This window comes from Dermochelys coriacea, chromosome 5 (genome assembly GCF_009764565.3).
Source record: "Dermochelys coriacea isolate rDerCor1 chromosome 5, rDerCor1.pri.v4, whole genome shotgun sequence".
Taxonomy (NCBI): Eukaryota; Metazoa; Chordata; order Testudines; family Dermochelyidae; genus Dermochelys; species Dermochelys coriacea.
Window position 1 is genome coordinate 17,028,113 of NC_050072.1, and position 117,878 is coordinate 17,145,990.

The 117,878-nt window shown below is 44.4% G+C and overlaps 2 protein-coding genes across 9 annotated transcripts; both read left to right on the forward strand.

The window, feature by feature from the left end:
• The first annotated feature begins 2,914 nt into the window (after positions 1–2,914).
• Positions 2,915–24,371, forward strand: ELAC1 (elaC ribonuclease Z 1). 3 transcript variants are annotated; one of them, XM_038402789.2, is made up of 4 exons: positions 2,915–2,936; positions 17,795–18,018; positions 20,856–21,323; positions 23,051–24,371. In XM_038402789.2, exons 2-4 carry the CDS (start codon positions 17,862–17,864, stop codon positions 23,518–23,520), a joined length of 1,095 nt encoding a protein of 364 aa, XP_038258717.1. In that variant the 5' UTR covers positions 2,915–2,936; positions 17,795–17,861; the 3' UTR covers positions 23,521–24,371. The 3 variants fall into 3 exon arrangements, with proteins under 3 accessions (XP_038258717.1, XP_043370919.1, XP_043370920.1); XM_043514984.1 differs by lacking the exon at positions 2,915–2,936 and adding an exon at positions 3,272–3,339 and having other exon boundaries at positions 17,797–18,018; XM_043514985.1 differs by lacking the exon at positions 2,915–2,936 and adding an exon at positions 3,302–3,319 and having other exon boundaries at positions 17,797–18,018.
• Positions 24,372–46,557: 22,186 nt separating this feature from the next.
• On the forward strand, positions 46,558–77,644 carry SMAD4 (SMAD family member 4). 6 transcript variants are annotated; one of them, XM_038402149.2, is made up of 13 exons: positions 46,558–46,705; positions 60,398–60,456; positions 63,317–63,682; positions 64,364–64,538; positions 65,000–65,029; positions 66,969–67,181; positions 68,477–68,596; positions 68,734–68,847; positions 70,437–70,487; positions 71,507–71,690; positions 72,949–73,117; positions 74,527–74,665; positions 76,278–77,644. In XM_038402149.2, exons 3-13 carry the CDS (start codon positions 63,434–63,436, stop codon positions 76,487–76,489), a joined length of 1,656 nt encoding a protein of 551 aa, XP_038258077.1. In that variant the 5' UTR covers positions 46,558–46,705; positions 60,398–60,456; positions 63,317–63,433; the 3' UTR covers positions 76,490–77,644. The 6 variants fall into 6 exon arrangements, with proteins under 6 accessions (XP_038258077.1, XP_038258080.1, XP_038258079.1 ...); XM_038402153.2 differs by lacking the exons at positions 46,558–46,705; positions 60,398–60,456 and adding exons at positions 51,200–51,331; positions 51,791–52,074; XM_038402152.2 differs by lacking the exon at positions 60,398–60,456 and having other exon boundaries at positions 46,571–46,705.
• The last annotated feature ends 40,234 nt before the right edge of the window (positions 77,645–117,878 follow it).

Below are 117,878 nucleotides of genomic sequence, written 5' to 3' on the forward strand. Positions count from 1 at the left end.
TAATGATATGGAAGTCAGTAGCTGTGAGAAGTCTCATTCAAAAACTTTCCATTGAACAGTTTATATATAAAGCAAGAAAGGTACTTGGGAAATGTTAAAGCAGACACTTGCGGCATGCTGTTATAATCTGTGAGCTTAGTGCATAGCATAAGTAGCATTCTTAGTTTTACTTTTGACTGGAGTCATCTCGGTTAAAATTGAACAAAACAGAAATGATATATAGAAATTACCATCACCAATGCAGAACGTATACACAGCCAAAGTTCCCAGAACTATGCAATGAACTGACTAGTATGTATGTATGTATGTATGTTTATCACTGCCCAATAGTGTGGATGAAATCAGAATGGCTTGCTAACATAAATAGCTGTAGCAAGGTCCTGCATTTTTGGAGCGACAAGCATTTTAGCAATGTCGCCATGAAGTTCTGGTACATAGCATAACAGGCATTTTCATCTTTGCTAAAATAAAACAAAAGAAGTGTTTTTTATCATGGGCTGTTAATCAACTGTGGTTGCATGAATTCTTGGAGGTTTCATAATATGACATTGTCTTTAATTAAAAATTAATCTTTAATTCCTGGAGATTCCATGACAATTCTGGAGGGTTGGCAACCCTATGGGCTATCCTGCTGTAAAATCCTAGTAGAGACAATGCATCTGTAGATTTACCCTAAAGTAAACCACAATAAGTAGATTGTAAGCTATTTGAGGGCAGGGACTTTCTTTTTCTTCTGTGTTTATCCTGAGCCTTGCACAACCATGTCCTGGTCCATGACTGGGGCTCCTACGTGCTATAATATAAATAATGATAATTAATAAACTAGTGAGGTTAACCAAACGTGGGGGAAGACAGCATTGAATTCACCTAGCTACCTGGCGGTAAAACCTACAGGTGTCTTGTTTCTCCTACAATTTTACAGCAAAATAACTAACTGGTTAATTATATGATGGTAAACTCCACCTTTTTGGCAATAAAGACAAAGCCTGAAAGTGGCTGACAGTCTGGCTGTCACAGCAGTTCTATGGTACTCAGCTATTCCTGCAGCTCTCAGGATGCTCTCCACACAGCACTAAGGGGGCACTGCTGTTCCTATTAGGGCTGTCTGAATGCTCCCAGCCTTCCCATGGGTCATTACAAATCCCCACGGATTTCACAGGGGGCATTATGAGGCCTGGTGTTCACAGCCAACACTGGGGGCTGTAGCTCAGCCCTCGGGTTTTTGAAAATGATGAAGGTGCAAAAAGGATCAAATCCTACAGTGGGGAAGTTTATTTCAGTGTCAGAACCCACCCTTGCCCCAGCCATTCACCCACCTACCTCAGTCACTGACCCTCTGTACCACTGCCCACCACTGTGCCCCATCACCCCATCCCAGTCGCTTAGCCCCTCCGCCACCCCACTCGCTGACCATCGCCGTCACGCGCCATGCCAACCCAGTCAGTGACCCCCACCACCACCCCCGCTCCTCTCCACCATCACACCCCACTCCCTGACCTTCCCCATCACCTCACCCCACCCGCTGACCCTCCCCAACCCCCACCCCATCGCTGAGCCCCTCCGCCACCCCACTCACTGACCCTAACACATCCCTGACCCTCTCCATCACTGTAACCCAGTCAGTGACCCCCACCGCCACCCTACCCCCGTCGCTGAGCCCTTCGGCCACCCCACTCGCTGACCCTTGCCGTCACACACCACGCCAACCCAGTCAGTGACCCCCACCGCCACCTCTGCCCCTCTCCATCACCCCATCCCACCCGCTGACCCTCCCCATCACCCCAACCCAGTCACTGACCCCCACGGCCACCCCATCCCCATCGCTGAGCCCCTCCGCCACCTCACCCGCTGACCCTCCCCATCACCCCAACCCAGTCACTGACCCCCTCCGCCACCCCACCCGCTGACCCTCCCCATCACCCCAACCCAGTCACTGACCCCCACCACCACCCCACCCCCGTCGCTGAGCCCCTCCGCCACCCCACTCGCTGACCCTCGCCGTCACACACCACGCCAACCCAGTCAGTGCCCCCCACCGCCACCTCTGCCCCTCTCCATCACCCCATCCCACCCGCTGACCCTCCCCATCACCCCAACCCAGTCACTGACCCCCACGGCCACCCCATCGCTGAGCCCCTCCGCCACCTCACCCGCTGACCCTCCCCATCACCCCAACCCAGTCACTGACCCCCTCCGCCACCCCAGTCAGACCCCCACCACCACCCCACCCCCGTCGCTGAGCCCCTCCGCCACCCCACTCGCTGACCCTCGCCGTCACACACCACGCCAACCCAGTCAGTGACCCCCTACCGCCACCTCTGCCCCTCTCCATCACCCCACCCCACCCACTGACCCTCCCCATCACCGCAACCCAGTCACTGACCCTCACCGCCACCCCCCCATCGCTGAGCCCCTCCGCCACCTCACCCGCTGACCCTCCCCTCACCTCACCCGCTGACCCTCCCCATCACCCCAACCCAGTCACTGACCCCCACCGCCATCACTGAGCCCCTCCGCCACCCCACCCGCTGCCCCTCCCCATCACCCCAACCCAGTCACTGACCCCCACCGCCACCCCATCCCCATCGCTGAGCCCCTCCGCCACCCCGCCCCCTGACCCTCCCCGCCCCTCTCCATCACCCCACCCCACCCGCTGACCTTCCCCATCACCCCACCCCCGTCGCCGACCCCCACCGTCCCTCCGACTCCAGTGGCTGACGCCCGCTGCCACCCCCCACGACCCTCTCCGTCACCGCTTCCCCAGCCCCACTCGCTGGGGCCCCTTTCACCTCCCCGCTCCTCGCCCCACTGGCTGACTGGGCCGCGGCGGCACCAGCCAGCGCGCCCCCCCCCCGCCCCGCCCCGCCCGAGGGCACCGCCCCCAGCCCCGCCTCCTCCTCCTCCTCCTCGGCGGCGGCGGCGGCGGCGGGGCGGGAGGTAGGAGGCGCGGCGCGTGGCGGCGCGTGGCGGGCGCGGGCTCCGCCTGCCCCCCCCCTGCGGCCCCCTCGCGTGAGGAGGCGGGGAGCCGCGGGGTCCCTGCGGCCCGCGGAGACGGGCCTGGGCTGCTGGGGAGAGCAGGCCCCCTCCGGCGCGGGCCGGGAACCCCTGCCGCGGCCGGGCGCGGGGAAGGCCGGGCCCGCCCGCGGCCCGCTCCTGGCGGGGTGCGAAGGGGGCTGGGCCCGCCGGGGCTCCCTTTGGGGCTGGCGCCTCCTCGCGGCCTGCGAAGGGGGCTGGCGCTGGTAGGGCTGATCCCAGCTTAGCGTCCTCATTACAAGGCCCAAGAAAACCTGGGCCCGCCTGCATTAAAGGCTGCCACGAAGTCATCTCTCTCTTCCCCCGGCTCGGTGTCCGTGAGGGGCTTTGGAGAAACCGGTGCACGCTCCACTACCTCCCCCTTCCCCTTGTCAGTTGGTCCGGTATATTTTTAGTGACCGTCCCTGTGTATTTTAGAAAGGGACTGAAATTAGGGAAGGTCTCAGAGTAGCAGCCGTGTTAGTCTGTATTCGCCAAAAGACAAGGAGGACTCGTGGCACCGTAGAGACGAACACATTTATTAGAGCATAAGCTTTCGTGAGCGACAGCTCACTGCATCGGATGCATTTGAAATCATGGAAGGAGTGTCGCGACTTGCATGCGGGCAGAACGAAGTGATCGGTGCAGTCGCGTTGGCCAGCTGGTATTGTGAAACATGTATGACGCTTTCCCTATGGATGGATTGGCTGTTGCGATAGGACTCTTCCTACCCGCACAGTGGTGCAGGTAGAGGTACGGCGAAGAGCCATGGGCTCCCCTTAAAGCATTTAAACCCCCATGGGATGAGCAGGTTGGTCCCTATAATTGCATGACTTCGAAGGATACTATTGCAATCTTGACAGGTTTCAGAGCAGCAGCCGTGTTAGTCAGTATTCGCAAAAAGAAAAGGAGTACTTGTGGCACCTTAGAGACTACCAAATTTATTTGAGCATAAGCTTTCATGAGCTACAGCTCACTTCATCGGATGCATTTGGTGGAGAAAACAAAGGAGAGATTTATATACACACACAGAGAACATGAAACAATGGGTTTATCATACACACTGTAAGGAGAGTGATCACTTAAGATAAAAAGAAAAGGAGTACCGGTGGCACCTTAGAGACTAACAAATTTATTAGAGCATAAGCTTTCGTGAGCTACAGCTCACTTCATCCGATGAAGTGAGCTGTAGCTCACGAAAGCTTATGCTCTAATAAATTTGTTAGTCTCTAAGGTGCCACCGGTACTCCTTTTCTTTTTGCGAATACAGACTAACACGGCTGCTACTCTGAAACACTTAAGATAAGCCATCACCAGCAGCAGGGGGGGAAAGGAGGAAAACCGCATCCGATGAAGTGAGCTGTAGCTCAAGAAAGCTTATGCTCTAATAAATTTGTTAGTCTCTAAGGTGCCACAAGTACTCCTTTTCTTATTGCAATCTTCTCACACCTGTGTAGATCGGAAGAGGAGTAGGTTGGAGATGCATATACGCTGCAGCTCTTAGGTTTGTACTAACCCTGAGAAAACCCTTGCCTCGGGCAGCTTGGTTATCACCAGTGGAATGCTGCCATTAGCTGGTATGGGGCATAGTCAAACTTGCTCCATTTTCAGAAAGACTCAGCATTGTGCCTGTAAAGATGTGAGGGAGAAAGTCTTGTACTTGTATCATAATAGCATGGGGGTTTCGTCTTTTTTGGTTTTCCAACTAAATTATATAAGCTTCTATATTGTTTCATCCTGAAGGATCTGAAAGCCGTTTTATAAAGGAAGTACACAGTATAAGAAGGTTTCAGAGTAGCAGCTGTGTTACTCTGTATTCACAAAAAGAAAAGGAGGACTTGTGGCACCTTAGAGACTAACAAATTTATTAGAGCATAAGCTTTCGTGAGCTACAGCTCACTTCATCGGATGCATTTCCCCATCACTGAGATACGGCCTCTTCTGAAAAAGGTTCTGTGATCCGCAGAACCTGCTTAATGTAGAAAGTGAAGAATTGAAACTGCAGGGAGAATTTAAGGCATCACAGTTTGTATAGCAACGACACACACACACACACACCCTTTATACATTCCGTTCTATGCATCCGATGAAGTGGGCAGTAGCCCACAAAAGCTTATGCTCTAATAATAAGCGATGGCCACATAAACACCACCCTATACCGGAAACCTATTGACCGCTATACTTACCTCCATGCCTCCAGCTTCCATCCAGGACACATCACACGATCCATTGTCTACAGCCAAGCTCTAAGATACAACCACATTTGCTCCAATCCGTCAGACAGAGATAAACACCTACAAGATCTCTATCAAGCATTCTTAAAACTACAATACCCACCTGCTGAAGTGAAAAAACAGATTGACAGACCCAGAAGAGTACCCAGAAGTCACCTACTATAAGACAGCCCCAACAAAAAAAAAACGCCACTAGCTGTTACCTTCAGCCCCCAACTAAAACCTCTCCAGCGCATCATCAACCTATCCTGAAAAATGATCCCTCGCTCTCACAGATCTTGGGAGGCAGACCAGTCCTCGCTTACAAACAGCCCCCCCAACCTGAAGCAAATACTCGCCAGCAACCACACAACAAAAACACTAACCCGGGAACCTGTCCTTACAACAGAGCCTGGTGCCAACTCTGTCCACATATTTATTCAAGTGACACCATCATAGGACCTAATCACATTAGCCACGCCATCAAGGGCTTGTTCACCTGCACATCTACCAGTGTGATATACGCCATCATGTGCCAGCAATGCCCCTCTGCCATGTACATTGGCCAAACCGGATAGTCTCTACACAAAAGAATAAATGGACACAAATCTGACATCAGGAATCATAACATTCAAAAACTGGTAGGAGAACACTTCAACATCTCTGGCCACTCAGTAAAAGATTTAAGGGAGGCAATTTTGCAACAGAAAAGCTTCAAAACCAGACTCCAATGCAAAACTTCTGAGCTTGAATTAATATGCAAACTAGATACCATTAACTTGGGTTTGAATAATCACAGGTTTCAGAGTAGCAGCCGTGTTAGTCTGTATTCGCAAAAAGAAAAGGAGTACCGGTGGCACCTTAGAGACTAACAAATTTATTAGAGCATAAGCTTTCATGAGCTACAGCTCACTTCATCGGATGCATTTGGTGGAAAAAAAGCTTATGCTCTAATAAATTTGTTAGTCTCTAAGGTGCCACCGGTACTCCTTTTCTTTTTGGGTTTGAATAGAGACTGGGAGTGGTTGGGTCATTACACATATTGAATGATTTCCTTAACTTAAGTATCCTCACACCTTCTTGTCAACTGTCTAAATGGGCCATCTTGATTATCTCTACAAAAGTTTTTTCTCCTGCTGATAATAGCTCTTCTTAACTAATTAGCCTCTCACAGTTTGTATGGTAACTTCCAATTTATCTGTGTGTGTGTATGTTGCGACAAAGCTCTGTCCTTGCTTCCATGGGTCCCGCATTTCCTGGCAGATTTCACTAGGCTCAGAGGCTCACTGTGACCCTCCACATAACCCTTCTTTCTCTAGGGACAAGGGTCACAGTCTACTGAGCCATTTTCATCATAAGCCAGTGAGGGAGGTGAGAAGAAGTTATCCTTCCTTGCACAGTCTCTGTTGTCTCCCAGCCTCAGTGATTAAACAGGGGGCAAAGGTGTGTGGGGGGGGAACCCTCTGCTCCAGGCTCCAGCCCAGGCACCCTAATAGTATCAGCTATGGTAGCTGACCTTTTAGAAACATGACATGCTAGCCCACTCCCCAAAGAGGAGGAGTGAGGGACCCCAGCCACTGCTGTTGTGGACACCACCACCATCACCACCACCTGAGAGGGGTCTTTTCTGCCTCTCTGGACCGCCACCTGGAGTTCCTGGAGCAGCTGCTGCTGCTGCTGTGGAGTCTGCTGGCTGGAGCTGCTGAAGCCCCGAGGAGGAGGAGAAGAGGACCATCTACCAGTGGGGGGGCACCTAGAGACTTTGCAGACCACCGTGGAGGGGGCCCTAAGACTGAGTAACTTTCAAACTGTGCTCTTGTGGGGGTCTTGACTGTGTTTCCAGGGACATGGGGTGTGGCGTGGAGCTGCCCCCCGATCCATCTGTGTGTCCCCCCCAACCCCCACCACTACTACCACCACCGCTGCCCCCTCCACCACCCCCACTGGCTGTATACCATCTGCCTCAGCTCCTGCCTCTGGACTCAGCTGCTTGCTGGGCTTGCCATGCCCTATTTTCACCCTTTGGGCCAGAAGCAGCAGCCAGCCTAAAAAGACTTGGGCAAGCGCACGTGGGTGCACATGCCCCCCCCCGGACTGCCTACCCCCCAGCTTTGCCCTTTACTACCTGCCCCATTTGCCATTTGTAGCTTTGCCCCCCCCTTTTGCCCCAGACCCCCCCCTTACTAGCTTCAGTTTGTTTGCCTGCCCCACACATTTCCTTCTGCAGCCTTTGTTTGTTTGCCCCACCCCAGCCTCTGAAGCTAGCCCCTTGGTTTCCCTCTTCTACCTCCAGACCGCTTAGCCCCTCGCTCCGTGTGCCCATGCCCCCTCCCATGTGCTTGTGCAACTCCCCATTTTAGTTTCAACCCTTTTCACTGCACCCCGAATGTTGTTGTATCCCCCCTTCCCTAGTGCACCAAGAGGAGCCAGAATTCCACCTTGTGTCGGTGACTGACCCCTAACCACTGATTGCCCCCCATCCAGCCCACCCCTTTTGGCGCCCTCCTCCCCTGCCTGCAGCCTAGCGGGGAGGAGTGGTCGACCTGCTTCCCCTTTCCCCTCCTCCTTCTGGTGTCTCCCCTTCCCTCCCTGCTCATGATGGCGGGGGATGAGATGGGTGGGACCCCTCCAGCAGCCCGAGCTCCCCCTCCCCCGCCTACCCCTCCGTCACCCCCCCAAGCTTCTACCTCCGTTGCTGAACCACGTGCCACTGCCCCCACTGGGGCACCAGCAGCGACGGGCACCGGGGTGACCTCCACTGCTGCCACATCTCTCACCTGCTCAGATTCGGGGGAGCCCCCCCAGCCAGCGCGAAGGGCCAGGGGAAGAAGAAGGGCCCTGCTAAAAAGACCAGGCCCTCCATGGCAGGGACTGCCCCCAATGCCCCAGCCCCATTGCCGGCTGGGGCGTCCCTCCCTGCTGTTCCCTCCACCAGTTCTGCAGGTGTCCCTCCCCCGGCTCCCAGGCCGTACGCCCAGGTGGCAGCAGCCCCCCCGCCTGCCGCTACGTCATCTCTCCTGCCCAGCACCTCCATTACTGTCTATAGCGGCCGGGGCCCCTTTCCCACCATGACCAGGAAGCACGGCGTCTGTTGCCTCCTGGTGCCTGCCTCGCCCCACGTGGAGACCTATGTGCGGGCATTGGCGAGGGTGGTGGGGCCCACGGCCATTGTGGCGGCCTCCAAAATGTATGGCAAGGTTGTCTTCTTCTTAACAGCGGAGGCCGCCGCCCAGGAGGCGGTGGAGAAGGGCCTGGCAGTAGGGGGCGTGTTTGTCCCTTGGAGCCGCTAGAGGACCTGGGCATCCCCCTAGTCCTGACCTCCGTCCCTCCCTTTCTCCCCAATGGCGCCCTGTTACCCGCCCTCTCTACCTTGGGGAAGCCCATCTCTGTCATCAGCCCTCTCCCATTGGGCTGCAAAGACCCCGCCCTCCGTCACGTCCTCTCCTTCCGCCGGCAAGTGCAGCTTCAACTGCCGCCGGCGGCGCGTGACGGAGAGGCACTGGAGGGGTCCTTCCTAGTCCCCTACCAGGGGGCCCATTACCGGGTGCATTACTCCATGGGGGAGGCCCAGTGCTACCTCTGCCGGGCGATGGGGCACGTCAGGAGGGACTGCCCCCTGGCCCGGGAAGAAGGGGCATCCGGGACCCCCGAGCCCCGGCAGGGCACCGGCCCCAATGTCGCCGGCACCCCTGGCTGCCCGGCGCCCGAAACCACCCTTCCTCCTTCCCAGTCCACCATTGCTCCCGCTCAGGCTCAAGGGGCACCTCCCCAACTATGCCCAGACGAGCGGGAGAGCCCCGCCCCCGCTGCTTGCAATCTGGCGGGGCCTGTGGAGGAGGGTGCGGCAGGGACACTGCCGGGCATGGGAGAGGGCCCGCCCCAAGGGGAATCTTCCCTCCCTTGTGCTGCCCCACCGTTACCCCCTCGAGTCCCTGAGCCATTGCCTCTGCCCCCTGACACAACCCCTGCTAGCCAACCCCCGGATGATACCATGGAGGGCTGGGCCCTAGTCCAGGGGAAGTGGGGCAAGCAGAAGGCTCGAGCTCCGCTCCTTCCATCTGACGCGGAGGCCCCCCAGAAGACCAGGAAGGGGGGCACCGATGCCGAGCCTTCCGCTCTACCCACGGGTGTGCTCCATCCACCAGAGCCGGCTGGGGATGACGTGGCAGCACTGGAAAGCAGTATCTCCCCTCCACGGGAGCCCTTCCCCTCTGAGGCCCCTGAGGCGCCATCTGAAACCTCAGTGTGCCCCGAGGCAACCGTCGCATCAGGTGCCAGTGGGGAGCATCCCGGGGTGGTGGAAACGTATTTCCCGTCCATATATGAGGAGATTGAGGCCCTGGGTCTGACCCTGGTTACCCGGGGGAGGATGACCCTATGCCAGCAGGCCTCGATCTGGGCAATTTCATTACAGCCCCCCTTTCCCCATGTTCCCTCCCCCTAACCGTTGCTTCCGCTCCCACCTTCGAGGAGCCCCTGGACTCCTCCATCAATCCGGCTGCAGATGGCACCCCGCTGAGAGCCGCTGAGCCTGTTGAGGCGACGGCCAGTGCCACGCAGCTGGGACCTGAGTCACCAGGGGCACCGCTCGTTGGTGAGGAGCATTCGACCTCGTTCCCGGGAGAGGGCCCTACAGAATAGAGTCCACCTCCTGATGCCGTGGCTGCCAAATCCACCATAGAGTTTGCACCCGGCATCACTGAGAGCCCTCTCCCAGCCCAGAATATCGCATCTAACCTTGCCTCTGCCCCTATCCCGTCCACCTCCCGAGATGTTATTGCCGCCCCTCGGGCTGTCTCCTTCCCTTTTCCAACAGATGACTCCCAGGGAGCGGCCTTTGAGTTTACCCGTCCCGACCCACCAGGGGCTGCTATCCTCCCTCCGCCGCCCCCTATCACCCCAGCATTCAGGCCAACCCATCAGGAGCCCCGTCGGGGGTCCGCACCCTGTCTGCCCGTCTCGGTGGGCCACGGGCCATGGGGCTGTACCAAGGGCCCCGTCGGGGAGTAACCAGGAGACCGTAACCCCAGCCCCCCATGCGCTGCGCGAGGAGTTGCGGGAGTTTCTAGAAGACGTCCGTGGTTCCTGCAACAAAGTACAGCTTGCTCTCCAGCGATGGGGGGACTTTAATCAAATCCTCCGGGCAGCAAGGACCCTCATGCGGGAGGGTAAAAGGACCGGGAGGCAGGGCGCCACAGCCTACCAGCGGGTCCGCCTCTTCCGTGACTCCTTACTCACCTACGGGGTAGGTCACGGACTGCTGCGTGGCCTGTCGGGAGCTGCGAGCGTCCCTGCCGGCGAGGATCCCCCCCCCAGCCCTCCTCATGGCACCTCTTACCATCGCAACATTGAACACCCGCGGCTGTAGGATGGGTCTCTGCAGGTCCCAGGTGCTCTCCTTCCTTCGGGAGGGGGGGTACTCTGTGGTTTTTCTGCAGGAGACCCATACGGATCCAACTGCCGAAGACAGCTGGCAGCTGGATTGGGGGGACAGGGTCTACTTTAGCCATCTCACAGTTCGTACGGCTGGAGTGGCGACCCTGTTCTCCCCCGACCTACGGCCCGAGGTGCTGGGGGTCACCGAGGCTGTGCAGGGCCGCCTGCTGCACCTCTGGATCCGCATGGAGGGGCTCGTAGTCAACCTCATCAACATCTATGCCCCGGCAGCGAGCCCGGAGCAGCTGTAATTCTCTCAGCAGGCGTCCGCCTTCCTCGGCACCTTGGATCCTCATGAGTGCCTGGTCCTGGGATGGGACTTTAACATCACCCTCGAGGAGTGGGACCGCTCGGGGACCGAGCAGAGCCCGGCTGCCGCCGCCGTCCTCCAGGAGATAGTCGAACACCACTCCCTGGTGGACCTCTGGCACGACCACCACCCGGATGACACTTCCACGTTCACCTTTGTCTGGGTGGAGGCCCATCGGTCGCGCCACTCCTGGTTGGACCGCATTTATTTATCACGCTTTCATCTTTCACGAGCCCACTCCTCCAGCATCCGGCCGGCCCCATTTTCTGACCATCATTTAGCCACCGTGACAGCCTCCCTCTGCGTGGAGAGGCCGGGGCCGGCCTATTGGCATTTTAACAACAGCTTGCTGGAGGATGCGTGCTTCGTGGCGTCCTTCCGGGAGTTCTGGCTGGCCTGGTGAGGGCAGCAGCGTGGCAGTGGTGGGACCTAGCAAAGGTGCGCACCCGGCTCTTCTGCCGTGACTACACCCGGGGCGCCAGCTGATGGAGGGATGCGGCAATAGGGCAGTTGGAACAGGAGTCTTGGAGCTGGAGAGGCGTTTGGCCACCAGCCCCGAGGATCCACCCCTCTGCGGAGCGTGCCGGGAGAAGCAGGAGGAGCTCTGGACCCTCGAGGACCATCGGGCCCAGGGTGCCTTTGTTCGATCCCGCATCCGTCTCCTTCGGGAGATGGATCGCGGCTCCCGCTTCTTCTATGCCCTGGAGAAAAAGAGGGGGGCTAACAAGCATGTCATCTGCCTACTGGCAGAAGATGGCACCCCCCTCACGGATCCGGTGGAGATGTGCGGGAGGGCGAGAGCCTTCTACGCAAGCCTTTTCTCCCCAGATCCGACAGATCCTAACGCTTGCAGAGTGCTCTGGGAGGAGCTCCCGACCGTCAGCACGGTCGACCGAGACCAGCTAGAGCTGCCTCTCACTCTGGCCAAGTTCTCGGAAGCCCTCCGTCGCATGCCAACCAATAAATCTCCGGGCATGGACGGGCTGACCGCGAGTTCTACCGAGTGTTCTGGGACATCCTGGGCCCAGACCCAGTCACCGTCTGGGCCGAGACTTTGCAGAGCGGGGTCCTCCCTCTTTCGTGCAGGCGAGCCGTGCTCGCCTTATTGCCAAAGAAGGGGGACCTCCGCGATTTATGAAATTGGCGTCCCATCTTGCTCCTCAGCACAGACTACAAAGTCGTGGCAAAAGCCATCTCACTGCGGCTAGGGTCCGTGCTGGTGGACGTGGTCCACCCAGACAGACCTACACCATCCCGGGCCGCAGCATCTTCGACAACCTATATCTGGTCCGGGACCTTTTGGAACTTGGGTGTAGGGATGGTGTGTCGTTCGCCCTCCTGTCCTTAGATCAGGAGAAGGCGTTTGACTGGGTGGATCACGGGTATCTCCTGAGCACTCTGCAAGCGTTTGGCTTCGGACCCCAGTTTGTGGGTTTTCTCCGGGCGCTGTATGCCTCTGCAGAGTGTTTGGTCAGGCTCAACTGGACCTTGACCGAACCGGTCAGCTTCGGGCGAGGAGTATGGCAGAGGTGCCCCCTCTTGGGCCAGCTGTACGCCCTGGCGATCGAGCCCTTTCTCTGTCTCCTCCGAAGGAGGTTGACAGGGTTGGTGCTGCGGGAGCCAGAGCTGCGGCTGGTCCTGTCGGCATACGCTGATGACGTGCTCCTCGTGGTCCAGGACCCGGGCGACTTGGCGCAGATGGAGGCTTGCCAAGCCATCTATTCAGCAGCCTCCTCCACGTGGGTCAACTGGGTCAAGAGCTCTGGCTTGGTGTTAGGGGACTGGTGGCAGGCGAGCTCCCTCCCACCCGCGCTTCAGGCCATCCGGTGCTCTATCTCAGCGTTTACCTTTCTGCCACGCATCCCTCTTCGCCGGAGAACTGGCAGAATTTAGAGGGCGGGGTGATAGAGCGGCTCCGGAAATGGACATGACTACTCCGGTGCCTCTCCCTTCGAGGGAGAGCGTTGGTGCTGAATCAACTAGTCCTGTCCATGCTCTGGTACCGGCTCAACACCCTGGTCCTGGCCCCGGGTTTCCTGGCCAACCTCCGGACATGAATTCTGGAGTTCTTTTGGTCAGGACTGCACTGGGTCCCTGCAGGGGTTCTCCATCTACCTCTGGAGGAGGGAGGGCAGGGCCTGAAATGTCCACTTACTCAGTCCATGTCTTCCGCCTCCAGGCCCTGCAGAGGCTCCTTTATGGTGCAGGTAGTCCGGCGTGGAGCATACTGGCACACACCTTCCTGTGCCGCTTCCAAGGGCTCCGATACGACCGGCAGCTCCTTTATCTCCATTCGAGAGGTCTTCCGCGAGACCTCTCCGGGCTGCCGGTCTTCTACCAGGACCTCCTCTGGACCTGGAAACTCTTTACAATGACCAGGTCCGTGGCGGCTACCGAGGGGACAGATCTCCTCGCGGAGCCCCTGGTACACAACCCCCAGCTTCGTGTGCAGGTGGCAGAGTCCCGCGCAGTGCGCCAGAGGTTGGTCCTGGCAGAGGTCACAAGAGTCAGAGACCTCCTGAACTATGACCAGGGAGACTGGCTGGATTCCCTGATGCTCTCTCAGCGCATGGTGATTTCCAGACTTTGTACTCCCCAGCGCATACTTCAGGAGGTGAAGGCCGCTTTATCTCGACCAGGTCCTGCACGAGGGCATGCCCCGCCCACCCGCTACCCCAGGCCCGCCAGACCTTTTAATTGGACCCCTGCCCCGTGGACCCAACCGACCCCTTCAATGGAAGCCGGCTGCACTAGTTGCAGCCGGTCTGCTTTCAAACCGCGCCAAGAAAACATCTATACACGCTCGTGCTCCACACCCTTCATGCCCTCACCATCGTGTCCTGCCCCGATACAAAATAGCGGGACCTCCTGCCATCTTTGGAGGGTGAGGAGCCCTGGTGGGCCAGCCTATATTCCACCTTAGTTCCATGGCCCGCCGGGGATGTCAGTTAGCGGCTCCTTCACGGAGCCAAGAGCACGGGCGTGTACTTGGCGCGGTTCACCTCAATCCCAGACATATGCCCCTTTTGCGGCGTGAGGGATACCCTGGCACATATATACTTGGAGTGTGCCAGGCTGCAGCCCCTATTCCGGCTCCTCACCAATATTTTATTACGTTTTTGGTTGCACTTCTCTCACCTTCTTATTTATGCACTCCCTATCCATGGCCCCACAAAGTCACGGGATCTCCTGGTCAGCCTCCTCCTGACCCTATCTAAAATGGCCATCTATAAAACCAGAGTGAGGAGTTTGGCTGATGGAGTCTCCTGTGAGTGTGGGGCCTATTTCCGATCCTCGGTCCGTTCATGTATCCGGGCAGAGTTCCTCTGGGCGGCGTCCTCTGATTCCCTTGATGCCTTTTAGGAGCAGTGGGTGCTGTCCGGGGTTCTCTGCTTGGTTTCCCCGTCCGGTTCCCTTCGTTTGACCCGTTGACCACATTCCTGTCCCTGTTATTTCATTAGCTGTCTCCCGGAATTTTTTGGGTATCTAGGTCCTGTGAATCCCCCTTTTAGGCTGGGGTGGATCCTTTAGCAGTGGACGGGCTTCGCCCGCCCACTTCCCGGATCCCAGTAAAACTACTTTTCTATAGCCATCTGGCCTTGCCCCGTCACAGTATATATATCTGTATCTTACTATATTTTCCATTCTGTGCATCCGATGAAGTGGGCTGTAGCCCACGAAAGCTTATGCTCTAATAAATTTGTTAGTCTCTAACGTGCCACACATCCTCCTCGTTTTTTTGCAGATACAGACTAACACAGCTGCTACTCTGAAAGGTTCCTGTAAGTCAGTGGTTTAATGCAATATGTTCCAATTTAACCCTCTTTACGTAACTAATACTAGACACTAGCCTTAATAAGCCTATGGTAAGGAGTGTGGGAGGTGGCCCAGAGTAGGGAAGAGGGTGAGGTATGGAGGTGAGGGCTCTAGGGTGGAGCTGAGGATGAGGGATTCAGGGTACAGGAAGTGGCTTATGGCTGGGCCAGAGGGTTGGGATGCAGGGGTGAGGGCTCTGGTTGGGGGTGTGGACTCTGGAGTGGGGCCAGGGATGAGGAGTTTGGGGTGCAGGCAGGCTCCCCCCAGGCTGGGCCAGACGATTCCCCCCAGCCCTCTCCCTGCTGGCAGTAGCTAGTTCTGGGGAAAGAGCCTCTCTCTTCCTCAGCATGGAGCCCTGAGGGCAAAGGTCCCTCTCTCCCTGTCAGCAGCAGCGAGCTCCTCCGGGGCCAGGGGAGAGGCCTGCAGCAGCCCTGCTAGCCACAACTTGCTTCCCTCCCCAATTCCCACCCACCTGCTACCTCTCTCTTCTCCAGGTCCTTGCTGCGTAGGCCTTTAGAGCTGCTGTGCAGCAACAATCATTATCATTTGAATCAGCAAGACGACCTAGTGCCTGACATTCCACCATCCAATACCGGGTCGTGACGCGTACTTTGAAAAACGCTGCTATAAGTCATAGGAGCATAAGACTGGAAGGGACCTCCTGGGTCATCGAGTCCAATCACCTGCTATCACAAGTTACCCATTGTGTATTCCCATTCATAAACTTATCAAGCTTCATCTTAAAACTAGTTAGGGTATTTGCCTCTCTATGCCTATTGGAAGGTTGTTCCAGAACCTCAGTCCTCTGATGGCTAAAAACCTTCTCATTTCCAGCCTAAACTTATCCATGGTCATTTTATGGTTCATGTAGTGAATTTAACATTCTCTTTCCCAAAAGTGACTTGAGATCTCTAATGAATACTGGTTGCTAGAACTCTGATTCTATATCTTATCTGAAAATATGTTCTGTACAATATTGGACTGATTTAAACACCTAAGCACATAATTACTGAACATGTTACTGGGGTAGTACCTTGAAGAGGGGTGGGGGAGTGCAATTTGTTCCCATTGAAGTCAATGGCAAAAACCCATTTGAATTTTAACAACTGTATTGGTTTCAGAGTAGCAGCCGTGTTAGTCTGTATTCGCAAAAAGAAAAGGAGTACTTGTGGCACCTTAGAGACTAACAAATTTATTAGAGCATAAGCTTTCGTGAGCTACAGCTCACTTCATCGGATGTAATGCATCCAATGAAGTGAGCTGTAGCTCACGAAAGCTTATGCTCTAATAAATTTGTTAGTCTCTAAGGTACCACAAGTACTCCTTTTCTTTTTGCGAACAACTGTATTGGACTCTTACCTCAACATAGAAGTTATTGATCAATTGGACATGCCTACATTGTTATAAAAGAATGTAGCCCTTTGTGTATTTATAGTTGCTATTATATACAAAGCAATTCTTTTATTTCTGACTTCTCTGGAGCTATAGTACTTTTATTTCAACAAGGTAACTGATAGTGTAATCAGGTTCAGATTAATAACATGCTATCTTCTACCATCCTGCAGGGAATCCTGTTAATATGGTGAGGTAATGGACTATTGAACTGAAATGGAGAGAATCGTTATAGCTTGTTAGGAAATAATGGTTCATTTCTTTTGATACAACTAAATGTGGTTGGCTGTGTGGGGTATTTTCATTTTAATACCTTTTGAAGTAGCTTTAATGGTAGGCAGATTAGATTTCCTTTCCCCCCTCATCCCTCCCTAGGGCAAAGACTTAATTATTGAAATACTCAAAATTTGTATTGTTTACAAGGCTGTGGAAATGTCTGAAAATAAATTTTGAAAATTAAGTTTTTAAATTATTAACTTAAGAGAATGCAAATATGCAACATAAAGCATGAATACAATTTACAATATTCTGCTAACAGTCTCTGGACTGCTTTTAATGGAACATGCAAATGGCACATACACTCAGATCACATCTATAAACATAAGACAACTTCCTTCTGACAGTGTAAAGGAGAAACAAACAAAACCAACTTATGACAACTATTTGTACAAAATACTGCCACTAAAACAGCTGTGTCAAACAGCTCACCCACTCAACATTGTCATATGGCTTGCATACCATATAAAGATTTTGTAGAATCTCTGCTTTCATTTTAAAACCAACATCTACACTAGAAATGCTTCAGCAGCACAGCTATATCTGTAGCACTTCAATGTAGACATTACCTGCACTGACAGGAGGGATTCTCCCGCTGGCATAGGTAATCCACCTCCCGGCGAGTTGATAGCTAGGGCCTGGTTTACATTAGAAAATAGGTCGGTTTAACTGTGTCAGTCAGGGGTGTGAAAAATCCACACCCCTGAGGGGCAGTGTTAGGCTGACCTAAAATCCCCGTTGACCATAGCTACTGCTTCTCAAGGAGGTGTATTGCCTACGCCAAAGGGAGAATCCCCTCCATCAGCATTGGTAGTGTCTATACTGAAGCACTACAGTGGCTCGGCTGTGCTGCTGTCACGCTTTAAGTGTAAACAAGCCTGTTGACCTAACGGTAGGGGTTAGGTGGGCTTAACTACACTACGCAGAGGTATGGATTTTTCACACCCTAACTGACACCAACTTAACTTTCTAACGTAGACCAGGCCCACATAGATTTCTAGCCATCATTGTTGCTAAGAGATTCTTCTCTTCCAAATGCAAAGTGAGCATAAACCAATGTAGTGTTGTCTTTCTGACAATGAGACTATCCTTCCAATTGATATTGAAGAGGACAATAAGGTTTGCTACAAAATAAAAGCCATATTCTACCCTTCACCTTTGTGCAGACCTCATTAACATCACTGGGAGATATGTTGTGAATTGGAAAGGGTAGTCCTAAATTTATACGCCCATCCATGCACTACATTAAAAAAATGTAATTTGACCCAGGCAGTAGAATGAGTTTGACATCCCTTATTTAAAGCAAAGCCACAACTAGTTGTTTTTTTTTCCCCTCTGCAGAATAAGCACGTGCAATAGACTTACAGTGATGTATTTGTTTTGGGTGGTACGCTGACTTGGGCATAATGTCCATGGATATAACTTTTCTGGGAACAGGCTCAGCATATCCATCTCCAACAAGAGGAGCTTCAGCTTTAGTCGTTCGTAGTGAAGGAGAATGCTGGCTATTTGATTGTGGAGAGGGAACTCAAACACAATTTATGAAAAGCCATCTTAAAGCAGGTCAGTGCAATTGAAAGTTATCTTGAGAGAGAAAAATCTTCATACAGTCCAAATGAAATACCTTTTCTATTCAGGCTCACATTGTCTGAAGACCTCTGTAAATATGAGTGAACCTCTCTAATTACTGTATTTTAGGTGGGACCATTTGAACTTGCTATGAAATTCTCCTTTATCACCCTTTGTTGCAGAATTGTTCTCCAGAACATAAGCTTTAATCTAATACAAGCTTCTAGCCTTCATGATTATAATTTCCAAAAATGAACTAAATTTAAACCTATTCACTGCCATATTCTGAGTCTGCAGGCAGATTGAAACAATAGCTTGACGTATGAATGGTCCTGTTCACTTTAATGGGGTATTCAGAAAGCTACAGATATTGATGGACATGTCAACATTAACATTAATTATTTCATGACCACTTAAAATTATTTGCTGTTATATCTGCTTATCCCAAAACACTCCCAGTACCTGTGCAAGTTTCAAAAACCCTAACTTCTTTCTACCTAGTGGCCAAAATATTCACCTTTCCCTTGTGACTTTTACAGTGCATTTGTGTTGTCCATACCAAAAACTATGGCATCTCAAAAACTGCATAAGGGATTAGCATGGAACTTAATTTAATATCAAAACAAATAAACACTGAGTGTGCTGCTGATTGTACATTATTTGTTTTCATGTTTGTTTAAGTAAAAACAAAAGAAATCTTGGCAGTTGCATAGGCTCATCACTAGATGGGGATGGTAAAATTATTGATATTGCAGAAAAGGGTTCAATAGATATTTCTGTTCTATATTTGGAAAGAAGCAGGATGAGGTATTCCTATCACATAAAAATGAAGTTCTTTCCAGTCTATTAGTAGCTAATGAGGATGATAGACATTATCTATTAGTGATAAACATTTTTAAATTAGCAGGCCTGGATAACTTGCACCTAAGAGTCCTAAAAGAGTTGGCTGAGGGTCTATGTACTGCTAACATTATTTTTTAATAAATCTTAGAATACTGGGAAAATTACAGAAGACTTGAAAAGTGCTCATGTTGTGCCAGTATTCAAAAAGGAGAAGTGGGATGACATTAATATAACTATAGGCTGATTAGCCCACTATCAATGTCAGGCAAAATAATCAAAAAGTTGATGGGATTCAATTAATAAAGAGTTTAAGGATGGGAATATAATTAATGCCATTCAGGATAGTTTTATGGAAGTTAGGTCTTTTCAAATAATCTTAGTTATTCTTTGAAATTACAAATTTGGTTGACAAATGTGAATTCATATATGTAATATACTTTGGTATTTGACTTAATACCATGGTACTTTCTGATTAAAAGTAACTAGTAATATACAATATCAAGAGAGCACAAGTTAAGTGGATTAAGAACTGCCTGACACATCTCAAAAAGCAGCTGTCAATGGGTGATCATCATCGAATGGGGGTATTTTAGTGGGGTCCCACAGGGATCAATGCTAGGTCCAATGCTATTCAAGGCTTTCATCAGTGAAGTGAAAGTTATATATAAAATCACTGCTGAGAATCTGCACATTATAACAAAGTGGTCAATGATGAGGACAGGGTAGTCAGAGAGTGCAGTCTGGATTGCTTGGTAAGCTGGGTTCATTCAGACAAAATGCATTTTACAGCCAAATGCGAAGTTATACATCTAGGAATGCAGAATGGGGGACTGTATCCTGGAAAGCCAGTTACTCTGAAAATTAGTTATTCATCATAGTAGACAAGCAATGCAACATAAGCTCCCAGTTCAATTCTGTGGAAAAAGGGCTAATGCAATCCTTTCATGTATAAATGGGAGTAATGAGTGGGAGTAGGGATGCAATTTTTTTTAAAACCTCTGTATTTGATATTGGTGAGAGCAATGCTGGAATATTGTGTCCAGGTTTGATACTGACACTTTAAATAAAATGTTGAAAAATTGCTGAGGGTACAGAAAAAGCCACAAAAAATTACTTGAGGGCTGGAGAAAATTCCTTACAGTGAGATCTAAAGAGCTGTGTAGTTTATCTACAAGAAGATTAATCTATAGGTACCTTCACAACAGGAAGAAAATACTGGGTAGTAAAGGGCCCTTTAATCTAGCAAAGAAAGGTATATAACGAGAACCAGTGGCTGGAAACTGAAGCCAAATTAGAAAGAAGGCACAAATTAACAGGGAGGGTGATTAACCATTTGAACAAACCACCAAGGGAATTGATGAATTACTCATTTCCTGAAGTTTTCAGATCAAGACTGTAACCTTTTCTGGAACATATGCATTAGACAAACACAAGTTATTGGGCTCAATTCATGGGTGATTGGGAGTGGCCTGTGATAAAACAGAAGGTCAGAGTAGATGAATGTTTGGAATGAACTAGAAACTAGAACAAAGGCAGAAGTTCACCCAGTGGTTCTCACTGGCCCACAGTCTTCATATGGTATGACAAACTGCAGCCCCCATCCAAAACTTGTTTGCATTTTAATGCAGCAAAGATCACCATATTAGTCAATTTTTCTTAGTTTCTTTGCTCTTAAAATATATTTTGATCTAAACTTTAAATCACACAAACCTTTGGGAAAAAATGGCTTGTCAACCAAAACAAAAACAGTGACAAATGTAATTTTAGTTCACATTTTTCAAATTTTCATAGAAAAAATAAAAAGTGAAAAAAAATTCAATTAAAAAGTCACTTCTTCGTTTGTTTTGGTTTTAAAAAAATTGGGAACTAAGTTTTTTGTAAATTTCCCACAATATAATTGGCATTTTTCAACCAGTTCTAATTTTGCTGCTGTGAGTGTAATTGTCATTCAGCACACTTACTATGGTGTCTTTTTGTTTTAATCATAGGTAGAATTACTAAGATATTCATAACTCATCTTCATGGGGACCATTTTTTTGGTCTTCCTGGTCTCCTGTGCACAATTAGTCTTCAGAGTAGTTCTTCTACAAGCAAGCAACCTGTTCATATCTATGGACCATTAGGACTACGAAACTTCATTTGCAGAACTCTGGAACTGTCCCACTCGCAACTTGTTTTTCCATATGTGGTTCATGAACTGGTACCTACACCAGATCAGTGCCCTGCAGAAGAATTTAAAGAACTATCTTACGTTGACAGAGATGAAGTCTCTTCCAAAGAAGTGCAAGGGAGAACGCTCCATCTGGATCCTGTAGAAAACTCCTACACATTGGTCAACAATCAGCAATTCATTATGAAAGCATTTCGATTATTTCACCGTATTCCTTCCTTTGGATTTTTAGTGGAGGAGAAGCAGCGGACTGGTAAACTCAATGCACAGAAGCTAAAAGACCTTGGTAACTAGCTTCATTTATTTTTTCCTTTAATTCTTATGACTTGTGGATATTACTTTGTTTCTTAAAATCTATTCATGAATGTCCTTATGATGTAATTGATGTACATTTAAAGTCATAATAGAACTATATGATTAACTACATTTCTTATATGCTTACATTAACTGCCAAATGCCTTATTAGAATTTCTAAGGCACCTATTCTGATAGTGTGTAAGCAAGAGTGTTACAATATAACTGTTGAAAATGGATCCATCAATAAGGTGATTGATATTCAAGATACACAGTGTTCAGGCTGACAGCTGATTCACATTGCCAGGAATTGTAACAAAATTATATTCTTCACTAATAGCCAGAGTGTCTTCTGAAAACTTTTGCAAAGAACCTTACTGAATCAGAACAGTGCGCATCTGTCTGTAATACATTCTGAAATGGGACACTTTATTCTTCACAAAAGGAAAGTTTGATATTCTAGAACTTATTTTTTTCCCTACAAATGTATACTAGTTTGATCATTAGAGGGGTAAAAACCAAGCTTCCCTTTCTAGAACCTTTATTAAGGGCTTACATGAGGAAGAGATCATAAAAGTGGCAATAGAGTGTATTTGGGGGATGTATCAGCTTCAGAATACACAACTTAAAATCTGTTAGTAGAGCGTCTTACTAAAATTAAAAGATTTTGTTCTCTTGATGAAATAAGTGAAACATTAGTTTTTGTAAGTCATGGATCTACAATATTGTTGCTAAACCACCGGCTTCTGAACAGACTCTTTGAGATACCCTTTAGTGTGCCAGACCTCAAGAGATCTCTCTCTTCCTTCAGCATACGCCATGCAGCCTTACTGATGCACTTCTGGGGCTTCGCACTCTTGCTTCACACCATTGAGTTCTAATCAGTGAGTCCAACTGAGATAGACTCCTGATTAGAGACTTGTACGCTTTTCAGGGACTAATGCACTTGAGCTGGTATTTGCAGTGACACCCGAACTGTGTTTTCAAAAGCAAAGTAGGATTTATTAGTCAGCTGAACACAGCATTGGAAGTCCTTAGGTTAGCATAGAGAAATAAATGTTAAAGAATAGTCCATTATGGTGAAGCCATAGTTCACCAGCCATGCTGTAGTGAACTCCATTTTCAGGCACTATCTCTCTCTGATTTACTTAATAAGTTCCCCAGTAGTGAGCTAGCTTCTTCCAAACCCAGAAGACCACATTTTATTCCCTGAAGGACCACATTTATTCCCGTCCTTTTTTATTCTCCAGGCAGGGCCATGCTGAGTTCAGAGCCCTACTGCCAGAGCTTGGGTTATTCTTCAGCTTCCCTGCTGAGAGGAAGTGATTGTTCAATCTTTGGTACTACCTGTTGTCTCTCTGGGCTCTCTCTCTGTTGATCTGGATCAGTTTCAACCAGTTCCTTAATGACTATTCATTCCACCCAGACAGCGAGGTGATACATGCTTATGTCTCCTGTGTTGGTGCAAGAGCAACGTTTAATCCTTTTGCTCCCACTGGGTAGCAATGCAATGATAGAGAGAAAGTGAGGCGCACATAGGATTCATAAAAATATTAAAGAAAATTCCCATTTTACCACACCCTAATACTTAATTTGCAAGAAAACCATGCCTTAAGAATAGGTTAAATGTAAAATTTGTCAGATACTGCATTGAAATATGAGCAGTGTTTATTTTCAAAACACTAAAACTAACTAGACACTTTTGGCTTAACTTTCTAGGAGTTCAGCCAGGTCCTATATATGGGAAACTGAAGAATGGTGTTACGGTTGTCTTAGAAAATGGAGTAACCATTTCTCCTTCAGATGTCTTGGATGAGCCTATTCCTGGAAGAAAAATTTGTATTTTAGGTGACTGTTCGGGTGTGGTTGGAGATGGAGCAATGAAACTCTGTTACGAAGCAGATCTGTTAGTTCATGAAGCCACATTGGATGACACCCAAATGGACAAAGCCAAAGAGCATGGTCATAGCACTCCAAAAATGGCAGCTGAATTTGCAAAGTTGTGTAAGGTTAAGAAACTGGTTCTGACTCACTTCAGTCAGAGGTATAAACCAGCTGGTCAGATTGGAGAAGGAGAGATTGATGTCACGGAACTGAAGAGACAAGCTGAATCAGCGTTAAATGGTCAAGAAGTAACTTTAGCTGAGGATTTTATGACAATAGAAATTCCAGGGAAAAAGCAGAAGTAGCATCTAGCTTGATAATACCACACAAATTAGCTTGCTGTGGGACTGTGAGTTTACAGCTAGGGCTTCAGGTATCCAAATTGGTTCCTCAGTTTCCAGATGAATAAAGAAGTTGAATTGCTAAGGTGACATGCTCAGTTGCTAGAGAATGACTAAGTGCTGGATTTACTTGCTATAGAGTTTTAAGGCTTAACTCTGTAAGATGCTGAGTGCCTCAACAACTTTAATGGCAGTTGAAGGTGTTCTGCACCTATGAGAAATGGGCCCTTATAGAATGGTATTGCTGTTAACTTGCCTAGGAAGAAGGGAGATGGAAAAGCAGATAGGTAGTCAAACTCACTGCCTTAAGTGAAATAGGTGTGCAGCTATCTAAGCAAGGAGGGGAAATAAACTCATTCTTAGGTTTATATAAATGCAAGTATTCAAACATATGGAGACAAAGCAAAATATTTATTGATCATTTAAACCTGTAGCTGCAAATCTAAATAACTTTATTTTAAAAGTATATGGAATGCCTTTAACTTATCTTTTTGGAATTAAGTGTTTTGGTGATTGATACAGGTATTTAGCCAAACAGTCTGGAAAACTTAACTGTATAGGCAGAAATCTTCCAAACACTAGACACTTTTATTAGAACTTCAGATTCTCTCGTCTTAAGTCTTAAAATAGAACTTTGCATTTTTTGCCTCTTATTTACAATCCTTTGTAAATCTTAGTGGCATAGCAAAGTAGATATTTTTTAACTTCTCAACCTCTCGTGAGCTTTTGTATAAAATATTGTCAATAATTATTTACATGATTTTATGTAAAAGGAATATTGCATAAACTAATAAAGTATTGATAACTATGCCACATGTTTTGTAAATTACTCTTATCACTAATGTTCAGAAATACTACAAATTAATATGCTTACTGTATTTCATAGAACCATAAGATTAGAAGAGACTGCAAGGGTCTGGTCTAACTTCCTGCAGGATTTATTGTGTCTATTTGACTATACCTGACATCTATTTGCTTGAAGAGATCACTCATGTCAATGAAACTTCACCACACAGATAAATGGTTGACTGTACTCCCTAGCTTTTAAAAGGACACTGTAGATTTAAATTTGGCTCAGAATTAAAATTATGGGTTTTGTAGACAAACAAACAAAATATGCTGTCTAAGGCCATGCAAAGCGTTTTTTCCCTGGGGTTGTTTTTTGTGTTCAGCATTTTGAAACATTCTCATGTAGTGTCTGAAACACAAGCATGGGTACACCAAGAACCTGCAAGAGAAACTGACTTTCATTGTACAAGATGAACAGTACAGTAACTGAAGTGCATAGTAACAAACTGAACTAAAATTTTCATTAAGATGTTAATAACATAGGTAAAGAAATTAAAAAATCATGTCATTTTAACTACACTATATGCAAACTTTTATAAGCCTATTGATATCAGTACAAGGTCTAATTTAACAAACCACATCTGTGAAAGATTTGGAACAAAATAATTTGTTCTAAGCTATGATTTTGAAACCTTCTTATGTATACTTGAGAAAGTAACTGCAGAGAAGAGAGAAAACAAATTCTAGTTACGGGCCTGTTCCTTCTCCTACTTAGTCAGTCCTCTAGAGTCAGGCTTGGCTTGACAGTTCTTTTTCAGATGTTCTGTGACAAAACTGAGAATTCCAGGTTTCCCTACCTGTGTAAAAAATCTTCATTCCAGTAGTGAGCTTTGTGCTGTAAACCTAGTGAAAAGTGACATGTTTTTGAATGGTCCCAGAAAGTATCTTATGCAAAATAAGCATTACTTTATAAGTATAACTGCATCTACACAAGAGGAATTACAGTGATTAACTGTATCTTTTTCTAAACCGGAATGATTAAATCAAAATAAAAACTAAGTCCCATTTTCAAACGTGTCTGGGCTCAGAAGTATCGATGAAAATTTAGGAGCTTACACACCAAGTCACTTTTGAAAATGGGATGTAGGCTCCTAAGTCACTTAAGAACTCTTGAAAATTTTACCCTAAATACCCTTTCTTACCATGGATTATTAAAGGCTAACAATATTGAATGGTTTCTACGGTGCCTAACTTTTTATAGGATTTATTAAAATACAACTGATACTTACGATACTGTCCACTTCCTATTACACTGATGCTAATACGAACAAGAAAAATTCTCATCAAAACTTGTTTTAAATTTAACAGGACTTAAAAACTAAGTATGATATAATCACATTTACAGAAATACTCACATTACCACATCTCTCGAAAAAATGGGTCAAATTCCGCCCAGTTCTAAGCAGGTCTACCTCTCTTCAGGAGAGGGCCGCCTGTTTATACTAGCTCACTACCCAACAAGTGTCCTTCAAATATCTTACAGGATGCAGTGATCTGCACACAGTAGTGATAGTCAATTCTCAGCCATCAGTGGGGTTTGTCTTGAAACAGAGCTGTATCCTGCAAATACTCTCATGGTGCTCCTCCACACTGGCTGCCTCATTAAAAAGCATGCGATTTTAGTTAAAGCGCACACCCCTGCTGCCAAAACAAATCTGTAGTACCATGGTATGCATTATGTAACTATAGTGGTGTGTGTGAAATACTTGTGCAAATTTTGTGCTGAATTTCTCTTAGCAACTGTTATGGGGCCAAAGCCTATTCTCTTTACAAACACATTTCCTACCCTCCAGTCTCTTCCTTTCTTGATTGAAAAAAGCTGGATTCTGAGCTCTTTTGAAAATCTACCCACTAGTGTCATTAGAATGAAGTTAATGGGACTATGTGTGCCAGTAAGAAAAGCAGGATTTGGGCCATAGATTGTTCTTTATCCTCACTATTAATGGATGTATCCTTTTTTCATTGATCCATTAATCATTAAATTAGGAGAGGGAGAAATTTCTTAGGATTCAAGTATATCTGCCTGATAATGTTTAACTTGAGAGCTGCTAAATAATGTGGTAACATACTAAAATCTCTGAGTAGATTTGTGAAGTGTGCTTTAGCAACTTCTTTATTTGCAAAGTTTCTACGCTGGAGAGAAACTTGAGATCCTTGACTTCCCTTTTTATTTTTATCTCCAAGTGCATCCAAAGTTAAAAATACTTCTCCCTGAAAAAAAACTGAGACCCAATACAGCTGAAATGTCAACATTCTAATTTTAAACTTAGCTGGTATGGCAGGTACAAAGGCTGAGTTCTCCCATATGCAAGTGAGCAGGATATAGCATGGATTAAAATTTCCAGCTGTACAAATTCCCCTTTGAATGCCAAAAGTTTCCCTCAGACTCAGATAACATTTCCTCTCCTTTAAGAATTTTGAGCCAAGTAAAATTTCCTCTAGCATTAATGTCTGAATTTATGCAACTAGTTGGCTGCTGTTCTAGTGCTATGTAATGAGCACAAACGGATGTGCTCTCTCAATAAATTATACCTACTTAGGCCTAATCCTGCAAAATGCTGAATGCCCTCAATTGCAATATAGCTCGATGGGAAATGGAAAAGTTCCTGTCAAGTGCTGAATGTTTAGCACCTTACAGGATTGGGCACAATCTATGTGAAGTTGGTTTGGATTGTACCACATGGAAACGTGGACCCCCAGAGGAACTGAGGTATTTCAAGGGAGAGCAGGGAGAAAACTGCTACTCTGGCTATTTTTTCTCCCCAACTTCTAGGATTTGAAGATGCGATGGTAAAAATAATAGTGAGGATAACTGAATCCAGAACTTTTCTCAGCTATTCAAATTCTAGTACAATGGGGGCACTTTTGATGATGAGTAAAAGCAACATAACCTCAATGTTTTAAAGTGAAATACCACTCAGGCTATAAATTCCAAAGAAATTGCCCACCAAGCAGTTTTAGATAGGTTTGATGTGGCACAAAAAGAGATCTGCTGCTAAATTTAAAGATTAACATAAACCAACAATTTTATCTCAAGGACACTCACTCACCATTACTGGAAACAATTTGCTCGTACATTGGTGAGTTGTAGACCCCACCTTCATCTTTTCATTATTGCATCTGCTACTTGTGTAGATTGTAAAATGTCTTTGGGTGCCTTACTGGAAATATCCTTGCATTTATGTGCTTCATGTTGGCAAAATCCATGTTGTTTGGTTCTTCCAGTGTCTCCCCATATTAGGTTATTTTTATAAGGTTTATTTATTCCAGTTCATCAAGTACCTATGCAAAGTTCTCAGAGCTTTCTTACTCTGTACATGCTGTATTCATTATATCTTAGACTCTCAAAGACTCTCCACCATCAAAAAAACCTTGCATACTCAGACCATTCAACAGCCCCATTGAGCTTTCCATGCACCATAAATAACATCCACTTTTCATCTTCAAGTACACAAAAAATGGGGATTGGTCCTGCTTTGAGCAGGGGGTTGGACTAGATGATCTCCTGAGGTCCCTTCCAACCCTGATGTTCTGTGATTCTGTGATTCTGTGATTGAAACAGGTGAGGATTGCTATCACCTGAAGATGACACTATGGATTTGCAGACTAACCCACATGATCAGGACAGTGTTGGGGCAATAGAGGTTTTGCAGAGGTACTGATTACCAGTATGTAAGCCAAAGACTTCTAGAATTTTAAACTGTTTCTTTACTTGAAGATTTTTTTTCTTTTGGGAGGACTCACATTAGGCTGAAATCGACGGAAGAGCATCAGAAATTTAGTAAAGTGCTATGGGAATGGCAAGGGAAAATTAATTTTAAAGGGTTGTAACATTGCAGTTTTTGTACATATAGTTGGTAATTAATGTTACCTTTTATCCCAGTTCTCTTTTTGATCTCTTTTTCCTTTTTGGGCTTTATGTCAACTTTGTAAAAGGGTCACAGACAGAAACCCTAACCTAAAGTACAGAAATGTTTAGCTATTTAATGTCTGGTACAAGCTATCTAGACGATTAATCTGGCCCTCAGCAAATCTCCATTTACTTCAATGTGTTTGGTTCTAGGTCTTGTGGCTCCAGCCTCCAGAGAATTGTATCTCCAGGAAACAAACTTCTGGACAGTAACCATTACAGTTGCCTGGCATCTGAACTGCCTATTTGTATCTGTTTAGGAGTGACTGTAAGTTCTAATACCTCAAGAACCAGCAGAGGTAGCAATGAAAGCTTTTAGTCCTGGTAATCACAAAATGGGAACTTAAATATGAAACATTGCTTTGTGTAAAAAAACCTATTTTAGGAACGCTTTAGTGAGTTCTAAAATGTATTTGTTATGGCTTTTTTTTTCCCCTATGTGGCCCTTATGGGGTTCCAAGTTAGCCTAGCTTTACAGCAAGAGAGAGAGATGTAAAATAGTACCGATAACCTTTTTAAATCCTATCAAACATATCTTGAGAATTTTTTTCTGTACAATATGTGGCATAAACAAAATACATGATAGTGCAGTGTGGTAAAAGGTTTCTGTAGCCATTTTTTTGTGATCATTACTCATGAAATCACCATTTGTGAATAATGCAGCCATCTGATAAAAACCTTTATATCTCACTATCATGTATGCTTTCTCTGTGTTTGTGTGTGCGCCATCGAACATGAATTACTAGCTTAGCTCTTAACCCATTTTCCCCCCAGAACAAAGTTCCCCAGCTACAGCAAGGAGATAGTTAATAGATCAATTTCTGCTAAAGGTTCATAAGTAGTAAATTATCCTTTTGTGCTGCTGGAACTTGGCATCTGATCTTAGTTTGGGACTGATTATTTTTCTGCCAGATTTGAAAAGGAAATGGTCTTGCCCATTATTGAATTATATGGCTGTTTATAAAGAAAAATATGTTGATTGTTTCATACATTTTTTGTGACTATATAACTCATACAGGTTAATTTTACTAATTCATTTTGGCAAGCTTATAGAGCCTGATCCATCTCTCGCTGAAAAGAGTAAAAGTTGGATTGGGCCCATAGTCACTAATGCAGACTAAGAGCTTTGAGTGTTTTAAAAAATATATTAATAAAAATACATACTTTTGGATCCTGAAATGGAAAAAACTAGAGAAATCCAATCAAAGTAATTTTATTATTTCAAATTTATTTTTTCATATAAAGTGTGAAATTTCTGTCACTAATACTTGAAATTTCAAAATACAGATGAAATGTGTAACCTAAAAGGAACTTCTAGGTGGCTTCAGAAAAACCATATTGCACTCTCCTCTCCAAGTCAGGCCCCTCTTTGTGCAGGCTGATAAGGAAATATTGTACTGCTGGAGATGCAGCCTTTCAGATGAGCCTTAAATACTAAGGTTCTGACGGCTTGTGGTCATTAAAGATGCCACAAAATCTTCCCCAAAAGGGGTGTGAACTCAGTTTCTTTCTCATTGAAATTTCAATTTAGGTAGTTACATTCAGCTTACCCTACTGTTTTCCTTGAAGTTTCAGCTGGATACAATATTCATATGTTGGCCTAAACTGGTGTGTAGTTTGGCTGTACACTGTTCAACAACTGCTGTGCAAAATACTTCCTATGCTTTATATAATTACTCTGTCATTTTAAGGCCCTGAAAACAGTCACAATAGAGCAGACTTGTCTGTCTGTGTAGAGTCCCATTGACTTCAGTGGGACTTTACATTAGCATGTCTGTTTTTGCAGGATCGGGGCTTAAGTTTGTAAAGTACTTGGGGATTCCAATAGAGAGTAGGTGCTACATAAGTTTGTTATTCATATTACAGTTAACATTTTTGTTATGGTTAATACTTAAAACGACTGGAATATAATTGTTTACAAAGGAGCAGGCTGGGAAATAAACATGATGATTGAAACTAAAAGCAGCAAATTTCAGGGCATATCAGAGGAATAAAGTTCAATTGGGAAACTGAACTAAAGTTATATGGGATATAAAAATGTATAATATGCTCCCAGGTAACCAAATTAGGATGGTGACAAATAAGTCTCCTGAACACTGCATCTACCAATGAATTTGCAGTCTTTAAGCCTCAGACCCCTATGCTGTCCCTGACTATAAGAAAACTGATTGACTTTTCTTGTTGAGTTTATAGACCATCCCTTGCAGCTTGCCTGATAAAATGTAGACTGCAGGGAACAGTGTGATGTTAGTTATTCTATAATTTATTATTAAAAACCACGATTTACATTTAAAATGACTGTATATTAAAAGCATAATTAAAACACAATTTAGCAGCAGCAATTTGGTGCACAGCCTCCTCATTACTCCAGATGGGGCTTGTTGGCCAGAGAGCCAAGAAAACAAACAAATTGTATTGAAGATATTTAGAGAATTATATTTAAGTTTGTTACTTGCCATTGTACAATCATCTTGAATTTTCAAATTATAATGCATAGTAACCAAGGCTGCTGGAAGCCAGAGTGTGGCTGGTGTGTTGCTGGCAGGCTGCTGGGGTCAGAGCTGCTGGACCAGGGACAGACACTCAGGGTGTGACCTGCATGCTTTTGGGTGTTTGTGAGCAGCCCAAGTTGGAAGCGAAGCAGCAAAGCATTGTGAGGCACCCAAGGTGGCAGGGCAGGTGGTGACACAGACCCTCACTGGCCTGGATTGTATCCAGGAAAGGGACCACCACCTTCCTATCTTGCAGGATTAATTCATTCATGTTTTTGACTTTCTCAGATACAATGACAATAGAGGCCATACATGGTGAGGGGACATTGCTCTCTGCTTGACATTTAGGTCTGGTATAGACAAGGTGTTTTTCCCCCATCAGTTTAACATGAATGAAAACTCCACTTAACACCAAAGCAGACATAGTTCAGCACTTTAGCTTGATAACCCTGTTCGGCTACCTCAACTGAACTAGCTGTTGAAAAACAGCACCTTTTCCCCCAGTCTAGACAAGGCCTACATGGCACAAATACATTGGTGTGTGTTAGGACTGTCTTTTTGTTCTGCATTTGAATAGCACAATGGGGTCCTGATCCACAAGTGAGGCTCTGATGTGATCTGATAAGATCAATAATATAAATTAAGTATTTGCAAACAGTTCTTAGGACCCAGTCTGGCAACCCATATGCACATGAGTTGTCTGATTGACTTCAGTGGAATGATTTTTGTTACCAGATGTGCCCATTACTTTGGGGTATGCTCATTTATTAGGGTTACTCTTCTGGGGGGAGGGGTTTCTGTAATTCTATTAATGTACTGCTTATGTCACTTGTGTGTTCATATGGAGCTCTACTCCTTCCTTCTGCAAGTCCCTTCCCAATGGAGCTATCCTGTAGGACCTAGGTTCCCCAGGACTGGGTTCTTCCAGCCCTAGAACCAGAAGAACATGCGCGCGCACGTGCGCGCACACACACACACAACAGAGCAAGTCTGAGCGGACCGGGTCAATCAGCCCTTCCTCATCCCCCGGCCCGCTGGCTTGCTGTGTCCCTCCTCAGTCCCCCACCCACTGCTTGCCTCTTCCCCCGCCACTCGCTTGTCACTAGCCTTTTCACGCCCCTGCCTGCCCCTCACCCCTAGGGCGCCAACTTCCCCTCTACCCAGTGGGTGCTCACCCCCCCGCCTCTTCCCGCCCCTGCACCGCCCTTGCCCCACCTCCATTCCACCCCCTTCCCCAAATCCCCGCCCCTGCCCTGCCTTGCCTCTTCTCCCTTCCTCCCCTGAACACACTGCCTCCCCACTCCTCCCGCTCCCTCCAGGAAAAGTCCTAAGCACCGCCAAACAGCTGTTAGGTGGCAGGAAGTTCTGCGAGGGTGGGGGAGGAGGGGGGACGTGGTGTGCTGGAGCGGGGAGGAGGAAGTGAGGAGAGGAGAGCTTGCCTGTCAGTGGATGCAGAGCACCCACTAATTTTTCCCCTAGTGAAAAGGCTAGTGGCGAGCGTGGGCGCTCCAGCCCCAGCGCATGCACAGAGTCAGTGCCTCCCTCCCGCTCGCCTCCTTACCTGAATATCGGGACAAATGGCATCCTGATCATACATTGACTGGGACGCAGGACAAAGGGTTAAATATTGTGACAGTCCCGATTTTATAGGGACATCTGGTCACCCTAGTTAGGGAATAAATTCTAAAAAGGATTGTATGACAGTCTGGTTACATAATCCACATCAGATCAGTGTCCGGTGCTTACATAGAGGTAGACCAAACAAAGGTAGAGTCAGCATCTGCAAAATGCTTTTCATTCCTTTGGCTTGTTGGGCTAGGCATGGGAGCTATGCAGAGTATTCTGTTTATCAGAATAAAGATGACTTCTTTATCCTCTTGAGAGTTCTGGATGAAACGTACATGGAGATACTCTGCAATCCTCTCCTGAAAGTTTTGAGGGATGGCAACCTTTTTTTTTCGACCGCAACAGGATACTTTCTCATACCACTCTGAAGTGATTTTGGCTGGCCCCATTGCAGTAAACAGGATATAAACATACAGATCCAGGCAACTTCGGTCTCTGTGCCTTTATCACCCTCAGAAGTGAGGTATCAGCCAAAATCAGCACTGCCTATGAAAATAGGGCCAATATATTTACAGCCAATTCCCTATACCCATGCCCAGGGAGGGAGGGTCTAAAATTTTCATAGATTCCAAGGCGAGAAGGGACCATTATGATTATCTAATCAGACCTCCTGAATAACATAGGCCATAGATCTTCCCCAAAATAATTGCTAGAGCAGATCTTTTAGAAAAAAATCCAGTTTTGATTTAAAAATTGTCAGTGATGGAGAATCAACCAAAACCCTTGGTAAATTGTTCCAATGGTTAATTACTCTCACTGTGAAAAATGTATGTCTTATTTGTGATCTGAATTGTCTAGCTTCAACTTCCAGCTATTGGATCATGGTATACCTTTCTCTGCTAGATTGAAGAGCCCATTATGAAATACTTGTTCCCCATGCAGGTACTTACAGACTGTAATCAAGTCACCTCTTAAGCTTCTCTTTGTTAAGCTAAGTAGATTGAGCTCTTGGAGTCTGTCACTATAAGGCATGTTTTCTAATCCTTAATCATTCTTGTGGCTCTTCTCTGAACCCTCTCCAATTTAACATCCTTCTTGAATTGTGAACATCAAAACTGGACACAGTATTCCAGCAGCATCTTCATCAGTGCCAAATATAAAGGTAAAATAATCTCTCTACTCCTATTTGAAATTCCTCAGTTTATGCATCCAAGGATTGCAATTAGGCCTTTTGGTCACAGTGTCAGCCTCGAAGCTCATGTTCAGCTGATTATCTACCATGAACCCCAAATCCTTTTCAGAGTCACTGATTCCAAGAATAGATTTTCCCCCATGTACATATGGCCTACATTCTGTGTTCTTAAATTTATACATTTACATTTAACCATATTTGCTTGCGTCCAGTTTACCAGGCAATCCAGGTCACTCTTTATCAGTTACCTTTTTCCATTATTTACCACTTCCCCAATCTTTGTGTCATCTGCAAACTTTATCAATGAGGATTTTATGTTTTCTTCCAGGTCATTAATAAAAATGTTAACTAGTGCAGACCCAAGAACCAATCCCTGCAGGACCCCACTCGAATCATACTCATTCAGTGATGGTTCCCCATTTACAATGACATTTTGTGAAAAGTTAGCCATCTTTTAATCCATTTAATATGTGTCATGTTGATTTTATATTGTTCCCATTTTTAATCAAAATGTGATGTGGTAGCGAGTTTAATGCCTTACAGAAGTCTAAGTACATTACATCGATACTGTTACCTTTAGCAACCAAACTTGTAATCTCTTAAAATAGAAATCAAGTTAGTTTGACAGGGTCTATTTTTTGTAAACCCATGTTGCTTGGCATTAACTATATTACCTTGCTTTAATTCTTTATTAATTGAGTCCAGTATAGCTGCTCCATTATCTTGCCAGGGATCAATATCAGACTGACAGGCCTATAATTATCTGCAGGTTTAAATTCTCATAAAGTATTTCCTGGAACTCCCCCCGGTCCTTGTGCTATTCAGGGCTCCAGGTTTCATTTATGAGTTAGGGGACTCGGGGATTTAGCCCTGTGGGACAAGTCAGGGCCCAGGGCTTCTGCCATGTGGATTTCAAAATATTTACTGGAGCTTCACTGTAGACAGCTCCAGCTGAATTTAAGCCCTGATTACCTGTTTATCTTTTTTTAAAATATTGGCACAACATTAGCTTTCTTCCAGTCTTCTGGAACTTCTCTACTGCTCCAATACTTACTGAAAATCAACATTAATGGTCCAGCAAGTGCCTCAGCCAGCTCTTTCAAAACTCTTGGATGCAAGTTACCTGTTGCTTTACTAGCTGCTGTTTTACATCCTCCTGAGATACTAAAGGAGTAGAAACAGTATTATATGATATGCCTACATCATCTTTATAGCAATATGCAACAGAACACATCCTTGCTAGGAGATACTCACCATTGTTTGAGCTGGGGAGCAGTGCTGTAGCAAGGTGCTCCATAACTAAGTGTCAATAAGCATTTCTTATTAAGGGTGTTTATTTGAATAATATAAGGCAGTTTTGAGACATCTTTCCTTTTCCACTGTGACCATTAATCTAATGGTGTACCAGCAACTTCTGTTATGGTGGCTGTAGGAGTGCCTCCTCCATGCCCACTGAACATCTGACCCTGCTCGGGAGGAGGTGAAAGAGGGCTGGGGTGGATATGTTCTGTGAGATTCTCCAGGCCACTATTGCCTCAGATTGTGATCAAAGGGCTTGGGGGTCCATCAGAACCCAACCATGGAGAAAGACCAAGAATAGAGATACTGATTGCTGCAGGAGAGGCAAAGGGATTGAGAGGTGCATTGGAAAACATATTAGGACATAACAGGGTTGCTCAGGCAACAAACTTAAATGTTGCAGAATGTGGCTGACTGACAAGCCCATAGATCCCAGATTCAACAGTCTTTCCAATCCTTGGAGAACTCCATGGTCACTGCTCCCCATAAACCATGTGGCACCTTCCTTAACCCTACTGGTCCAATCTGGGAGCATTCACAGCCTGTCCCTGCTTAGGGTGACCAGATCGCAAGAATGAAATATCAGGACACATTGGGCGAGCGGGGGCGAGGGGGAGAACCACAGGTGCACAGCCCCGACCAGAGCCATGAGAGGGGGCGCACAGCCCTAGGAAGCTGCAAGAGGGGTGTATGGCCCCTGCTGCAGCCCGCACCACAAGCCACAGGGCAAGGACTCAAGGACTCATGGCCCCAGCTCCAGCCCCAGCAGAAGCCACGGGGACAGGGGCACAGATTTCTCCTCCCTCCCAGTGCCCTTCCCCACAGCCCCACCACCACAGCTAAACAGTGCCTCACACAGACCCCCACTGCCCAGTGCCCTGACACACAAAGATCTCTCCCACTTCCCAGCACCCCCCAACAGGCCCCCACTGCCTAGCACCCCAAAACACACAAACCTCCCCCACTGCCCAGCGCCCTCCACACCCTCACAGCCTATCACCCCACACAGACCTCCCAGACACTCACTCCGTCAGACTTTGCCCCCTTCCCTGGCTGCACTCATCAGCCCTGCTGGGAGGTTTCTGGCTCCTAGGGTCAGAGCAGCGAGGGGGGGTCTCCAGACTCTCCACGTGCTGTGCCCACCACAAGCACGAGCTCCGTGGCTCCCATTGGCTGGGAAAAGCACCAATGGGAGCTGCCGGAGGCGTGGAACGGGGCTTGCAGGCGCCAGCAGCATGCAGAGAGCCCCTTGCTCCCCCGCCCCGACCCTAAGAACCAGAGGGACCTGCTGGGGGGGGTGAGGTGGGGAGTCCCGGCGGTGCTTATCTGGGGCAGCACCCAGGAAGCATCTGGCAGGTCCTTCTGGCTCCTAGCGATGGGTTGGGTCGGGTGGGTGGGAAGGTGGGTTGGGTGGGAGAGCGGAGGGCTCTCTGCCTGCTGCCGGCGCCTGCAAGCCCCGCCTCCACAGCTCTGATTGGGCAGGAGGGAGCCGGTGTAGCATGCAGAGACCACCTCCGCCTCTGTGCCCACAGGCTGGCTGCACTGCTGGCTCCTGCCGGCAGGCGTGCGCGTGCGCCACTGGGGGCTGCCCCAATGTTCTGGGCCAAGGTGCTCGAAGCACCACAGGCCTGGCAGGAGGACTCTGAGAAAAACGAGGCTTACACACAGCTGCGAGTTACTGGCTTTACTGAAGGTTAGTGACCCACCCGCAACGGGGACTCCAAGTGTTGCAGTCACGGTGGCGGGGAACCCAGCACACCGGAGCTTTGCCTGGGACGGAGTCCGACGGAGGGGCAGACGATCAGCTTTAATAAGCATTACACAAAAACAGCTCATGAATATAAAGTTATGGTGCTTCTTAAAAGGGGGCTTTCTACTACCTGGCGAAGGGCCAGGCAAAGCAGCTGTGTCCTTCAAGAACTAACTTTATCCCAAAATAACGAAGCAGCTATCTATGTCCCACAGTAACCTCTCGGCTCGAGAAAGTGGAAGTTCCCTGGCTAGGCTGTAACAAAGTCTTCCGCAGTCCCTTACACTCCTCCCCTTGCTTTCTCGAGCGACGTTAAGGACCATGAGGATGCAGTGCGGAGGAAAAACCGCACACAGCACTGGGAGACTAGGCCACAACCGCAAAGGCAGCAAAAAATACAAGCCAAGAAGACGGAACAAATACATAGACGCGTCTACATTGTATTGGGCGGGACCCAAAGTATACAAATCTGTATATGTAATAGTCTTATCAATTGTCTTCAGTAAGGAATAGTGCTGGACAAGGGTCAGGTCTGTGCAGACGCCGATGAAACAGGTCTTCATCACGGCACCCACGGCATATGTATGCGGTAAGCAAAATGACGTTGCATTAACAGCACTTTGGGCTAACACCAACCAGGTATTTACGGAGGCGGTGGTAGCTCCTGCAGCGGTGATTTTCATAAGGAGCGCTGCGACAAACAGGAGAGCGAGACCATGCGAGGATAGTCTTCCTCTCTGGGAGTATGTATGCCCATCCTTCCCTGGTGGTAAGGACTATGGCGGCTTGCGATTCCTGCGATTCCCTACTTTCCACCACACGTTAGCCAATACTTGCCACTCGGTCTCGCTCGGGGCGCTGGTTTCTAGGCCTGCGGGAGGTAAAGGAAACAGGTTACACAGGGCCTCCCCTCACTCCCATTGCAGTGGCTCTGTTGCAGCGCTGGTGCAAGAGAGGGCACCCAACGAGTGGTCTGAACTAAACCAATACAGGGGATAAAATCGTAAGCCTGAAATCAATGGTATGATGAAAAATAAGCATGGTGGCTCACATTGGAGCTGCGACTGGGCAGACCAGGGGTTCACCTTCTGTCCGGGCTGCAGGGCATAAGGGTGTGGTGCGTAAAAGGTAATTACGCCTTGCGCGGGGTCGATCACACCCGGCGCCTGTATAAGACTCACCCGTAGGTGCGCATGTACGGCAGGGGGAAAGACCAGACGATGGAAGGGCGTCTGGCCACCCAACAAACGATTGTTGAGTAGCCAGACAGCCTGCTCCAGCACCCCAGACCACCCGCGGAGCGTATGGGTGGGGGTGAGGCGACGGATCTGATCCTTCAAGAGCCCGTTCAGGAGCTCAATAAGGCCTCTCGCTGTAGGCGTATACGGAAGATGGTAGTGCCAGTCCACTGCCACATCTGCGGCCCAGGTCCGTACGGCCTGGGCCGTAAAGTGGGTTCCCTGGTTACTCTGTAGAGTGCATGGAGTTCCATAGCGGGAGCACAGTTGCTGTAGCGCAGCCAACGTAGTAGCTGCGGCCACGGTGGCGCTGGGATATACAAACAGCAGGCCAGTATATGTATCCACAGCCGTAAAGGCATACTGCCAGCGCCGCTCTTGAGGCAAGGGGCCAATATAGTCCACTTGCCAATCCTGACAGGGACCTGCAGCCCGAGCAATTCTGCCGGTTGGTCCCGGGAGGGCAATGGGCGCCAAGCGGGAGCAAACTGGACAACTGGCACGAACTGTCTGACAGGCCGCCAAGGGCCGGGAGGCGCCTTGGCGGAGGGCCGTGATTTGCGTTGCTCGGGGTCCTCGGTGGCCTCCTTCCATATGGTACCGTTCTGCCAGCTGCAGAACCTCCCCCCGCACCATGGCATTGGCTGCTGCATTCCAGTGGGCCTCCGAGATTTTAGCCTTTGTGTGGGTGTCTACATGTCACACGGCCAGAGGGGCCCATCGGGCATAGTGCAGGAGCTGCTGCCAGAGCGCCACTCCCCACAGGGGTCGGCCTGCAAGTTCCGAACCCTTCACCTCCCACGTAGTTATCCAGGTCCGGAGGCCCTTGTATAATACCCGGCTGTCCGTATAAAGGTAAACCTGTGGTGGGACACCCTCAATCGCTAGGGTGGCGGCCCGCAATTCAGCCCACTGGCTTGTGCCGGCCGTCCCCCAAGCCATTGCCATGACATCTGCATAGGGGGCATAGGCTATGGCCCGCCATTGCCTGGCTCCCTGCGCTGTATAGGAGGCTGACCCGTCTGTGAACCATGCATGTTCCTGTTCCTCGGTGGACAGTTGGTCCACCGAGGGGGCCTCCTCTATTGGAGAGGCGGGCACGGGGTCTTCCATTGGGGGCAGCTCCTCCGTGAGGGAGGGCACATGCTCGAACATGACGGCCCCCACTAACAGGGCATGTGGGGTAGAAAGGGAAGGCCGGCCCAGCAGCATGCGCTGTTGCAGGTAATGCTTCCATTTAAAGTGGGTTGCGCTCTGTGCAACCCCTGTCTGCGTTTGGGCCAATTCTGCCCGTACCCAGTGCCCCAGGGGAACGGGCATGCGCACGATGACCGGGGTGGGGCCAGTTACGTGCTCAGTATCCTACAACGCCCAGACCACTGCCAAGATCTGCTTTTCCAGGGGGGTGTATCCGGGTTCAGCCCCCTTCAACGTACGGGACCAGAACCCGATCGGTTCCTTTTGCTGGGCCCCTATCTGCTGCCATAGCCCCCAAGAGGCTATGTCCGCCACCGTGATGATCTCGAGCTTGAAGGGAACCCCAGGCTGTGGAGCGTGGAGCCAAGCATGAGTGAGCAGGGCCTCTTTACACCGGTCAAAGGCAGTTTGATGGCTCCGCTGCCATTGCCAGGGTGCCGCCTTTCATACTAAGGTCTGCAAAGGCGGCATAAGGAAGGCTAGATGAGGAATGAAGGCATGCCAGAACCCAAGTAGACCGAGGAAAGCATGCAACTCTTTCTTTGTCTGGGGTGGGGGATAACCCTGCACCATTTGTTGCACCTTCCGAGGAATTTGCCGATCTGGTCCCACCCACATAATACCTAGATAGACTACCATCTGAGCGGGGCCCTGTATTTTCTGCGGGTTCAGAGTCCATCTGCGCGCCTTGAAGCCAGTAATGACTGCGTGTAACGCATCCGCCACCAGTTCATGGGAGGGGCCGGATACCATCACGTCGGCAATGTAATGGTAACAATGGGTCATGTCCGCCAGCCGTATTTGGGCAAGGTCAGCACTCACCAATTGGTGGTAAATAGTTGGGGAGTGCTTCCAGCCCTGTGGCAGAACACAGAAAGTATATTGGTGGGCCTGCCACGAAAAGGCAAACTGCTCCTGACTCTCAGGGGCGATGGTGATAGAAAAGAAGGCATTCGCGAGGTCAATTACGGCGTGCCAGGGCAAGGCAGCTGCCGCGATGTGCTCGATCAGGTCACCATATCCGGCACAACCGCTGTCAGTGGAGGGGTGACCCTGTTCAACTCGCGATAGTCTACCATCATACGCCAAGTCCCATCCGGTTTCCGCACTGGCCAAAGGGGGCTATTATGGTGGGCCAAATAATCTTGGCCTCTAACAGCACACTGATTGTCTGGGTGATCTCCTCCTCCCCTCCAGGGAGGCGATACTGTCGTTTAGATACTACAGCAGTTGGGAAAGGCAGCACCATGGGCTCCCAACGAGGGGAGCTCCGTAGGATTGTCAATGCCCGTACCTCCCGTACCCGAGGTGCACTTACATACCGGGGATGTCCGAACACAAAGAGGCCGTACTGGGTATCCACAGAGTGACCCCGCAGGACGTTGATGCCCAGTATATATTCTCCAATAGCGGCCACCAAACAGTGGCCCGGAACAGGGGAGCCTTCCCCAGGGTCAGAGTGACAGTAACCTCATACACCGGGATCTCCGCTCCTCCGAGGCCTTTAACGACAGTGGCTCAGCTCTGGGTCTGCGCAGAGTGCAAGATGGTGACCTCAGCGTCCTTATCTATTAAGGCCAACACGTGTTGGACTCCTCCCCTCTGCCAGCGAATTGCTAGGGGTACATGGGGTGTCGGTCCCCCGCCTCCCTCCCGTGTGTGGCTGCCGCGACACACAGAACGGAGGACCTGCCATGCCCTCAATATGGGCGTGGCAGTTTCCATTCGGCTGGCGGAGCTGAGGGCTCCGTGGGCTTGGTTCGCTCCACACTCTTCTCCCCTTTTCCTCCAGCACTAAGTTTGGTAGGGGGCAGCTGCATCCACCGCTTGTATAAGTCCGCCGTCGGCTTTCCATTGATTTCCTCGCGAGGGACACCAGCCTGCAAGAGATCTAGCCACAAAGTCCTCCGGGGCACCCGCAACTCCTCTTTCTCCTCTCCCCCACCTTGCTGTCCCTTTGCAGACCGTATGGCTCTTGGCCTAGCACCTTCCAAGGCGGCTTCCAATTGCATAAGGGTGGCTGCCAAGTCTCCCACGCACCCATTCTCTGCCATGATGATGGCGAGGAGGGAAGGTTTTAACTCATCAGGGGCCAGGCGTAACACTGTGGCTTTAATCTATTTTGTCACCGGTACATTGTCCGGCCTCATCTCCCCTCCCGTGGAGGCAACCCAGGCCATTCCCAATTGGCGGAGGATTTGCACCCTTCCAGAATGGTCTTCCAGAGGCGCACCTGTGCCTCCAACTCCCCCACCAAGGGGTAGGCCGCCTCCACTGCAACCGCCAGCCAGCGGTACAAAGAGGGGCTTTCGATGTCTTGCCCCCCGGCCTGCGGCCACGGTGGCTTTGCCAATTGTGCACGCACCTGAGAGTCTTGCGATAGGACCCCCGACTGTTGAAATTCATAAGAAAGCAACAAAACCGTGTTACCTGCATTGTCCCAGACCCTCACGAGCCACTGCAGGACGCTCTCCCCGGGCTCCTGTCAGAACGTCTTCACAATTTCCTGCAACTCACTCGTTTTAAACGTGCGGACAACTTCTGGTTGTAGGGCGCCTCCTTGCACCCGCAACTCCCGGACCGGGCGCGCCAGAGCCACTGCAGGGGACTCCTCCCCCCCCTCGTCCGAGGATGAGGAGTCCCAAATTTTCCCATCCCAAGTCTCGGGGTCCCAGGAGGGGGCAGCGGTCACCGCACACATCTGGGCGGTGGTGACCGGCTGCTGCCCGTGCCTGTGGCGCCTTTTATTCGCTACCCGGGCAACCAACACTTCGCAGCGTCGTGTGAGCTCCTGGGCGCACTCCACCTGAGAGGTGACAACTTCTTGAACCATGGCCCGGGCCTTTGCCTGCACCGTGCATTTCTGACTCTTCCCTTCCAGTGCCCGCTGTAAGCAGAGCACCTCCTCATCCTGGGCCCGTCCTGACGGTGGTCAGCAGGAGCCACCCTAGCTCCCCCATCACCCGCCACTCCGTCCCAGAGCACCGGTTCGCTCGCAACCGTGTAACTCCTCTACCAGCTGCAGGGGCGTGACCCCCGCAGCCTGTTGGAATTCTGGCCAGTCCGCCGGGGCAGCCCACCCGGCCATAACCCGCGCTACCGGCCCCCAGCGCTCCGTTGGGGGCCATCCTGGTATGCGCTGTAGGGACAGTGATGGCTTCCCCACTTCCCCTACCTTCGGCCAAAGCGGCATCGCTTCTCAGAGTGCCCTGCTCGCTGGGCCATATGTTCTGGGCCAAGATGCTCGAAGCACCACAGGCTGGCAGGAGTACTCTGAGAAAAACGAGGCTTACACACAGCTGTGACTTTATTGAAGGTTACAAAGTAGCAGCCGTGTTAGTCTGTATTCGCAAAAAGAAAAGGAGTACTTGTGGCACCTTAGAGACTAACAAATTTATTAGAGCATAAGGTGAAGTGAGCTGTAGCTCACGAAAGCTTATGCTCTAATAAATTTGTTAGTCTCTAAGGTGCCACAAGTACTCCTTTTCTTTTTATTGAAGGTTAGTGACCCACATGCAACGGGGACTCCACGCGTTGCAGTCACAGAGGCAGGGAACCCAGCACACCGGAGCTTTGCCTGGGACGGAGTCTGACGGAGGGGCAGACAGTCAGCATTAATAAGCATTACACAAAAACAGCTCATGAATATAAAGTTAGGTGCTTCTTAAAGGGGAGCTTTCTACTACATGGTGAAGGGCCATGCAAAGCAGCTGTGTCCTTCAAGAACTATCTCCTACAATAACAAAGCAGCTGTGTCCTTCAAAAACTAACTTTATCCCAAAATAACGAAGCAGCTATCTATGTCCCACAGTAACCTCTCGGCTCAAGAAAGCGGAAGTTCCCTGGCTAGGCCGAAACAAAGTCTTCCGCAGTCCCTTACACCCAGGAAGCGCCGCCACACCAGCCCTGGGACTTTGGCGGTGATGATGAGAGGTCCATCCCCGATATTGGGACAAAGGGCACCCCAACCGAACTGGACAAATGGGTTAAAATCGGGACTGTCCCAACCGGGACGTCTGGTCACCCTATCCCTGCTCCAGAGGGTTGGGGTGAGTTTGGCACACAGAGCAGGACTGTGCCCGATTGCATATGAAAGTTCTGAAGCCGCTGCCCATCACCCCAAACCTGCATTATGATGCAATCCCGGCAATTAGTGCTTGTTTCTCAGGCTCAGAAGCAGCACCACCAGATGTGGAGCTGCTCTGTGAATGCCAACACCAACATGGCTTTTTTTCCCCCACTACATCAGGATCCAGTTATGGTATTCAAATATCTCCACATCTTCCTTATCACAGCTCCGCTTGTAGCAATACTCCCTCAAGCTCTGTGAATTTATGTCCTGTATCAGCAACATGCATGAGCATTGGGCTGAACTTTGCAGGGTCCATGCTTCTGGCAGAGACCGAAAAGTGCCCTGTGGGCGTTTTAAAAATTATGGGATGTGGAAAGTATTATGGGCTGGATGAAGTGGCATGCTGGTAACTTGACCCCTAATACCCAGAAATCCCTGGACAAATCACTACTATCCCAAAGTAGTGAGGCAGAGTGGCCTCCTGACAAGCCTGAGGGGGTGGGGCTGCTCTCTGCAGCCAGGTGGAGCCCAGCGTTGGAAGTTAAGAGGTGGGACAAGAAGTATAAGAGGTGGGGCCTCCAGCTCAGTTGGAGAGGAGCCCAGGAAGGAGACAGACGCCTCTTGCTTGCTGCAGGCCTACAGCCGAAGCAGGCCGTGGCTTACCCCTAGAGGAGATTGAGTCTGGAGTGGAGCGTCTGCGATGGCTGAATAGCCTAAGGAGATGGAGGACCCCTGGATGCTGAAGCCCCTCCCTAGATTATGGTAGGAAGCAGCCCAGGGAAATCAGACTTTAATCTGGTTTTGCTGTCGTTGCTTGAGTTGGCGTGTTTCACTGGGATCCCTGCTAACCCATTGGTGAAGCCCTCTGCCACTGTCAAGACCCTGGTCTGGGACCTGGTGGAGTAGGGTGGGCCTGGGTCCCCCTACACCCTGCTGCCAACCCCACCCCTGGGCTGGCAGCCTCCCCATTTTAGGCTGCTGCCCCATCTGTTTGTGGCTCTGCCCTGCCTGAGGGCCAGGGCCCCAAACATTGTAGTCCTTGATTTCCTAATTCGTCCTGCAACTGGGCTGACCTCCCAGTGAGGCAGAGTGACCTCCCTCCAAGCCAAAGTGGGAGGGAGGACTGCTAACCCACAAAGCACTGTGAAATGTCCCAAAAGGCACTGTGCTGGAGAATGGCAAGGAGCACACTGATACCTATCTATCTCTGGTGCATCACACTGTATATTGAGGCAAGCACTCTAGTAAGTATGGGCAGCGCCAATGCAACCAGCCAAGTGTGCGTGCACTCAAGTAATATAAAAACTTTGGTGGTGGTACACTAACATAACTTGTGTCAACCCAACTTTATAGTGTGGATATGGCCTAAGTGTTGCAGGATCAAGCACTCAGAAAGTGAGAATGTCTTTTGTTAAAAGAAATAAAAGCTTCTAGTTTAAGAAGCTTTGTGTGGGAGGGAAGGAAGTTTGCTTCATTTAATAGTGGTTAACACTATTGTCTGCAAACCTTAGCATAATTTTTTTTTAAAATTATCTGTATAGAAACTGAGTTCTGGATGTTATTCCTTGCATTATGCATTTTTATGTTCTTTATTATGCTCATCACCATAGCAACTGGGCACCTTGCATTTTAAAATCTACTTATAAAGTAAGGATTAAACCCGGCCTTAGTTAGCACAGAGAGGTGATAGGGAAGTGCTGTTCTGTGTTCTCTGCCAAAAGATTCCTCTTGTCCAACACAGGAGTCCATGCAACAGAGAGGGCTGAGGATGTGCTCTCTAAAGCTCACTTTGCTGCTTCTCTGAACTGAGGTAGTGTACGGCAAACAAATTAATAACTGATACTCACTTTCAGCATGTCTCTGTCTCCCACAGAAATTGTAGAGGCACAACAGGGTGACAGACTAAAATCCAGAACATTCCTGGGGAAAAGATCTGAGAGAAGAAGAAACAATCACTGTCAGGACCCTCATTCACCCCTTCACTGTAAGGACCCTCATTCACCCCTCCACTGTCCAGAGAAAAATAAACAGCTCCTTATGGGTTTCAGACTGTGGCTGTTGACAGATCTAATAAAATCAATATGATCACCTTCCCATTGTCCATTATCTCCTTTGAGCAATCAATTGCAGGTATTTCTGTGCCTGAAACCTAAGTGGCATGGTGTTGGCAAGTGTGCAAACTCACCAGCCATGGGTAGAATTATCAAGTCTAAACTACAGAAGTCTTCAAAACCCTTTCTTCAGGGCTTGCTTTGTTTCCAAAACACAAACTGGATTACAACCACACAGGACTTTCCAGCTAGGAAGGAAAGGAATACACACCCTTTCCGAAGGGCAGTCCCAGCATCCACCAGCTGTGAGGGGAGAGAATACACATATACATCCTTCCTCGAGAGGAGTCCTTCCAAACTATTATGGTAAGACCTACTTTAGGGTTTCCCTAAATGTGTGTCTCTGGTGGGCTGTCCCCTCTAAATAGCAGGAGGCCTTAAGAAATCCCATGGGCCACATGCTTGCTTCTAGTCATGTAAGTTGCAACTATAGCTCCTGAGTATAAAGGTCCCAACAAGGTCTGTAATAGGCATACTGGGACATGTGTATGTGCTGTAAGGCCCTGGCCCTTATACACAGGGACTGCAGAAATATAGATGATGCGGGCATTGCTCTATTACATATATTATAGCCCTGCCCCAGAAAATGAGAGGTTCAAACAGGGATAACTGGAGGGACTGTCAATAGGAAATGATGGCTCTTTGCACAAGGGTCTCACCCATATCTTCCCGAGCCTCAGGCTTTCGACAGAGTGTCAGGCTTTTGAGAGGCTCTTCAGATACAGGTTTCAGAGTAGCAGCCATGTTAGTCTGTTTTCGCAAAAAGAAAAGGAGTACTTGTGGCACCTTAGAGACTAACAAATTTATTTGAGCATAAGCTTTCGTGAGCTACAGCTCACTTCATCGGATGCATTTGGTGTGCTTCCAGAATCTCAGGGCTTTTGACTGTGCAAGTGCAAAAAGACAGGGAAAAGAGACAAAACCATAAAAGAAAAGGAGGACTCGTGGCACCTTAGAGACTAACAGATTTATTTGAGCATAAGCTTTCGTGAGCTACGGCTCACTTCATCGGATGAGCAGTAGCTGCCGCACAGACATGATGCCCCCCTACAGCAGCTAACAATCCCCACCAGCAACAGGAGTCAGACAGGTGCGCCTATAACTGCTCAGAGTTCTGGGCCCCTGAGAACGGGAAAAGCCAAAGGAGACTGGAAAGAAAATTCACTTTTTCCCCTTCCGGCGGGGACAGAAACCACAACATTAAAATTTCACCCATACAAAAAAACCACCCGCCCGCCTGCATGGAAACGTTATCCGCCGCTTTGCGACCTTAGAGACGGTGGTGGCCTCTACGCGCATGCGCAAAAAAAAACCCCCCCCATACACGTTCTCCGTAGTGATGGTGGAAGCAGGAGGGGGACTCCCTGCTGTGGCGGGGTTGCCCGGATGTTGCGCATGCGCGGAGGCAGCTGGACGTGTCGGCGGCGGCGGGGGAGCGGCGGCAGCTGTAACAACAACACGGCGGAGGCGGCGGTAACCGGGCGGCTGGATCCTTCCCTTCCCCGCTCCGGAGGCCCGTGAGCGCCTCCTCCCCCACCCAGCCGGGGCCGCCCTGAGGAGACAGGCCGCGCCGCCCGAGGGCCTGGCTCCCGGCTAAGGAGGAGGCGCACCAGGGGCCGCCGCACCGGGGCGGGGGGAACGGGGGGGGGGGCTCGGGCCCGCCGCGGCCCAGCCGAGGCTGGAGAGCCCAGGTAACGCCCGCCCCGGGTTGTGTCCAATCAGACACCGCCTCCCCCTTGAAAGTGCGCCCCGCCCCCACTCCGAGATAGCGCGGGTCCCCCTCGGGTTCCCCCCTCCCCCCTCGCTCGGAGGCTTTCTGCGCCCTGTGGCTGCTTGTCCTGGGGTGGGTGCGCGCCCCCGAGGGGGGGAGGGGCGCTCTTCAGCCCCCCCGAGGTCTCTTCTGCCTGCTGCGGCGTGTCCCTCCCCAGGTTTCCCCCTTTGGCGGGAGGGGAGAGCCCCTGGGGCGCCACCCAGCAGTAACGGGCCACCCCAATTGTACGAAGTTCCCAGGACTGCGGCCAGGGGACCCTTGCACCCACATGGAGGTCCCGGTGCTGATCCCACTGCAGGATTGGGGCGTTAGGAGAGCATCTTTCCTCCCTCCTTGCTCCCTTTTCCCTCCTCCAGTTTACAAGTTCCCCCCATTTTCTTGACCCGCTTATTTGGCTCCTCTCTCTGAGCTCCCCCTCTTGTAGGAGGGTGCCCAGTTTGTGCTGCACTCTGCTCCATTCCTCAGCTCCCTTATTCTCTCTCCCCCCCCGCCCACCGTGGTATAGAAGGTTTCTCTTTTTGAGTCTCCTGTTGATCAGTCTATCCCCAATTAAACTCTTTCACCAGCCTCATTATTGAAGTGTCTTTCCTGCCACGCTATTCTTTGATACAGCGGTCCACAGCTCTAGTTACACTTCTAAAACTAAAACGTGGTGTTTGTTTGTTTGTTTGGGGTTTTATCATATTTGGTTTCTGCTCTGAGATTGAACACATCTTGTTTTCTTTTATTGTAAATCATATTTGTAGTTTATTTTAAGATGCCCAGAGGCCTTTTATGCTTTGAAGATATTAAGCATACTAGGATTCTTGTGTGTGTTTTAACATCAAATCCTAATCCCAAATCAATTCTTTTTGTGTGTATGGCTCCCTGTAAACTAGGTAAAAGTTGTTTTCAAACTCTGTGACTATTCTATTTATAAATAGTTATACTAAACTACAAAATTAATGTAATGAAAAGGGAGGCATCTTATCCTTCTTATCCTCCTTCTGGCCATCATCTTGTTTTGGCTAGATGATTGTTGGAACAAGGCTTTCTTCCACTTTACAGTCATGAACCTATTTTGATTTTTGATTTCTTTGTCTTACAGGCATGTATATGTATTTATTAAAAACAGTATTCATGCACAGAGCAAAGCTCTAAAGAAATCAGTACAAATGTCCCTGAAACTGATCAACATCTAGAATTAGTTTTATAAGTAGATAGGTTTAATTCAACTTACTTTATACAAGAAATAACACAACAGATGTGCAGATGTTGAGAAATATCTGCATACTGTGGAGCAGAGCAACGGACCTGACTGCAAAGAATTTCAAAAGTACTGCACATATTTTGAAAAAATTCTTCTGGGACTGGAATTTTCCATGCTTAGTCTCACCACAGAGGTGAAGATTTATTTAAAAAAAAAAAAAAAAGGGCTTGAGCTAACACAAAATACTATCCCTGTGCACTTTTCAGTACAGAACACACATTAGCCAAGTACCCATTGCTATGGTATCAAGGCATTAAATAAAAATATAAAATTACACTAAATTTATCTGTAAGAGTCTACTCTTCCTTCTGTTGTTTAGTTCAGTCAGCATTATTTCTTCTATTTATGAGATTTTTGCCAGGTTATTGTTCAATCCTTATTGAAGGAAGGCTTTGCAAAAAGGTGGGTTTGTATTCTGCTCTGGGCTTTGGGCTTCCTTTGTTCTGTGTTAAGGAGTTCTACATCTTAAGGCCCTCTGCTGAGAATGTCCTTTCCTCAGCTCCTGAAATTTTCACTCTGGCCTCCCTCAGTCAGAGAGAGAGAGAGAGAGAGAGGTGTAATGGTGGAGCAGTAACCTGCTCAGCTACAATCCTGAAGGTCATGGGTTCAAGTCTTGATTGATTTCACAGTGAAAGGTCATGGGTTCAAGTCTTGATTGATTTCACACCCAGTTGCAACATAGGTACCTGAGCCTTTGTGTTAGGGCCTATCAAAGGCAGTTGGATGCGATGCTGGCCCCATCACTCCCTTGTATGCAGTTGGCTATGAAACTGACAAGCCTTAACCAGTCACCCCAATGAGCTATAGGCTTGGGGAAACTTTTATTTGACTCTGTCAGTGGTAGCATTCCTTGTGAACGCAGATGTCTGAGTGTCAGCGTCTCCATCTGTGTTTCTAAGCGCTTGTCTACACTTGTAGTGTAGCTGTGCCACTATAGCTCTTAGTGAAGATGCTATTCACACCAACAGGAGGCTTCTGCTGTCAGTGTAGGTACTCCACCTCCCCAAGAGGTGATAGCTATGTCAGTGGGCAAAGCCCTCCCATTGACATAGCGCTGTCTAAACGGTGGGGTTAGGTTCATATAACTACATTGCTCACGGGTGTGGAACGTCTATGCCCCGGAGCAAGGTAGTTATACTGACATAGGCTTTGTCTACACTTGGAACTTAATGAGCTGGGACCAGGCTGTCTTGAGGGTCTCAAAGATTAGGTGTAGGTCTTTGAAACGAATCCAATTTGAATGGCGGCCCAGGGGAATATGCAGTGCATCAGCATTATGTGTGATCATTAGGGCCCTACCAAATTTCTGGTCCATTTTGGTCAATTTTATGGTCATAGGAATTTAAAAATAATTAAATTTAACGATTTAAGGTATTTTAGATCTGAAATTTGACACTGTTGGAACTGTGGGGGTCTTGACCCAACTCTGAAGGCAGCAGCACAGAAGGATGGCATGGTATGGTATTGTCACTCTTACTTGCATGCTGCTGCTGGCGGAGCACTGCCTTCAGAGCTGGGCACCTGGCCCGCAGCCACCACTCTCCGGCCACCCAGCTCTGAAGGCTGCGCAGAAGGTGATCCCCCTACAATAAGCTTGTTACTCCCACCCCCCAACAACCCTCTTTTGGGTAGGGAGCCACATTTTGAGAAATGCTGGTCTTCCCATGAAATCTGAATAATACAGGGTAAAAGTACACAAAAGACCAGATTTTATGGGTTGGAGACACCAGATTTCACGGCCCATGACACCTTTTCCATGGCTGTGAATTGATAGGACTCTAGTGATCATCTTCCTTCCCTGACAAAGTCAGGCTGTTGTATGTAGTACAAATTGGAGTTTATTTGGCCTTTACAAGTCGTTAAGAATAATGGCTGGCTGGAGGGGAGGGGAAGGGAAATTGAAACACAAAAATTTAGATTAATATAACTTTAAAATGTGATTCTATTCTGAAAAGACTATATAAACATGGTACCTATTCATTAAATCTTTTTCATATATGTATTTGATTCATAGCTGTTATCTTAGGTGACAGAGTGAGGGTTGGTGGTTTTTTGTCTACTATGTCTGCTAACCCTGCAGAAGTAGCACAGCTAAGCTAGATCCTTGTGTATCATCAATAGAAAGGTTTACTGTGTTCCAGTTACAGGGCCAATCTGTTACACTTGTAAAATGTTATTAAAAGTAATGGGTGAGCACAGGTGGAGACTGAGAAAAACAAAGATAAATTATCTAAAGGCAGTTAAGACTTCAGATTTGGTTGTTCCACAAGAAAAAGAGGTGCTCTGAATTTTTGAACTGTTGTCTTCTCTTAATTAAATTAAGATGAAATATTATTGCTGCTGGAATTTGTCTCAAACCATTACTCTGAATTCCTCTTATTCTGTTTTGTACAATAGTGCAAAAGTTTGTTTTTCTTTTTTGTGTTGTCCTTGCTTTAGTGTAAGTGAATATGCCATTTCCGCCACCACCATCAGTGAGACAGTCATAATTGTTTAACTTAATTCAAATTGAAGAAAAATTTAATGCCTAAAGAATATTATGGATAACATCCATCTGCTGCTTGTCATGTGTAGCCATGCCGGTCTAATACTATAGTAGTACCGCTTGCTGTTGCTATTGTGTGCTGATTGTGCCATACCTACAAATCTGTATGTTGTTGTTGTGCCTCATTTAGGCAAGTAGAGAAAATTTAATGTGGCTGGGAAAGCATCCACACTTGGGGCCTTCGGGCATATCTGCATCAAGACATAAAGGGTGCTTAGTTGCATATTTATTTGTGGGCTTCACTTTATTATTGTTTATTGTGGAAACTCTCATTCTACCACTGCAGTAGGAGAAGACAATGAAACTAACATCATAACCAGTTAAAATGGAAAGTTTGATAACCAGCTGCTACAAATAATATGTTCGTTGGAAGTTGAAAATAATTTTATTTTTTCCTTCCAGCTTTGTTTCTAAAGGACCAGAAATATTTACCCATTCAAATTTGCCATCCCTGAAGATACATTTTTGGGCATCAATTCTGGAATTTTTTTCATCATTGAAAGTTCCATCATAGTGCACTCTAGATATTAGATTGTAAGTTTATGTATCTGTTTGATGATGTGGAGTTCAACCCTGTTGTCGCCTCTGGGTGCTCCTGCAATATAAATGTTAAATTACAAAATATATAGTTTTTGTAAAGCCTCGAACAATAAGAGATTGTCTCCTTAAAATGTTAGTCTTCAGTCACAGTGGTGAAATCTGTCATGAAGTATATTGTGTCCACTAATGTGCTTGTCTTAGAATGTATTATAGAAACAGATCAAGTGGCTGATGATCAAATGATTTTTTTATCATTGCCTTCAGTGCTGTAGCCGGAGCAGAAACACAGTGTACTGTGCATGGTAAATAGCTCCATATACCTCACAGTTGCCTGAAAGGCATAATCAGTAAGAGCCCGAAGTTGTCATCTTTTTATAGTAAAATTTGAAAATGTTTGAATTCATTTTGAAATCTTCTGAACCTAAAGTTAACCTATTTTAAAATCTTGAATAGGAAGCTCTGGATGATTCAGTGCACAATAACACGAGGAGTATCCAGTTGAAACTTGGCTTGCATGCCATCTGCAAAGATAGTATCAAAGGGCTTGTCTACATTGCCTGCTGGATAGATGGGCAGCGATCGATCCAGCAGGGGTCAATTTATCGTGTCTAGTCTAGATGAGATAAATCGACCGCCGAACGCTCTCCTGTCAACTCCAGTACTCCACCAGGGCAAGAGGTACAGGCAGAGTCAATGGGAGAGCGTCAGCCGTCTACTTACGCAGTGAAGACACCACGGTAAGTAGATCTAAGTACGTCGACTTCAGCTAAGTGAATAACGTAGCTGAAGTTGTGTAACTTAGATTGATTTTCTCCCCCCCCCCCCCCCGCCCAGTGTAGACCAGGCCAAAGTAATAGACCATCTTCCTCTCTAAAATCAAATTGTGTTTTGTATCAGCAGCTGGTTATCAAATTGTGTATTTTAGCTTGGTTGATAAGTTAAAATGTAGCTTGTCTTCCTGACAAAATAATTGTCTTCAAACTTTCTAACTTTTGTGGCCAACAGCTTGCAATCTTTATTCTCCCTTTTAAATCAAATCAAACTATCTTTCAGTTGCAGCTGCTGCTAAAATGTCCCAGTTTGCAAAGCTCTAAAACTTGATACACAGCCTGCTATAGGTTGGCTGGAAAAATAAACTGCTGGCCTTAGGGTAAATAGTTCAAAGGATAAATAGTTCAATCATGGGCAATCTATCTGTGGTTGAAAATCTCAAACCCAGTCACAACAGATCTCTCTATTCAGAGCACTGACAGCACGTTCAAGCAAGGACTCTGCCTCAGCTATGCTTAGCAGTACACTTCTTCGAAGGCGTTACTTTTGTGGCTGACATCAACTAGGACCGATCCCTTAACATCTGGGAGTTTAGTTCAGTCACTCTGCTCAGCCCCTCTTCCTCTTACTACTCATAGACAGATCAGTACTTTTTGCTGTAGTCACACACACAGCCCCTTCAACCACCCTTTTCGCTGGTGCCTTAATGCTGCTGTGCCTGACACTCAGCTTACCTCCCTTTCCTTGTCTGGCAGGCAGAAAACCTGATGCTTATAGTATTTCTGCTTGTCTCAGGCTGCTGGACAAAAGGATTTTTCTCAGTCTGTGAAATGGTCAGGGTTGTAATTTGGGCTAAAGGTCCTTTATAATTGATGGTTATATACAAGGAAAGAACACAGATTAATGTTGAGACCCCTGGTCAGGTATGAAAGTACTTGATTAGGATATGATTGAAACACATCAGAATGGAACCCTGGAATTGCCTTTTTACAAAGTAATTTTTCAGAGGAGAACCTCAATTTAAAGATCTTAATTTTAAAGGTTCAGCCATCAGGAAATAAAAAGCTAAGGTTTTCATAGTTATGACTGGCTACATTGTAAGCATTGTGTTTTCGATCCTTTTCATTTTGGTTGGTTGGAGGCTTTTGGGGGCGGGGGCGCACTCAAATGTATGTCATAAAATATATCACTTGTGCACTATGGTTGAATTGAGAACACTAACTCATTCATTTACTGAGTTAAATACAATTGTATTAGCTGTGCCATAAGCTTTGTCTAATATTCCAAGGTACAGATAATTTCTTTAGCACCTAGATTGAGAGGGGGAAAGCTGCAGCTGTTGAAGTCCAATGTCAGATTGTACATTACCTTTGAATCTATATTAATATTGAGAAGATGGTTATTTAATCATTTTTTCTGGTATAACAGGTTTTTTTCATCTATAACAGAGCAAGAGGGAAAACTAATTTGTGGTGTTGCACATTTAGTTCAAGAGATTAGACTGCCATTTATGGCAAACCCTTTCAGTCAATTTGTAACGTGGAGAGTGATCATTTATCTGAGACCTCAGTGGATTGAAATCTTGCTTCCAGTTATAAGACAAGCACTTTGGGCCAGATTTTAAAAGGTATTTAGATGCGTAAATGTGCAACTGGGCACCTAGTCACCTTTGGAAATCCCACTAGGCACCTATCTAAAGCTTTAAAAATGCCATTAAATTATGTTTTAGTTAGAAATGAGTACGTTGAGTACTTTAGGATGAAATAATTATCTGAGAACCAAAAAAAAAAAAATACTGTTCAGTCTAATCTCACTGCAGCTTTCTCACCTTGGCTTAATCAGAAATCTTTTTCAATGTTAGCAATGTTATGAGACCGTTATTCAATTTGGCAGCATTTACAGGGGATGAATTACCTCCTCTGAGACAGCTAAACATGCATCTTCCTGGCTCTTGGCCATTACATTGAAAATATAAGAATTTAATTTGGGTTCTAACTGTTCCAAACTTTAGCTCATATGTAATACTGTTACTATTCATTTCTGTGCATGGATCTAGATCAGCTTATGGCTGTCTTCTTGCCTTCACTCTTCCCCTTCTGATCTTGGTTGTGGTTTTGTTTTTTTTTCTTCTTCCATTTTTGGCTCTGTTTTAAGAATCACTGCTAGTGATACTTAGTGCTCATCTCTCAAGATTGCCAATCTTTTTATATTTTACATTTAAATTGTATACTGGTAAAAGAACTGATGATAGTCGTATTACATTTTTAAGGTTAAACCTTCAACATTTGTATCACATTAGTGTTGTACACTTGCCATTTAAAAATCCAGTGCTTACCTAGTATTTCTTCCTTGGAAGAGTTCTAATGTTAAATGCACAAGCTAATGTGAAGCATTTTCTTCCATTTGAACCAATTGTTGGGGAAAAACAAGTAACCCCTCTTCTCTTTTCACCATTTAAGTCCCTCAGCTGGACAGAATCAAAAGTTAGAGTCCTGAGTTTGTCATACAGTATTGAACATATATGAAACCTTTTTTTTTTTCTTTTGGTTCATATGAAAGTGTATTCAGAGTAGCAGCCATGTTAGTCTGTATTCGCAAAAAGAAAAGGAGTACTTGTGGCACCTTAGAGACTAACAAATTTAAATTTGTTAGTCTCTAAGGTGCCACAAGTACTCTTCTTTTTATGAAAGTGTATTGTTTACCACCACAACTACATTGAATTTAAGCTTCTTGCACATGTTTTCATAAGTCCACCTCTCCCTTCTTATCCACTCTTGACTCTGTTCATGTCTATATTTGCTAACAGCCCACACAGTGCCAGTCTTTATGTGATGTTTGTCTGCTTCTCCCATAAGCATCTTTGGACTTTTCCTGACCTGATCAGAAGGGGAGGTAGCCGTGCAGAACTCTGATCTCTCCTGAAGACTCATTTTGGCTGTCATGCCTACAGAAACTAATAGTCTGATTATGAGAAGATTGTAGTAATTTTTTAAAATAATACATATTTCAATTAAAATTTTTCTTACCCAGGCATTATCAGTTGCATCTTGTTTGCTTTACTTTAATATTATTTCCCTTTTATCCAAACCTTTCTCTGTTTGTCGGTCTGTTTGTCTTAAAAACATGTAAACTCTTTGGGCAGGCACCATGTCCTCATTTGTTTAGAAAATACCTAGCATACTATGGATGCTGTCAGTTATAATAAATAGTAATGAAGTGGGGGAACCTTGTGGCTGTTTGCCCACACCTTAGGGCAATTATCCAGTGGTATTTTAAATGGTCATATTTAATATTTTGGGTTTTGTTTCTTGATTAAATTGATCTCTACACTGTTGTGATTGGCTTAACCGCTAGTGTAAATCAGTTGTGTGATGTATGAATATTGGCCCTGAGTTTACCATCTTGCCCAAAGACATTTGTCGGACAGTTGATAACATGTATCTACTTCTGTTGCATCCTTCCTTAGCTTCTCATTTCCATCCTTAATATAATCTAGTTTTCATTCACTAAGAACACCTTCTTCCTTCTGTCCCTTTGGGCCAAACAATAGCTTGTCCTGCCTCAACAGTTATGTAGTATGGCTGATTTCTAATATCTGACTGGCACAATGTTCAGCTTTTTAAAACCAAGTCTGACAAAATGTTTGTGGATTGTATTTTTGTAAAAAGTGTTAAAGGTCACCTGTCAAGGGGAAAAAGTGCCTATTTTTGCTTCCTTTTTGATACATGAAGAAGCTGAAAGATTTTTAGTTTTTACAGGTGTATGCTTCTCAAGCACTAGCAAATTAGTAGGTTTGTGACAATGAAAGAGAGGTTGGGGTTGGGCGGGAGGGATTTTTTTTGTCATTATTTAAAACATTGTTTTTGGCTTTTTCATATGCGTGGGATAGTTTTTGTTTTGTTTGTTTGTTTTTTAATTTCAACACTCCTGTACTTCAGCTGAGGGTGTAAGCTCCCACTTCAGTTCTCTATTTCTCTGAGGAGTCCTTCAGTAAAAGCATGGAAATCATATCCTAATATTGCTAACATCAAAGCAGAAAAAGTTTGTTTAAAAACTAAACCAAACCTTTCATGCCCTCTTCAGAATAAAAAAGACAGAGGCACAAATACTCCCCCTCTCCCTCCCCCCCCCCTTTGACCACAGGATATGTCAAGGGGCTTCCTTTGTTGAAACTTCTTGATAGTTTTGAGGCAGGGGTGGACAAACCCTTTGGCCTGAGGGCCACATCGGTGTTCCGAAACCGTGTGAAGGGCCAGGTAGGGAAGGCTGTGCCTCCCTAAACAGCCTGGTCCCCACCCCTTCCTGCCCCCTGACTGCCCCCCTCAGAACCCCCCACCCATCCAACCCCCCCTTCTCCTTGACCCCTGACCGCCCTCTCCCGGGACCCCCCACCCTTAACTACCCTCCTGGGATCACACACCCCCCTTCCCCGATAAGTCCCTCCGGGACTACCATGCCTATCTAACCCTCCCCTGTTCCCTGTCCCCTGACTGCCTCCCGGGACCCCCTGCCCCTTATCCAACCCCCCTCCATTCCCTTAGCATGCCGCTCAGAGAGGCAGGACTGGCAGCCACGCCGGGTGGAGCCAGCCACACCACCATGCTGCTCGGCAGTAGGTTCCAGCTCCACTGCCCAGAGCGCTGGCAGCATGGTGAGCTGAGGCTGCAGGGGAGGGGGGACAGCAGGGGAGGGGCTGGGGGCTAGCCTTCCCGGCCGGGAGCTCAAGGGACAGGTAGGATGGTCTGGCCCATGGGCCGTAATTTGCCCACCTCTGTTCTAAGGCCTCATTTATGCTGGAGAATTTTAGTATATTAAATAACTCTCTCTTAAATGCTCAGCATACTGCACACTGATTTGCTGTCAGTATTCAAAAGGCCTTGTATCATTTTTGTTGTTCCTGCTTTGAGCAAGTCTAAACACTTGTTCTTTGCCCAGGCTTGCTTGTAATATTACCTTCCTACCGTAGATAAGGAGTACTGTCAAACTAGCTGCAATACTAATTTTCGCATCACTGTTCACTCCTTTGGGTGTTCTCTGGTTTGGTTTTTGTATTTCACTGTCCTGTGGTCAAGCTGACCAGAAGCACCCCATCTGCATAAATTGGACTGCTTTTCTGGGCCTCGCAACTTGACTGGCAATGAGTTTTTCAGTAATTCACACAGAAAATTCTTCCTCTGAGAGCTTTGCTTGGCCTCCATTTTGGGGTGATCTTATAGAAATGGCTGCTGTTATCAGGGATATAGCATAGCAGTTGTTCTGGGAGTTGGTTCCCAAAGGACATTTTGCATGCACCACTCTATTCCACAGTTTTGTGTGGACGTGAGGATAATGGAAGTGAAACAGCACTGCAATGTAGACACTCAGTAATATCAATAACACACAGATCGTTACTAGCATTTTAATTATAGACAATATAATTTCCATTGTAGATGGACCTAAATGCTTGCAAATTGTATCTTTATTATTCAGGTAACCTTTTTTTGGCAGAAGTATCCACAGGTATGAAAATGAAGAGGCACATGGCACTTGTCTACCATTGTTAATTTTAAACAGCTGCCTCCTGCTTTGAATTTCTTTGCCTAGTTTAAAAGGATACATCACCCTTCACTACCTCAATGTAGTCCTGAATAGTAATTAGTGTTTCGTTCATTCAGGTGGAGAGAAGTGTGACAGTGGAATTTTCAGTTCAGTTTGACTTTTAAGGAAGGTTTTTGAAGAATTGGCTAGTAATAAATTGTTCAGTGGGACAGTAGGATCTTGGTTAGCTGTTTTTTCAATCTGTATTTTAAGTACTTGGCTATTGTTTCCCAAATCTAATTGGCTCCCAAAAATATTTTTTCCTTACTTGATACAGTATGTTTGTAGATACTGTATAAAACACTAATTGTTACACTTTCTTTTTACAAAAGCAGACCTGTTAAAGTTGAGTTTGAATTCCATAACTTAAGCATATTTAGTTTCTCATAGGGTTGCTAACTTTATATAGCTTCTTTTTTAGGGCTGATCTACACTGAAAACTTAACATCAACTCCACGGAGAGCTGTAGCTATGCTGATATAAGCCCCAGTGTAGACAGTGCTAGGTTGATGGAAGAATTTTTGCATCTATTTAGCTACCACCTCTTGGGGAGATGGATTTAACTACAGTGATGGGAGAATCTACAGCAAGTGCTATAGTGGTGTGGCTGCACTTGTACCACCATAGTGTTTTAAGTGTAGACATATTCTTAGAATTTTGTAGTTATGTGCAATACTGTGTTAAAGCATTTTTTTTTCTTGGCCCATATTATCCAAATGAATGATTTTAAAGCTTCATGCTCACAGCAGATGTTAAGCCAGGGGTCTCAAACACACGGGGTTATTTTCTGTGGCCTGCCAGCTCCCTGCTCTCTCTCCCTCCCAGCGTTTACCTAGAGCGGCTCCGGCCTGGCGCGCACTGGGGGCAGAGCAGGCTCCCCGCCTGCCTGCCCTGCCCCCCGCCGCTTCGGGAAGCGGCCTGGACCTGGTGGGGGGGGGAGCAGGGAAACACACAGACACCTGTGCCTCCCTGCCTCCCCTAGGTTCCAGCCGCTTCCCGGAGCAGCGTGGGGGCAGGGTAGGCAGGCGGGGAGCCTGCCCTGCCCCCACTGTGCGCAGGGCCGGACCCGCCCCATAACCCCTCCTGCACCTTGACCCCCTGCCCTGAGCCCCCTGCCACACCCAGCACCCCTCCTGCATCCCTTGGGGGCAGGGAGGGGACAGAGTTGGGGTAGGGATTTCGGGAAAGCGGTTGGAATGGGGACAGGGAAGGGGTGGCAAGAGGTTGGGCAGGGACGGGGCCTAATGGAAGGGGTGGAGTGGGGTGGGCCCGGGGCAATGGGGAGTGGTGGTCAGTGAGGCGGCCCTCGGGCCAATGTACTAGTCCTCATGTGGCCCTCGTAGTCATTTGAGTTTGAGACCCCAGTGTTAAGCCCTCTGTATTTTGTTTAACAAGAATAATAAAACATGGTGCTGCATATAAGTGTGATCTAGAAATTTCATGTTCAAATGCATGCTGGGATTTATACTTGGGAGTTTTTACTTTCTAAATATATAATTAATCAAACCCCCCATTTTTGATTAATTCAACTAAAAGAAAGTGAATAGGGTATTTTAAGATACCCTGCATATGTGAAGTAATCATCCTAAGATAGACATCAGTGTTTTTAGGTGCATTTTTGTGATATGTTAGACCTCTAGATAACCTAATTCTTTGGTGCTTCACCAAATGTACTGATGCATCTAGTGCTTCGAGATGAATGTCGGAGCATGTGTTAGTACATCCTGGGTTCGTAATGTCCACTTTTATGGGATTCCTAGATGTGCCAGTGGGTTACAAAGAACAGAGTGATTGAAGATGCTGGCCAAGATATTCACAACGGGCATCTATCTAAAGTTAGGTTACTAAATCCTTATGTAATGGCTTCTGTGGACATGTAACACTCTTTACCAATGTGTAAAAGTATTCAAATGCCCAAATATATGGCCTGACTTTCAAAAGTGCTGAGCAGCCAGAAGCTCTTATTGACTTCAGTGGCTGCTGGTGGGTGGCTCAACACTTCTGAAAATCAGGCCACTTAAATGATTAAATAAGGATTCAAGGGCTTGACCTTACTCTCATGGAAGTCAGTAGCAAAATTCTTACTGACTTCAGTGGTCCAAGATCAAGTTCAAAGAGTCTAATTTTCAGGCACTTATTTCTAAATGTTGGCTGGTCTTCTTTAGTCATTTAAGTATTTATTTAAGTTTTCAATTAGGTAGATTCACTTTGTGTGTTTCTATCTGGAACACTATTTATTAAGTAAGTAACTTGAATAGCTGAAAAGATTTTACTGAGACTTTTTTGAAAACTGAGAAATTTCACGTCCAAAAGAGTGTTTTGAAAAACTACTGAAAATGGACAGATGGGGAAAGGTATCTGACATTCTAATTCATTTGTATCAAGTTTGCTATAGAGCTTTGAATTCAAATTCAAATTGAAGAGAATAAATATTGAACAGATGGAACAGTTATAGTTTCATTAACTTGTATATTTGTGCTAGATTCAAAAAAGGAAAAAAATCACTCAATTTGTTTTTGTAATATGCCAAATATTGCTTCATGAAAATGTAAGCCTGCAGTATGAGGGCTGGTCTATGCTACAAAGTTAGGTCAACTTAACTACGTACCTCAGGGTTGTGAAAATTTTCATGTCCTGCACAAAGTAATTAAACTGACCTAAGTTCCAATGTAGACACTGCTAGGTTGACAGAAGGATCTTTTGTCTATCTAGCTACTGCCTCTGAGAGGTGGGTTTACTGCAGCAATGGAGAAACTACAGGAACAGATGAGGTAAGTGTCTACTACACTATGGTTGTGCTACTGTAGCATTTTAATGTAGACATACCCTGAGTTTATAGCCTTCTCCATGGTCTTAGCTTGGCACATGGCACACAGATTTCCACCAGTGGAAGCTGTAGGGTAAACAGGACTCAGGCATTTTTTTACCACCAAATCATCAAACTAGGTTTGGGTGATTTAGTGGTAGAAATACATGAGTTCTGCCTATGCTATAGCTACCAATGGTGGAGTTGCAAAGGAGGGAATTGTCCCAGTTTTCCAGGGATACATGCAGCTTGAAGTTGCTAGGTCACTAAAGTTTATCAGCTTCCAGTAAGATGGCATGAGTAAACTTACATTTAAGTGCCCAGATGTTATAATTTGCAAATCATTTTTTTGTGGTGGCAGGGGAGAAATGGAGGGTGTTTATCTTTAAATCTTTGAAGCTGGCATCACTACTTTTTTTTAAAAGCTATTTATCATTTAAAAGCTCAATCAAAATGAAGTATCTGCTTGTTTAACCATTTTGGGACCTGGATATTTCTGTAGCAGTTTCTATAGAGTACCAGGATATATCTGTTTGATTTGGATAAACACACTTGCTAGTTGTTCAGTTGCATCACTGAATAGTAAAGTGGTAAACCAGTGGTATTTTAGTTATTTTAATTAGACTTCCTGGGTATCGTACTATTTGGATGACTGGGAAAATTCAACTCCAAAATAATAATATTTGGTTGCATGCTCAGTCAGACCATAGTGTGGTATCCTAAATTGTGTAAGCGTTTTCTTTGAAACCAGAAGGGCCAGAAACATAGAATCATAGAACTGGAAGGGACCTCGAGAGGTCATCTAGTCCAGTCCCTTCGACTCAAGGCAGGACTAAGTATTATCTAGACCATCCCTGACAGTTGTTTGTATAACCTGCTCTTAAAAATCCCCAATGATGGAGATTCCACAACCTCCCTAGGCAATTTATTCCAGTGCTTAACCACCGTGACAGTTAGGAAGCTTTTCCTAATGTCCAACCTAAACCGCCCTTGCTGCAATTTAAGCCCATTGCTTCTTGTCCTATCTTCAGAGGTTAAGAAGAACAATTTTTTCCCCTCCTCCTTGTAACAACCTTTTATGTACTTAACCTGTTATGTCCCCTTTCAGTCGTCTCTTCTCCAGACTAAACAAACCCAATTTTTTTAATCTTCCGTCATAGGTCATGTTTTCTAGACCTTTAATCATTTTTGTTGCTCTTCTCTGAACTTTCTCCAGTTTGTCCACATCTTTCCTGAAATGTGGCACCCAGAACTGAACACAATACTCCAGTTGAGGCCTAATTAGCACTGAGTAGAGCGGAAGAATTACTTCTCATGTCTTGCTTACAGTACACCTGCTAATACATCCCAGAATGATGTTTGATTATTTTGTAACAGCATTAAACCGTTGACTCGTATTTAGCTTGTGATCCACTATGACCCCCAGATCCCTGTCCGCAGTACTCCTTCCTAGGTAGTCGTTTCCCATTTTGTCTGTGTGCAACTGATTGTTCCTTCCTAAGTGGAGTACTTTGCATTTGTCCTTACTGAATTTCATTCTATTTACTTCAGACCATTTCTCCAGTTTGTCCAAATGATTTTGAATTTTAATCCTATCCTCCAAAGCACTCTCAACCTCTCTCAGCTTGGTATCATCCACAAACTTTAATGTACTCTCTATGCCATTATCTAAATCATTGATGAAGATATTGAACAGAATCGGACCCAGAAACGATCCCCTGCGGGACCCCACTGGTTATGGTCTTCCAGCAGGCATGTGAACCACTGATAACTACTCTCTGGGAACGGATTTCCAACCATTTATGTACCCACCTTATAGTAGCTCCATCTAGGTTCTATTTCCCTAGTTTGTTTATGAGAAGGTCATGTGGGACAGTATCAAAAGCCTTACTAAAGTCAAGATATAAACATCTACCACTTCCCCCCACCACAAGGCTTGTTACCCTGTCAAAGAAAGCTATCTGGTTGATTTGACATGATTTGTTCTTGACAAATCCATGTTGACTGTTGTTTACTACCTTATTATCTTCTAGGTGTTTGCAAATTGATTGTTTAATTATTTGCTCCGTTATTTTTCTGGGTATAGAAGTTAAGCTGACTGGTCTGTAACATCATGTAGACTTAGGTTATAGAAAATATAGTAGCACTCACAGGAGGGAAACCTTGTCTGTAAATTGCATACATACTTGATGCATCAACTTTCTAATAGTAGTATCTCTCTTTTTTTTTTTTTTTAAACTATTTCTTTAACTTGGGGCAACTTTATTCTTTTCCACTAAAAAGCTACCAGTAGTCTAGCAGCTTCTAACATTGGAAAATTTAATTCCAACAATTTATAATATTTGCTTACAGATCACAATCCATTACATTTAATAATAGATATGTCTACCAAATACACATAAAATTACCTGTTTCCGAACAATTTTCCCAAAATTTATACCCACCCAATCAGTCTTTTGTTTAATCTTACTGATGTGACGTACTACAAATCAGTCTTTCTGGCCCTCTTTTTCCAAATCAGAGCCCACTCACCCAAGATTATTTGTCTACTCAGCACCTTTTCTCATCAAATTATATATAGATATATGATCATTTTGTTGTCAAAACTGATTATAAATATTTTTGTTTTATAATAAAACTTTTTGTATGGAAGTTTCTTTAGAAAGTTGAAACATAATGCCAAGGTACTGGTTCTGTTGTAGTTAGTTTTGATATGCTGTTAAATTATCCAGTGCTTTGATGATAACATGTTTGTCACCTCCAAGCTGTGATGTATTAATGCTTTATGAAAACTCTTCTACAGTAGGTGTATTTTTCTTCCCTAGGTTTGCCCAAAACCCCGTGTGCCTGACGGTTTCTTTGATCATCTGTTTGCTAGCCTGAAAATACAGCTTTAAAAAGGATTCCAGACATATTTGATCTGCCAGAAAAAGCTGTTCCAAATGGACAATATGTCTATTACTAACACACCAACAAGTAATGATGCTTGTCTGAGCATTGTTCACAGCTTGATGTGCCATCGGCAAGGTGGAGAGAGTGAAACTTTTGCAAAACGAGCAATCGAAAGCTTAGTTAAAAAGCTAAAGGAGAAAAAAGATGAATTGGATTCTTTGATTACAGCTATAACTACAAATGGAGCTCATCCTAGTAAATGTGTTACAATACAGAGAACATTGGATGGAAGGCTTCAGGTTAGTCCAAATACAGACACTGATATTTTTTTTATGTATGTTAGTTGCGTGTTAGCAAAAGTGGGTGTAATAGGATTGGGGTGCACCAAAGAGGAAGAGTGGCTCTATGGCATAATTTTCCCCACCTTGGAGGCGATAGAAACCCATGTACAGACATAGTTTGTTGGGTTTGCCCCTATAACATTTACTATTTTTCTACAAATGCCTGTTTTTTCAAATGTACATGTCACAAGTTACATAGAAAGACCATTTCACATCCTGCTAAGGTATTAGCTTTTTAATCTAGAGATAAAATTCTACAGTTTCTCCCATAATTTTTATCTACAGACTTCTGGGAGGCTATGATTTGCAATTTCATATAACTTGTGAATTCCCACCACTTTTGTTGTGTTGGCCATTTTATTTTCAACATTGCCTGTCACAGTCTTATATTTCCTTCTGGGAATAATCACATTAGTTTAAATATCCACTGGGATTTCTTTTTGGATTCTTTCTATTGGATCCCAAGTTTTGGAGGATAAGTATTTTTAAAAACATGGCAGGAGAAATTTTTAGTGAAAGGTATCTGCTCTGTTCTAGCCAGCCTTATTCTGTTAGTGGGAAATGAGGGAAAGTCATTTTTTATTTATTTCCCCCCCCCCCCAACTTTCCCAGTCGACTTTTGTGTCTTTAACTTTCTAGGTGGCTGGTCGTAAAGGGTTCCCTCACGTGATCTATGCTCGTCTTTGGAGGTGGCCTGATCTTCACAAAAATGAACTCAAGCATGTTAAATATTGTCAGTATGCTTTTGACCTAAAATGTGACAGTGTCTGTGTGAATCCTTACCATTATGAACGTGTAGTGTCACCTGGCATTGGTAAGTAGTCTGTCGATTAAAGTGGAACAATAGAAGTAAAGAGTAAATATTTTTTCCTTATATTCTAGAAAATGTAGACCTAAATAAAAATGAGTGCATAATGACATAGTAAAAGACCAAGTATATTTTGAATTACTTTTACTTCTACCTTTTTATTTAGTGGAAATAATTACTGAAGTTTAACTTTGGAATAAACTTGAGGCATAGGGATGAAATTTCCAGTTGCTGTTTCAGCCTTTCGGAACTGAATATGAAGTGGTATTTAGTTCATGTAAACTGTAGGAGAGTGATTTTAGTTTGCATATTTCTGTGATGTCTTGGCATAGTGTGTGTAGTCACTAATGTCAAATTTCTGTTAGTTGTATATTTATGAATTCAATGCATTGTAAGTTTGTAAATGCATTTCATGGTTTTTAAAGATATTTTTACTTTTTAAAAGATTCCTTTTTTCTTTTTAAAAGATCTTTCAGGACTGACCTTGCAGAGTTCTGGTAAGTAGTTAATTGTTTATAATTGATAAAGATTTCTATGTAAAAAGAACTAGATTGCACTTTAAATAGCATATTCACAAATGTTCTCACATGCTGAGAGGGGGAGGGAAAGCAAGGATAGAAATGCACTTATTTCGTCTAGTTAGGAGACCTTTCAAAATAGTGGTATGTGAAGCAGTCTGGTGTGTGCATCAAAAAAGGTATAGCCTAAGCTTTCAACTCGCCTTTCATTGTTGCTCTAGTTTCACTCATTTGTAACTTTCCCAGAATTTTCATTTGAAATCGGAGCAAGCATGGAAAGTTACAAGCCAAAAAGTTTTTTGTTTTTGTTTGAACAGAATAAGTCTGGCAGTATAGTATATTTACCATCTGAGCTAGGTGATAGGAGGAAAATAGACTTTTTCCTGTGTAAAATAGTATTAAAAACTAAGATTGCACAACTAATTCAGACATCTGAACTTTAACTTCAGACTTGTGGCAAGTGTCCTGGAGAATAATCAAATTGGTAAACGGGGGAATATATTTAAAACTTGGAAACAATTAAACATTTACTTCCAGGTATACTCAGAGAAGCAACATGATAGGGTTTTAGTTACTTCTGTAACTGTATTGTGTATGCAACTGATGCACTGAAGCTAGGGTTTTCCTTTCCTCTTAAAGGACAGATGTGGTGGGATTTTTTTGTTGGTTCAAGTGCCTGGAAGTCTTGGACATAAACTTAAAAAAAAAAAAAAAATCAAATCAAATGGCTAAACTTTACAAATTTGAACTTTTGATAGACTAGACTCCAGGCCAGTTTGCTTTCTACTGAAGGAGTAGAAGCAATTGAAAATGATTTATGTGCACAGTATCAAGTTTGTATCAAAGTTTATAGTACAGTAACTAAATACATGGTATGTATTGGTTACATAAGTATATTTTTGTGCTGCTATCTCACTACAGCTATGGAACTGATAGAGAATAAAAAGAAAATATTTTAATATCCTTTGACATTTCTTAAACAAAAAACAAACATGGAATTAATGCAACATAAAAAATTAGTTTAAAACATTAAATACAGAATGCAAAAGTTAGTGTTCATATAATCATAACTCACCCACACTAGCCACAGAGACTATTTTGGATTAGTAGTTGTTTAAATATGAAGTGAGTTCTGTAGTGCCTTGCATGTGCATGCACACTTCCAAAGGGTGTTGCATAAAAGTAGCTTGAGGAGAGCAAGGCTTTTTCTTGTGTGCAGTGGTGTTGTTGCATTAAGTTTATTATGAGGAGTTTGCATATTCAGAATTGCTTGTTTAAAGTTGTAACTTCAATATTGCATTAATGTAGGTTAAAGTGCTTGACAGATAGTGCATTTCCACTTTTCTCACCCCCTCCAGCCATACTCTAATGAACACAAACCAGCATGGTGTTAGAATATGCATAATTTGGGAACGAAATTGCTATTTCAGAGGCAGCAAGTGGAGCTCACCATTCTTTGGTGTGCTATACAGTTACTCTTTACAGTTCTCAGCTACTGGATGAATTGCTTATTTATTTGTAAACTAGAGAATGTGCCCCACAATGTTGTATGAGGTCTGTGTAGGTCAGAGATGGTTGCCTAAACTGCTTTTCCAAGAATGCAGCTTTAATAGTGTTCAGAGTAGCAGCCGTGTTTGTCTGTATTCGCAAAAAAGGATAGGAGTACTTGTGGCACCTTAGAAACTAACAAATTTATTTGAGCATAAGCTTTCGTGAGCTAATGCATCCGATGAAGTGAGCTGTAGCTCACGAAAGCTTATGCTCAAATAAATTTGTTAGTCTCTAAGGTGCTACAAGTACTCCTTTCTTTTTTAATAGTGTTGTAATTGTTTGGAAGTAGAGCTGCTCCATGTACTTACCTATAAATTAGTAAAATGCACATGCATGCTTAAGGATTTAAACCTTTATTTTTTCATAGCTCCATCAAGTATGTTGGTGAAAGATGAATATGTTCATGACTTTGAAGGACAGTCCTTATCTACAGCTGAAGGCCATTCAGTCCAGACCATCCAGCATCCACCAAGTAACAGGGCTTCTACTGAGACTTACAGCACCCCAGCTATGTTAGCTCCTACTGAGTCTAGCACTACCAGCACCACCAACTTTCCCAACATTCCTGTGGCTTCCACAAGTAAGAAACTTAGATTATCTGGAATATAAAATCAGAATACTTGAATGGCACAACCATTTGATCTTCTCTAAAGTGGACATTGCACAGGAAACTTGCTTTTTTTATCGAAGTAAATACACTAGTACCTCACTTTGTTATTCCAGTCACAGGTGACCTGTTGATCTCAGATGTTAAAATGAGATATTAGGGAGCCTAGAATTTGAATCAGTTTTTTCTGTTAACACCCCCCACCCAACCCCCCCATTACAATGACTGAATTTTCTAAATTACAAAAAACTGATGCACACTTCTTGAGAAACCCTTACAAACACTGTTCATTGTTGTTGTTTAAGTTACTGACCCTTGAGGAGTACTAGCATTAGTATTGAACCACTGGGGTGGGAATGGAAAATTTCAGTATTCCATTAAATCAGCAGGAGGGATAATAAAACTGGATATATGAAGACGTAGTACTTAAACTTTCTGAAGCTGAGGACACCTCCTCTTCTAACTTTTTTGAAAAAAAAATAATTGAACCACTTGAAAAATAAGCCTGTAAAAATTGCAGACTCTCTTAAAATCCTCATGAACACGTTGGTATGCCATATTTAATTTTTCTTAAACGTTTTATGTGAATTTAGCTGTGTGGAAGTGCTCAATTGAATCAGTTATCACATAGCCCTAGAAAATGAAATCCTCTGTACTCAGATCAGGGAGTAGCAGTATGCAAAGATCCCCATGGTACCTCGGCAACATCCCTCAGTCCTTGCCTAAAGAAACCATTTGTATTTTGGGTTTTGTATCACTCCCATCACCATAGTATCATATTGCTCTAAGGGTGTGAAGATAATTTAGTCTCCATTTCCTTTCAGTCTTTGATGCCTCTTCTAAGTCCATGGAAATTTTATTGAAAATAAGTGTTTCTGGGGCTGAGTGAAGCGTGTTTCTTTTTCTGTATCTTTCAAGTGAAGCCTTTAGCTTCTTTTTTCCCTATACCGAAAATATCCAAAACAAAATATGAGTAAAACAAAGATACATTTTCCTGTTAGCAAATAAAAATGTGCAGAGCAATTCCAGTCATAAGATATGACACACAATACGCTGTTGGAATAGAAGAAAAATTAGATGATGCAAAAAGTATCTTACCTGCAGCTTTCTAAGGTTCTTTCCTGCAAGAAATATATCCTTAAATTCTAGCAGCTTTATTGTAATAGTCTTGATAACTGGGATGTGTTTTCCTCAGTAGGATTGTGCAATTTCCCTCTTATAATAAAACCGTGGAATATTTATGAATGGGAAGTATGTTCTTTTACCAGGTCAGCCAACCAGTATATTGACAGGTAGCCATAGTGATGGACTCTTACAGATTGCTTCAGGGCCTCAGCCAGGAACGCAGCAGAATGGGTTTACAGCTCAGCCAGCTACTTACCATCACAGTGAGTATAAACTTACATGCATTCTTTTTAGTTTTCTAAAACCGGTTAATAAATATTCAGGAGAATAAAAAAATAGAAATGACATGGGTAAGCTCCCTAAAATGCGAAGTAGTCCAGTCCTTATTTTCTTCTTTTAGATAGTACAACAACTTGGACTGGAAGTCGAACGGCAGCCTACACACCTACTATACCTCACCATCAGAATGGGCATCTTCAGCATCACCCACCTATGCCCCACCCTGGACATTACTGTAAGCATTTGAGGATTTTCAAATTGCTATACTTTCTATGCTGTCATTGTAGCATAATGGCAGAATCTAATCTCTCTTGTGACCTTTTTCCCCCCACAAGCGTAAATTCTATTAATTATAAAATTACCGTGTAACGTATTCTGACAATTAAATATGAAAGCTTCATGAGAGTTGGTGAACTGTACTTTGTGCTGCATTAAAACAGGTGAGAGCAGATTAAAATTTTAGTTGTGTTATAATGGCACCATCCAGTTTTTCAGTTAAAAACCTGTTTGTATTTCCCTTTTCAGCTTCTGTTTATAGAACTTGATAACTTGGCTGTAAATACTTCCTTTGACCTTGAGTGTTGGTCCAAAAGTACATTTTGAAATAATATTTGGCCTTTTTTGGTTCAAGTTCCTGTTTCATGTTTCTTTAGAAACATATTTAGAGTAATGTCTCATTTTCTTAATAACTTACAGTACTTAGACAGGCATTTCTTTTAAAGTGTAACTTATGTGCATTAAAATTTAAAAATATTATAAAAGTTAAAAATCATTGCTGACTGGCCCCACTACAACCCAATTCATGGGGACATTTGGCACATAGGTTTGCATTTACTACAAAACAGACCTGAAAATGGATTTTCTTTAAAGATTACTAGTTAACTCTTGGCCTCAAGGCAAAATAGATTGATTTTTGTTTTACCGTGTTGTAATCTAGTAAATTTGAATGAAATCAGTAGAGCCTAAAGGTATAGCAGATTAGATAGGTTATCTAAGAGCAAGGAGAGTGGTGAGAAAAGAACAAAAATTAAAATTAATTTTGCCTGTCCTCCTTTATTATGGAATTCAATAATCTCTAAACACTGGGATAATTCTGGATTTCCTATTCTTATACTTATAAATTATTCTATTTGCAGTGGTTATGCTCTGCACTCTATTCCTGAGGGGGAGTTAAAATCACTTATTGCAATAAATTACTTTGGCAGTTTTCCTGTATCAACAAAACGTATTTTAGACTCCGATATTAAGTTTTATATTACTCGCTTCTACCTGGTTCCCACTCCATACTCCATCTTGTTTATCTGAAGTACTGGAGTTCAAAAATATTTCTGGTGCTTAAGTTACTCATAAATGTTTTCAATATTGACTTGGCTTTCCAATTTAATACTTTGACTTTTCTAAAAATGGATGTTGGTACTCTTGGGCTATCTCCTTGGCCTCCTGCTCCTCTCACTTTGTCACTCCGTTGACATCTACCAACTTCGTCATCTTCTCTCAGAAGCCATTGTGCCTTTGTCCATGATGCATATCCCGAACTCATCTGTAAAACGGCACATTTAATCCCTTCTAACGATGTACTTCTGCTGTGCTGCCTATGAGGAGCATAGCTAATTTATAATAAAAATTAAAACAAATTTGTTAACTATGCTTTGCCAAGACTAACCTCTCTGCTGATCTGTTTTTAGAATGAACTTGTCAGGGCTAGGACCATACCCTCTTCTCTATTTGGAAAGTGCCTAGCATGCTGTGGACTCTACCAAAACAAAATTACTCAGAAATCTGTATCTTCATGTAAAATAAACTTCATGCTTTTTTTTTTTAAAGGGCCAGTTCACAATGAACTTGCATTCCAGCCTCCTATATCAAATCATCCTGGTAAGTGCATGCTTTTGAAGAATTGTTCAAAGTATAATGGAAAATTAAATATATTCCATATGGGCCTGATCCAAAGCCATGTATCACCTACTTCAAAAGCTATGCCAAGCATATGTTACAAAGAAATAATACATTTTGAGATGCAACAAAATGGATGAATGATAACTGTTGGTATTTCCAGAAACTAAAGGCCCACACTTTCAAAGAATGGATTTTAAACAGATTTTTATTAGTTTAAGCAATTAATAGAATCTAAGCAAGTACAGTTTTGGTGTGAAACCTAGAAAAGTAGCCAACTTGCAGATGCAAGGTAGTATGCTAACGTTACAATAATACAGTTTGTCCATCACACAGGTTATATCATTTTGTATGATTTAAACAGTAACTTATTTTTTCATTCATTCATTTGCCTCTACCACCAAAAGGAAAACTGGCAGTGATTGAAAGCTGAATTTAACTGGTGATAAGACGGCAATGTTTATATAAAAATTCATAGTTTTATAATGATCCACACTCTTCATAATTAAGTATTGTTTCATAAACGTAAGTCTGAAATACTTATTCGTTAAGGGTTTTTGTAAAAACTGAAGCTTTTGTGTCTGTCCTATTATGATAAAAACAGTATTTCTCCTAATAATTTGCAGTGATTCTGTCTTAATTTCCTAAAAATCAACCTATACTATCTGTATATAAAAAGTATAATTAATAGGCAAATTCATTGACATTGAGGTGCAGTTAGAATAATTGTTAAATGCAACTGCAAGCTTAAATTACCATGACCCCATTCCTGCCCAGGTGTTTCTGTTCCATCTCTAGTGTGCAAAACATTTACTAGTGAATGCTACATAAAAATTTGAAAGCAATTTTGTGTTCATTTAAAATCACTACTGACTTCTTACATACATGCACTGTTGAAAATTAAATTGCAGGTACAAATGGCAAAAGTTCTAAACACTTGTGTCTCAGGGTTTTGCAGGATTTTTACTGGCATATTTCAGTCTGTTCTTTGTCTTCTCCAGCTCCGGAGTACTGGTGTTCAATTGCTTACTTTGAAATGGATGTGCAAGTTGGGGAGACATTTAAAGTTCCTTCAAGCTGTCCAGTTGTTACTGTTGATGGCTATGTGGACCCTTCTGGAGGAGACCGCTTTTGCCTGGGCCAGCTTTCTAATGTACACAGAACAGAAGCCATTGAAAGAGCAAGGTATTTTGCATGTCTTCTGGAATACCAGACTTTGGTTGTGTATTTATATTTATTGTTCAAGATTTTGGTATATACCTTTCTTTTGAAAGTATAAGTGCCATTAGGTACATTCTGATTGATATGCTACTACAGCATGTGTTTTCCTGGGCCTTTAGGTTCACACTTTGGGTATGTTCATCCATCTGAATAGTGCATCAGTGGCCCAGGAGTGTGCCCCTTGATGTGGCATATTGCATTTGTTGGTTTTATATAATTGTGTTTGAAAGTTGTCATAATTTTAAGAACAATTTGTGTCCTTGTGCTTGAGGAGAGAAGACTTAATCTGTTGAGGGTAAGGGCAAAGATTGGACTAAGTGAAGCACACAGGTTCTTTAGAGTATCATAGGCAAATGGAAAAAAGATACTTTGTTTTTCATTCTCACCTCACACTTAAGTTTTGGTGAAGGAGCAGAAAAAGGACTTCAGGAACTCTTTTGCGAGTGATAAACTCCTTTCCCTACGGAACAAACAGGAGTACAACAGGACTAAAATTCCACGTGTTTATAGTTAGTTAGCTTAAAATATGGTGCATTATTGTGACATCACCAAGAGATCATGTTGCTATATTGGAGCATTGTTTCAAAAGATGTATACACTGCTATTCTCTAATGCAGGACTGTACACTTGGATGACTTTAGAAGAGCTCTGTGTAGTTTGAAAGGTGGTCTCTTTGACCAATAGAAGGTGGGCCAGAAAAAGATATTACCTCACTCATTTTGTTTCTCTCATGTTTTAATACAGTATGGCTACAGCAATGCTGCAAATAATTTAGGACACTTGTCAGTGTGGATCCTTATCCTGCTGAAATAAGAGGCCAAAGTGTTGTATTTGCTGAGATACAGTTTTGGAATGCAGAATCTATGCATGTAATTACTTTAAATGTTCCTTGACTTACATAGCTTATCCATTCTGCTACTTCCATAAAGTTAATATTACATGTACAATGCAGTGTGCTCATTATACAATGTGGATGTGATATACCTTCATGCTTTGTTGCATAGCTTGCAGTGGACTGCTGCTGCTAAGACTTCAACAATCCCAATTCTTTGAAAAATAGTTAATTATTTACCTTCTAGGTAAATTATTTTACAGCCTAGAATTTAGATTATGGTGTAGTGGACTGCTGAGAACTCTTAGGATTTGTGTATGGCTCATTTTAACAAGGTTCTAATGTGTAGCTTGTGAACGTACGTACATTGGACCTTTTTCCCTTTTTAAGGTTGCACATAGGTAAAGGGGTGCAGTTGGAATGTAAAGGTGAAGGCGACGTGTGGGTTAGGTGCCTCAGTGACCATGCAGTCTTCGTTCAGAGTTACTACTTGGATAGAGAAGCAGGGCGTGCACCAGGAGATGCAGTTCACAAGATTTACCCAAGTGCATATATAAAGGTTGGTTTGAAATTCCTGGATGACAATTATAGGAAATAATGAATCAATTTGTTCTTTGTAGATGGCAAAGAAATTGTTTTATGAAGTGTTGAAAGAAATGTAAACCAAATAACCTAAGTTATTTTTTCCCACTGAAACAAAAACTGTTTTAGTCTCTAACTAGTGCCCAATGAAGTTTTGTTAGTTTATTGTTGATGAATGGCTTTTTAAATTGGCAGTGTTTTATTTAGATGTTATGGAAGCAACCAGCCATTTCATAATTCTGTCACAAGCAGTCTTAGCAGTGATATTGCATTTTAGCAGTTTTTGTTTTAAATGTGTTAATTCAAAAAGTTGGTTATTTAAGCTTATAATGAAAAGGAGTACTTGTGGCACCTTGGAGACTAACAAATTTAATCTCTAAGGTGCCACAAGTACTCCTTTTCTTTTTGCAAATACAGACTAACACGGCTCCTACTCTGAAACCTGTCATTAAGCTTATAATATGGTCCAATTATTTTTCTCATTTTGGAAAAAAAGATACTTTGAAATATTAAAATCTTGAAAAAATAGCTAATTTTTTAAAAAAAAAAATCAGTATGGAAATATTGAACCAATGAATCCACCAAAATCAAACTTTTTATACAAAATCATATATTTTTCTGCAAGATTTCAAATGTAATCTACATTAAAATGAACATTCACTTTACATACATCTCAGGGTAAAATGAGGTTTAAAACCAAGCTACTTTGCTGGGCAACATACCCAGAGCTCTTTATTTCTTTCATTCACTGTAGAAACCCTCAGTCTCTGAGAGCAGAATTCTTGTGTATTTCAATAACCTGTCTGATCATAAAAAAGCAGTATGCCCACAAACTGAAACCTAGCTGTTCCAATTTGAGCCCTACCATGTGTCAGTATTCTGTGTAAGTAAATTTCCATATTTCAACAAGGCTGTGACAAAAGCAGATGGGGATCCTCAAAGTTTAGGAGGACACATCTCTAATTTTTCATTTATATGCCTTGCTTTTTTAAATTCAGTATTAAGCTATGACCTTCTCCTGGATTTTGTCGGTTTGTGACAATCTTAGGCCCTGATCCTGCAATTTGATCTACACAAGTAACCTCCTTAGCCCACTCAGATTCAGTCAGGGCCTCACTGTGTTGGGCTTTTTTTAAAGCTACTAGTGCTCAAATCTTGGAAGAGTCTGTAAAAACAATGGATAGAATTTTTTTGACTCCCTATATGTTTTAGAAATAAAAATTCAGTTGGTAAAAGCTTGCCTGTGTTTAGGGAGACTCGCTCTGTGGTGTTACGATTTTTAATTTATCTCGTACATAACGGCAATGATAGCATGGGCTCTTACGAACTCTTTCCCTCGGTGGTTAAGATAAATCTATGTAATGCAGGACTTATATTTTTTTTAAGGTGTTTGATTTACGCCAATGTCATCGTCAGATGCAGCAGCAGGCTGCTACTGCCCAGGCTGCAGCTGCTGCCCAGGCTGCAGCAGTAGCTGGAAACATCCCTGGACCAGGATCAGTAGGTGGAATAGCCCCAGCTATCAGTAAGTACATTAAGTAATTTCTTTGCTCTTTTTAAGGAAAAACACCCTACAGTGAATGGGGACCACATTATCTCTCTGCTTATTCACACTTCAGACTTGCTCTTGTTTTTATCAAGTAAACAAAGCACCTATTTCTGTAGCTTCTCTGCACATGAAGCTCCCATTGTGAAGTCTGTGGGAATTCTGGGTGTGAACGTGGCTGCAGAATGTGTATAAAAGGAGTGTGACAAAGCGCTCTGCTTCCGAGGCACATAGGTCAAACAGTATAACTATTTTCCTCTAAACGAAGTTGTATCTCCCCCTTCAAGAGTGTGAAAAATTTCCCAGAGAGAACTAAATGTACTAGTCAGCCACAAAAGAAATGTGGGGGGAGACTGGGGCCCATCACTGAGGTCTAGTGGAAACAGCCATGTAAGAAGCCTGTTCTGGAGGAAGGTGCTGAGATCTATCGCTGAGCTTGCCCTGAATTTTGTTAAGAGGAAAGTTTTTTGTTTGTTTTTTAAATTGGTGCCTAAGTTTAGGCTCCTAAGTCCATATTTAGGCACCTAAATAAGTAGCCAGACTTTTGAAAATGCTGGACACTTACTTAAGCAAATCAATCTTCTCTAGCTTCTGTGTTGCTGTTGGCAAGTAGATATTTCAAGCCATTTCACAGAACATTGAAAATTATTTTGGCCACAACATTTAACTTGTTAAATTAACAGAAAGCACCAGTCCTATTTAATGATCACTTGCCGTATTCATCTTTTCTTGTATTTCATTAAACATGAACAAAACAATATAAAAAAGAAACAGAATAATTTGGGTAAGGTTTTTTTTAAAAAAATATGGAGTACATTTTTGTCTGCTTTTTAACAGAAAAAATCTTCCTTGAGAAGGCAACCTATTGTCTGTGCCAACCTTTACACTGTTGGGAAATGTTTATTGTGAAACTAAATTCACTGAAATAGAGGTTTAAAATGGAAATGCAAACAGTTCTCATTAATAGCACATTTGAAATGACAATTATGGCTTTAGACCCCACTCTACAGATATTTTAAAGAAATCACGTTAGCAGTAAATAAACTGCAGTAGATGTTGGAGGTTTCCCAACACCATTTGTACAGTCCTGTTAGGTTATCATGTTGAAGTGAAAAACTGAGATTGGCTTGTACATAGAAGGTGCATCTGGATAAATTACATACACAAATTTGGAAGTCCTTTTTGTTTGCTTTTGTTTAATTTGGATTTGTGTGAATCAAGATGGCACAGCTATATATTGAATTGTCAGTACTTTCTCATAAGGCTGACCAGTCTACTGTTAACTTAATTCCAGACATAAGTATCTCTAGCCCTACTTAACTTTCTAAAATGGGCTTTTAAGACTGGCTTGCATCACATAACTGTTTTCAGGCTAATTGGTTGTATCTGATAGCTTACGCAGGCTACAGATACATGTATCTGTAGCACAAATCTAGAAATGTTGGTTGGTATGGTTTGTGGAGAGGGAGAACTGTACATGAATGAACAGCTGAGCAAATGGGTTACTATGTAGAATTGGCTAGGTGTTGCATAAAACAGCATGTCTGAGGCAACTAAATGCACACGAACACTTACTCAAAACCTTATTTAGGTTTGTCGGCTGCCGCTGGAATCGGTGTAGATGATCTTCGCCGTTTATGCATACTCAGAATGAGTTTTGTGAAAGGTTGGGGACCTGATTACCCAAGACAGAGCATCAAAGAAACACCCTGTTGGATTGAAATTCATTTACACCGGGCCCTCCAGCTTCTAGATGAAGTACTTCATACCATGCCTATTGCAGACCCACAACCTCTGGACTGAGATCCCTCTGTGCGCTGCTGTGGGCCATTACATTGTCGGGATGGTGGATTGTAAAATACAATTCTGTTTATAACCTGAAGATATATTTTACTTTTGTTCTGCTTAATCTTTTAAAACCAGGTTTTAAAAATGTGTTTGCCTTCTTGCTCTTTTCAGAAAGAAACTGAACATGCAGAAATTGGATTTCAAGTTACTTTTTCAGAACTTTACTGTCACAACAGGTGGCTCAGGGCTTAAAGTAAAGCCTATATGGATACTTTCAAAGGGATTGAACACAGTACTGGTAACTTTTGATCTGCTCTATTATGGCAACTTGCTGATGAGCCCCATGAGACCCTTTTGTATGCAGAATGAATATATTTATATCTGAAAACTCTTTCTAATCACCACAAATATTTACCTTAAAAGAACTTTAAAGTTACTGAAATCTTGCATTTAATTCTTTTAGGGAACAAATCATTAGCAACAGAGATTTCTTTATCTTGATGAGTATCTTGCTGTGGATTTCCAGATTGAAGGGTACAAACTGCCAAAAATGAGGAGTATGTTGTTGGTAATAATTAAAAGTAGCCTGGAAAAAGAAATGTTTCTTTTCCTTTACTATATTTTAAAAAGACATCTTAGATTTTTATTTATATAGGCACACAATTTTTAAAACACTAACAGGAGTGGATACTTTCAGTGCTGGCACTCAGTTTAAATATAACATGAAATACCTGATCTGTAAAATTGCCAATTAAATGACATGATGAATATCTAATGGTAGGAACATATTTTCATAACTACTGCTGACTTCTGTGATCTAAATACAAAGGAAACAGTCAGACTAAAATGGGTAGTTTGACTGCTTATACTTAATTTGAAAAGTGATAACTTGCATACAACATTAAATCATGTATATTATGACATCAGTATTTAGGATCCAGTTTTTGTATTTGTTCATCATTTCCACTCAGGGCAAGATGACAAACTTCTTTTTATACCTCTTGGTTATTTTAAGCCCGATGCCATCAATGACCTCATCAATTGGCAATGACTTTGTATAGAGAATTTAAAGTAGAAAAACTTGCAAATGTATTGACTGTATGACAGCTACAATATGTATGCTTTCTCTCTAGTTAATAGTATAAATAAAATTCTGAAAACCCCAGTTTATACAATTGTATTTTGTTTGCTTATATTAAATATTTTCTTCTACACTTTGAGTCCACTAATCTAGAGTGATTGGTCACTTTCCCTTGAAAGATCATCAGCAGCCAATAACATTAAGATTTATGTAACTTCCAACCTAAATTTCGATTTTTTTTCATCGGGGCTCTTCTAGCTTTTCTTTCTTTTGCTACATCTCAACAAGTACAGAAGAGTTGTTGTTTCTTAGCAACTGGGTGTGGCTATGGGTTTTTTTAACAGCATTTGTGTGGGGAATTGGAACTTGAAGAAATGGCCCAAATTACTCAGTGCAAATCCAGTGTTGCATTCAAACACTGTTAATTCAATCTGCCTGCATTGTTGTGTTGAGCCAATCTAATAGAACAGTTTCAGCAGGTAACGCAATAAGAAAGTCTTGAAACAGATTGTTCAGGGGTTATTTTTGTTTTTTGCCACATTCCTTGCATCAAATCAAGAATCTGCAGAGGACAATGATGGCATTTAGATAGAGCCCTTTTCATCCATAGATCTCAAAGTGCTTTACAGAAGTGGTCAGCAGTTGTCATTCCCATTTTACAGATGAGTACACAAGTCAAATGACTTGCCCAAATTAGTGACCGCTGGGGTGCTTTCCTTAGGTGGTAGGATGCTTCTAACCATTTGGTTTTTTTGGATGAGTCAGGATCTTTGACCAAACAAACAAGAAAAGGTCTCTGGGAGAAGGTTTTTTCTGTTGGTGGAACTAGTGAAGCCTGACCACAGGCTGCTCTTATACATCTGGCTGCTCTTAATCCTGGATTCTTGGTTCCTAACCACTTGGGAAATGTACAAACTTTTGACAAGTTAATTGTCGTGGGGCAGTTTGCATGAACTGGATTCCGTTCGGCTTCCCTAGGAAGAATTATGCATCTCCTAAAGGCACTCATCATTTCAGTTTATAATTGTTGATCTTTGCACAACTACATCGAAGAAATCCTCCAGAACTTTGCATATACCTGAGTCCCCAAACTTTCTGCCAGCTTGATAGTGTAATGCAAGATTCCTGCTACCTGATTTAAAATAAACCAAATCAAATACTTTATTGTGGCCTGAAAGGAATCAACAGATTAGGCTGTATATACAGAGGCATCACAAACAGGAGCAATGATCTCTCCCTTCATTTCTTGTAAACAGCATCTGGAATACTGTGTTCAGATTAGAGCAATACATTCAGATGACTAAGGGATTAACCAAAAGTACAAATTTCAGGTTTATAATCAGGAAAACTTTCCTGCCAGGTCTGTGAGATGGTGAAACTGTGGGTGGACACCTCATCCTGGAGACACTTAGAACAATCTTGAGCTGGCAGGGGGATGGACTAGAGCAGCAGTTCCCAAACTCTCTTGGCTGCAACTCCCTTTCAGAGATTCATGTCCTCTCTCTCTTTCTCTCTCTTCTTCCTAAGAAACAGTATTTCCGTTGATACCTGGAGTCTGGAAGCCGATTCCAGCTAGGGCACCCTTTTGCTTCTAGGCTTATGAGCATCTTCTGCCCAGGATATGTGCCAGACAGTCTCAGCAGGACACACAGCTGGGCTGCACCCCTCTCCTCATACCCCCATCCCTGCGATCCCCTAGAATCACTCTCAGGCTGCAGGCTCCTCTGGTCGTGGTATGATTCCCAGCATGCATGTTTAAATAGTGACCATTATATAATAACATTTATCATTCCTGTGGTGGGAAGAACACCAACAGCCCAACACTGTGGCATTTAATTTCAGAAAGGGGAACTATGCAAAAATGAGGGGGTTAGTTCAACAGAAATTAAAAGGTACAGTGGCTAGAGTGAAATCCCTGCAAGCTGCATGGACGCTTTTCAAAGACACCATAATAGAGGCTCTCAACTTAAATGTATACCCCAAATTAAAAAACACAGTAAAAGAACTAGAAAAGAACCACTGTGGCTTAACAACCATGTAAAAGAAGCAGTGACAGATAAAAAAGCATCTTTTAAAAAGTGAAAGTCAAATCCTAGTGAGGTAAATAGAAAGGAGCATAAACACTGTCAAATTAAATGTAAAAATGTAATAAGAAAAGTGAAAAAGGAGTTTGAAGACCAGCTAGCCAAAAACTCAAAAGGTAATAACAAAATGTTTAAGTACCTCAGAAGCAGAAAGCCTGCTAAACAACCAGTGGGGCACCTGGACGATCGAGATACAAAAGGAGCACATAAAGATGATCAAGTCATTGCGGAGAAACTAAATGAATTCTTTGCTTCAGTCTTCACGGCTGAGGATGTTAGGGAGATTCCCAAACCTGAGCCGTCTTTTGTAGGTGACAAATCTGAGGAATTGTCACAGATTCAAGTGTCACTAGAGGAGGTTTTGGAATTAATTGAGAAACTTAACAGTAACAAGTTACCGGGACCAGATGGCATTCACCCAGAGTTCTGAAAGAACTCAAATGTGAAATTGTGGAACTATTAACTATGGTTTGTAACCTGTCCTTTAAATCAGCTACTGTACCCAATGACTGGAAGATAGCTAATGTAACGCCAATATTTAAGAAGGACTCTAGAGGTGATCCTGGCAATTATAGACCGGTAAATCTAACATCAGTAACGGGCAAATTAATTGAAATAGTAGTAAAGAATAAAATTCAGACACAGAAGAACATAAATTGTTGTGCAAAAGTCAACATGGTTTCTATAAAGGGAGATCATGTCTTACTAATCTATTAGAGTTCTTTGAGGGGGTCAACAAACATGTGGACAAGGGAGATCCAGTGGACATAGTGTACTTAGATTTCCAGAAAGCCTTTGACAGAGTCTCTCACCAAAGGTTCTTACATAAATTAAGTTGTCATGGGATAAGAGGGAAGATCCTTTCATGGATTGAGAACTGGTTAAGACAGGGAACAAAGGGTAGGAATAAATGGTAAATTTTCAGAATGGAGAGGGTTAACTAGTGGTGTTCCCCAAGGTCAGTCCTAGGACTAATCCTATTCAACCTATTCATAAATGATCTGGAGAAAGGGGTAAACAGAGAGGTGGCAAAGTTTGCAGATGATACTAAACTGCTCAAGATGGTTAAGACCAAAGCAGAATACTGCATACAGATGTGGTCCTCATCTCAAAAAAGATACACTGGCACTAGAAAAGGTTCAGGAAAGGGCAACTAAAATGATTAGGGGTTTGGAACGGGTCCCATATGAGGAGAGATTAAAGAGGCTAGGACTTTTCAGCTTGGAAAAGATCAGACGGGGGGGGATATGATAGAGGTCTATAAAATCATGAGTGGTGTGGAGAAAGTGAATAAGGAAAAGTTATTTACTTGTTCCCATAAAATAAGAACTAGGGGCCACCAAATGAAATTAATGGGTAGCAGGTTTAAAACAAATAAAAGGAAGTTCTTCTTCACTCAGCGCACAGTCAACCCGTGGAACTCCTTGCCTGAGGAGGTTGTGAAGGCTAGGACTATAACAGGGTTTAAAAGAGAACTGGGTAAATTCATGGAGGTTAAATCCATTAATGGCTATTAGCCAGGATGGGTAAGGAATGGTGTCCCTCGCCTCGGTTTGTCAGAGGGTGGAGATGGATGGCAGCAGAGAGATCACCTGATCGTTACCTGTTAGGTTCACTCCCTCTGGGGCACCTGGCATTGGTCACTGTCGGTAGACAGGATACTGGGTTGGATACTTTGGTCTGACCCAGTGTGGCCGTTCTTATGTTCAGGTGGAAGAACCTGAGGGGGCAGGAGGAACCATCTCCCAAGGGGGTGCATGGGCAGCGGCTCTGGAGAGGTGAGCAGGCCGGAATAGGCCTACACCTCCTGTGCAGGGAGAGGCCATGCCCCCTTATTTCTCATCCCTCCCTCCTCCTCCTTCTGGTCTAGGAGCAGGAGCTACAGATAGTGACAGGACTGTCAGGTCCTCGCATCCCCTGATAACTAGGGCCCTGCCAAATCCACAATCATGAAAAACGCATCACAGACTGTAAAATCTGGTCTTTTGTGTGCTTTGACCCTATACTATACAGATTTCACGGGGGAAGACCAGCATTTCTGAATTTGGGGTCCTTGCCCTAAAGGGAGTTGTGGTGGAGAGGGGGTTGCAGTATTTGCCACTCTTACTTCTGCGCTGCCTTCAGAGCTGGGCAGCTGGAGAGCAGCAGTTGGCCAAGTGCCCAGCCTGGATTCTTTACTTTTCAGAAAAGCACTGATCCTAGAAGGCTTGGCGCTCAGTTGCCTTTAAAGTAGAATGGTTGAGATTATTTCCACCGTATTTGGCCTGCTTCTCCACAAAGCTTAAAATTGAAGTTTAGGTTACTTAGGCCTTGTCCCCACTGACATTAAAATGATGGCATTTAAATGCCAAAGTTAAAGGATTTGGAAATAAACAGTGCCAATTAAATGATTTTTAAATGGTTCAAAAGACTGTTGAACAATTTTCTTTGCCAGTGTAAACTGGGGACACAATCCCCTTTGAACTCCTGTTTAAGCTTTGTCGATGCTGTGAACAAGGGGTGTGATTCCCTGGCTTGTGTACACATCCTCACATTAGCTCCTGTTGAGGGAGCCTGCATATAAATAGCAGTGTAGCCATTCGATGGCATGGGTAGTGGCAGTGCAGGCACAGTTGAACTTTATCGAATACATACCCGCCAGTTTCAGGCATGTTCATTCAGCACAACTGAGCCATGCTTCTGCTGCCATGGCTACACTGCTATTTATAGTCATGCTAGCTTGATGAGAGCTAGCACAAGTATGTGTGCATGAGCAGGGAAGTCGCAACACTCGCTCATAGTGTAAACATACCCTTAGAAACCACTTACTAGGCTTAGTCTTCAAATGATTCTTCTAGACTTGATCAGAAAATAGTTTCTAATTGATTTCTAATGGCTAGAATGATCTAGCCATTTAGCTTCTTGCATGGCCCCCATCACTGCACTACCTAGTGGTTTTATCCTCTGAACACCCTTCTAAGGTTCATAAAATCATAGAATATCAGGGTTGGAAGTGACCTCAGGAGGTCATCTTGTCCAACCCCCTGCTCAAAGCAGGACCAATCCCCAACTAAATCATCCCAGCCAGGGCTTTGTCAAGCCTAACCTTGAAAACTTCTAAGGAAGGAGATTCCACCACTTCCCTAGTTAATGCATTCCAATGCTTCACCACCCTCCTAGTGAAAAAGTTTTTCCTAATATCCAACCTAAACCTCCCCCACTGCAACTTGAGACCATTACTCCTTGTTCTGTCATCTGCTACCACTGAGAACAGTCTAGATCCATCCTCTTTGGACCCCCCTTTCAGGTAGCTGAAAGCAGCTATCAAATCCCCCCTCATTCTTCTCTTCCGCAGAATAAACAATCCCAGTTCCCTCAGCCTCTCCTCATAAGTCATGTGTTCCAGTCCCCTAATCATTTTTGTTGCCCTCTGCTGGACATTTTCTCATTTTTCCCACCTCCTTCTTGTAGTGTGGGGCCCAAAACTGGACACGGTTCTCCAGATGAGGCCTCACCAATGTCAAATAGAGGGGAATGATCACGTCCCTCGATCTGCTGGCAATGCCCCCACTTATACAGCCCAAAATGCTGTTAGCCTTCTTGGCAACAAGGGCACACTATTGACTCGTATCCAGCTTCTCATCCACTGTAACCCCTAGGTCCTTTTCTGCAGAACTGCTGACTAGCCATTCGGTCCCTAGTCTCTAGCGGTGCATGGGATTCTTCCGTTCTAAGTGCAGGACTCTGCACTTGTCCTTGATGAACCTCATCAGATTTCTTTTGGCCCAATCCGCTAATTTGTCTAGGTCCCTCTGTATCTTATCCCTACCCTCCAGCGTATCTACCACTCCTCCCAGTTTAGTGTCATCTGCAAACTTGCTGAGGGTGCAGTCCACGCCATCCTCCAGATCATTAATGAAGATATTGAACAAAACCAGCCCCAGGACAGGTACTCTGCTTTATACCAGCTGCCAACTAGACATGGAGCCATTGATCACTACCCTTTGAGCCTGACAATCTAGCCAGCTTTCTATCCACCGTATAGTCCATTCATCCGGCCCATACTTCTTTAACTTGCTAACAAGAATACTGTGGGAGACTGTGTCAAAAGCTTTGCTAAAGTCAAGGAATAACATGTCCACTGCTTTCCCCTCATCCACAGAGCTAGTTATCTCATCATAAAAGGCAATTAGATTAGTCAGGCATAACTTGCCCTTGGTGAATCCATGCTGACTGTTCCTGATCACTTTCCTCTCCTCTAAGTGCTTCAGAATTGATTCCTTGAGGACCTGCTCCATGATTTTTCCAGGGACTGAGGTGAGGCTGACTGGCCTGTAGTACCCCGGATCTTCCTCCTTCCCTTTTTAAAAGATGGGCTCTACATTAGCCTTTTTCCAGTCCTCCGGGACCTCCCCCGATCGCCATGAATTTTCAAAGATAATGGTCAATGGCTCCACAATCACATCCGCCAACTCCTTTAGCACTCTCGGATGCAGCGCATCCGGCCCCATGGACTTGTGCTCGTCCAACTTTTCTAAATAGTCCCAAACCACTTCTTTCTCCACAGAGGGCTGGTCACCTCCTCCCCATGCTGTGTTGCCCGGTGCAGTAGGAGCTGACCTTGTTTGTGAAGACAGGCAAAAAAAGCATCGAGTTCATTAGCTTTTTCCACATCCTCTGTCACTAGGTTGCCTCCCTCATTCAGTAAGGGGCCCACACTTTCCTTGACTTTCTTCTTGTTGCTAACATACCTGAAGAAACCCTTCTTGTTACTCTTAACCTCTCTTGCTAGCTGCAACTCCAAGTGTGATTTGGCCTTCCTGATTTCACTCCTGCATGCCTAAGCAATATTTTTATACTCCTCCCTGGCCATTTGTCGAATCTTCCACTTCTTGTAAACTTCTTTTTTGTGTTTAAGATCAGCAAGGATTTCACTGTTAAGCCAAGCTGGTCACCTGCCATATTTGGGGAAGTACTATTTCCCTTTTTACAGATAGGGATTTGAGGTACTGAGAGATGAAATGTCTGAGGTTACAAGGAAGCCTGTAGCAGAGGCAGATATTGAACCTATGTCTGAGTTGTGCTCCTACCTTAACTGCGAGACTGTACTTCCCTAACAATTTATAAGATGTCTATGCTCTAGCCACACTGGCTAGGCAAATATTATTTAAATTGTATTTCCAGGAAATTTTTTAAAACTTTCAGTGCCAGTATGAATGGGATCTTTGCCTCTTCTCTGAACCCTTCAATTCTTATGTACTTCCTGGTGGTCTCTTTTTTTGCTTTGTTTCTCCTAGCAAATTAGATGGCATGCCCTTTGGCATGGACTGTCTCTTACTTGGCATTTCTATAGTATCACATACAGTGAGGTCCGCTTTCTGACTGGGACTTCTAGGTGCTTCTGTAATACAATTATTTAAAAAAAAAATACCCAAGATGATTCTTCCTTTAGGTGGCATCCAGATTTTACTTGAGTCAAAAAATTTCCACTTCTTCTCCTGTGCTGCTTAATTTCTATTCCTTCACATCATGAGAGGGAGCATCTTGGATTTAAAGTACTGTCAACATCCAAAGGAATTCCATTCATTTGGGTATGTTTTTTATTTTATAAACAAGACTTTGAAGAAAAAGTCACTAAGAAGAGTTGTTTTTGACCATGCTTATTTCTGTGGTGTATGTAACTGGTGGTTTTTGTGCCTGGTGACATTTAAGGTCTCTTCTAGGAGATTTCCATGGTGGCTATCTGATCGCTTTTGCATTCTTCTGAGGCACCATTGGTTGGATTCCTCTACCTCTAGTGCAGCTAGTCAGCATGTTGTTACTGAACATGGTATCTTCCTTGACATTCTCCATGAGACACCTCTACCCAGATGCTCCAAGATCTAGATCGGTTGTCAGTGAGATTGTAGAAAGAATACTTTGCCCTTTCATAGGGTGTTACCTATTGAAAGCACTTTGCAAACACTATCAAAGAGTTTACCTACCCAACATTTCTGAATCTCCGATCTGGAATATCCCATTTTATTCTGTCACTATTTTTACTGTGTATGTTCCTGCTGAGTTTCACAGTGATTTTTGACTCTGCTTTTGAGTTGTCTGAAAACTTAATTTGGGGATCCCCACTAACAGTAGGAATATGGTCTAGAAAGTGCTGAGAGATTTGATACTGTTGGCTGCTAGTTACCTTATGCACATGTGAGAGTGCTTCATCACTCTGGAATTACAGGACTCAACATTTTGAAGGTCGATGAATTCATCAAGTACTTTTTGGCTCCAGTACCTTTATCCTTGGTGTTTGATAGCTCTAAGCCAAGACACAACTGGATTGATTACTGTAAAGCATATAGAGCCCAAAATGCACCATGGAAGTTTTCTTTTGAGCACGAAAGCCTAGTGAACAGTAATACTTGTAGCCATTGCCTTTTTGATAAATGGTCAAAAGAATTCCCAGTAGTTCCTTTGTAGCTTATTGTATGTTTTTCACTAGACAGTTTGTGGATAATATACTGTAGTTAATTTTCTTGAAAATTCTGTAACAGAGTATGTTTTTGATTAAAAAAGTAAAGATTCAAATAATTGGTTGCTTCGTTATTTTGTTCAGTGGACGGTTTCTATGCATTTTTTTTTTAATTGGCTGTCAATACTGAAAATTGAAGCAGTGAGGGAGCACCGTTTTAGCTATGGTAGCCATTTTAGGCTGCATCACATTAAAGAATCCTGGCTTGGAGTGCATGTACTTTAGTAATATATTTCTGCAAACTATTATTTTGTACTATTTGCATTCTAATACGGTTCACAGTGTGGTAGGCACTGGCTGTACATGAGGACAACTAGGGCTTGTATAAGCACGGAAGTTGGACCAGTTTAACTTAAATTAATTTAAACTGCTGCGTCTTTTGTATGTGTGGACACACTTATATTGGTTTAGAACTTGTTTTATTGGTTTAGATTATGCCTATAAAGTTTCCGACACATACTGAATATACGTAAGTCGAGTGTAAACCAGCATTAGAGTGTACACCCAAGTTGCACCAGTTTAAATTGGTATAAAATCACATATTTAATTATATCAGTATAATTCTGTTGATATGGTTTTATGTTAACATTGTACCTTGAGTCTGCACACAAGGTCAAGGATAATTCCATAATCTTAATCTAGAACCATGGTTTCTGAATTATTTTATGTGTGAGAAGAACTTTAAACTGTGTGCTCTTTTTATTCTTTGCAAAATGAATGAATTCTTTCCTGGCTTGCCATTCCTCCTTCATCTTTGGCTTGGTGTCCTCCATGAGGACTTCCACACCGAGAAAATTAAGGGGCATAATGTATGTGTAGCATTTAATAGGAGTATTTACTGGGATGGAAAAGTTGTGCAGGGGACATCTCAGTTGTGGCATAATTTTTAAATGCCTAATTCTGGGGCAGATGTCCTTCCTTTTGCTTGCAAAAGACAGTCATGGAAAAGAGTAATTGTTATGGGGAAGAGATTAGATGCATTTTCAAAACCCAAATAAAAGTTTGGAAAGCTTAGAATTTTAAATGTTTGGAATTGAACTGAACAGATTTTTGAAGACTTAAAGCTACGGAACAGTTTAATGGGAAGGGCAAAGACCTTTCCCTATAAAGTTATATTATAATTGTCAACACTTGTAGCTTTAGTCCTCTCACTGTTCTTTATATAACTCAAGAAAACACAACTACTTGCTTCCACACACAGATTATAAATGGAAGGAATGTTTTTCTGTCAAGACCTAGAGATGTGTACAAGTTCCAGAATAACAGCAGTGGGACTACCATACAACAGAATGACAGAAAGCAATGTTATGTTTACGCTGTTGGAGCTTTTAGAAACGCATCTAATACCACATAAGTGTACAGTTTGGTGTTCAAAATAAATATTGTCCTATTAAGTTACCAGTAATAAGGCAACAGCATTTATATGGAATAAAGAACAGTAGCATAGACTTGTCGCTCTTGAAGAAAGATCTGCATTAACTGAGGAAGCCTAATAAACTTTTAGAAGTCAAGGTCATATTAATGCAAATGCATTGTTCTCTAAAGAGATGGAAGGACGCTTCATGTGTAATGCAGTATGTTCGTGGATGACAGGCCAGGACGCTAATGCAAGTTTGTAATCCATTTTACAACAATTAAGATATCCTGTGGCCGTTTTGCTTGGAACTTACTTCCCCCAGTTCCAGCCAGTAAACTGTTTATCATTCCAATCTGAGGTACTTTTTGTATGGCTGATTCAGTATTGAAACACGTCTAGATTGAAATCCATTGTAATGAGTGATGTTGTCTTGAGTGACATAACTGATTGTCGTCTGTGTATTCCCCAGACCACAGTGACGGGCAGCTGCTTAAATGAGTGAAGCTATCATTCTCGTTCAGCAGATGAAATCCAGAAACATATAATTCCATTCTCAGCTCTTATTGGGCTGGTAACACTTGAACTGTGATTCTTAATAAATGAACTAATATGCTAATGATGTTAGCAATAAGAGGGTAACAGATGGACAGAGTGTATTCAAGGCTGTAATTGATTTGAGGGCACCCCTGACATTTAAACAGTTCATGAATGGCAGCAGAGTCCCGTGAGTATGGTCAGCTTTCCCTTTACTCATCTGCCCCAAGTCCTTTGCAACAATTCATCCTTTTCCTTAACCTAAGTAAAAATCTATAGGACTCCGCTGTCAATATCCTTTATCTTTCCCCTTTATGTACATACCATTAATATCTAGTCTGACCATCTAAACTGTGGTTTGTATGTGTATTTTTACATAGTGTGTGTGTGTATATATAAATATATGTAGATATACACACATAATAAAGAGGCTTATATACAATGTATAAATAATATAAAACCTAATAAAAACCATCTGTCCTTTTTTCCTCTGTGCAGTGCATCTAGTTACCATTCCAGAACAAGTCATCCCTAACGTCTGCAGTTGCCACAAGGTATTTTTCCTCCAGCATTTTTAATTCTAATTCATCCTGTTTGTTACACAGGGAAAGAGATCCCTTTTCCATACATCCCATTTGTTGCTCCTTTTATCATTTCTCTTGTGCTGTGAACTATCTAAAGGGGCACCAATAGCTATTCTCTTTCTATCCTCATGGGTCAATGCTTAGCCCTTACTATAGGGCGTATTCCTTTGCAAGAAGTCACCCATCCCCTTATTTCCTAGTCAGAAGAGGGCAAATTGAATGACATCATCCAGGTTGATTAGACTTCCCATAACTGGTAATGGATTCTTCTATTGCCACTGAAGGGGGACGCTGAGCCCTTGCTTCCTATGTCACTGCTTCAATCTCTGATTTACATACCCAAGCGGTATCAGTTATTTTTAATTCTGACTGGGTAGCAGAAAATGGGATTCTCTTAAAGCAGTTTGCATCACTTAATTTTAAAGGGATGGTGCATAATTCCAGCTATCAGTTTTGGAACTGTCTTTAACCATCTGTTCACATAGCCCTAGATCCAAAGCTGATTGAAATGAATGGGAGTCTTTCCAGGGACTTAAATAGGTATTGTATTCGGTTTTTTAATTTCTGGTTATCTAAACTTAGCATACTCATGGCTCCTTCTGAGAAATGAAATTGCCAGGTGCCTTTTATGTTCAATAAAATCAGTTTATATGATACATACTGATGTTAATAGAAACCCACAGTCTTTTTAGCCACGGTAAGAAATTAAATCCTATTTCCATAATAGCAGCAGGAAAAAAGTGATTAAAAATGGTGAGGTGGAAAATTGATATTTGAATTGACATTTGAAACTGGTGCTTTGTCCTTCTGTTGCACATTCGTTACTGTTTTAACCATGTGTTGCTGAATGCAACAGTAGTTGGAGGATCTTAATTGAGTATGTTATATATATTTTCCCCCCAATCCCTCTGTTTCCTCATAAATACATGTGTATTTGGAAATAATTCCCTACTAATTAGTGTACCAAAATATCAAGCAGAGAGCCCTAAAGCATTATGGTCTGGAAGAATGGGACCTGGGCTAGGATCTGAGTTCTAATTCTGGGTTTATCACCAAATCACTCTGTGGCTTTATGCAAGTCCCTCCCTGCCTCAGTTTCTTCATCCCCAAAATGGGAAACGTACCTACCTAGCTATCTCACAAGGGTGTTGTAGGGATTAATTAATTGTGTAGTGGCTTTGTATATATAAATCATGAAACAAATGCCAACTGTTATTAGTCTCCTACTAATATCACTATACTGTTACTGCTAGTGTCTTTCTTGTGCCAGTTGGCTGCATTATTACATCTGATTGAATGGGCAAGGCATGCAGAATTAGGTTTATTACCGATGTCACACTTCCACTTAATTACCTTGACTCCGGGGTGTCCTGATCGTTGCTTCACAGTGAATATTAACTAAAGACTAGGAGCTGTGCTCTTTCCTTTGTACTAGAATGAAATGCTATTACATGAATCCACTCTTTGGAAGCACTAGTCATTTAAGAAGAATTTGAGTGTTCCCATTCAGAAATCTTATACTTAATGACTTTTTAAAAAGTATTGTCCTGATATGCATTTCCAATAACTTCACAAGCCTATGGTCCACTTGAAAAGTGATGATTGGCTACTACAAGTGATTATCTAAAGTTTCACAAGTATCTAGAATGGACTGATGGAGAGGAGGAAAAAATATTGATTGAAGTAACTTTCCCACCTCTTAGAACAAACCCCTCATGCTTGACAGTGCTTTCAGAGACTGAAAAAAAAAATTCCACTCATCAGTCTGTCCCCCACCCTTATCAACACAGAATAGTCTTGACTAACAAAGCATGTGGCATCATTCGGGGTAAAGGGCAACATGCTCCATTGAGAACCAATATTGATGAAGATCCCAAGAATATTGTCAAACCTCTCAAATAGCTGTTTCTGAATCTCTAAGTGACTGACCATCTTCTCTCCAGATCAGGACGGGTTTCTAAATATCTCTAGATCCATTTGATTGCAAACTGAGGGGTCTCAAGTAAATAGTATGTGCTGTACTTTTCTTCAATAAGATGGCTCAGCACCATCTAGTCAAGATGGAATAGGAAGTGTTTAGGAGCAAGTCTTGCTATATTCTATAGCAAACTATTGGAGATCCAATTTAGCTAATACCTCTTCTGTATTTCACAGTCTAAAGGATTTTTTTGTATGATTCTACAAACAGATTTGAGATGCAATCATTTGATTTGTCTGTTGCCATTTTTAAAATTACAGGAATTCTGAAATGCCTGAGCAGTGATTTAAAAACAAAATACTAGGAAATAATGCAACTAAATGAGTTGAACATTCATTGCCAGTCACACTATTTCAGATCAATGAGTTGAAAGATGGCCCACTGATTAGAGCATTAACCTGGGGTATGGGAGACCCAATTCAATTCCGTCTGTACTATGGATGTCCTCTGTGATCTTGGGCAAGTCAGGTAAGCTTTCTCTACCTCCATTCACTGCAAATAAAATGGGGATAAAAGCACTAGTTAAACTTTCAGGGGTGCACATCAAAGATAGGTGCTCAGATACTGTAATGATCTTTAAAAATTAGATTGACCTAGGTACATCGCTCAGGGCTGTGAAAAATGTTGTGCCCTGAGCAGAGCACCATGGTTAGGTCTACCTAACCCCCAGTGTAGATGCCGCTAGATCAACAGAATAATTCTTCCATCAACCTAGCCTACTGCCTCTTGCAGAGGAGGATTAACTACAGCGATGGGAAAACCCCCTCTAATCCATGTAAGAAATATACGTGCTACGGCAGCACTGCCTTAGCTTTGCTGCAGTAGCAGCTGTAATGCAGACATGGCCTAAGTCAGTAGTACTCAAACTGTGGTCCGTGGACCACCAGTGGTCCGCGAGCTGCATTCAGTTGGTCCATGGATAGTTCCCTGGGCAGCTGCACACGAGAATGAAGGGCCATCCACCTAATTAGTGGAGCCACGCAGGAGTGGCTCCACTAATTAGGTTGCCTGGACCCTGGAGAAGACACACACGTAAGGTGAGGTGGTGGCCTTGGGGGGAATAGGGGGTAGATGGGAGGGGGCATTGGGTGAGAAGAGGGGGGTGGGGAGAATTTGGGACATGCAGGGCTGCGGCAGCCAGAGAAAGAGGTGACTTGCCCCAGCTCGGAGGTTGCTGGGGAGACATCCCCCCCCTCTTTCCAAGCCCCAGCTCGGGGCTGCCATGGCGGGGGTGAGAGGGCAGATCCATCACATAAGAAAGTTAAGACTACTGATATTAAAATATGAGTTGTGTGCTTTTATTTGTAGAACAAAAAATGTTTATTATTAAGGTGGGTTTTTTTTATATAGGGCTTTTATCCAAAGCACTTTACAATAGTTAGCTAACGGTATAAACAACATTTGGAAAGACCCTTAAGTGGTCCGCCGAGACCCCCAGCAATTTTCAAATGGTTTGCAAAAAAAAAGTTTGAGAACCACTGGCCTAAGTATCTTAGACGGGTAGAAAATATTTTTTTCAAAATAAGCATATGTTTAAATAGTGTGTGTTTTAATTACTATTTTTTAAAATAACATAATTTGCCAGGATTGAGTCTGTGGTGAGAGTATTTACCAATTAATCGATTTCATGAAAAGTTAGTGAGTTTCTCCTCCCCTTTAATATTCTTTGTTTTTTCATTCATAGAGTTTAAAGCTGGAAGGAACCATTCGATCATCTAGTCTGACCTCTGTATCACAAGCCATTACATTTCACCCACTGACTATAGCTTGTCTTTGGCTAAAGCCTATCTTCCAGAAAGGCATCCAGTCTTGAGCCTTTGATAGTTTGTTCCAATGGTTAATCACCTTCACGGTTAACATTTTTTTGCCTGATTTCCAAATTAATTCGCCCGGCTTCAGCTTCCAGTCATTGGTGGTGATTATGCCTTTCTCCACTAGATTAAAGGGCTCTTTAGTGCCTGGTATTTTCTTCCTGTACACTGTAATCAAGTCACCTCTAACTCTCTTCTTTTTGCTGTGCTAAACAGATTGAGCTCTTTAAGACTCTCACCATTAAGGAATTTTTTTCCAGCCCTCAAATAATTTTTGTGGCTATTTTTTCTGCATCGGCTCCAATTTTTCAACATCTTTTAAAAATGTGGACCCCGGAACTAGAGGTGGTGGTGGTATTATTATTTTATTATCTGTCATTTGTTTTACTGTAGTCCCTAGTTATGGACCAGAACCCCATTGTTAGTATTCCAGCATTGGTCTCACCAGTGCCATCTAGAGGTAAAATCACTTCCCTGCTCCTAATCACTTCTTCCCTTGTTTATACATCCAAGGGTTAGATTAGCCCTTCTTACCACAGCATCATACTAGAGCAGTGGTTCTCAAACTTTTGTATTGGTGACCCCTTTCACATAGCAAGTCTCTGAGTGCAGCCCCCCACCCTTATAAATTAAAAACACTGTTTTATATTTAATACTATTATAAATGCTGGAGGCGAAGTGGGGTTTGGGGATGGAGGCTGACAGCTCGCAATCCTCATGTAATAACCTCGCAAACCCCTGAGCGGTCAAAATCCCCAGTTTGAGAATCCCTCTACTAGAGCTCATGTAGAATTGCTTGCTCACTATGACCACTTTTGTGTTTGGTGTAGGTGAGGTGGATGTGGGATTGGTGAAGGAGCAGGGCTATCCCCTTTGAAAAGATCTATTAAGGAAACCCCTGTTGGGGAGATAATCAATTAAAGACATCCAGGTTGGTGATTTTTGGCCAATGTCTGGCCTATCTGAATAAAGCTGATATGATATAGTTGATGATTCTGTTGTGATCTAACTCTGAGACCTGCATGGATGATGCTGCAGGCCCAGTTTTGGCATGACTGATTCTGAGTGATCTACCAAACTCATGCAGGTTAATAGGAGTGCAATGGCTATGTGAGTTTTTGTTGCTTTGATTCTTTTCTGTTCATAAGATAAAGATGAGTTTATTTTCAGAATCATCCCATCGCTTATTCCTGGGTTCTGCTGGTGTATAAAAAGTATATGAAATGTTACCTATCTTCAGCTACATACACCACAAGCAACGGTCCAGCTGAACTCTTCAGGATAATGTATAATACGGAGCCTCTGGACTCCTTGTCCTGTTGGTGGTTCCTTCATTTGGTTTCTGTCATGAGTTCATATGACATGGTGGATTTGTGAGAACTTACTGGTAAGGAGGAGGCTCCAGGCTGGCATCCCCAGCTCTTGTTACAAGAGCTGTCTGCTGCCAGCAGTCTATGATCCAGTGTTTGAATCTGTCTGGTGCCTGAGGACATGTATGGTTTTGGGTTCCCCAAGGCCCATCAGTAGTGGCTCTTAACACCTTGGTTGCATTTAAGCAAATTGGGTAGCGGTGGTGCTGTTGCTGGCAGGTATTATCGACACCTTGCTTATTGGCAGGAGGGTACAGCTATCCTTTAATATACAGTGGTTCATCCCCTTTCTCAAGAAACCATCTTTGGTATGGGCATGCTTGCTAATTACTGCCCGGTCTCAAGTCACCCCTCCTTTATGGCAGATGAGAATGTGCTGGCTATTCAGGACATCTGGACACTCCTGAGTATGTTTCAAAGGTTTCCTTCCTTTGGACTTGGGGAAGGGAATGAAAGACCTTCTGGAGATAATTCAGGGTCAGCTGTCCATTCTGGACATGCTGGAGTATCTCAGCAACTTTCAGGGTTAGTTACACCAGGAATTGCCCTCAGTTGTTGAAGCATCTGGAATCACCCACCAATGTATTTCAGCCATACCTAGAAATTAGGGGTCAGGTAGTGAGGCTGAATAATTGTGCTGTTGCTGGTGGATTTGAAATGCAGTGTCCCTCCATGTTCTGTCCTGTTTCCTGTGCTGTTCAAAATACACAGGAAAACTCTTTGTGAGGAAGAATGATTTCTAAGCATGAGTGTATCATCCATGTTTTGAAGGGATACAGAGTACAGCTAGGTATCTCTTGCTCTGTGAATGCCTCCTCTGTCCCGGTGGGATGGTTGAATAACAGGGGTATTTCTACATTGCAATCTGAGGTGTGATTGCAGCTCAGGTAGCTGTACCCCATGTTGTTCATTGTCAAGTGTGCAGTCTGAAAACTCTACCTTGTTAGAGGGGTTCTCAGTAATAGGTAAGGCTATGTTTTAGTCATGGGTATTTTTAGTAAAAGTCATGGACAGGTCACGGGCAGTAAACAAAAATGCACTTCTACTTATATACTCCTGACTAAATTTTGGGGGTGGGGGGTGCCACGGGTTCTCGGGGATAGCGGTGGCCCCGTGGTGCTGTGGGTGCTGGGGCTGGCAGGCTGCCTACCCAAAAGCGGTGACATCCCCCTCACTCAGCTCCTAGGGGAAGGCTGCTGCTTGGGGGGTGGGGAGGGGAAAGAGGCGCGGTGGCCTGAGACTGCCCCAGCAGCGACCAGTGCGCCTGGCCCAGCAGCTGCCTGAGCTGCTCAGGTGGCCCCCAGGCCAGGCACAGCAACCGCTACAGAGATAATGGAAAGTCACAGAATCTGCGACCTCCATGACAAACTCGCAGCCTTAGTCATTGGGCCTGATTCTGGACTCATTTACATTTGGTTCAAATTCGCTAACTCCAGTAGCATTCCTCCTGCTTTACAATGGTGTAAAATACATCAGCTTTTGGCCCTTTGACTGTAGCTCATCTCTGACACATGGATTTGCTTGAATATTTTGTCTGTTTTTATTTTACATTGTTTTTAAATATTAAAACTATCCATATTCAGGTATACATCTGCACCACTAGCTCTTGCATTATCAATAAAATGATTATACAGAATTGTGGGTTGATCAGCTGTTTGAGGGGAAAAAACCAGATCAGACTGCAGTGAAGGATGTGACCGGCAATTCAATGAGAAAAATCTCTTCATGCTCACAGAAATGCCTTCTGTGGAAGAAGGAAGAACAGAAGAGTAACTTGGTTTTGAAGCAGTGAGGGTGCTACACAGACTAATTTGAGGTTGTGCTGAGATTGGTTTGCGTAACCTGTGCTGATTAAACCAGCCATTTATTTTGATCTTTTCCTGAGATGCCTGCTTTTTCTCCCTGTTCACATCTCTGTACATAAAGGAGAAATTAAAAAGCCAGCTGTACCACAGCATATGTAGAAGAGGAACAAATGCCTTTGATTATTTTAATTTTATCAAGAACAAGCAATAACATTCCTCAAGTTTGGATTACACCTTGTGCATTGATTATGCCACCTACTGAACCAGCGGCACCTTGGTGTTTCCTGGAGCTCTCTCTTTCCAGTACTAACTCCACTTAGCTTGCTAGATCTGTGGGGAGTGCAGCATCAGGTAAGATGGCTGTAGAATGGCGCCACAGAAACATGACCCATCTTCTGCAGGCTAGCCCAGCCCATCTTGTGTTAAGTAAGGGTAGTCTGAATTCTTTGCAAGTGTACAGAGCCCTTCACCTGACGACCCCAAAGCACTTCACAAATGTTAATTAGGTCCCGCAACACCCCTTCATAGCAGCTAACTATCCCAGGCAGAAAGAGGTTAAATGGTGTGAGCAAGGTCACAGAGGGAGCTAGTTGCTGAGCTGGGAACAGAACTAAGGACTCTAGGCTCCTGCTCTAGCTTCTAAAAACGGCCTTCTAGAAAAGTGCCTTAAGAAAACAGGTTGCTGGTGGTTTGCCTTTCTGGTACCCAGGCTGTAGGTAGTGGTGTGTGCATTCTCTCACCCAGCAGTGCTGCATCACCTCCTACTTCCACAGGCCTGGTTACTAGGTGGTTCAAGTGAGGTGAGAGAGTTTTCGTCCTCTGCTTTGTCCAAGTCCTGCTTCTGCTTCTTTTAGACTAGCCCTTCACCAGCTCTGTCAACAGCACTTGCCCTTTCACCCCAGCTGCAGTCAAGAGCCTAACAAAGTCTAACGTTGCTCATGCCCATCCTTTCAGGGATGTTCTGTCCCAGTGCAGTCTGGATTCCTTCCTCAGACTCTCAAAGGGCATGAATATCACCCCCTCCCCGCTTGCTCTCCACCAGCACCTGCAGGCCAAGGGTTCAAGCCCTCTAGGGAGGAGCACAGCATTAGTCAGTGAATGTGATCTGTGGATGCTGGTACATTTTGAATGTTTAGGAACTTGTTTCCCTGAAACGTTTTACTTAAACTCTCTGCAATTCTTTAGTGAGTTGAGCCTGAAATGTTCATGTTCATTAGATTTTTAAAGCTTTCTCTGGCACACGGGTAAGTCTTAGCAGTTGGCAGCTGCTTTTACATCAAGACAATGATAGTGCAGCTGCTGTGAAAAAGCAAGTTAAACACTCTGAGTTAAATTCCTCCCTGGTGAGACTCCATTGTCTGCAGGGGATGAATATGGTCTTTTTGTCCCCAACAGTCTGACTCTAGTTTTCCCAGCAGTGCATTAAAATTACCAAACAAACACAAAATGTCAAACAACAAAGGGATTTGTTTAAATTTTATTAAGCTTTTGAGATTTATACGGTTGGCAAATTAATAATTTACATACCAAGCCAAACCATGTTAACGAACGTTGTTTAGCTTACAAAGTCAATCCCTCAAATGTTTCCAAACATTTGAATTAAGGCCCTCTTCATATGCAGTATTAGACAGTCCTTAATTACATGATCACACACACAAACACAGAGCCCTGGTCTGCCTCAGCGCGCAGGACAAAAAGTGTTCAGGAAATGAGGCAGTTGTTTAATATTTCTTTTTTATCTTCCTCTTTTGATGTGTGGCCCCATGCCTTTGTTGCATACCACTCAAATTCTGAATATGGAATTGTTCATTTTGTGTGGTGGGCTTTCCCATGGTACTTATCACCAATATTGAATGCCCGCAGCATAGTGTTGAACGTGACTTCCCTGTGAGTAACAAAGTATGTCTAGCTCCACCTTATAGATAGGGATACAGACTGTTGGGGACCAAAAGTGTCCATTAACTTTGGGAGTTTCAATGCTGAAGTGACCAAACAGAGGGCCTGATTTTTCAGAGTATGAAGGCACATACAATGCTACACTAGATACTAGTCACCAGACCCCAAGGCAGCAATAGTAGTTTCTCCATTTTACATATAGGGAAACTGAGACTTGCCCAAGGAGTCTGTCAGAACTGGGATTAGAATTCAGGATGTCCCAATTCCTCACCCCGTTCTTACTCTTCCTAACCATCCTCCCTGATCCCAATTGTCTTTGGCTCAGACTATGAAAAGTCTGGTTGAAGTAACTTGCCCAGTAGCCCACAGGAACTCTGGGGCAGAAGAAGGGATAGATCTGAGTTCTCCTGGGTAGCAGTCACCTGCCTTAACCATGAGACGACCCTTTCTCTTCTTACCATCCCCTTCCTCATTCACTAAACAGGTTCCAGATTCTGCAACAACTGAGCCAGGGGTCCTATAGACAACAGCCTCCTTCACCACACAACCCTAATTCATCTCCAGAGCAGGTCTAGCCTCGGCATTGAACGAGGTAGGGGTCCTGAGGATATACATAGTATGGGATGATGTAATAAGATTGTATCATAAAGCATATGCACAAGCAGGGCCAACTGAGGTTGCCCAGAGAATCTTAATGCTGGCATTTCCTAACTTCTGAGGACTTGACTTTGCAACTTTAGTAACCTTCTTTTAACACAGTTGCTTTATATATAATTATATTGCTGTAGTACCCAAAGATCCCAAGCAGGCCCCGGGTCCATGGGTGCCACCTATGGGGCTAACGGCTGTAGAAACTACACATTAAGAGACAGTCTCTGCCCCAAGGATATCCCAGTCTTTGTTACATTAACATTCATTCACTTGGTCTGCCTGGTTATTTTTGTTTGCTTGCTTGTTTTTAAATGGGGGGGGGAAAGGGACCTGAGGCCCTCCCCCCAAATCTTTCTGCTGCTTTCACTGAGTGCTTCTCCAGTGTGGAGCTCTGGAATGCCACAGTTACAGACTGTGGCAGCGGGAGCTTTCACTTTGAATGACTTCATGCCCTGTACTCTTTAATTAGTTTTGCATTAAGAGTCTTTGCAAAGTCCTACATGTAGTGTCATTACATTGGGTGAGGCTTCAGCATCTTGTGCTAAGACTAGAGTTGACTGCTTAGAGTGCCACTGGAAAGGTTTAGGGCCAAATTATGGCCACCTTCCCCATACTGGTGTGCCGTTAGTCAGTGGGATGACTCTTGTCTGTAACTTATCAGAGTGGAGGGGAGAGGGTGTCTCTTGTGTCCCATCCCCCCTCCCCCACCAGAAGACACAAGAGGGTGGAGGCAGAGAAGCCTCCTTGCTTGCTGATTTTTAGAAACAAGTTGCATACGTGTGACAATAAAGTGTTTGTCAAACCAGCTCGCTGTGGTTTTGGGGGGGTGGGTTTGACACTCAGAGATGCCAGAAAGGAATACCTGCAGCCTTAGATTTCTTTCAAAATGATCCTTTTGTGCCATTTGATCCATTTTGCTGAAGCTTTACTAAGACTGAGCACATGTTCTCCCTATGTAGCTCCCCTTGGTCTGCAGCAGCTTCTGAGTTTGATGGCACCATAATAAAAAAGGCAGGCACTCTAATCACCCGCTGGTTCAATACTGTGCTATCAAGCAGTACAACCCTCGGGAGAATGCAGTCATTGCTTCAAATGAAATGGCTCATTTCACTGCAGATTCTAGTCAGGATGGATGCCGCTCTGGGACAATATTACTGCTCGGCTTCTGCAAATATGGTAATGAAACAAAAATATTGGCCTTAAACAATGATCTCCAATCCAGGGTGGCTCTTACGTTTTAGATGAAAAGAGAGAGTTTTATTTCACAGCTTCAAAGTGTTTTACAGACATTAACAATTGAATCCCCCCATAAGCGCTACATAGATGAAGAGCATTATCCTTCACTGATCACAGTCTATAAGTACCTACATGGGGAACAAAACTTTGATAATGGGCTCTTCAATCTAGCACACACAGGTAGAACGTGATCCAATAGCTGGAAGCCAGACAAATTCAGACAAGAAATAAGGTGCAAATTTTCAACAGAGAGTAATGAAGCACTGGAACAATTTACCAAGGGTTGTAGTGAAATCTCCATCACTGGCAATTTATAAAAGATATGGTCCAGTTCCAACAGGAATTAATTCAAGGAGGGACTGTGTTATGCAAGAGGTTTAGACTAGATGAGCACAGTGGTCCCTTCCAGCTGCATGATCTCTGAATCTATTTTACAGCTGGCGGAAACTGACAAACCTTGTCTTCAATAGGGTTTTGTTCTGACAACTTTCTCACCCATCTGAACAGAACGGTGTGTGCCAGCTGGTGTTTAATACCACTGTGTTCTGGAGGTCTCCTCTGAGCAGGTGGGTGGAGTTGATGTAGTGGTTAAAGTGTTGGTGAGTGCCTGGGCTGCTGTCTCACCTAACCTCACCTCATCTTTGCTACCCCTAGAGCTACAATAATATGAAAGTTCTTAGCAAAAAGCCTAGCAGAGAGACAGCCAGGAAGGTTTAAGTGACATTGTCAAGCACCAGTTGAAGGAGTGGAAGCCAGATATCCTGGCTGTCGGCCACATAGCTATGATCTCCGAAACCAGGTAGGTTGATATTTCTCCTGTTTCTGAGCTGGAGCTAATGCCACCTTCCCTGCCAATCCTATCACCTCTGTCTAATAAGACTTTTTTAAAAAGTGTCTCACCTTGTTGCAACTGCCTGGAAACCGGAGATTGAACAGACGAACAGACTTAGCACCTAGTTAGTCCTACTCCAGATTGTTTCTTACAGTATACATTCTGCTGAGTTGCCCATTCCAAGTATTACACGGGCCTACCACAGGGGCTTTCACCATTTTCCTTGGGCAGCGATTCCATAGTCAGGCAGGTCTCATTGGGAGGAAATCTCTCCTGGTGCTCAGATCATTCAGACAATGGACCCTAATCCAAGGTTTTCTTACCATATCCATGAAGTCACTAACAGTAGAGCCCAGAGAACTAGGAACGGCATTGAGTTAGTTAAATAGGATGTTACTTTTGAAGCAAAAACCTTTTTAAACCAAACTATGAGTGTACTCTGAAAAGTTTCTGTATACAAATGGCACTTTCCAACTCAACAAGCTGCTGCTTGTTTGCTGTCAGCTGATACGCCTGTGGCCAAAGCAGCCAGCCACTAGATGTCCGCATTGCGCCACTTTCTGCTGTGATGAAAACAGCTGCTTCAGGTTTAGCAAACGGGAAAACCCATCTATTTGGCAATTATCTAGCGTGACCTTTCAGCCAGCCCTTGCTGCTGCAGGCACAAGGGGCGTTTTTCACTTCCAGTTCAAGCTGACAGGTGCCTGCGTCTGCCACCAAGTGGGAGAGAGGCGGCGCTGGGACAAAAGTGGTGCAAACTTCATCAAATAGGCAGCGTAGAAACATTACCGCTGTCTTTGCAGTAGCATAACAAGCTGCCAGCTGGGGTCATGAGGCTGAGCTGGACACAGCGACGTCAGGCAGGGGCTGAGAGTGGCCAATGGAAGGCTGAAAAACGCTGCCGGCTCTGCTGCAGGCTGTTGTTGTACTAGTGGCATTGTGCTGGGTGTGAACACAAGTGTGGTCAGAGTTGGGCCTTGTCCTGAGAAACTTGCATGGAATGAGCCAAACCAGACAAAGGATGAGCTGGGAAACTGAGGCACTGGATAGTGGCAGTGACTTGTCTGAGGCAAGGAAGTCTGTGGCAGGGCCACAGCAATGGGCTAGTAGGGCTCCTAATTAGATTCCTATTTGTAACTTTGGTGCTGGCTTGCTAAAGCTTTGCCTGGCAGCTGTTCTAGTGCCTGTGGTGTCACACTTTAGCATTAGGCAATGCCATGTTCCAGTGGTCCAGCAGTCCCACCGGCAGTGTTTATTATAACGCCACTGCTGAGCCTGTCACATCCCTATGAGAAATGGGATGAGGGTGGGTGGATTACAGTTGTTCTGGCATGAGTCCCTAACCATCCCTTACTTCCCAGTTCTGCTCTGCCGAAGCCTTTGTGTTCACATTGGGTCTGGAGGGGCTCCCCTCCCCACTCACCTTGCTCGTTAGAAAATTGGCAGAAGGGAGCAAAAAAAAAAAAAAAAAAGCCCAAGATCTGACCACCAAGAAATGAAATTTTTTTTTACAAAAAGCCCTCAGCTTGCGTGTGCAGCAATACTCAGCTAAGGTACCACCACCTGCCAGTCGCTGCCCGTCACCCCCACATCTCTGTGGAGGACGGGTGGGTATCTGGACAGGAGATCTATGACACAAAACACTGTCAATATGAGTCTTAGAGCAAATTCTTCTTTTAATTTTATTGTAAATAGTTGCTTCCTATATAAAGTGTGCTTTCAGTGCATAAAACCACATATTAGAATAGGTGCCAGGCTAGTGCTATGTTTGTACATATATTTAATAAAACAGTCTGTTCCATTGCTGCTGACTCTGTGGGTGCTCTGTCGCTCAAGTACCCACAGAAAAAGAATAGGGGGTGCTCAGCACCCTCCATCCACACTGATTCCGGGCCCGAGGCTGGCTGCTGATCAGCTGTTCGGCAGGTGGGAGGTGCTCAGGGGAGGGTGGGGGGCAGAAAGGAGGGCGTGGCAGGCCAGCCTCCCCAGGGGTAGAGGCTGGAAGAGGTAGAGTGAGGGGGAGGGCTGGATTGGGGGTGGGAAGTGGCAGGGTGAAGGCTGGGTCTCAGGGGAAGGGGCAGAATGAGGGTGGAGCACCCATCAGGAAAAATACAAGTCAGCACTTGTGGTCTGTTCAATAAAAAAGTTGAAGTCCCTCCTTTGAAGGCATGTTGTCTCTCACTGACCCTCAGTTCAGCATCCCGAGGTTGAGGTCTGATGGGACGTAAGCACCAATTTACCTTTGCAAAATGGGCCTGTCTTGGTAACAGCTAATCGACTGTAGCACAAATAGTTGTGGTTTCAGCTGCTCCAGGAGGAGGCCGTGCCTTCTGTGCTTGTTCCTACTGTAAAGATTGAGCTGTCCATGAAGTTACAAGGGACTATTTTTATATTTACTTTAACCAGTTTAATATCAGTGAGCAGGGGGAAAAGAGGACAAACTCCTTGGGCCTGCTTTCCGACGGGTTGGGTATGTGTCAAGCTGCAGCTAAGCCCTTTACTAGATTCATAGATTCATAGATACTAAGGTCAGAAGGGACCACTCTGATCATCTAGTCCGACCTCCTGCACAGCGCAGGCCACAGAATGTCACCCACCACTCCTATGAAAAACCTCACCCATGTCTGAGCTATTGAAGTCCTCAAATCATGGTTCAAAACTTCAAGGAGCAGAGAAGCCTCCCTCCAGTCAACCATGCCCCATGCTACAGAGGAAGGCAAAAAAACCTCCAGGGCCTCTCCAATCTGCCCTGGAGGAAAACTCCCTCCCGACCCCAAACATGGCAATCAGCCAAACCCTGAGCACATGGGCAAGATTCACCAGCCAGATACCCAGGAAAGAGTTTTCTATAGTAAATCAGATCCCATCCATCTAATATCCCATCTCAGGGGATTTGGCCTATTTACCCTGAATATTTAAAGATCAATTACTTACCAAAATCCCATTATCCCATCATACCATCTCCTCCATAAACTTATCGAGTAGAATCTTAAAACCAGATAGATCTTTTGCCCCCACTGCTTCCCTTGGAAGGTTATTCCAAAACTTCACTCCTCTGATGGTTAAAAACCTTCGTCTGATTTCAAGTCTAAACTTCCTGGTGGCCAGTTTATACCCATTTGTTCTTGTGTCCACATTGGTGCTGAGCTTAAATAATTCCTCTCCCTCTCCTATATTTATCCCTCTGATATATTTATAGAGAGCAATCATATCTCCCCTCAACCTTCTTTTAGTTAGGCTAAACAAGCCAAGCTCCTTAAGTCTCCTTTCATAAGACAAGTTTTCCATTCCTCGGATCATCCTAGTAGCCCTTCTCTGTACCTGCTCCAGTTTGAATTCATCCTTTTTAAACATGGGAGACCAGAACTGCACACAGTATTCTAGGTGAGGTCTCACCAGTGCCTTGTATAACGGTACTAAAACCTCCTTATCCCTACTGGAAATGCCTCTCCTGATGCATCCCAAAACCGCATTAGCTTTTTTCACAGCCATATCACATTGGCAGCTCATAGTCATCCTATGATCAACCAATACTCCAAGGTCCTTCTCCTCTTCCGTTACTTCTAATTGATGCATCCCCAACTTATAACTAAAATTCTTGTTATTAATCCCTAAATGCATAACCTTACACTTCTCACTATTAAATTTCATCCTATTACTATTACTCCAGTTTACAAGGTCATCCAGATCCTCCTGTATAATATCCCGATCCTTCTCCGAATTGGCAATACCTCCCAGCTTTGTATCATCTGCAAACTTTATTAGCACACTCCCACTTTTTGTGCCAAGGTCAGTAACAAAAAGATTAAATAAGATTGGTCCCAAAACCGATCCCTGAGGAACTCCACTGGTAACCTCCCTCCAAGCTGACAGTTCGCCTTTCAGTAGGACCCGTTGCAGTCTCCCCTTTAACCAATTCCTTATCCACCTTCCGATGTTCATATTGATCCCCATCTTCTCCAATTTAACTAATAATTCCCCATGTGGCACGGTATCAAATGCCTTACTGAAATCTAGGTAAATTAGATCCACTGCATTTCCTTTATCTAAAAAATCTGTTACTTTTTCAAAAAAGGAGATTAGGTTGGTTTGGCATGATCTACCTTTTGTAAAACCATGTTGTATTTTGTCCCATTTACCATTGACTTCAATGTCCTTAACTAATTTCTCCTTCAAAATTTTTTCCAGGACCTTGCATACTACAGATGTCAAACTAACTGGCCTGTAGTTACCTGGGTCACTTTTTTTTCCTTTCTTAAAAATAGGAACTATATTAGCAATTCTCCAATCATTCGGTACTATTCCTGAGTTTACAGATTCATTAAAAATTCTTGCTAATGGGCTTGCAATTTCAGGTGCCAATTCCTTTAATATTCTTGGATGAAGATTATCTGGGCCCCCCGATTTAGTCCCATTAAGCTGTTTCAGTTTCGCTTCTACCTCTGATATGGTAATATCTACCTCTATATCCTCCTTCCCATTTGTCATGCTACCATTATCCCCAAGATCCTCTTTAGCCTTATTAAAGACTGAGGCAAAGTATTTGTTTAGATATTGGGCCATGCCTAGATTATCTTTAACCTCCGCTCCATCCTCAGTGTTAAGCGGCCCCACTTCTTCCTTCTTAGTTTTCTTCTTATTTATATGGCTATAGAACCTTTTACTACTGGTTTTAATTCCCTTTGCAAGGTCCAACTCTACTCGACTTTTAGCCTCTCTGACTTTATCCCTACATCTTCTGACCTCAATTATTCATAGATTCATAGATACTAAGGTCAGAAGGGACCATTCTGATCATCTAGTCCGACCTCCTGCACAGCGCAGGCCACAGAATCTCACCCACCCACTCCTATGAAAAACCTCACCTATGTCTGAGCTATTGAAGTCCTTAAATCATGGTTTAAAGACTTCGAGGAGCAGAGAAGCCTCCCTCAAGTCAACCATGCCCCATGCTACAGAGGAAGGTGAAAAACCTCCAGGGCCTCTCCAATCTGCCCTGGAGGAAAATTCCTTCCCGACCCCAAATATGGCGATCAGCTAAACCCTGAGCATATGGGCAAGATTCACCAGCCAGATACCCAGGAAAGAATTTTCTATAGTAACTCAGATCCCATCCATCTAATATCCCATCTCAGGGGATTAGTCCTATTTACCCTGAATATTTAAAGATCAATTACTTACCAAAATACTCTGGGAAAACACTACAGATACTTGCAGTAGTTAATGTCAGGAATGTTTTTCCATTGCCCTATTAGTCCATCAATGTAATGTAACAGGCTGCACAAGTACAAGAGCATATCCATGAGTGCTTCATTCAGTCACTGATTAATGCAAGCCATCATTCAGTGCCAGCACAGTTTTGGCAACCAAATCATTTGGATTAAAAATAAAGTGGCTTTCCCCTCGATGGTGACAGGGTTAGGCCGATATTAGATATAGATCATGGCCTAGACAAAGTTACCAGTTCATTAATAAGAAAAGTAAAGATTTTGAATGAAATCAAAGAACAAAGGCCAGGATTCTCAAAGATGCTTAAACTGCCATGGGGAATCAATGAAAACAATTGGCGTCAAGCACCTAAATATCTTTGAGGAGCTGGGCAAAAGATGTCTGCAATCACATGCATTTTTCTGACATGGGCCATATACAGTAAGTACTTAAGTGGGTAAACTGTGAGTGGCCCCCCCATAGTGCTCATGTGAATAACAAGAAGAGCTGCTTAAGTTGAAATAAGAAGGCAGCACTCTTGTAGATATAGTTTGGAAGGGAACAGGCTGAGCTGACCGGAGGGAAGGAGCTTCGTATACTGTATAGCAATGGACAAAAGCTAATGCTCCGGCTCAGAACACATTGAACTTTGGAACCGTTCCATGCCAGACCCAACCTTCACCGCTGGAGCCTGTCTCTCATAATAGCACGTCTACTACAAGGCAGCCCATCTCGGGCTATTGCTAAGATTTCTGTGATTATCTTGCTTAATCCTTCTGCTGCGAGATGTGAGGGTCTAGGTCTGGGGACGGGACAGGGACACGTGTTTGATTATTATAGACCCACAGCTTCTCATGACTACTGGGATGGAAGGGACCTCAAGAAGGTTAGCTAATCCATCCTCCCTGCACTGAGGCAGGATACCTAGACCATCCCTGATAGGTGGTTGTCTAACCTGATCTTTAAAAACCTCCAGTGATAGGGATTTCCCAGCATCTCTGTGCTGTTTTAGTTCTTAAATATCCTTCTAGTTAGAAAGTTTTTCCTAAAAATCCCAACCTAAATCTCCCTTGCTGCAAACTAAGTCAATTGCATCTTGTCCTGCCCGCAGTGGACATGGGGAACAACTGATCACCAGCCTCTTTGTAATAGCCTTTTACATATTTGAAGATTCTTATCCCATTCCCCCCTCAGCATGGGCAGCGCATGACTCCTCCATTTGGGGAGGCCGCCTGTGGCCCTGCTCCAAGGTCTGCCCCTCACTCAACCTCCTCCCCGAGAAGCCCCAACCATGCCTCACTCCTGGCCCCGCTCGGCCCCCCCCTTTAACCCCCCCGCCACTCGTACCTCTTCGCCTCCTCCCCTGGCGCCTGCTCACCAGCTGCTAATGTGCCTCTTTGCCCCCCTCCACCTCTTGCACCCCCTCACCCGTCCACCTGCTGCTCGCCCCTCTTTGCTCCCCCCCCCCCCGACCTCCCCACCTGCCTGTTGGCCAAGCCAGCCACTCACTGCTCGGTGTGCTTCTTCACCCCTCCCGCCAGGCTCCCATGCAGGCAGTGGTGGAGCCTCGGGGTCAAGGGGACAAGTGGGACAAAGCGGGGCCACGGTCAGGGGCGCCCACCCTTTTGGCAGCAGCGTGCTCTAGAAGTGGCAGGGAGGCTGTTTTGGGAGGCTTAGTCTCCCCTGGCCTTTTATACCCGCTGCCCATGCCCCTCAGTCTTCTTTTCTCAAGGTGAACCATGCCCAAGTCTTCCAACTTTTCCTCGTGGAGCCTGTTTTCTCACCCTCTTCTTTTTGTTGCTCTCCTTCGGACTCTCCACTTTGTTCACATCTTTCTCTGGCTGCCTAGCCAGAGCTTAATTTTCACTGGGGCTGAGCCCTGGCACCTCTTTCAATACAAATTAAGCACTGGGGGAGGGGACAGGGCAGTGGGAGCCCCTGGGAGTCACGGGTGATGGGGAGGGATGAGCCTGCCGGAGTCAGGGGCCACACATGAGGGTCAGGGCCAATGGGGGCACCATGCCCATGAGGGCTGGGGCACCATATACAAGTTTTCCCAGGGTGTTGTTGGCCTTGGATAGCTCTTAACATGGTCTGTCTCCAGGTTCTTGCCTGGCTGGGGGTGGAGTCATGGGGGGGGATGGGTGGGACGGTAGAGAAGGAATAGGGCCCTGTGACAAGGGGTGGGTTTTGTGCAAAAGTTTTTGGTGCCCAAGGCCCCAAAGAATCTTAATCTGCCTCAGAGCATGGATGCAATTATATCCCTATATGTGTGCTTATACCAATATATTTTCTCAGCTCTGCTACTGACCTGCTGAGTGACCTTGGGCAAGTCATTTCCTCTCCTTGTGCCTCAATTTTCCCCTCTGTAAAATGGGGATGATACTGACCTCCTTTGTAAAGTGCTTGGAGATCTACTGATGAAAAGGGCTATATAAGCACTAGGTATTATCACAATTATACCAGTATAAGGTATATTTATTCTGATAGAATTATAGCCATGCTACAGGTTGTACTTGCATAACTATATTGGTTTAAAAAAAAAAAGCAACTTCTCCTACTCAACAGGGCTACTAGTACAAAAACTATGTGTTGGTCAGGTCTTTGGAGCACACATCCCACTGATTTTCCATGAGACTTGTGTTCCTAAGTCATTTTTAGACCCTTTGAAAAACACCTCTCCCGCCGTCTCTAATTTTACCTGCTCATAGTACACAGTCCTGGCTTTATCTGGCCTACAGACAAATGCTACTTTCACGTGAACTAATTCCAATTAGCAAACCAGAACTGGAGACCAGACAGTGCTAACCTAAATTTTAAATCGTACCCATGCTTTTGTTAGTGACCATATTCCCAGCTCACTACACAAACATCCACACCCACACCAGGAATAAACAGTAACGCTAGTGCCATTCACAAGTTAGAAAATGAGAGCAGCACTTTCAGCATGAACACGCATGCTTATAAATCTGGAGATTGCTATACTATGCTATTATTTAGCCCTAATTAAACTCTGATGCTCAAGATCGTGGCTAGGTCCAGCATGAGAATATAGACTTCATGGGGACTTGCTTACGTTAAAAGCTAGTACACAGTGGCAAATGCAAAGTGTAATAAGTAGAACTTCATTTACAGAGATAGATTATGAAGCTGTTGCTTCTTCAGGAATACAATAATTTATAGGTGCCTGAGGGCTAATCTGCTTATCTTTATGGTTTCTGGAAATCCTAATTAACTCTAAATCTTATTTTTTTTGGCAGCAGGCCCCATGCATCCAGGTATGGGCTTAATTTATCTATCTAACATCCCCCTGCCCCATCATACTCTGCCAAGCTAGCAGTGGCTTCCACCACAGCACCTCATCTTGGGCAACAGCTGCAGTTTCTCTGTAGTGATCTGGCACTGCTTTCCACTCAAGGACTGCAGCATAGAGCTAGCTGATCATGGCAAGAAGTGTCCACAAAAATTCATGCATCCATTGTTGCCTGTTTTGTATGATTTTGTCCTCTCACAAAGGTTTGGATTTTCTACCTCATCGCAGGACATGGGGACATTTTTGCCCCCACATTCACACTTGTAATAGTTGAAGAAACAGGAGAAAGCATTATTCAAAAGTTATTAATCAGAAGATTAACTGGGAGAGAAAAGATCTGGAGGTCCAACTCCCACCTCTGTGCCTGGCTGGCTTTACAACACACCTGTGAAATATCACTGTTTTCATTTATAGACAGGGAAGCCCAGGCTAAAGTTAGGAGATGTGTTTATGATCAAACTGCAAGCCAATATCATAACAAGGTTAGAACCCATATCGCCTCCCTGTCCCCTACTCAAAGTGGTGGTCAGCAGACGGGTGCCAGTCTGCGAGCCATCGGCTGCCGGTCTGCACGCACATTGGGGAAAAAAATTGCCGGTCCCCCACATCAGATAGCTTGAGAAGCACTGCCCTAGACGATAGCTAGGGAACCCAGGCTGAGTGATGTACCTGTGCTCAGAATGCAAGCCAATGTTGCAATCAGACCTTGGTGGAGAATGGAAATCCATTTCATGGAGGAGTTTGAGATTTGGTTTCATTCCAGTTGAGACTGTTGAAATCTTTGGTTAACTGGAAATACTGTCCTCCATCCAGCTGTATGGTGAGTCCCTGCTCTGGGGCAGTCTGCCTAGGGAGGGGCTACCCCAGACTGGGGGATGCTGGGAGCCCAGGCTGCTGAGAAGCAATGATCATGTAAGCCCGGACTTGCAGGACTTCAGGCTCTCAGCTCTGTCAACCCATGATGCAGGCTGCTGAGAAGCTGGGCGAGCAAGCTGGCAGCAAACCAGGCAGGGTTCCATTGGAAGCATCCCTCCTTTGCTCTGGAATTTTGTTGAAATGGACAGGCCTAGGCCTGTTTCAATTTTGACTAATCAGCAAATTCAGATGAAAAAAATGTTTTGTTGAAATTTTTCTGACTAGCTCCAGTCACAGCCAGGGTTAGAACCTCTCCAGGTGCCCTGTCCTGTAGCTAATTCGCTATACTACCGAACCTGACTCCCTGGAGCCTGACGTTCCCTGGCTGGGAAATGAGGGCAATGGTAGCAAAGCCTAATTAACTGAAGCTTGTGAAGTGCTGTATAAATGTGCAAAACAGCATCAAGCAGCATTTTTCAGAGGTAGGAATGGAACTTCGGCTCTTCTGCATCGCAGCCCTGTGCTGAAACGTGAGTTGAATTGATGTTTCTCGGCTGTGAGATTTGCACAACGTCCATGGCCTTGCAGTACCATGTGAGCGTGCTCACGTTTGTGAAAGATGGCTCCATTTTGCCAGTTGTGAGGACAAGGAGCTAGCTCAGAACTGATTGCCTGTTGACTTGGAAGCTCTGCAGATTCTCTAGCTCTGAGCAGAGCAGACACTTTTATTCTACGGTGACAGCAAGGGTGGAAAAAAGGTTTCTTCGTTACATAAAAAGCTGTGTGAACTGTCTGCCTGCTGCTTTTCATGGAGGTTAACCCCTATATGGAGAGAGTTTTGCACCGGCACACGTGGGGTAAGTTGCACCAGTGGAAGTCAGTTTGGGTTGCAGTGCAGCTGTACTGGGATTTTGTACCAGTGTAGCCAGACTGATGCATGACCCCCGCAGCATAGACAAGTTCTACAGCACAACTTTACAGGTGTGGTCCTCTTGCCCGTAGGGAGCAAAGAATGTTTCCGTGTTTCAGGAAATGGGTGATGTGTGCCTAGGTTCAGAGCTTCCAGACCAAGAGGCAGAGTGTGTGTGTGATTACACCAATATTACTGGCCATTAACATATACTGGAGGATACCACCATAGCCATCCATCCTTGCATGAAATAACTGTTGCAACCCATCCCGCACATAGCAGCATCTTAAAGACAGACATACCCATGCACAACTCCTCCTCTGCAAGGAGGATGCCACGTTCTGCAGATACAACAGTTTGGGAATGTTTATGAAAACCTGGACCTTTAAGATTCCCCTGTGGTAAGTCAACCAGCCATCCTGAATTGGAAGCTCTCCCCCTCCCCAGTCCAATAGTATTTACAACATGCAGCTCTGGTGGTTTTTCAGCTGTAGATCTCAATGTATTTTTGCAGAGGAAGCATTGTCCCTATTTTACAGATGAGCAAAGGGGCACAGGGAGGAGACGTGACTTGTCCAGCAGGTGACCCCCCAGGTCAGTGGAAGGCCAAGGAATAGAAACCACGTCTCCTCAATCTGAGTCAAGTGCCCTGACCATTGAATCATGCTGCTTCTAGTAAGGAGTGTTCATCAGATAAAATACACTGAGGCAACAATCATGCCTGCATATGGTTTGGTCATGAATAAAACGTTGTAACTTCCCTAAAAATGCCTTTTGCCCCATGTCCTCCCCCCCAAATTATACTTTATGTGCCCCCATAAAGTTGTTCTTTGTCTGCCTGTCGCACAGAGGACTCACCTTACTCAGCACTGACCATCCTGTTACTTCCTTTACGGTTGCCATTAGGTGGTTGCTGCCCATTTTAGCAGTTGAGAAAGAAACTCCTCCAGGTACTGCAATGCAGCATCAACTACTTAGCAAAAAACCTCTTTGGGCAATTGCTTATGCAGCACAGGTGAGTCACTGCTGAAACTGCTGACTCCAAAATGCTTCCCCCGCAGACACCCAGGTTTCAGTCTTCTGCCCAGCACATTGTCCTTTCTGAGGCTACACCACACCCTGGAACGTGTTAAAGCCCATGCAACAACAACTAAGGGAAGCCCTATGCTGGCTCATAACTGCTTATTTAAAAACATACAATACTGTCCCAGACAGGAGTTTGACTAGCACGATCTTTGCTTAAAGTTATTTTTGATACAAGAAATGATACAAACCAAATCTGAGATAGACGTTGATGAATATGCAAGGAATAAGATCAACTGTGATGTCCAAAAACAGTTACCAGCAGAAAGAAAAGGAGTACTTGTGGCACCTTAGAGACTAACAAATTTATTTGAGCATAAGCATAACCAGCAGGTTAGCAGCACAGAATATGATTCTGTTGGAAATACGTATTACACTTCCAGGAATTATTGGCAGTGTTGTCTAATGATTAGAACACAGGACTCCTAGGTCCCATTGTGTTATCTGCCACAGTATAACCTTTGTTAAGTCACTTAACTTCTCTGTGCTTCATTCACTGATCTATATGCACCCAGCACCAAAGTATCAGAACACCTCACAAGTATTATCTTTACCACACACCTGTAAGACCAGGAAGCACTCACTCTCTTTTACATACGAGGAACCACATCACAGAGATTGAGCAACTTGCCCAATGCTGTGTTGAATATTAGGCGGAGTTATTTAGGCCTGCTGCCTAAAGTTTTGCTGGGTAACGCAAAGGGGGGGGGGGAATGGCGATTTTTAATAGTTTATAGCTTGACTAAACTTCAGTGAAATTTCATTGGATTTCTTATCTCTGAGGGTTTTCTCCCAGCCAGATTTCAAAAGCCTGCTGCCAACCATGGAAGTGTTGGAGCATCACATGAAAAAAAAGGTTGAAAGAAACAAAATGGAAGCATTGGGCAACCTTAATATAGGAGTGTCACAGATCCATTGCATCTGTGCTGCATCCCAGCTTTTAAACAGGCCCTTGGAGAAACACCTTCAGGGTACCAGACACCTAAGGGGGCCCCACTTTTCCTTAAGGATAGGCCACGTGGCCACGCTGCCTCCAAGACTGAACCTCTGGGCTCCAGCACTCCTGTTTCACACCATGAATGCTGCCCAGCAAGTCCTACTGGGATTGTCTCCTGTTCAGAGACTTTCACACACTCCAGGGACCAATGCACCTCGGTAAGTATTTGCAGTGACCCCTGGCAGTCTTTTCAAAACAGAGGAGGGTTTACTAGTCAGCTGGAACACAGCACCAGGCAGTTCTTAGCTTAGCACAGAGATGCAAAAACTAAGACATAGCTCATGCTGGCCAAGCCAGAGCTCTCTTGAGCCATGCTGCTGAAGGAAACATCTTGATTTCTTCTCTCTGTCCTGTTCCTTTGTCTGCCAGTCCCACGTGAGGTCCTGTGTCTTTGCATAAGCCAGCTCTTATTCTAGCCTCCTGTCACCTCTTGGTCTCTTATCTTCCTCCTGCAGAGCTGACATGTTCTACCTGCTGGAGTTTCCTGTTTGCAGGGCTCAGTTGTTCAGTCACTGGGGTTCCCATTGTCTTTCTGGATCCCCCATTAATGCAGGGGGGCTTCAGCCAGTCCATTAACAACTCATTCATACTGTCCCAGTTAAATGACACAAACCCCTCATGGCTCTGGCTCGACCCTGAGACCAGCTTTTTAACCATTTAGAACCCAGTGGGCAGCAATCCTTCATTAAATAACTGACGGCCATGCATATGACTCAAACGTAGTACAGAAAATTTTCACTTCAGCACAAGAAGTCACGAATTACCAGCTCCCTTTCTAATTTACTCTGATGGACGTCTCTCACACACGAGCATTGGTTTAGTCCACATTGGCTGCTTGAGGGGTAATGTTCTATGCAGCTATTGGCATCCATTTGTATCGCCCCATTAGGAAAGATTATTCCCCTCACCCTCCTGCCTTTCTGGACTCATTTTATTGCTTAGTCTGTCTTGAAAGCAAAGAAAATTAGTTCATAGTCTCTTTATTATCTTCACATTAAAAGCAACACACCCATGGGTACTATAAGGTAAACTAATTTACTCCAGTTTATTCAAACACTACTGAGGAACTAGAAATAACCCTACAATAAAACCCTGAAGATGAAATCTACAGTAAACCACATGCTTACCCCTACTCGGCAGGCTCAGAGGAGTCTCCTCATTGTAGTGAGGTGGCGATTGTCTTCAGAAACATGGACCCCTTCCCCTGAGATTATTGAGCCTGTAGGTCTCAAATCTAACCCAGGGCAACACAGGAATCATAGATTACGCTGAACTACAGTTGCTTCCTTGCTGTTCTCTCTGAGCTATAGCCAAAGAGCTTCATTCTTCTCTGGCTGAAGGCCAAGGCTCAACTCGCAAACCATAAATCGCTCTTGAATACCTTCAAGTATGTATCCAATATGCACCCCGCAGCTACCGTGTGACCCATGTCAGCTCTAGCCTGCTTGGTGCTCACCTGCACCAGTAAGATTCTCTACACAGGTTGTTAGGTAAAAACCTCTGATATGTATTGACCCACTGCCTCCAAACTACTTATGCATCTTTGACCCCGCTAATTTTATTCATCTCTGCCCTAGCCCCTCCTCTCTGAGTGCAAAGGCAGTTTATGGAGTCTTTTTCCACCCGCTGCTGCTGGAGCAAGTGGTTTCCATTGGCTAGCTGGTAAAGCGAGCTCCACTCAGACTGACTACATCCCCTTCTGCTAGGTGCTTGTGCAATAATCATCCACGAAATACAAATAGTGTGAAATACACTACATAACTGACCAGCTCCTCAGCTAGTGTCAATTCTTCAGAGCTCCTTTGCCCTTCAGTTGAGCTAGGACAGTTGGCAGAAGTTGAAGATCTGACCTATTATGTGTAGCATATTTAAGGCTGTTTAATTAGCCTCTGCAAGCAACAGACCACATCTACTCAGTGGAAGCTCAGTCCAAGAAATCCTCCCTCCCACCTACCTGACCAGAGTGATCGTTGAATGGCTGATGCTGTCTTGAGTTCTTCTGAAGCCATTCCCTGGGAAAAACAGCTAGGTTGTTCTAATTCACCCACATTCACTCCCCCCATAACACTGCTTTGGGCTCCTACATGTTCAAAACAGGGAAGCTTCCGTGTGTTCTTCCCCTCACAGGGGACGTGGAATAGAACCCAGGACAGGTGCATTCCCAGCCTAGCACAGGTAGTTAGTACATTAAACAAGAGCTGGTAGCATAAACAAAAACTGAAAACATTTTAAGTGCATCTTTGGAACAAACCCATTTTTTGTTTTTCAGAATGTGAGCAGCTTTGTGTTGTATGTTTTTAAATAACGGGATAAAAAAAGGCCTCAGGTTGAATCTACCTAACCATTCTGGAACCACAGATTCATTTCCACACAGGGTTAACACAACTCCGTATCCTCCTCAGGAAAACACATGAGTATAGCTTAGTTTTTTCTGGTTTCAGAGTAGCAGCCGTGTTAGTCTGTATTCGCAAAAAGAAAAGGAGTACTTGTGGCACCTTACAGACTAACAAATTTATTAGAGCATGAGCTTTCGTGAGCTACAGCTCACTTCATCGGATGCATTTGGTGGAAAAAACAGAGGAGAGATTTATATACACACACACAGAGAACATGAAACAATGGGTTTATCATACACACTGTAAGGAGAGTGATCACTTAAGATAAGCCATCACCAGCAGCAGGGGGGGGAAAGGAGGAAAACCTTTCATGGTGAACCTTTCACTGCTGCTGGTGATGGCTTATCTTAAGTGATCACTCTCCTTACAGTGTGTATGATAAACCCATTGTTTCATGTTCTCTGTGTGTGTATATCAATCTCCCTTCTGTATTTTCCACCAAATGCATCCGATGAAGTGAGCTGTAGCTCACGAAAGCTCATGCTCTAATAAATTTGTTAGTCTCTAAGGTGCCACAAGTACTCCTTTTCTTTTTAGTTTTTTCTGTTACAGGTGGATCTTTTGCAGGAGGCTGAGCTGTTCTAGTAATGTGGACATTAAAGATCCCATGGCTTTTGAGAAGGGGGTTTGCCCCCATGTCTTAGGCAATCTGTTGCCTTTCTCCCAGCTGGGCAGCATGCTGTGGATTGGTTGGTTGCCAGATGCGTTTCAGCAGCACTTGCTCTATCCTGTTTGGAATGAAAAATGCAAATGTAACACTTTTACACCCTGCCCTGATGCTTCAGAGTCCATTAAGCTGCTTTATTTTCCATCCTCACACCATGCCCCTTCCCCCGCCCCCTTTGTCCATGCAGAGATATTTTAATTCTTAACCTATTTGAGGCAAGGAGCTGGTTGAAAAGTTCTGAAATTCTTTGCAATTTTTTGTGTGAAAAATATGCCTGTTTTAGGCCAACTCTACTTCCTACTTACAGGCCCCATAACTGAATGCTTTTGACAGTGGACAATTTTTTCACTTTCCTGATTTTAAAAAGGGAATCATTGCCCTTGTGGAAGTAGATACATCATAAAATTAAGCTAGCAGGATATTAGCTCAGAGCTGGCTTTAAAGGAAACTTTAAAACTCTTGGTGTTGCTCCTTTTCTCTTTGCCAAAGATCAGCCAGTGGTTTATTTGCTCCCAAACACTGTCTCTGAGATAGGCAATCCAGCAGCCTAGCTCAGGGTAATGAATTGCCTCCCACTACTCCTGCCAAACCTGCTCCCTGGGTGTTGAGAGAACATTTGGAATCACACCTAAGCAATGATTGGCAGCACCTGGGAAAGGTGAAATGTACTAACTACTCAAACATCCAGGAGTCCAGCCTGTACTAAAGAAACTCTCTCTCTCTCTCAACACTAGCAACCTCAAGCTACCACCGAATATCTAGTGCATAAATACCACAATAATGGGCAATCTACAACCTCCTATCTCCCCCACCCCCTGAGATAAATGAAGCTTAGCCAAAACATCTCCAATGCCACCTATCAATACACAGGGCCTGGTAAATAGACAGCACTGATGGATGACCTCCTCCTGTCTATATAGACAATGGCCATATTCATCTTTGGACTCAATCATAGTAAGCCACCAACCTCTATTCTCTCCTCTGTATTAGTCAGCATCTGTATGAAGGGGATCAGGTGAGAGAACACCAATGGCAGAGTCATCAGTATTTATATTACACCCACAGAGCTTTCTTGGGGCCCAGTCAAGGTCAACACCTGGAGGAAGCAAATCCAAGGAAGATGGAAACATATTAAAGAACTTGTCTCATTTTCTTAACATCTCCCTGTGCTGACAGTAGCTGCTTGCTGTTTTGGGGCTCAATTGGACTTCTAACCATTGGATGACAGGATGGCCTCAGCTATGACAAATGCCCATTTCCACCTGCATCTGGCAAGAATGCCATGCGTCAGCCTATCGGATTCAAACCTGGCCGTCGTGAGCCAAGTCTTTATGAGACCCTGGGCTTAACATTGCAACTGATCTCGGAGTGTCTTCAATCCTAGGTAACACTGCCCGGTGGGGAATGCAGCAGCCTATCTTCAGCCACAACAGGGTGTCACAAACACAAGTTCCAAAAAGATAGACTCCTGCCTAAGCAGCCTGATTTTCAGAAGTTCAATGCACAAGCAGCTCCCTCTTGACTTCAGTAAGAGTTGCTGAGCGCTTAGCACTTTTGGGAAAATCAGCCCACTTATTTAGAAGCCTAATTTTAGACTTTTTAAAAAACCTTGACCAAAAGTTATGTAGGAGCAAGATGCTCAGAGAGGGGGCTAGGAATGCTATAAGAATGTAGATTTATTGAGAGCAGCTCCACTGCTGGCCCCCTCCACAGTGGAATGCTCCGCTCATAGAGCACTTGTATTTGCTAAACCTCCACCAGACCAAGTTCTAACTGAAATCATACTTAAGATCATCCCAATACCAGGCAGATTAAGTGTTCTTGCAGGGCAAGTCTTGGCTCTTTGTGTAAGTGAATTATAATCTTTACTGTCACTTTTGTTTACCTCTGCCGTAACCACCAAGTAGCCAGATATAATTCTTCATGTTTAGGGAGCAGCTTACATTATGGTTTCATGAAAGCTAAATGAAGACGTATCAGAATCACTATCCCCTGCCCCCCATCCCCAAGTTTCCCTTTGCCGTTTTCAGAAGGGAAAACAAGTGTCAATCATAAAAGTTCTACCTATAAATCCTTTATGCAAGTACAGATTTCAGAATAGCAGCTGTGTTAGTCTGTATTCGCAAAAAGAAAAAGGAGTACTTGTGGCACCTTAGAGCCTAACAAATTTGAGCATAAGCTTTCATGAGCTACAGCTCACTTCATGCATCTGATGAAGTGAGCTGTAGCTCACAAAAGCTTATGTTCAAATAAATTTGTT

Coding starts and splice junctions, on each gene's coding strand:
- SMAD4 (XM_038402149.2), top strand. CDS start 63,434: ATGGACAATATGTCTATTACTAACACACCAACAAGTAATGATGCTTGT. Junction 68,848..70,436: donor GCCCCACCCTGGACATTACT/GTAAGCATTTGA, acceptor TTTTTTTTAAAG/GGCCAGTTCACAATGAACTT. Junction 71,691..72,948: donor GAAGCCATTGAAAGAGCAAG/GTATTTTGCATG, acceptor TCCCTTTTTAAG/GTTGCACATAGGTAAAGGGG.
- ELAC1 (XM_038402789.2), top strand. CDS start 17,862: ATGTCCATGGATATAACTTTTCTGGGAACAGGCTCAGCATATCCATCT. Junction 18,019..20,855: donor GAAAAGCCATCTTAAAGCAG/GTCAGTGCAATT, acceptor TTTTAATCATAG/GTAGAATTACTAAGATATTC. Junction 21,324..23,050: donor ACAGAAGCTAAAAGACCTTG/GTAACTAGCTTC, acceptor TTAACTTTCTAG/GAGTTCAGCCAGGTCCTATA.